Genomic DNA, 113,673 nt, shown 5'->3' on the forward strand with positions numbered 1-113,673 from the left:
GTGCATTTGCTGGTGAAAAGCAGTCTCTTGTTATGTGCATTTGCTGGTGAAAAGCAGTCTCTTGTTATGTGCATTTGCTGGTGAAAAGCAGTCTCTTGTTATGTGCATTTGCTGGTGAAAAGCAGTCTCTTGTTATGTGCATTTGCTGGTGAAAAGCAGTCTCTTGTTATGTGCATTTGCTGGTGAAAAGCAGTCTCTTGTTATGTGCATTTGCTGGTGAAAAGCAGTCTCTTGTTATGTGCATTTGCTGGTGAAAAGCAGTCTCTCGTTATGTGCATTTGCTGGTGAAAAGCAGTCTCTCGTTATGTGCATTTGCTGGTGAAAAGCAGTCTCTCGTTATGTGCATTTGCTGGTGAAAAGCAGTCTCTCGTTATGTGCATTTACATGGGGAAAAGCAGTCTCTCGTTATGTGCATTTACATGTGAAAAGCAGTCTCTCGTTATGTGCATTTACATGGGGAAAAGCAGTCTCTCGTTATGTGCATTTACATGGGGAAAAGCAGTCTCTCGTTATGTGCATTTACATGGGGAAAAGCTGTCTCTCATTATGTGCATTTACATGGGGAAAAGCTGTCTCTTATGTGCATTTAGTGGGGAATTTTTGTCAGTAAAAATAATCTTTTGTCAGTAAATTTTTAGGTATGTCAGTAAAAAATAACGTGAAAGGTTGGCAACACTGGCAGGCTGTGTGGAGCAACGGGAAAGATACAGGCAGCCCACCTTGGGCTTGGCAGGGGGGAGGAGCCGACGTCAGCGAGCGAGAGTAGGGTGGCCACAGGCAGCCATAAATACGCAGTGTGTGACTGCGTCGCACTCGCAGAGCCTCTCAGCCTGAGTCAGTCCAGAGACTAGCAGACTCGCAGGAAGCCAAAGCCAGCCAGGAGCAAGCCCATGGAAGAGGGGTAGGAATGGGGTGTCACATGCATGCGTAAAGAGGTGGAAGGTGTGGGTGTGATTAGGAAGGACATGGGTGTGGTTATGTGGTTGGGCGTGGTTAATTTAACCACTCCCATAGGCGCCAGAGAAAATCTTGCACCCAGGTGCCAGGCACCCCAGGCTCACCCCTGCGCAAACTTCTCATTAAGAAAATGTGCATCAAATGGTGAGTACAACAATTCTTGTCGTTTTCTTCCCATTTCCAACACCATGTTAACTGTTACTAGAAAAACGTTAAAAGTTTTACATCGAAATTTTGTATGCATGTGTTCCGGCCCTCGAGATTTTTCTTGATTTGAAGTTCGGCCCTCGGGCCAAAAAAGGTTGAGCACCACTGCCCTAGATAAATAAGGGCAGAGGGAAGGGGAGAGGGGGAAAATGGCAGCTCCTACAGCTATTAGAAACCAGGACAAACTGCAGGGAAAAAGCTACTTGGATTCCTTTAAAAGGAAACACATAAAGCGGCCTCCATATACATCATTTGAGCTTCCCTTTAACCATGGATAAGGGAAATTGGAGGGGTGATAGAAACAAGATTCCAGTGATATGTGTACACAAGAGGAAAACTACAGTATGATCCTAATGTTATATATTGTACATGAGGGAACATAGACATCATGTTCACTAACAATACCAACATTTAAAGCAGACCTGTCAGTCCCCCCAGCCAGGGGCGTACCTAGAAATCTAGGTAAAAAAACCTAGTCCCCCTGCAAAAAAAATAAATCCCTGCCCCCCTAGGGCCCGCTCAGGGACTTTTGGGGGGCAGGAGGGGTCGCAGCATAAGAGGAGAGTGTGGCAGATCGGTGGGGAGGGGGGACATTCCCCCCCTCCCTCACCTGGGCTCTCCTCTCAGCGCTCCCCTCCTGCAATCATTGGTGGCAGCGGGCAGGCTGAACACATTACCTCCTTCTCGCCCGGAGGTCTTCCGTTCTCTAAGAGCAACTTCCTGTTTACACAAGAAGTTGCATGAAGCTCTTAGAGATCGGAACTCCGGAAGACCTCCGGCGAGAAGGAGGTAATGTGTTCAGCCTGCCACCACCGCTGTTGCTGCTCGCTGCCACCAATGATTGCAGGAGGGGAGCGCTGAGAGGAGAGCCCGAGGTGAGGGAGGGGGGGGGAAATGTCCCCCCTCCTCACCGATCTGCCACACTCTCCTCTTATGCTGCAACCCCTTCTGCCCCCAAAAAGTCCCTGAGCGGGCCCCCCTGCGACGGCAGGAGTCGCATCCCCTATTGTTACGCCAGTGCCCCCAGCAGTTCAATGATGAATGAGTATCAATAATACACTGAGGGTTACACAACTCATGACAGAGATTTCAGTATAAACATCAATACAGTGTGAGAATATAACCAATCTAATCAATGTCTAGAGAAAAACATTGACCAAGATTCCGATTGTATGAGTCACTGGTTTAGGCCACACCCCATAAATACGGGTTCAAACCATCCAAAACAACTGTGAATACGAACTAAATGGATGTATAGTATAGTAGTGTCAGTGTATTTGAGGTAGATAGAGGGAGGGAGGTAGGAAGAAACCTGTCACTTCTGTCAGATTTCTACTACCTTCTGTAAGTGACAGCAACATAGGAGAAAAGTCATTTATGGCTCATTTTACTCAGGGTGAAATTTACTTCTTATTTGTAGGTGTTTACATGTATTTTAAATTTTAAGACTTTTGTGATATTGGTCCTTTAAGCTCGTCCTGCTCTATCCATTGGAAAAATGCAATTTTTTTAACTTCCTTTTGGGAACTATTCCAAAAGCCCAAGAGTCAACTAAATGGGGAAAAAAGGAAATTAACCACTTAAGGACCACAGTCTTTTCGCCCCTTAAAGGGAACCTTAACTGCCGTGGGAAAATAAATTCACTTACCTGGGGGCTTTCCCAAGCCTCCTGCAGCCGTCCTGTGCCCGCGCCGGTCCTTCGGTGCCCTCCGGTCTCCCTCCGCCGCTAAGTTTCGATTTCGGACGACTGCCAGTCGTCCTCGGGCCTCTTCCGCATTCCTCGTCGTAAACTGCAGTAAAGCGCATCCGCATGACGCCAAACGCGGATTCCATTCAGACCACTGCAGCTTTCACGGTTTATTGCTCGCTCATACAACCTACCACCTAAATGAATTTTACCTCCTTTTCTTGTCACTAATACAGCTTTCTTTCGGTGCTATTTGATTGCTGCTGCGAGTTTTATTTTTTATTATATTCATCAAAAAAGACATGAATTTTGTCAAAAAAATGACTTTTTTAACTTTCTGTGCTGACATTTATCAAATAAAGTAAAATTTCCTATACATTTGAGCGCGAAAGTTATTCTGCTACATGTCTTTGATAAAAAAAAAAACATTCAGTGTATATTTATTGGATTGGGTAAAAGTTATAGCGTTTACAAACTATGGTGCCAAAAGTGAATTTTCCCATTTTGAAGCATCTCTGACTTTTCTGACCCCCTGTCATGTTTCATGAGGGGCTAAAATTCCAGGATAGTACAAATACCCCCCAAATGACCCCATTTTGGAAAGAAGACATCCCAAAGTATTCACTGAGAGGCATGGTGAGTTCATAGAAGATTTTATTTTTTGTCACAAGTTAGCGGAAAATGACACTTTGTGAAAAAAAAATAAAAAATAAAATATTCATTTCTGCTAACTTGTGACAAAAAAAAAAAGAAATCAGCCACGGACTCACCATAGCCCTCTCTGAATACCTTGAAGTGTCTACTTTCCAAAATGGGGTCATTTGTGGGGTGTATTTACTGTCCTGGCATTTTGGGGGGTTCAAAATTGTAAGCACCCCTGTAAAGCCTAAAGGTGCTCATTGGACGTTGGGCCCCTTAGCACACTTAGGCTGCAAAAAGGGGTCACACATGTGGTATTGCCGTACTCAGGAGAAGTAGTATAATGTGTTTTGGGGTGTATTTTTACACATACCCATGCTGGGTGGGAGAAATATCTCTGTAATGACAATCTTTTGATTTTTTTTACACACAATTGTCCATTTACAGAGAGATTCCTCCAACCCAGCATGGGTATGTGTACAAATACACCCCAAAACACATTATACTACTTCTCCTGAGTACGGTGATACCACATGTGTGGCACTTTTTTGCACCCTAACTGCGCTAAGGGGCCCAAAGTCCAATGAGTACCTTTAGGATTTCAAGGGTCATTTTGAGACATTTGTTTTCAAGACTACTCCTCACGGTTTAGGGCCCCTAAAATGCCAGGACAGTATAGGAACCCCACAAATGACCCCATTTTAGAAAGAAGACACCCCAAGGTATTCCGTTAGGAGTACGGTGAGTTCATACAAGATTTTATTTTTTGTCACAAGTTGGCGGAAAATGACACTTTGTGAAAAATCCAATAAAAATCAATTTTCGCCAACTTGTGACAAAAAATAAAATCTTCTATGAACTCGCCATACTACTAACGGAATACCTTGGGGTGCCTTCTTTCTAAAATGGGGTCATTTGTGGGGTTCCTATACTGTCCGGGCATTTTAGGGGCCCTAAACCGTGAGGAGTAGTCTTGAAAACAAATGTCTCAAAATGACCCGTGAAATCCTAAAGGTATTCATTGGACTTTGGGCCCCTTAGCGCAGTTAGGGTGCTAAAAAGTGCCACACATGTGGTATTGCCGCACTCGGGAGAAGTAGTTTAATGTGTTTTGGGGTGTATTTTTACACATACCCATGCTGGGTGGGAGAAATATCTCTGTAAATGACAATCTTTTGATCTTTTTACACACAATTGTCCATTTACAGAGATATTTCTCCCACCCAGCATGGGTATGTGTAAAAATACACCCCAAAACACATTAAACTACTTCTCCCGAGTGCGGCGATACCACATGTGTGGCACTTTTTTGCACCCTAACTGCGCTTAGGGGCCCAAAGTCCAATGAGCACCTTCAGGCTTTACAGAGGTACTTACAATTTAGCACCCCCCCCCCCCCACTTGCCAGGACAGTTAACAAACCCCACAAATGACCCAATTTTGGAAAGAATACACGCTAAGGTATTCCATGAGGGCCATGGTGAGTTCATAGAAAATTTTATTTTTTGTCACAAGTTAGCGGAAAATGACATTTTGTGAAAAAAACAAACAAACCACAATTTCTGCTAACTTGTGACAAAAAATAAAATATTCTATGAACTCACCATGCACCTAACGGAATACTTGGGGTGTCCTCTTTCCAAAATGGCATCATTCGTGGGGTCTGTCCTGGCATTTTAGGGTCTCTGCAATCATTACATGTATGGCCAGTATTAGGAGTTTCAGCTATACTCCTTATATTGGGCATAAGGGTAATGCACTCTGGGCTGAAAGGAAAAATGAACGTCAAACAATCAATCAATGTGGATGAAAAAATATCTGCCAAAAAATTTTGAAAAAAATAAAGAGGGGAAGGCGTCTGCCAGAACATAGGAGCTGCCGCCCCAAAAATCCAAACCCACCAGCTCGTATGCCCTGGCAAACCTGATTTATCCATTCACACCGATCGATGTGGATGAACAAATCATTGCCAGAGTTCTTTTTTGATACAAAGTGTTTGCCAAAGCATATGAATCCCCAACACCGCTCCTCGGCCCATATGCCTCGGCAAACGTATCTTTTTGACTGCGGAGGAGAAATCTCGTCCTGCAGCGCTGCATGCACCGACTTATGTGTAAGCTGACAGACGCGCAACGTTCTGTCAGGATGCACCATCAGTGCTGCAGATGGTTAGTCGTTCGCTCGGTCCACCTGGAAGGTTATTGGATGGAAAAAGAGAAAAAAAATACAAAAAAAAAACGAAAAACAAGCAAGCAGCAAAGCAATTGCTTCATTAACATTAATAAACTTTGAACTTTTTTAATAAAAACCTTAACATTGCAAACCAAACATTAACTACTTTGCTTACCTGTTTTTTTTTTGTTTTTTTTTTAACTTACCTCCCGAGGACAAACCTCTCCTCCCCCATGGAACAATGTGCGAAGTGCAAATCGCACAGAGTTGTGGCGAAGTACATTACGCAATTTGTCCCAAGTGAAAGGAGAGGTCTCTGGAAACCCGATGTTTGGTTTCACACTGCATATTGACATATCCGGTGGGTCGAGCCCGCCGCACCGTATCGTCCAAAACAGACCTTCAGGCAATACCACAAGAGTAGCATTCGGCCTAGTAATGAACTGCGTCGCCATAGACTAACATGACTTCCGGGCCGATCGATATTGCCACAGAAGCCACGCAGTAACGTAGGCATGCACTAGCGTTGAGTCAAGCACTTCCGGCGTAGGGGGGGACCGCAAAGTGTGACTTTTGCTAGGCATTTTGCCCTAACGCATCGCAGCAGTGTGAAATAGCACTGAGAGACCCTTGTGTGCCTACCGCTGTGTGTGGAGTTCCTTACACTTTAATAGTGTACCTGCTCGTGGTACCTCTCAAAACACTCCCCTAGGCATAGGCCAGGCTGGTCAGGACAGGTGGGACAATAAACAGTGGTGTCACGCCTTATTCCAGCCCTGCTGCAGACACGACAACGTTTTCTTCGGATTCGGTGACCTGGGGTACTCGGAATTGGATAGGCGTAATGCCTTCCATGCAGCCGGCTAGTTGCATCTTGGGGTTGGGCCACGGCACCTCCTGGATACAGGAGTTCCATCACGATCTGTTTATTAAATTGAATAAACGATCCAGTTCTCCCAGCCTTACTGTAGAGAACAAAGCTGTTGTAAATTGCCAATTGAATGAGGTAAAAAGACACTTTTTTATACCAGCGTCTTGTTTTTCGGGCAACTAAATAGGGCGCTAACCTCTGGTCATTGAAGTCCACCCCTCCCATGTTAGTATTATACTCATGGACGATGTAATGATCGCTGCTGCAGCAGCTATTGCTGGAAGTAGTAGTGCTGCAGCTCAGGCAGTTCTGATCTATTTCCATGCAAGCTGCATAGCTTTGTCTGTCTTTCCCTGCTGTCAGCTTGTGACTGATTATCATTCACCTGTGTGGGAATCTGCATGTCTGCTCCCATTGGATGACCTCAGTATAAAGATCTGCTTCCTGCAGGGTTTCCTTGGGTTTTCATAGCTTCAGTTTAAGCCAGTCTTGCTGTCGCTTTAGCCCCCGATCGTGTTTCTTGTTATAAAGATACTTTGCTGGTCTTTGCATCATATATTGGTTCATTGCCAATATATATGCATACCAGCACGTTTATTATTTTCCTTGTATTTGTGTTACGTTGATACATCAGTGTCGCTGATGTATACGTACACGAACTGTTTATATCCTGTGTGCAGTTAGTCAGCTTTCCAGCACGTTTTGGTAGGTTGCGCGTACCGTGACCACCCGTGCTGAGGTAGTTACCCTGCTCCTGGTTCTGTTTGTGGATTGCGTTCATCTCTGCGAAGAGATAACGAATCCTTCTGAATCCTGTTCTGTTACTGTTTGTGGATTGCGTTCATCTCTGCGAAGAGATAACGAATCCTTCTGAATCCTGTTCTGTTACTGTTTGTGGATTGCGTTCATCTCTGCGAAGAGATAACGAATCCTTCTGAATCCTGTTCTGTTACCGTTTGTGGATTGCGTTCATCTCTGCGAAGAGATAGCGAATCCTTCTGAGTCCTGTTCCCTGTATTACTCCATTCCTAGTCAGCGTTCCTGCTTATGTCATATATCGGTTCATTGCCGATATATACATATGTTAGTCAGACGTTACAAATAGTTTCATTGATAGCTGTAATTGTAATACGCTAGGAAAACATACTTATTGTATATTTATCTGTGTTACGTTCATCTATCTTAATCCTGCTATTTTCTGACTGTCCTGTCCTGTCTTTGTGAGGCACGCCATCGCCGCATCGCATTGGCTGCCTCATTCCAGTCTGTCTGGTTTTGGACGCTTGCTGTCGCTAAGTAGCCGCTAGCTAGCAAGTGTTCATTCTGTCTACCTGTCCTGATCTCCTCAGTTCTGGTTTATGCGCTCAGCGCTACTTTGCGCTGAGACGTTATAACGAAAGCATTGTTTGTGGCTGTCAGATCTGCACCGGCTCTGTGCGCCACAATCTCCTATTGGAGTCGGTCCTCCCCTCCACTATACTAGGGATAGCCTGTTTCCTGGTGCTAGTGTGTGTACCTCCTCCACGCCAGCTCATGCGTTGCATGCTGACTGTGGAGAATACACCACCAAGCCTTACAGACGACAAGGGGTTTTTCAATGACCTCAGTTCGCCGTTGAATTTCAACTGTCGTGTCTGCGTGAATGGTGGACAGGAAGTAAACCTCCCTCTTGTCCTTCCATTTCACCGCGAGCAGGTCGTCAGCACACAAGGCGGCCCTCTGCCCCCGTTCAAGTCTGGTGGTAATGAGCCGTTGGGGGAAGCCCCGGCGACTAGGCGGCACGGTGCCACAGCATCGGATTTTTTTCTATTTTTAAGTGCTGAAAGAGGGCCACACTTGTGTAATAATTGTCCACAAAAAGATGGTACCCTTTCTGGAACAAGGGTGACACCAAGTCCCACACAACCTTTCCACTGCTCCCCAGGTAGTCAGGGCATCCGACCGGATCCAATTTTGAGTCTTTTCCCTCATAGACCCTAAAATAAGATGTATAGCCTGTGGCCCTTTCACAGAGCTTATACAGTTTCACCCCATACCGGGCGCGCTTGCTTGGGATGTACTGTTTGATGCGAAGGCGCCCGGTAAAGCGTATGAGGGACTCGTCTACGCAGATGTCCTGGTCAGGGGTATAAGCATCTGCAAATCTGGATGACAGGTGGTCTATGAGGGGTCGAATTTTGTGGAGCCGGTCAAAAGCAGAGTGGTCACTTCGATGACAGGTTTCGTTGTTATTGAAGTGCAGGAAGCGCAGGATGTTCTCAAATCGTGTCCTGGACATGGCAGCAGAGTACAGGGGAACATGATATGCTGGGTCCGTAGACCAATAAGACTGCAACACATTCTGCTTTACTAGTCCCGTGTGAAGGAGAAGGCCGAAAAAAAAATTTCATTTCGGAAACTTGGACTGGTTTCCACCGAAAAGGCTGGGCAAGGAACTTTTCCGGATTGGCGGTTATATATTGTGTGGCCTTACGGTTGGTCTCTGCCACAATTAAGTCTAAGAGATCCTGGGTGAAGAACAGATAGAAAAAGTCTAGGGCCGATCCTAGATTATCTGTCTCCACCTGGACTCCAGACTGGGCGGTGAAAGGGGGAAGTACGGGTGCGGCGGAATCAGGGGATTGCCAATTTGGGTTTGCCAGCACCTCTGGTAAACTAGGGGTAGTACGGGCCCGTCTTCTTGGTGGCTGCGACTGGAATCTTACTGCACGTGCCACCGAACCAGTTTCAACTTCCATGCTGGTGTTCGCCACTTCACCAGGGTCTACGGAAGTACTGGTGCTAGGTCCAGGAGATGTTGTGCTGCTGGTGCCTGCCCCACCATGAAATCTCAGACCAGCACGAACACCACTCTGCTGCCCTTGAGGCCGATCCTGCGCCACCTGCGGTCCAACATGGGGTGTGGTACGCCTGGCTTTAGCCGGGACCTCAACCTCGTCATCACTATCGGTCAGTGAGCCACTGCTCAATTCAGGTTCAAATTCTGACCCGGAAGATTCGTCGAATGAGGCGTCCCAATCGTCCTCATCCGACTGGGCCATGTACCTGAGAACCCCATCATCGGAATACTCCTTTCTTGCCATGGTGGGCTGCTAAATTTAGTGGGTATTCCTCTGAGACTACCTAGAAAAAAAGAGCACCTACCTAGCAAAAGGGAGTATTTGAGAGGTAGAAAGCTGTGGTCACTGAGTTTTGATAAAAAAATCAAAACTGATGTTTACAGTGCCACAGCTATTGTACAGTGTTTTTTGCAGTGATCAGAAAAAAAAAATTCTGTCACTGCGGTGGGGCGGGCTGAACGCAAGTGCAGGCGAACGATCAGGCCTGATCGGGCAAACACTGCGTTTTTTTGTGGATCCTAGTGACCCTAATAGATCTGACTGCGATCAGTAATGATCACTTACAGATACTATATAGTACTAATGTTGATTAGCGACAGTGATGACGCTAATTAGTGACTGTGGTGCAGTGGGCTGAGCACTAACTGACACTTACAAAGGGGCCTAGCTAACTGGCCTAACTGCTAACACTAGTGATACTAAAAAAGTGACAGTTTTCACTGTTTTTAGATCACTTGGATAGTGACAGGGGGGTGGTGGCGAGTGGGGAATCGGAGGCAATCAGAAACAATCACAGGACAATCAAAGGCAATCACAGGGCAATCGCAGGCCAATCACAGGGCACTCAATTCCCGGGACAATCAAAGTCAATCACAGGGCAATCAAACCAATCACGACACAATCAAAGCCGATCACAGGCCAATCAAAGCAAATCACAGGCCAATCACAGGGCAATCACAGGGCAATCAAACCAATCACGGCACAATCAAAGCCGATCACAGGACAATCAAAGCCGATCACGGGACAATCAAAGCCGATCACAGGCCAATCAAAGGGCAATCACGGGACAATCAAAGCCAATCACGGGACAATCAAATACAATTACAGCACAATGAAATTGAATGTCAGCACAATCAAATACAATTGCAGCACAATCAAATACAATGGGGCAGGCTGGGTCCTGATCTGGTGGGTGGCAGACACAGGGGTTGACGATAGGAGATCAGTGAGGGATTGCAGGGGAGAATAGATGTAAACAATGCACTGGGGAGGTTGTCAGGAGAGGGGGTCTGAGGGCAATCTGAGGGTCTGGGTGGGTGATCAGGTGCCCCCAAGGGACAGTTTAGGGTCTGCGCTGATGGGTGGTGGTGACAAGGGGTGATAGACAGGTGATAGATGGGTGATAGACAGGGGATCAGTGGGTAAGGCAGCTATATACAGTATACAGGGGGGTGGTCTGGGAGGGGGGTCTGGGGGGGATCTGAGGGTAGGGGGGTGATCAGGGGACCCTAGGGGGCAGTTAGGGACATAACCTAGGGGATAGCGTCCCTAGATAGTGACAGGGAGTGATTGATGGGTTTTTAGGTGGGTGGTGGGGGGCAGATACTGGTGTGCTGGGGTGGTCAGGGGGGGTTCTGAGGGCTGGGGTGGGCGATCGGGGGGTCTGTGTGGGTGAAAATGTGTTTTGGTACACTTAGCTGCAAGGCTGCCGTCCTCTCTGATGGTCGCACGACGAGTGACCATCAGCGGAGGAGGCAGCCAGTATAATACACTTTGTTACAATAACAAAGTGTATTATACGCTTTCCCATAGGCTGATCGCCGCATTTGAAACCCGCCGGCGGGTTTCCGAGCAGGGTGGGCGGAGCCTATTGCCGGGGGCGATCACGTCATTGATGACGCGATCGCCGCACAGCCACCGCTGATGCCGCCCCCGCCGATTGGCGTATTGCGGTCGTTTGGGCCCGGTCTTTGCCGCCGCCCATCGGCTGGGGGCGGTCCTCAAGTGGTTAAACACACCTCACCTTGCTACTAGCTACTGACTGGACCCGCTGTACATGTGCAATCCGCTCATTTATGTGCTCTGACTGTGCTAGAGGTGGGCGTGGTCATGCAAGCTCACAGGGGAAAAGAAAGCAAGTTATATGCAATCCTATGCAAACCATGAATGCTGCACTGGAGATCCCCTGTGAGCTTGCATAACCACGCAATCTGCACAGACGTAGCTGGCTCGCCCCTGCACAGTAGAGTGGAACCTATCGGGCTCGGCTGTCTTCGCTGGAGACTGAGCGGTAAGTCACTACTGCGCCTGCGCAAGGCATGCCACTGCATTATTACTGTTGTGGAGTCTAATTGTGGCAATCTGAAACACGTGTGTGGTACCTCACACAACTTCCTCAGCGCTTTCAGTCAACCACAAAATGTGATCGGTTTTGTGGAATTGAAAAAATATTGGGTTACTACCTTTCAGCTTCCCATACATCCCAGCTTAGCGAGCTCTTGTCTTCACTTACTCTACACTGACTGCAGCGGAATTTCTTTAGACTATTATTAGTAAATAGGCTCCGTGGGATAAATAATGAATGTGTAATGAGGTCCCCAGAGCATGCATTGTGTCCCCAGGCGATGTCACATAAGGTAACACTGTCAGCAGACGGGTCACATGTTACAGCGCAGTCATTGTCACCACTGCATCAGAACAGGGCAAACTGTCTTCATGTTAAAATGAAGGGAAACGAAAATCCAATTGTAAGGTATCCGGGAATCGCAAATCGCTAGCAGAATCACTAGTGTTTTGCAAAGCGATTTTCTAGTGATTTCTCACTGTACAGGAAAGTGATTTTGGAGCGATTGCATTTTGCGATTCTACTACATTGAAACACAATCGCTCTAAAATCGCTAAAAAATGTTGCATGCATTGCTCTTGTGATTTCAACAAATCGCTGGTGATCGTGAAGGCCTTGCTCACATCATAAATCGCCAGCGCTATCACAAGCGCTGAGCTATTTATTAAGAGGTTTTTCCTCCGCTTTGCACTTAGAAAAGCGATTTTCTAAGCGCTTTTGCAGAGCGATTCGTTTTTTCACTTGTGAACTCTTTCACCTGGTAATAAATAAATACAAGGGACTTAATTCACTAAACAGTGATAACTCAAATATCACACCTTATCAAATATCACACCTTATCAAATATCACACCTTATCAAATATCACACCTTATCAAATATATTACACCTTATCAAAGATCACACCTTATGAAAAGATATCACACCTTATCAAAGATCACACCTTATGAAAAGATATCACACCTTATCAAAGATCACACGCCTTATCAGAGTAGCATAGAGAGCTCTACGAACTTATGCCTGCTAATTGGCAATGGCACTCGTCCTGCCCTGAGCCCCTGCAGGTTCGTAGCACTTGCTATGCTACTCTGATAAGGCGTGTTAACTTTGATAAGATTTGATAAGGTGTGATATCTTTTCATTAAGGTGCGTTCACACATCAGATTTTTTCAAACGACCAGTCATTTGGACGTTAAATTGGGTGTGTGTTCAAACGGTTGTTCAGCTGATAAGACAACTTGGCAGATTGGTCAAATAAATCCAGTGTTATCAGCTGAATGACGGTTTGTACACACACCCAATTTGACGTCCAAACGACCGGTCGTTTGGAAAAATCCGAAGTGTGTATGTACCTTAAGGTGTGATATTTGGGTTATCGCGGTTTAGCGAATCAAGCCCAATGTATTTATTCATGAAAGCGCTCGGGAAATCGTTGTACAAAGTGCTTTTTCAAGCGCTTTGCGATCTGATCTCCCTATACCTGCTATTGAGCAAAAATGCTCTAAAATGGTACAGGCAACACTTTGCTGAGCGGATCGGAAACAAACCGCTCAGATGAGAACACTCTCATAGGGAATCATTGCACAAGCTTTTTAGGGTGATTTTCAAAATTGCCGGCGCTTGAAAAAAGGGCAAAAACGCTGTAGTGTGAACAAGCTCTAAGTGTGAACCCTGCCATACACGTTATGCACCCGGGCACACTGGGAAGCATGGACTTGATCCAGGGTCCTGGGCAGCAGCGGTGGTCTCCTGGAGGATCCAGGCTTCGCTCTCCATGGGTGAGAATCTGGTGCTTTGCATTAGGCTGGCCCCAGCTTTGCTCGCACAGCGCTGATAAGTGTTTTATCAGCATTTCAGGGTCAGGTGAGCTGCAGCTTTACATCTTTACATCCAGCTGATGTAAGCAAAAGATATAATATTCCTAGTCAGGATGAGTGTCTAACCGCAAGTCATGGTGATGTGCCCCATACACCTGTCACTGACTGCCTGGAGATAATGACAACAGATGATCTATGACAGGCGTAAAGATTGTAAACAAAGGAATGACAAGGCTGAGGTACACCTCAACCTCTCATCTCAGCTCCTGGTTATCTGCTTACACATTTTCATCTAAAGCTGCCAGGGCCGGTGCTAGACTTTTGCAGCTTGAGGCAAACTTGTGAGGAATGCGGGGGCAGGGAATGCAGTGCGGGGGCAGGGACTGCAGAGTTGGGGCAGGGAATGCAGAGCGGGGGCGGGGAACGCAGAGCTGGGCAGGGGAATGCAGAGCGGGGGCAGGGAATGCAGAGCTGGGGCGGGGAATGCAGGGCGGGGAATGCAGAACGGGGCGGGTAATGCAGTGCGGGGGCAGGGAATGCAGAGCAGGGCCAGGGAATGCAGAGCGGGGGCAGGGAATGCAGAGCTGGGGCAGGGAATGCAGGGCGGGGGCAGGAAGAGCTGTCATACTTACCTGTCCGCTCGCTGGATTGGCTCTCTTCTTCCTCCGGAGCCATCTCTGCACTCCCAACATCCTCTTCTGGCTGCCGATCATTATATGACATGTGATCGGGACCCAGAGGATGGTGTCAGTGTTGCAGCGTCGCTCGGTGGTGGAGGAGGGGTGGTGGCACACTGGGGGGGGGGGAGGGCATTAAAACAACGTGTCATTGCAGCGCATGTTGAAAAAACAAAATGGCTGCTACAAGCTTAAAGAGACAAATGTTTACTAAACAGTGTGGTGATCCTGCGGAGGAGCGGTCAGTGTGAAAATAGCATCATAATTATTCATTTCCTGTATTTACAGAGGTGGGATAAATGATGCAGTGCTCACCACCGATCACGTCTGTCCTGCCTCGCACGGCCCGACTCTGGAGGAAGCCAGGCAATGTAACAGCACGCTTCTGGAAGGAAACTACAGCGGCTGGAGGAAGCCCACACAAATGCAGAATACATAAACTGCCACTCACCAGCATAAGGGAACAGGACTGCTGTCCAATGTACAGAAACTGAAAGCAAACACAAGGTACAGTGGCCAGCCTTCACAGAATGGTATGGAATGGATTTTTGACGTTTCGGTATTGTTCCGTGGTCAGTAAACAAGGAGTTTCTTTATGGCCGCCTTGGGTGAGTATAATGCAGTGTCTATACTTGGCTTTAGGGGGCCCAAAAAGCCATAGCAAAATGGCATGTTTGTACAGCATACCCCTATAGGATCTCAGGGCCCTGGGAAGTTGCCTAGGTTACCCACATGGAAGCACTGGGCCTTCCCTCCCCACCTGTTTCACCTGCTATATTTGTGGTGGTGAAGGGGGTTCTGCGGTTCCACCCATCTTCTCATGTGCTCAGTCAGGAGTGCCCCTTTAAGGTAGGTATACACTGCAGGTGTGATGGTGAGACTGCAGTCTGCAGCTGCTCCATGAGTTTGGGGTGTAACAATTCACAGCTATAACATTTTTATTACAGAACAATAATATTGCACATTACATCAGTGCCTGTCATTGAACCTGAGAGTGAGTTATGAGACAGGCGGGGAGGAATTTCCAGGTTGCACCGTGTTGTACGGTGACACACATACACAATGCACAGCAGAGGCATTCCTCTCTGCTACTGTAACTCCTGTGACAATGGCTACAGATCTGTCTCTGCACTTCAGTAACCTGAGACTGCAGTCACATTCCGCATGCAGCTTCCTTGTTGTAGCAATAGGTGATCTTAGTTCTTTAGCTGTGGCTGCCTTTTTTCAAGCAGCAGGGACAGCCGTACTATCCCAGGGGCAGGGCTGTATTTAGGGTTTGGGCTCCCCTAGGCACACCAAACCTACGGCGCCCCCTAGGAGAAATGGGCGTGGCCACAGAATGCAGTGGGCGTGTCCATAACACAGTGGGTGTGGCCAATTAAAATATCCTAGTAAGAGTGCAGCCCAAAGTCAGTGGGGCCATGGTTTCTCCCCGGGTATGAGTAAAGTGACCTTAAAAAAGCAAGTAGGAAATGTCCCCCCCCCCCCCCCCCAAAAAAAAAAAACCCACACATTAGCCAGTGTTCTCTCGCACAAAATAGTGGTAGGTATTAGAGTGTGAGCTCCCCTGAGAAAAGTCAGTAACATGACTGTTCTCTGCAAAGTGCTGCAGAAGATGCCAGTGCTATATAAATACATAATAATATGGTAGGACATTAGACTATGGGAGAATTAGATTGTAAGCTCCTCAGAGGATAGTCAGTGACATGACTACGTACTCCGTGAAGTACTGCTGAAGATGTAAGTACAATATAGTACAGTAGTATGGCAGCATGGTGGCGTAGTGGTTAGCACTCTCGCCTTGCAGCGCTGGGTTCCTGGTTTGAATCCTAGCAAGGTCAACATCTGCAAGGAGTTTGTATGTTCTCCCTTTGTCTGTGTGGGTTTCCTTAAGACACTCTGGTTTCCTCCCACATCCTAACAACATACGATACAGATAAGTATAATGTTAATTGGCTTCCCCTAAAAATTGGCCCTAGACTACGATACATACATAGACATATGACTATGGTAGGGATTAGATTGTGAGCCCCTCTGTGGGACAGTTATGTGACAAAACAATACATACTCTGTACAGCGCTGCGTAATATGTTGGCGCTATATAAATAATTAGTATAAGTACAGTAGCCAGGTCTATAGGTGTCCAAATGTAGACATACTATAGGTGTCCCCAGTATAGATATCCAGGTCTATAGGTATCCCCAGTTTAGGTAGTAGTCAGGGGCGTAACTAGAAATCACTGGGCCCCCTTGTGAGAATTTGGATGGGCCCCCCCCCCCATAGGTGCCAAATAATCATAATGTGGCAGTGTTTCACCATAAAATAATCGCAATGTGTGCAGCATTTTAGCAGAGAATAATTGCAATGTGGACAACATTTCACCAGAAAATAATCACAATGTGGGCAACATTTCACCAGAAAATAATCGCAATGAGTGCAACATTTAAGCAAAGAATAATCGCAATGTGGGCAACATTTCACCAGAAAATAATCGCAATGTGGGCAACATTTCACCAGAAAATAATCGCAATGTGGGCAACATTTCACCAGAAAATAATCGCAATGTGGGCAACATTTCACCAGAAAATAATCGCAATGTGGGCAACATTTCACCAGAAAATAATCGCAATGTGGGCAACATTTCACCAGAAAATAATCACAATGTGGGCAACAATTCAGCAAAGAATAATCGCAATGTGGGCAACATTTCAGCAGATAATAATTGCAATGTGGGCAACATTTCAGCAAAGAATAATTGCAATGTGGGCAACATTTCAGCAGAGAATAATTGCAATGTGGGCAACATTTCACCAGAAAATAATCACAACGTGGGCAGCATTTCAGCAGTAAATCACACAGTGGGCAGCATAACACCAGTGGCCTGGCTGAGCGGGTAGTGGGCTGGCTGGGTAGCTGGGTGAGCAAGCAGTGGGCAGGCTGAGTAATTAATTCAAGTATTTGTATAGCGCCTTTCTCCTGTCGGACTCAAAGCACTTGCGAGGCAGCCACTAGTGCGCACTCAGTAGGCAGTAGCAATGTTAAGGAGACTTGCCCAAGAAACTCCTTACTGAATAGGTGCTGGCTTACTGAACAGGCAGAGCCGAGATTTGAACCCAGGTCTCCTGTGTCAGAGGCAGAGCCCTTAACCATTACACTATCCAGCCACTGCCTGGCTAAGCGAGCGGGCAGTGGGCTGGGTACCAGGCTGGGCGAGTGGGCAGGCTGGGTGGCTGGGCGAGCGGGCAGTGGGTTGGCTGGGTACCTGGCTGGGAAAGCGGGCAGTGGACTGGCTTGGTACCTGGCTGGGCGAGCGGGCAGTGGGCTGGCTGGGAAAGCGGGCAGTGGGCTGGCTGGGAAAGCGGGCAGTGGGCTGGCTGGGAAAGCGGGCAGTGGGCTGGCTGGGAAAGCGGGCAGTGGGCTGGCTGGGAAAGCGGGCAGTGGGCTGGCTGGGAAAGCGGGCAGTGGGCTGGTTGGGAAAGCGGGCAGTGGGCTGGCTGGGAAAGCGGGCTGGCTGGGAAAGCGGGCAGTGGGCTGGCTGGGTACCTGGCTGGGCATGCGGGCAGTGGGTTGGCTGGGTACCTGGCTGGGAAAGCGGGCAGTGGACTGGCTTGGTACCTGGCTGGGCGAGCGGGCAGTGGGCTGGCTGGGAAAGCGGGCAGTGGGCTGGCTGGGAAAGCGGGCAGTGGGCTGGCTGGGAAAGCGGGCAGTGGGCTGGCTGGGAAAGCGGGCAGTGGGCTGGCTGGGAAAGCGGGCAGTGGGCTGGCTGGGAAAGCGGGCAGTGGGCTGGTTGGGAAAGCGGGCAGTGGGCTGGCTGGGAAAGCGGGCTGGCTGGGAAAGCGGGCAGTGGGCTGGCTGGGTACCTGGCTGGGCATGCGGGCTGGCTGGGTACCTGGCTGGGTATGCGGGCTGGCTGGGTACCTGGCTGGGTACCTGGCTGGGCAGCGGGCTGGCTGGGTACCTGGCTGGGCATGCGAGCTGGCTGGGTACCTGGCTGGGCATGCGGGCTGGCTGGGTACCTGGCTGGGCATGCAGGCTGGCTGGGTACCTGGCTGGGCATGCGGGCTGGCTGGGTACCTGGCTGGGCATGCGGGCTGGCTGGGTACCTGGCTGGGCATGCGGGCTGGCTGGGTACCTGGCTGGGCATGCGGGCTGGCTGGGTACCTGGCTGGGCATGCGGGCTGGCTGGGTACCTGGCTGGGCATGCGGGCTGGCTGGGTACCTGGCTGGGCATGCGGGCTGGCTGGGTACCTGGCTGGGCATGCGGGCTGGCTGGGTACCTGGCTGGGCATGCGGGCTGGCTGGGTACCTGGCTGGGCATGCGGGCTGGCTGGGTACCTGGCTGGGCAGCGGGCTGGCTGGGTACCTGGCTGGGCAGCGGGCTGGCTGGGTACCTGGCTGGGCATGCGAGCTGGCTGGGTACCTGGCTGGGCAGCGGGTTGGCTGGGTACCTGGCTGGGCAGCGGGCTGGCTGGGTACCTGGCTGGGCAGCGGGCTGGCTGGGTACCTGGCTGGGCATGCGGGCTGGCTGGGTACCTGGCTGGGCATGCGGGCTGGCTGGGTACCTGGCTGGGCATGCGGGCTGGCTGGGTACCTGGCTGGGCATGCGGGCTGGCTGGGTACCTGGCTGGGCATGCGGGCTGGCTGGGTACCTGGCTGGGCATGCGGGCTGGCTACCTGGCTGGGCATGCGGGCTGGCTGGGTACCTGGCTGGGCATGCGGGCTGGCTGGGTACCTGGCTGGGCAGTGGGCTGGCTGGGTACCTGGCTGGGCATGCGGGCTGGCTGGGTACCTGGCTGGGCAGTGGGCTGGCTGGGTACCTGGCTGGGCATGCGGGCTGGCTGGGTACCTGGCTGGGCATGCGGGCTGGCTGGGTACCTGGCTGGGCAGCGGGCTGGCTGGGTACCTGGCTGGGCATGCGGGCTGGCTGGGTACCTGGCTGGGTACCTGGCTGGGCATGCGGGCTGGCTGGGTACCTGGCTGGGCATGCGGGCTGGCTGGGTATCTGGCTGGGCATGCAGGCTGGCTGGGCATGCGGGCTGGCTGGGTACCTGGCTGGGCATGCGGGCTGGCTGGGTACCTGGCTGGGCATGCGGGCTGGCTGGGTACCTGGCTGGGCATGCGGGCTGGCTGGGTACCTGGCTGGGCATGCGGGCTGGCTGGGTACCTGGCTGGGCATGCGGGCTGGCTGGGTACCTGGCTGGGCAGCGGGCTGGCTGGGTACCTGGCTGGGCATGCGGGCTGGCTGGGTACCTGGCTGGGCATGCGGGCTGGCTGGGTACCTGGCTGGGCATGCGGGCTGGCTGGGTACCTGGCTGGGCATGCGGGCTGGCTGGGTACCTGGCTGGGCATGCGGGCTGGCTGGGTACCTGGCTGGGCATGCGGGCTGGCTGGGTATCTGGCTGGGCATGCGGGCTGGCTGGGTACCTGGCTGGGCATGCGGGCTGGCTACCTGGCTGGGCATGCGGGCTGGCTGGGTACCTGGCTGGGCATGCGGGCTGGCTGGGTACCTGGCTGGGCAGCGGGCTGGCTGGGTACCTGGCTGGGCATGCGGGCTGGCTGGGTACCTGGCTGGGCATGCGGGCTGGCTGGGTACCTGGCTGGGCATGCGGGCTGGCTGGGTACCTGGCTGGGCATGCGGGCTGGCTGGGTACCTGGCTGGGCATGCGGGCTGGCTGGGTACCTGGCTGGGCAGCGGGCTGGCTGGGTACCTGGCTGGGCATGCGGGCTGGCTGGGTACCTGGCTGGGCATGCGGGCTGGCTGGGTACCTGGCTGGGCATGCGGGCTGGCTGGGTACCTGGCTGGGCAGCGGGCTGGCTGGGTACCTGGCTGGGCATGCGGGCTGGCTGGGTACCTGGCTGGGCATGCGGGCTGGCTGGGTACCTGGCTGGGCATGCGGGCTGGCTGGGTACCTGGCTGGGCATGCGGGCTGGCTGGGTATCTGGCTGGGCATGCGGGCTGGCTGGGTACCTGGCTGGGCATGCGGGCTGGCTACCTGGCTGGGCATGCGGGCTGGCTGGGTACCTGGCTGGGCATGCGGGCTGGCTGGGTACCTGGCTGGGCAGTGGGCTGGCTGGGTACCTGGCTGGGCATGCGGGCTGGCTGGGTACCTGGCTGGGCAGTGGGCTGGCTGGGTACCTGGCTGGGCATGCGGGCTGGCTGGGTACCTGGCTGGGCATGCGGGCTGGCTGGGTACCTGGCTGGGCAGCGGGCTGGCTGGGTACCTGGCTGGGCATGCGGGCTGGCTGGGTACCTGGCTGGGTACCTGGCTGGGCATGCGGGCTGGCTGGGTACCTGGCTGGGCATGCGGGCTGGCTGGGTATCTGGCTGGGCATGCAGGCTGGCTGGGCATGCGGGCTGGCTGGGTACCTGGCTGGGCATGCGGGCTGGCTGGGTACCTGGCTGGGCATGCGGGCTGGCTGGGTACCTGGCTGGGCATGCGGGCTGGCTGGGTATCTGGCTGGGCATGCGGGCTGGCTGGGTACCTGGCTGGGCATGCGGGCTGGCTACCTGGCTGGGCATGCGGGCTGGCTGGGTACCTGGCTGGGCATGCGGGCTGGCTGGGTACCTGGCTGGGCAGTGGGCTGGCTGGGTACCTGGCTGGGCATGCGGGCTGGCTGGGTACCTGGCTGGGCAGTGGGCTGGCTGGGTACCTGGCTGGGCATGCGGGCTGGCTGGGTACCTGGCTGGGCATGCGGGCTGGCTGGGTACCTGGCTGGGCAGCGGGCTGGCTGGGTACCTGGCTGGGCATGCGGGCTGGCTGGGTACCTGGCTGGGTACCTGGCTGGGCATGCGGGCTGGCTGGGTACCTGGCTGGGCATGCGGGCTGGCTGGGTATCTGGCTGGGCATGCAGGCTGGCTGGGCATGCGGGCTGGCTGGGTACCTGGCTGGGCATGCGGGCTGGCTGGGTACCTGGCTGGGCATGCGGGCTGGCTGGGTACCTGGCTGGGCAGCGGGCTGGCTGGGTACCTGGCTGGGCATGCGGGCTGGCTGGGTACCTGGCTGGGCATGCGGGCTGGCTGGGTACCTGGCTGGGCATGCGGGCTGGCTGGGCATGCGGGCTGGCTGGGTACCTGGCTGGGCATGCGGGCTGGCTGGGTACCTGGCTGGGCATGCGGGCTGGCTGGGTATCTGGCTGGGCATGCGGGCTGGCTGGGCATGCGGGCTGGCTGGGTACCTGGCTGGGCATGCGGGCTGGCTGGGTACCTGGCTGGGCATGCGGGCTGGCTGGGTACCTGGCTGGGCATGCGGGCTGGCTGGGTACCTGGCTGGGCATGCGGGCTGGCTGGGTATCTGGCTGGGCATGCGGGCTGGCTGGGCATGCGGGCTGGCTGGGTACCTGGCTGGGCATGCGGGCTGGCTGGGTACCTGGCTGGGCATGCGGGCTGGCTGGGTACCTGGCTGGGCAGTGGGCTGGCTGGGTACCTGGCTGGGCAGTGTGCTGGCTGGGTACCTACCTGGCTGGGTGAGCTGGCTCCTGGCTGGGAAGCTGGGCTGCAGTTGCCAGCGCGTCCTTCACGCTTCTCCCGACTCGCTCCCGCCCTCCAGCAGAGTGGCAGACATGATCCTGAACTCTGCATGCTGCCTACTGGTCTAGTGACGTCACTAGACCAGGAGGCGGCATGCAGAGACCAGGATCATGTCCTGACTCCCGGCCGGCCGCTGCCACTGTGCTGGAGGGCGGGGGTGAGAGCTCCCCTCGTCATCTGTAGGTGCGCTCTCCGCCGCTCCCCCCGCACCCCCCCGCCCAACAAAAAAAAAAAAATAAAAAAAAATTTAAGTTTCTGAATAAAAAAATTAAAATAAAAAATAAAAAAAAATATTGAACTATAGGTGGCCGCCCCCCCCCGAGGACCCGCCCATGGCACCGGCCCACGGGTGCCTCTTAATAGATACGGCCCTGCCCAGGGGGAAAAAACATATAACTTACATAACATATGTACTGTACTGTCCACTTTTTATTTCAGTACATTTTAAATAGTAAATAAAGAGAAAACTGTTGTGGGCATTTTCCATCTTTACTGCCTCTGACTGAAGCCAATTCTGATGTTATTTTCCACCCTTTCTCTTTTTTTCCTGCCTGAAATGCCTTCTGATGTAATTTACTCCCTTTCCCTTTTTTTCCTGCCTGAAATGGTGTATGCATTGCAGCCCTGCTCCCCACTGAACTCTGTAAAACAGCACTGTCATATCTAGCTTGTTTTGTAAACATTTGAACACAACATAGATTGTATTTCAGCAGCTTCTGCAGAGGGGTGCAGTGTATTTTTCTTCTCAGCGTCCTGTCACTCTGAGCTGCCCTCAGCCAATCAGTGAGGAGCAGGATCGTGGGAGGAGAGATAACAGGCTTCCCTCTCCCCAATAATGTACCAGAATCGAGCCAGGCTGACTAAGATAAGATTTATTACAATAGACCCATTTATGATTATATTGGAATGCTTGCAATGCAGGGTCAGGACTGCGTAATAAACACAGCAGGCAATAGATCCCTCTCTGATTAGATTCGATCACAGAGGGATCTATCTAATACTGGGTACACACGGTGCAACTTCCTGTCAGATCCAAGGTCATACCGATTATTTCCGACTTGCCCAATCTGCTCTTTATCGGTAACGGGATCGATTTTGTGAAGTAATTACCTGAAAATCGATCCCGTTATCGATCGGGAGCAGTTTGGACCTGTACATACGATGCAACTTCCTGTCACATTACCTGTCGATCTGGTGGAAGATCAAATCGTGTATGTCCACCTTTATTCTTTGGGAAAAGTGTCTGGAGCGATAGTGGGGAAGATTTATCAAGTCGCACAGAGGCCTGAGAGCAGGGGTGTAACAATGGCACCTGCGGTGCCTGCATGCACTGGGGGGCCCACTGCTCCTCCCTCTCCTCACCCACATGCAGAGTAGCACAGCTAGTAATACTTACCTGCTCCCGCACTGTGTGTCTCTGCCATGCATAACAGCTGCACACTTTCTGCTGACATTCGCTGGCTCCCCAGTCACATGACTGATGGGAGTCACATGACCAGAAACCAGCGAATGGCAGCAGAGAGTGTGCAGCTGTGATGCATGGCGGAGACACACAGTGCTGCAGCAGGTAAGTATTACTCTTGTCCCTGCGCTATCTGCATGTATATCGGGGCAAGGGGTGTTGGAGGAGGGGAGATCGGGTATGGCGGGGAGAAGTTTGGATTGCAGGGGGCCCCATGACAATTTCCCAGGGGGGCCTTTGGGCTGTTATTAAGCCCCTGCCTGAGAGAAAGTGGAGTAACGGTGGCCACTAACGATCCAATATCTAGCAAAAAAATCGTTCAAGCTATTATAATTCTGATCGGAAGAAAAATCGTTCGCTACACCATCAACGCACCAATCTTTGCTTCCTATCTATCACAACCAAACAGAAAATCCAAATTTTGGTTTGACGAGAATCCAATCAGACAACTATTTTTATAATCGTTCGTAATCGATTGTGCCCATTGACTGAGATTATTTACAACCAATCCAACCAATTTCTGATCGATCAAACGATTTTTCGCTAGAAATTGGACCATTAGTGGCCATCTTTACTGTAGTCCAGTACATATATACGATATATATATATATATACATTGTACAGCGCTGCGTAATATGTCGGCGCTATATAAATACTAAATAATAATAATAAAAAAATTAATAGTCCAGGTCAACCAATCAGAATGTTGGTTTCTGAAACCTGATTGTTTGCTCTGAACGCCTCCTGAACTCTTGTTGCAGATGTTGTTGCCTCCCTCTAGTTCAGGCACGGGCAAACTTGGCCCTCCAGCTGTTAAGGAACTACAAGTCCCACAATGTATTGCAGGAGTCTTACAGCCACAGTCATGACTCATAAAGGCAAATGCATTGTGGGATTTGTAGTTCCTTAACAGCTGGGGGGCCAAGTTTTCCCATGCCTGCTCTAGACAAAACAAACAGCCCCTTAGGGCCTGTTCAGACTATCTGCGTATGAAGAATGCGTTTAACCGCTTGCTGCCCGCGTCACGCCAGTAGGCGTGGCCGCGGCGGCAGCCCCAGGACCAGCTAACGCCAATTGGCGGAAAGTCCTGGGGCAGCAGTTTACGGGAGATCGCGCGCACGCTGCGCGCGCATCTCCCGCTTGGTGGGCGGAGCTGAGCTCCGCCTTCAGTCTCCGAGCGGCGATCGCCGCTCGGGAGACTGGTACACGGCGAAACCGCCATGTATTTACATGTGCAGCGCTGCGATCAGCAGCAGCGCTGCACTGGGGACAGCCGTGTGACACGGCTGTCCCTCTGGGGGACAAGAGAGCGATCGGCTCTCATAGGCAGAAGCCTATGACAGCCAATCGCCGTGATTGGCCGGCTGGGGGGAGGGAGGGGATTTAGAAAGAAAAATAAAAAGAAAATGGCAAAAAATATTTAAAAAACAAACAAACAAATATTTATAAAAAAAAAAAAATAAACACAGGGGGGGCGATCAGACCCTTACCAACAGAGAGCTCTGTTGGTGGGGAGAAAAGGAAGGGGGGGGGGGGATCACTTGTGTGCAGAGATATACGGCCCTGCAGCTTGGCCTTAAAGCTGCAGTGGCCAATTAAGGGAAAATTAGGCTGGTCACTAGGGGGGTTTACCACCATGGTCCTCAAGAGGTTAAAATCAAAGAAACGCAAGTTGAAAATGCATGCGTTTTTCTTGCGTTCTAATGCGTATTCTATTGCGTTTTGCACACACACGTGACCCAGGGGAAAAAAAGAATTATGGGAACCGCAGAGGAAAACGGACGCTAAAAACGCAATAGTACGCGTTTTTGATACGCGTCCATAGACTTTCATTGCGTCCGTTTCTATGCGTATCGCACAGAACTGCGTGCAGCAATGCGGATAAGAAACGTATGCGTCTCATACGCATACATGTGAACTAGCCCATTCAAAAGCATTAGGAGCCGTTTCTATGCGTTTTTGGTACCCGGACACGTTCCCTGAAAACGTCTAGGAACGCGCATAGTCTGAACAGGGCTTTTGCTTTGGGAGATAGTTAGAGAGGAGGGCTTTGTGGATATTCCCAGCCGCCGGTCACACAGCAGAGACATTTGCCTTGCGTGTCATAAACATTCTATGTTCTTTCCTTTCTGCCTATGTAACATGATTCAGCAGATTCTGGAGGAGAGACGTGACTGGTGGAAGCATCCCCAGTCCTCAAAGCCTTGTTCCTCCGCGAGGGGGCGGTCTGTGCCGGAGGATAAGCACAGCACAGAGCGCCTTCTTTCTAAAGGTGGCCACACACACCATACAATTTTTTTAAATATCTGTTCAATTTAACAACTGCAATCCATTTTTCTGACTGATTGTAACATTTCAAAAATCTGACCAATGTACCACACACATATGTTCAATCTTTCCCCCAATTATGATAAAAATGATTGATAACTCTGACAACATTGCTAGGGTGTGTATATTAATAAATTGACAATCTAACACACACCATACAATCTTTAGAAAGACTGAAGAAAAATATCTGGCATTCCGGATCGATAAAAATCGAAGAAAACGGGAAATCCACTCCATTCACAAGGATCTAAAATATATATTTTCTTTGCAATCGTTGGAAAAATGATCAGTGCAAAGTAAAGTGAATATACACAAGATACAATCTCACTAATATAAATGGGAAAGTTTGGATGTTTGTTACTCGATCATGCAGCAATGGCTGAACGGATTTGAATGAAATTTGGCACACACATAGTACATTACCTGGAATAAAGTATAGGATACTTTTTATTCCCATAACCAAAAAGGGTGCGGAGACAAATACAAATTTCACTGGAAAATGTAAACTGCAGCCATTCTTAGGGCTGGTTCAGACGGACGTCTGCGTGGCGTCGCGTTTGGGGGCGTTGCGGCAGCTGCACGGTCAGGCTTTCAGTAGCCTTCGCGTCGCGTTCCGATGCGGTCGCGTTTTTTTCTTCCCCTAGGGGGACATTAGCCGTTGTGGTTGGCCGCCCCCTGGAAGCTACATGTCGCTTCCAGGGGCAGCTGGAACGGTAGTGAAAATTGGGACCCGAACGCCGCGATCGTGTAAACGCACGCAAAAGCTCGGTGTAAAAGCTCCCATTCACTTGAATGGGAGCATTTACCGTGACGTTCCGAACGCTTGCAGTAAACGCTCCGCAAGCGTCCGTCTGAACCAGCCCTTACACTGTTAATGGCAGGGTTCCCAAACTTTGCCCAGGTGGTCACTGGGTTACTGGAATTAATATTCAGAAAGGTGGGAGGAGCCTACAAAAGCCAATCAAAATTCACCTATTGATTTTCAAGGGGAATATTTAATTGCTACCATTCTTGCACTGTTAATGGCACAGGCCTCAGACCTGGTACAGTTAATCATTGGGTGACTGGGGTTCAAATTCAGAAAAGGGGGTGGAGCCACAAACAGCCAATCAGATTTGTTTCATTTCAATGCAAATTATTGATACCAAAGACCGCAAAGCTCACATACTTGGTCATTGAGTAATTGTGTGTTAGGATTAAAAAAAGTGGGCAGAGCCAACACAAGCCAAATACATACCCGGGCAATGCCGGGCAATCAGATAGTGTTTTATAACCCAAACACATGAAATGGCAGCTGGAGTCAGAATGAAAGCATAAATATATTTATTATTCTATGAATTCACTGATGAGGTTTCGGCAGGTTATGGAATCTCGCTGTCGGTCTGCAGAGAAAAAGAAATAGCTTTATTATCATACTGTTTCACTGTTCAAGTGTATCTAAAATAAAAGCTGTCTATGCTGCGTACAGTAAGCAATCAGCTTCAAGGACCCCTTTCCTGAAAAATTGTAAAATGTAAAATATATGTGTATACATACAGTACATATAAGATATACATTTCTACATGTGTAAAATGTATTATAAGTAGAGATGGCCCGAACCGTTCGCCGGGCGAACATCTCTGGGCCTTCTACTACTTCTGGGTCGCTATGACTCGGAGTAGTACACCTACTCCTGTTACTCCTGTTGCCGGGCACTCTCTGCGCATGAGCGTGACGTCATTCATGACGTCACACACATGCGCAGAAAGTGCCCGGCAACAGAAGCGCAATCTAGGACGCGCTCCGCCGGGCAACGCAGGCGTACTACTCCGGGTCATAGCGACTCGGAAGTGGTAGAAGGCCCAGTGATGCAGAGATGTTCGCCGGCGAACGGTTCGGGAACCGTTCGCGACATCTCTAATTATAAGTTACTTCTTACCTATGTCACGGTTGCTTAGGGCCCATTCACACCTGGGGGGTTTAGCGGGCGCTATAAGCTTAAAGGGGAACTGAAGAGAGAGGTATATGGAGGCTGCCATATTTATTTCCTTTTAATCAATACCAGTTGCCTGGCAGCCCTGCTGGTCTATTTCTCTGCAGTAGTATCTGAATAACACCAGAAACAAGCATGCAGCTAGTCTTGTCAGATCTGACTTTAAAGTCTGAAACACCTGATCTGCTGCATGCTTGTTCAGGGGCTATGGCTTATAGTATTAGAGGCAGAGGATCAGCAGGGCTGCCAGGCAACTGGTATTGATTAAAAGGAAAAACATGGCAGCCTCCATATACCTCTCTCTTCAGTTCTCCTTTAAAGAGACTCTGTATAAAAAAAAAAAAAAAAAAAAAAAAAGAACTCCCCTGGGGGGTACTCACCTCAGGAAGGGGAAGCGTCAGGGTCCTAATGAGGCTTCCCCCTCCCCTGTAGCTGCAGGCAATCCAGCGCTGGCTCCCCTGAAGTGTCCCGCAATCCTCCCCTGACAACCCTTGATATACTTACCTCTCCGGGATCCAGCGCAGGTGCAGTAGCAGCTCTTCCTTCGGTCTATGCGGAAATAGCCGAACCTGATCATACCCACTCTACTGCGCAGACATAAAAGGACTCGCTCCGCTCCTGTGCAGTAGAGCGGATCGATCGGGTTCGGCTATTTCGGCCTTAACCTGAAGGAAGAGTGGCTGGTACACCTGCGCAGGGTCGCGGTAGGTAAATATTTACCTCAGCGCACTCCGGGGGACCCGTACAATTGAACGGTGGGATGGGGTAGCCTCATTAGGATCCAGAGGCTCCTCCCTCCCGAGGTGAGTATATCCCAGAGGGGGATATTAAGCAATATTAGGTATATGGCAAGCGATTCACAATAAAATGTGATGCCACACAATACAGTATTAAAGGAAACTGGTATTATTCCTGAAAGACAACGTACTGTATGTTGCTTGTCAGGATACAGTTAGGCCCGGTCCACACCTGTGCGGATGCAGAATGGAAATGGAAAGCTCACCTGTAGGCGGTGATAGATCCAGTCCAGCAGGGCGGTGAGGTTGGTGTAGACTCCAGGACGATTGGGACGGCCACAACCTTCTCCCCAGCTGACGATGCCCACCTGCCACCACAGGCCTCCGTCCTGGCACACCAGGGGACCCCCGCTGTCTCCCTGCGTTACAGAGAGAGCTCCATCACTGATCTGCATTGTGTTACCATAATCAGGACATGAACTTACATCAGCTTATTCCAAGTGGAACGCCAACATGGAGATTTCCACAAAAATGCGAGTTACTGAATTGTAAAAATGTCACCATGTGATAAATGTCAGAATGTAAATCAGGGAGAGGAAAGATGTTACAATGGGCAAACACTGACTAAATCATTTATACATCATTATTGTAAAAATGAAGCACGTTTTTGTTACATTATTTTCACCGGAGTTCCTCTTTAGCACTCTTGGGCAAGGAGTTCACTAGAGTTTTCCACTGGAATCCTCTTCCTCTTGAGTCAGGACTAGAGTGTTTATTAATGACTGCACCATCCATTCCTGCAAAGCACTGATTAATAATTATCAGATTTTGACTACAGTCTAATACATGTCGGTCAATATTGTCTGTACAATAGCGATGCTTCTAATGGGAGAAAAGAAGAGATAAATTGTGCTGAGCTGTTATGTAAGAGTCCTGACATCAATCACTCTGCAGTCATTTACAGGCGGGAATCTGGACTAATGGCGTTCTTATCAGCCAGCTCTATAGCTGCCTTATTGATCAGCTTCAGAGTAATAATATCCTCCGAAGATAGCGGAAAATGACAGGGAACCATAAACCGAAACAATGGCAGCTCTGCTAGCGGTACTGGGAAAAGATCGACAGTGCAAGCATGCAGAGACAAGTCAAGTCATGTGGGTCTGGGGTCTTCTTCAAAATGTTGTTCCACATGCTTGTTTGGGATTCCTCCAGGCATTCTGGTCTCCTCTCACAACCCAAAACCATTCTGGTAGGTTGATTACAGTAGCTTCCTGGCAGGCTTGCCTTAAAGAGAAACTCAGACCAAAAATTTAACTTCATCCCAATCAGTAGCTGATACACCCTTTTACATGATAAATCTATTCCTTTTCACAAACAGACCATCGGGGGCGCTGTATGGCTGATATTGTGGTGAAACCCCTCCCACAAGTAACCCCTCCCACAAGAAGCGTTCGACCTTTTGGCAGTTTCCTGTCTGTGAACCTTGTTGCATTGTGGGAAATACCTGTTTACATCTGTTTCCAACTGCCAAAACAGCAAGCAGCAGCTACATCACCTGCCAGCAGTAAAATGTTCATTGGAGTTCCTTTTTAAAACTCTTGCTACAGTTGTTATGAGGGGGGGGGGGGGGACACGACAACTGTGCAGTTTTCAACAGGCAGGGTAAGAAGGGAACTTGCTCGGCCTTCACCGTCACTTAAAGAGGAACTCTAGCCAAGGTTTGAGCTTCATCGCAGTCAGTAGCAGATTCCCCTTTTCCCATGAGAAATATTTACCTTTTCTCAACTACATCATCAGGTGGGTCTGTATGGCTGATATTGTGGTGAAACCCCTCCCCACAGTGTGATGTCATGACCATGGTCCTGGCAGTTTCCTGTCTGTGAACCTCGGTGCATTGTAGGAAATAACAGCTTTTTTTAACTGCCAAGCAAGCAGCGTCTCCCTCTGTGCATAGAACTCTCAGTAACGAACATTCCGTACAGATCACCTGGCAGTACTAAAGATGTCACCACCAGTGATACATTTCAGAATGTAAATCAGGGACAGGAAAGATTTTACATTGGGCAAACACTGACTAAAAAAAATCTATAAATTAATATTGTACACAATAAGTAATTGTATTGTTATTTTCACTACAGTTCCTCTTTAAAGAGACACTGTAACAAAAAAAAAATCCCCAGGGGGGTACTCACCTCGGGAGGGGGAAGTCTCAGGGTCCCAATGAGGCTTCCCCCTCCCCCGTAGCTGCAGGCAATCCAGCGCTGGCTCCCCCGAAGCGACCCGCAATCCTCCCTCGACAAGCCTGACAAGCGCTGATTTATTTACCTTCCTGGCTCCAGCGGGGGCGCTGTTGCAGCTCTCAGCTCAGAGATAGGTGGAAATACCCGATCTCTGTCGGGTCTGCTCTACTACACAGGTGCAGGAGACTTGCAGGAGATTTGCGCCTGCGCAGCAGAGCGGCCCGACAGCGATTGGCTATTTCCGCCTATCTCCGAGCGGAGAGCCGATACTGCGCATGCACTGGAGCCGGGAAGGTAAATATTTACATCGCCGCTGTTCGGAGGGGCACAGCGAGACCACCGTGGGACACAGGAGGACGGGGGAAGCCTCGATAGGATCCGAGGTGAGTACCCCCAAGGGAACTTTTTTTAGTTACAGGTTTTCTTTAAAGATTATCACCAGTGTCATTAACCAAATAGACGCAATGAATCTTCCCCTTATAGTCCCCCAATGTAGGTCCAGTGAATGAACAGAAATATAAATCAGCTGTTTGCCAGAAAATGACCATAATTGGTGCAGCCTGTCACAAACCCAAAGCCTCTACACTGAAGTCCGGAGCTCTGTGGCTCCCCACACTGTGTTGCCAGGACCTGCCCCAGCTCAGAGACCACAGCCTGATAGGTGTTCACCACCAAGCTGGGGGCAGGCTAAGGCAACACGGTGGAGGCTGTGGTGTTTTTTTTCCAACAGGCAGCAGGGTTTATCAATTCTGTTAAGTTTCGGGCAAACACCTGATTTATATTTCCCTTCATTCACCGGCCATACATTAGTGGATTACGTACATTATCACCGGCCCTACATTAGCGGATTACGTACATTATCACCGGCCCTACATTAGTGGATTACCTACATTAACACCGGGCCTACATTATACGGCATGCTGGCTCCTAGGACACCCCAACACAAACGGCCTCAATTCTGGTAGCTATGTGAGGTAAATATTTTTTGTCGGTAAAATACCTCATGCGTTATTTCCTCTTTTTTTTTAGCAATTCTGAAATATTTTTCTGCATTTCTGAACATGCGGTAAAACGCGTGCGGTAAATGCATAAAGTGCACTAAAATGTGCAGTATTTCAGCGGTAAGCAAATAAATAATAGTCTTAAATTGTATTCCATGAGTTAAGATAGTCTTTGGAAGATGTTTTTTGAGGGGGAAGGTATATTTGATTAAGTAGCAACCTATGAAAAGTATATTTATAGGCATCCCTTATAAAAAAAAAATATCCAGTAAATATTTGGAGTTTTATTTCTACTATTCTTCTACTTCTTTTCTATTACACAGTCTGAATAGGAACTCCACTAATACAACAATAGGAACTTCACTAAAACCTGCAAAATGTAAACAAATTGACTTTACCTCCAGTTACAGGCAGGTCCTACACTGATCAGTAAATTATGCGCTAATTTCCATGAGAATAGAGATTTTCAGTAAAATCAATGCAAATTACCTCACAAATTACTGCATAATTTACCGCATGCGATAATTCATGACTAAAACTTACTGCATGAGGTAAAACATGACTAAAATCTGCCAGAATTGCTAAATGTCATTACCTCATGAGGTAAATTACGGTTCATGAGGTAACCCTACCAGAATTGCTAAATGTCATTACCTCATGAGTTAAATTGCCATACATGAGGTAACCCTACCAGAATTGAGGCCATTGTCTACTCTCGGGCAACACAGCCCCAAAGGCCACCTCTGTCAGGTTCACTCTACTCTAAGGCCTTATACTATGGTAGGAACATGAGACTATGACGATAGTAAGGATGCTAGTGCCCATCAGATATTGTGTATTATTTCCCATCTAGCCCATGGTTAAAACCCATCTGCCGCGGGCTCCAGCTATACCCAAACGGAACAGACCATCGTAGCCGACACTAGACTGTCCGCTCCCGCTGGCTGTTCGTGGTCGGGTGCAAGCGGGAACCCCATCTTATAGTGGACATTAATAACAAGTAAGGAGAAATAAAAGTGTTTCAAAAGTTTTATGCAGTAACAACTGACATACGATAGTCAAGGAAAGTGAAAAACAAGGGCATACTTGTTATATATTATAATCAGGCAGTAGAAAACAGCAAGAGATAAGGAAATTGATGGATACCAGTCTGAACGCTCTCTGGGCTTGAAAGTCCAATTGATTTTACATTTATACAGACATTACTGCAGCTCTGCTCACTGTGCAAAGCTGATAACACTCAGAACACAGCTTCAGTCTAAGAAAACACATTCCTCCTTATAATTATAATATAATATCAGATATAGGGCTGGTGTACACAGGTTCATGGCCATATATAGGGATTATGCTGCCTGCTAAGTGTGATAAGCCCCCACCTCATATACAACACAAGAATGGCTATCACACTCCCCATTACATGGACACAGCGAGAGGCCAGCACAGCAGATAAAGCTAGTGTTAATGATCTATAGGGAGAAAATAGGAAGAAAGGGTAATTATACTTCCAAAAAGCTAATCAGGATAGTAGAGGGGGTAACAGTGCTATGCAGGGTGTGGTCAGTGGAGGGAGGTACATCTGCGTAGTGACACCAACCCTAGTGATGCCTCTGGTAGCAATGGGCACCCCACTGCCCTGAAAGGAGCTCATTTGAATGTCTTGCCCCCATTAACATAGACCAGGAGCACCACCATCCTGCATCACCATGTAGAGTCTATAAACAGAGGCGGGGCACCAGAGTTGTTTGAAAAGAACAAATGCAACTGCAAGGCAGTGTCTCTTCAGTCAACCTGACAACATTCTTCTAACAGTTTAAAAGAATTCTAACAACTTAGCAGAAGACTTCTTGAAACTTACAAGAAGGCTTCTAGCAACTATGAAGAATACTTCTCGAAACTTAGAAGACAGCTTCTAGCAACTATTGCGTAGTGGTTAGCGCTCTCCCCTTGCAACGATGGGTCCCCGGTTCGAATTCCAGCCAGGTCAACATCTGCAAGGAGTTTGTATGTTCTCCCCGTGTCTGCGTGGGTTTCCTCCGGGCACTCCGGTTTCCTTCCCATCCCAAAAAACATACAGATAAGTTATTTGGCTTCCCCCTAAATTGGCCTTAGACTACCATACATACACTACACGATACATACATAGACGTAAGACTATAGCAGGGATTAGATTGTGAGCCCCTCTGAGGGACAGTTGAGTGACAAGACAAAATATACTCTGTACAGCGCTGCGTAAGATGTTGGCGCTCTATAAATATTAAATAATAATAATAACACTTCTTGAAACATAAAAGAAGACTTCTAGCAACTTAGAAGATGGCTTCCACCAACTTAGAAGAAGACGTCTAGCAACGATGAAAAATACTTCTTGCAACTTGTCACGGACGGTTGCGGGGACCCAGGCGCGTCCTGGAACCGCCAGTGAAGAAAAGAACGATCGCACTCGATTCCTGCATCGATTGCGCCTCAGATCAATAGAACCAAGATTTGACGTGTAGTATCCCTATGCCTAGGAACAGCTGGGGGATCTGTCTTAGCTGAAGTGACAGCCTGGGGGGAAGGTGTTAATTAGCTTGGACATATTCCCTGTGGAAGGCACAATTCCCCTTTTGGTTCTGGGAACCAGGTGACACTTAGCTGATCTCATGGAGATGTTAATTAACCAAAGGATGCCTAGGTACAGCCAGGCAGGCTACGAATCCACGGGAGGTCTTGACACTTTGCTCCCTAGTAAAGATCAAAGGAAAGCCAGCTGTTAGCAGCTAGAACACCTCCTGAATTAACCTGAGGCTCATGGCATAATCCATAACTTCCCAGATCTGTAATATTTCTGGGGTTCCTGAGATGGCAGCTTCACCAAACGTGGGGGAAGTGTAGCATGAGCCCCGGTGCTGGTTCTGAGGAAGTTTCAGAACATTCTGAGGTAAGGACTGCCAGTTAGGCAGTTTGAAAATGCCCTGATGATACCACAGGGGTCCCACCCCTCATGTCTGGTATCAGGGCGCTGGGTAAATCGAGACAGACCTGAAAATGTTAATAAATCTGCCCTGACCTGTACGGTTCTGTGAGATAGAGCCCATATATGGGTAGATATGATTTCTAGCCCCCAGGATAAGGGGAGGGCTCATCTCATCTTCTAAGGGGGTGTATGGCTCCCCGCCCTCACTCCCTCCTACTGAAGCAGGGGCATAAGAATGGCTGAGGACCCAAACTCAGTGTCCTCCAGCCTGAAACATCTTGCACTCATCAGATGCCAGCTTGAGGATATGCTGGCATCCACCTGGTCTGAACTCTGAACTTTGATTGAAATCCAGAACTGATTTTTCCCACAAAAAGGACATCTTTCCAGGAACTAAGTATTTTTCTCCCTTCTTTTATTTTTCATACTGGCTATTACTGTTTTAAAAATTGTTGATTTTAATAATTGTCTGTATATATTAATTATTTATATTGCGTGAATAAACGACTTTCTCCAAGTCATTCACTGTCTGCTACCCTGCTTATCAGCACACACAGAACTGATCCCGGGTCTCTGAAGATACGCTACTGTTTGTTTGTTGTTGGCTAGACAGAATACCGTGTGTTTAACCATTTTATTCGCAGGACTAGTCAGTCAGTTAGTGGGCCCCACGGTCCCATGGTAACCGCGGTGGTGGCAGTCTACTCTGAACCAGTAGGTGACGTTGTAATTACCCATGTCTCACAGGCTCCCTTCTGAGTTGTCTGCGGCTAATTCTTAACGGTTCCTGCGCATTGACTGCGACCAGAGTTCGCACGATCTGTGCGCTGGCACCGTTTAGAAGGCTAAGTGCGGTCAGCCACTAGGGCTCCTGTGACACAACTTAACAGAAGACTTGTAGTAACTTGGAACAAGACTTCTACCAACTTAGAAGAAGGCTTCAAGCACATAGAAGAAGACTTTTAGTAACTGTGAAGAACACTTCCAGCAAAATAGAGAAGATTTCTACCAACTTAGAAGAAGACTTATAACAACTTAAAAGAAGAGGACTAGGAACTTAAAACACTTCTGACCAACTATGGAGAATACTTCTGGCAACTTAGAGAAGACTTTTAGTGACAGTAGGAGACTTCTAGCAACCAGAAATGGTGGCTCAAAACAGCGGTCCCACAGAAGAAGCCTGATACATTATTAAAACTCCCATGTGGATTAGTGTTTATAGTATAACTCCTTATGGTAAATAAGTAACCCCCCCTCCCCCCACTACCACCGATGTACCTGAGAAGGCATAGCTATTTGCTCATTCTCATATTAAAGGGGGGTGACTGGAAAATTCCCCAAATCTCTCTCATATCCATGGTGGAGTTCTTTCTAGGAACATCTGAGATCTATACATACAGTATGAAAAATGGAGCAACTAGACTACTTGCATGTTCTAGGTTATCACGATGCTAGCATTGATTGTTTAATATTCACAGGAACGTGTTCCACTCCCACAGAGAGGAGGTAATGTCCACCAACTGTTGTTACAGCAGGAAGCAGAACGGATTTCTATGACAGGTCCTCAAAACACATTGGGACTTAATTGGCATGATAACAGAATGAATCGAATTGTTTTTATGAGTCCCTATTAACCCCTCCTGCTTGCATTGCCTGCTGTTGTGTTATTAGGAGTTTTACCAGAATTATCTGTACAGGTTGTCGGTTCTCACCATCCCTGTATCATATTGTTGCATGCGGTAAATGATTGTGTTTTTATGGCTGCACATTATTTATGCGCCTCAGGTGTGCACCACGCTCCTACACCACGCTCGTGCACCACGCTCCTACACCACGCTCGTGCACCACGCTCCTACACCACGCTTGTGCACCACGCTCCTACACCATGCTCTGCAGCACTGCGGTGCCAGGTTGCCATAACTACAAGAGACACATCCCCTGTGTTAGTAGGAGACATAGTAGGCCACACAAGGCAGAAGACGTGATTGGCTAGACCCTCTATGCCACTACTGATGATTGGGCAGAGGATGTGATCCTGGAAGGGGTGGGGCTTGGCGCTGGGATGCAGCCAGAGAGGTGCTTTTGTAGCCTTCGGCAAAGCCTAAGCATCTGCAAAATGGCTGTTAAATAGAGCACTCTGTACCACTGATACAGGAGATGAGAGGCGCCCAATGTATGTAGCAATTAAAACAATGATAAATGAAATGAGGAAGGTTCGCATTCCCACATATGAAGATCTAGGCTTGTATATTCAAAAAAAAAGTTTTAATCCACAGAAAGGCAATGCATTTCGTGGGCTACAATCCTACTTCCTCAGGTCAATGAGTGCCTCTAAAACACAATCCATTCTTGCCAGCATTTTTTTTATTACCTACCAGGCTGGAATGATTGTGTTCTCCAGCAGAGCCATGTTATCTGCAGGGCTGTAGTGTTTATGGGTGTGTACCTGGCAGGGCTGTAGTGTTTATGGGTGTGTACCTGGCAGGGCTGTAGTGTTTATGGGTGTGTACCTGGCAGGGCAGTAGTGATTATGGGCGTGTACCTGGCAGGGCTGTAGTGTTTATGGGCGTGTACCTGGCAGGGCTGTAGTGTTTATGGGTGTGTACCTGGCAGGGCAGTAGTGATTATGGGCGTGTACCTGGCAGGGCTGTAGTGTTTATGGGTGTGTACCTGGCAGGGCAGTAGTGTTTATGGGTGTGTACCTGGCAGGGCTGTAGTGTTTATGGGTGTGTACCTGGCAGGGCTGTAGTGTTTATGGGTGTGTACCTGGCAGGGCAGTAGTGATTATGGGCGTGTACCTGGCAGGGCTGTAGTGTTTATGGGCGTGTACCTGGCAGGGCTGTAGTGTTTATGGGCGTGTACCTAGCAGGGCTGTAGTGTTTATGGGCGTGTACCTGGCAGGGCTGTAGTGTTCATGGGCGTGTACCTAGCAGGGCTGTAGTGTTTATGGGCGTGTACCTGGCAGGGCTGTAGTGTTTATGGGAGTGTACCTGGCAGGGCAGTAGTGATTATGGGTGTGTACCTGGCAGGGCTGTAGTGTTTATGGGCGTGTACCTGGCAGGGTTGTAGTGTTTATGGGTGTGTACCTGGCAGGGCTGTAGTGCTTACGGGCGTGTACCTGGCAGGGTGGTAGTGTTTATGGGCGTGTACCTAGCAGGGTGGCAGTGTTTATGGGCGTGAACCTGGCAGAGATGCAGTGTTTATGGGCATGTATCTGGCCGGGCTGTAGTGTTTATGGGCGTGTACCTGGCAGGGCTGTAGTGTTTATGGGCGTGTACCTAGCAGGGTGGCAGTGTTTATGGGCGTGAACCTGGCAGAGATGCAGTGTTTATGGGCGTGTACCTGGCAGGGCTGTAGTGTTTATGGGCGTGTACCTGGCAGGGCTGTAGTGTTTATGGGCGTGTACCTGGCAGGGCTGTAGTGTTTGTGGGCATGTACCTGGCAGGGCTGTAGTGTTTATGGGCGTGTACCTGGCAGGGCTGTAGTGTTTGTGGGCGTGTACTTGGCAGGGCGGTAGTGTTTGTGGGCGTGTACCTGGCAGGGCTGTAGTGTTTATGGGCATGTACCTAGCAGGGTGGCAGTGTTTATGGGTGTGAACCTGGCAGAGATGCAATGTTTATGGGCATGTACCTGGCAGGGCGGTAGTGTTTATGGGCGTGTACCTGGCAGGGCTGTAGTGTTTATGGGCGTGTACCTGGCAGGGCTGTAGTGTTTATGGGCGTGTACCTGGCAGGGCTGTAGTGTTTGTGGGCGTGTACCTGGCAGGAGTCCACCTTCCCGTCCAGGTAACCGGCACACACCATCCGCTCGCTGATCATTCCAGGGTAATGGGAGGACTGGTTGCAGACCTTACTGCTGATCAGGTGAACCTTGGCCTCGCGCAGGACTGGAGACAGCTGGCCTGTATGGGGGGGACAGAGGGGACAGGTGACATGCATCATCTGTATAACAAAACAAGAAACAAAAATATCCGTTAAAGGGCACCTGAAGCGAGAGGGACGTGGAGCGGTGGAGTAAACTACAATTCATAGGGCCCCTAGAGAAACTTTGATGACCACTCCCCCAATGTTCCCTTGCCTCCCCTTGGTACCCTTCCTGGCTTTGGGCCCATCTCACGAGGGTCATACAACAAGTGAGGCCATCATGAGCTTCCCACCCATAACAAGCGTAGCCACAAAACCACTTGATCTGAAGAATAGTCCCCTGTGTTGGAGGAAGGGAGGGTTGGTAATTGGGGACCCCTCACAGCTTGGGTCCCCCCCCCCCCGCCCCCTGCGATCACAGGGGCAGCTCATGTGTATTTAAGCTCCTGATATGGATGCTGACATTTTTATTTCCTTTTAAACAATACCAGTTACCTGGCTCCCCCGTGTTCTTTCGTGCATTAGTATTGTCTGAAACACACATGAAACGAGCATGCAGGTAATCTAGTCAGAGCACCTGATCTGCATGCTTGTTCAGGGTCTATGGGTAAAAGTATTGGAGGCAGATGATCAGCAGGACAGCCAGGCAATGTGCATTGTTTAAAAGGAAATAAATATGTCAGCCTCCATATCCCTCTCACTTCAGGTGTCCTTTAAAGAGTTAGCCCACCCAAGCCACAAAGGACAGGCTAATGGCCCATATTACCCAGCAGTATGTGCACCATACACTAAAGTTACATAAACACGTCGGATTTTTGCAAACGACCCGTCGTTTGGACGTCCAAATCACGGGTCTTTTGGACATCAAATTGGGCGTGTGTACAGTCTGTCGTTCAGCTGATAAGACTGGACTTGAGCTATCAGCTGAACTGTACATACGCCCAATTTGACGTCCAAACGACAGGTCGTTTGCGAAAATCCGACGTGTGTACGAGCCTTAAAGCTGGCCATTGTTTGGCTTAATCCCCCCCCCCCCCCCCCTTCCCCATGCAGAATTAGTAAGTTTGCTCCATTTCAGGCAGTTTATTAGTTGAAAGGATGATCACTGGGGATGGTCAGTGAGATGCATATAAAACTGAGATACTGATGTACAATTTTTAAAATTGTTTATGCAAATGTATGCAGCTTAAATATGTGTGGTCCACACATGATGGATAAAGTTCAAAACGCTCACCACCTCAAACTAGCAATTGGGGGAGATACTGTACAGTATAAAGACTCTGTGCGAAACCTTGGGGTGATCCTGGATGGAAATCTAAAACTCAGACAGCAGGTATCAGCTGTCGTCAAGTCTTCCTTCTTCCATCTAAGAAATATAGCAAAAATAAAACACCTTATCCCAGCTGAAGACCTACCTGCCCTGGTTCACGCATTTGTATCCTCCCGCCTAGACTACTGCAACGCCCTGTTCATCGGATCTACAGATAAGGCTCTGCGCCCCTTACAGCTAGTACAGAATGCTGCAGCCAGACTCCTAGCCAATGCCCCCCGCAGCTCACACATCACCCCAGTACTGCAAACTCTTCACTGGTTGCCAGTAAAATGGAGAATCAATTTTAAGATCTGCCTGCTGACATTCAAGGCTCTACACCACATGGGACCCAAATACATAGCGGATCTATTGGAACTTTATGCCCCTCCACGCACCCTCCGCTCTGCCAACAAGATGAAGCTGGTTATTCCCAGGATACACTTAACATTTGGTGCTCGGGCCTTTTCCTATGCAGCCCCTACTCTATGGAACTCACTTCCACAATCAGTACGAGAGGCTCCTTCTCTGGACAGCTTTAAAAAAAGGCTAAAAACTCACCTCTTTTCCCGAGCCTTTGAGACTGCATAATGCAGGGTCACAGCGCTTTGAGTCCCCAGGGAGAAAAGCGCTATATAAATATTATTGTTATTGTTATTGTTATTGTTGTTAAATATGGACCAATCTAATCCTGCCTTGGTTTCATTGGAGTTTGAACTCCACAAAGAGAAGCAAGCTTGGATCACCTGGTGAAGCTGGATGTGGCCGGAAGTGTTCCCCGGAGCTACTCTGTATGCCAGGCACTCAATACATTGTTTTTCAATAGAATAGATTTTATATTTAGTGAAAAACATTGAATGTAATAGAAAACTATAAAAATTAGGTGACCTTCATTAATCAAACATTGATCAGGAAAGGCTGTTCTGTGTGAGATCTTGGCCTTGATTCATTGATGTTATCGCTGACACAGCACCAGTTGATTTTAGCTTGCGCCTACTATGCGCGGTCCTGGCAACTCAGCGTGTGCTCTTAACCACTTAAAGTGAACCAGAGATGAAGCACCCTCATGTATTTTACCATATACTGTATATCAGTGGGAACATTAGAGAATACACCTACCCTGCTCTCTGTTTCATTGTTTACTATTCAGCTTGCTTCTTACCAGCCCTGATAAAATCCCGACTGAGCATTCAGTCTGGCTTTGCTCAAGAATCATTATAGCTGAGTCATTACAGCAGAGCCACAAGGGGGCAGGCTTGGGCTTGAAAAGGCATCAGAGAAGACAAACTCAGCTATAATGGTTCCTGTCATGATCCGCTCAGCTGCCTGCGCAGGCAGGCAGTTTTTTGACCACTGTTTAGGTCTGCATTCTGCAGGTCTCTGGAAGAGAGACCTTTTGTCAGTTTTGCAGCTTGCTGCTGCTGGGGAATTTGCATACGTTGGTCATGCAAATTTCTTAGCCACATCCTCTGGAGGTTTGTACTATAAATACCATGTGATATCTTAGACCTTGGCTGGTCATAAGGGTTAGTCCTGTGAAACACTCCTAGAGTGTCAGCCTTGCTCATTGTTTAAAGATTAGCTTAGAGTAATTCCTGGGACTGCACTAGGCAGATTCCCTAGTGCAGTTAGGATTGTATATCTGTTTTGTTTGTCTGTTGCGATTGTTCTGTCCCAGCGGTGGTCGACAGGAAGTCGTTCTGACCTTTGTTCTTGGAGTATAGCTGAAACAGCGGTTGCTACCAGCTATCTCCTCTATCTGTCTTACCTGGATCGCACTCGCCTTGCGCTAGTGCTGTGGATCCGTCTCTCTCACTTATTCCTGTTTTCATGTATCTATCTTGTCTGCTACGAACGCTTGCTGGAGGCTCGGTGAGGTAACCGTTAAGCAAGCGCTCGCGTCCTCTGTTTCATGTTTGTCTGTTGGTGGTTAGTTAGGCATGCTTGTCTCTGTTGTGCTTAACACGCGGAGACCGCGCATAAACGCGTGCACTATTGCGAATGAGTGCGGTGTTCGCGTTTAGTTAGCGTTTGTTATTTTCCTTATCTCCTCATTGTATGATTTGCTGTGCCTTTGCTACTCTCGTGCTCTGCCTTGCTGTAGCCTTGTGTCACCTCTGGCAATCGCCTCTCCCGCGACTGCGTTCCTACTTCATATCTGCTGTTGTGTATGCATCGTCGCGGGTTGGCGACTAGTTTGGTGCACACACATACAATCTGTCCCTTTGCTCAATCTCATTCGCAATCGCTTCTCAGGCGATTGCGTTCTCACTCGGTTTCCTTTGTTGTGTGTCCGCCGTCGCAGGGTGGCGGCTAGATTGGTGGACATACATACATTCCTCATCTGTGCTTATTCGGTCTTGTGTCGCTGTTAGCAACCGCCATCTCTGGCGATTGCCTTCTCACGTTATCTTCCTGGTTGTGTGTTCATCGTCGCAGGGTGGCGACTAGATTGGTGAACACACATACCCTGTGTCGCTTTGATCTCTCTCTTTCAGGGCTATCTTGCCCTGCGTTTCTTCCCTTCGTACAATTCCTGTCTGGCGTCTGTGGCAGGGCAGAGGAGCTGTTCCTCTGCACTCCACAGCTCCACCTGCCGACAGGAATTTCCCTCTACAGGTGCATTGCACCTTTTGCTGGGTTCCCTCAAATTATACGCTTGTGGAGGATTTCCGCAGTGTCAGCGCACGTCCTGTGCGCTGATCACGGAGAGAATTCCACAATCGTTACAGTTCCTGAGCAAAGCCAGACTGAATGCTCAGTGAGGGATTTTATCAGGGCTGAGCTGTGAATAATAAAACAGAGAGCAGGGTAGGTGTTTTCTCTAACGTTCCCACAGATATATATGGTAAAATACATGAGGGTGCTTCGTCTCTGGTTCACTTTAAGTATCAGCGGTCTCTACCCCCTTAAAGAGACTCTGTAACAAAAATGGCATCCTTTTTTCTACTATCCCACAGTTCCTAAATCTATTCTAATGTGCTCTGGCTTACTGCAGCACTTTCTACTATCACCATCTCTGTAATAAATCAACTTATCTTTCCCCTGTCGGATTTGTTGCCCTGTGTCTAGAAGGCAGCCAACTCTTCAGTGTTGTTAATGTGTTATGCAAGCCCCCCTCCACGCCCCCTCTATGCACACTCCCGTGTGTGTTATTTACTTTAGGCAGCCTCTCTGCTCTCTTGTCAGTGAGAGAAGAGAGCTGCCTTTTACAAGCTGGATAGATCGTCCTCTGAGCTGGCTGGGCTGTCACATACTGAGGAATTACAGACACCGGGCAGAGCTGTCTGCAGGAAGAAACCATCAGCCTGTCACTCTTCAGTGGATGAGAGCTGCAGGGGGAAGAAGGTGAACACACAAATGATCTCTTGAGATTCAAAAGGAAGGCTGTATACAGCCTGCTTGTATATGGATGTATTTTTCTATGTGTGGACATATTGTACATCAACCTACTTCCTGTTTTGGTGGCCATTTTGTTTTTTTATAAACAAACTTTTGAAAACTGTTTTTGACTACTTTTAATGCGGCGGGGAGCGGCGAAATTGTGACAGAGGGGAATAGGAGATGTTCCCTAACGCACTGGTATGTTTACTTTTGTGTGATTTTAACAATACAGATTCTCTTTAAGGAACAGAGACCACTGGTACCATCATATATTAGTCAGGCATCATCATATATCAGGCAGATGGTATTATATATTAGGCAGATGTTATTATATATCAGGCAGATACAATATATCAGGCAGATACAATATTTTAGGCAGATATTATATATCAGGCAGATGTTATTATATATCAGGCAGATGTTATTATATATGAGCCAGATACAATATATCAGGCAGATACAATATATCAGGCAGATATTATAACCTCTTTCAAGCATATGGCCAACTTTATGGTCCACCCACCGGAACCTTATAATGTTTAGCTAAGCAATGTATGTTACAATGTCAGAGCAGGTAGATAGCCATACACAGAATCCCCTCCACACCCGTAGGGCCCCACTGGCTCCTCACCACCCTCGTTCACGTGTCCCCAGCCGCTGATCCAGCAGTTTCCCGGGGTCTGGAACTGCTGCTGAGTTCTGGGCAGACACACTGGCCGCAGAGTCTCTGAAAAACAAATGGGGGGGGGGGGGGGGGGAGAATCAGTGAGAGTATAACACACGACAAACCCTGCTCAGCCCGAAGTGCGGCCCAAGCTAACCAGGGGTCCCAAACTTTACCAAACCTCATCTCTGAGTCCCGGAGGTGTGCTGCCATTTTTACGTCATTTAGGTTAATTGGGTTTTATGAACCTGATTGGATCTAGAGAGAGGGGCTACGCACCAAGTTTTAGCCAGCAGAGCTTTGGCTGATTTACCAAAATGGCCCAAAGGTATTCTGATGTTTGCTCAGGGATTGGTTTGTGAAAAGGGGCCATCCATGGGTTGGACACGTTATACATTTTAAAGCAAACCTCCTTTCACTTAAGGAACATCACAAGCATTAAACACCTCATACCTCCAACAGATCTTCCAACCCTAGTTCATGCCCTCATCACTAGGGATGCTTTTCGGATTCCGCGGAATGGAGATTTCCGCGATACCGGTCGGAAATTGGCAATTCCGTTCCATTGAGCCGGAACGGAAAAGCTATAGCGGTAATCGGAAATAGCGGAATTGCTATGTGGAATTCCATCAGAATTTAAAACAGAAGCGTGTAAAAGCTGCATTAGCCAATCAGAAGGGATAGACCCATCACAGAAGCTGAAAACATGATGATTTCTGCATTAAAAACTGAATTTCTGCACCAATTAGAGTCTTAACAGAAACTAACCAATCTTATGTTAGCAACCAGCTCCTAGCTACTAGGGATGCTCATTTGGATTCCGCGGAAATGCAATTTCCGAAATTCCGATCGGAATTTGCATTTCCGCATCGGAATGCGGAAATCGGTAATCCAAGTGCCGTAGGCGGATTTCCGCCGGAAATCGTGGATATTTCCGCCGGAAATCGCGGAAATTCCACCCGACTTTAACATCGATTTCCTCAAAAATTGAAAACTTTTTTTGCATCTTGTACACAAGATTCTGTTTAATAAACCCTGAAAAGTTTGTGTTTCTAGGACTTACGGGGGCTTTGCTATTAACCGCTAAAATCGATGGATTTTTACTGTAATGTAAAATGCAGAAATCTATTTTCTGCATTTATATTACAGTAAAAATCCATCGACTTTAGCGGTTAATAGCAAAGCCCCCGTAAGTCCTAGAAACACAAACTTTTCAGGGTTTATTAAACAGAATCTTGTGAACAAGATGCAAAAAAAAGTTTTCAAAAAGACCTTATAGTTTTTGAGAAAATCGATGTTAAATTCGGGTGGAGTTTCTGCGATTTCCGGCGGAAATTTCCACGATTTCCGGCGGAAATCCGCCTACGGCACTTGGATTACCGATTTCCGCATTCCAATGCGGAAATGCAAATTCCGATCGGAATTTCGGAAATTGCATTTCCGCGGAATCCGAATGAGCATCCCTAGTAGCTAGGAGCTGGTTGCAGAAATTCCGCATTGGAATGCGGAAATTGGTAGCGGAAAGCGGAATCGGTAATTGGCAATGGCAGAATGCGGATTTACCGCGCAGAATCAGTAATTGGCATTTCCGACCATCCCTACTAGCTACCTATCAGCAGCTATCCCACCCATTTTGTATATAAAAGAGGTGTGACAGTCACGAAGCTTGTGGGTTTCAGTCTGGTGTTGGAGAGAGAGGAGAGACAGACCCATATTAGTTGTTTCAACATAAAACAATAGTCTTTTTAAAGACTGTGTGAGAGAATTAGATTGGTGTGAGCTGTAGTAGTAGCTAGGTGTATTTGTGAGAGAGTGACAGTAGATTGTTAGTTTGAGTAATAGATTGTAGTGTAGTGTACTAGTAGTTGCTGTGTGGAGAGGGTTAGACAGAGCCAGCCAGGCCGCAGGCTTAGTGTTTGACAGAGTGAGAGAGTTAGGTGATTGAGCTGCTTCTCTTGACGAGGTTGCTTCCTCCCAGTACTCTCCTCCAGAATTAAAGCACACCTACGTAGATGAGAGAGATGTGTAGAAGGATTGGGATGAGGCATTGGAGGAGACCATGGGACCAAGCTCCCAATAAGTGGTAGGTTCTGTGGTGACAGAAATGGCCCCTGTGTTTTCTTCATCCAGTCGTAATCCATCACAACTGGGAGCTTGTGCCACCACCAATCTACATCACCACCAGTCAACTACAGAGGTGTTTTGTGGCCAGGTGGAGGGTCCAGAAGAGTCCCTTATGGATTCTAGTGATTTGGTCGAACTGGATGATGTTTTGGATGATGAGGCGGCTGATCCAACGAGGTCGCTATCTGGTGGGTTAGGCACTAGTAGGCGTGAGCAGAATGGAGAAACAGAGCAGACGGTTGGCCAGCAGCCTGCAACTGCTTTCCCATCTGTCAGAACCCACCCCCAGTCCAATGCTGAGCATGGACTTGCTAGAACAGGTAGCACCACTCGCACCACTGTTCCACGTGCACGCACGTCCCTTGCATGGAATTATTTTACTGTTCTAGAAGAGGATGAATCCAGGGCAGTCTGTTCTGTGTGCTGGAAATCGATGAGCAGAGGCAAATTGGACAGCGGGTTCGGCACTTCAGGCCTGATAAGCCATCTGCGCAACCACCACAAACGGCCGTTTGAATATGTAAAAAAATTACAATAAGATGGGTGGAGGAAAAGCAGCAGCAACAGGCCCCTCCTCTTCTTTTTCTACTCGTCCTGTCCCTATCCAACCTGCTCAGTCCCATTCTAGTGCAAATCCCTCTGCATGCCAGGCTGGAAGAGGACTCCAGACCTCGGCAAGCACCTCATCATCACCCTTGTTGGTTTCCTCTGAATCACCAGTGTTCCAGCGTCAGGCCTCTGTGCCAGAAATGTTGCAGAGGAAGCGGATGCTCCCTGCAAGTGATCCGTTTGTTGTGAAAAATAATGCGCTCCTGGCAAGGCTGTTGGGCCAACAGCTGCCGCCCTACCAGTTTGTGGAGTGTGCCCCCTTCCGCAGACTGATGAACAGTGTTGCTCCACAATGGCGGATCCGCAGCCGCCATTATTTTGGCAGGAATGCTATTCCTGCCCTTCACCAGCACATTGTGGAGTGTGTCGGCCGGTCTATGGATCACGCTGTCGGTGGCTAGGTGCACTTCACTATAGATGGCTGGAGCAGCAGGCATGGGCAGGGAAAGTATCTCACTTTTATCGCCCACTGGGTCCATGGTGCTGCTGAGGAGGGTGCAAGATCTGGGGCATCTCAGCTGGTGGTGCCGCCACGTGGGTTGAAGGGGAGTCCTGTTCCACTTCCCTCTGCTACCTGTTCTGTCCAAGGCCAGTCCGCCATTGCTGAACCTCTCAGCAAGTGGTCCCGCTCCTACACTGGCCTGCAGAACCATCGATGCCAAGCAGTGCTGAAAATGGAATCCATGGACAAGAACAGGCAAACCGGATCTGTAATCCTTGCAGCCTTACAGGATCAGATTTGGCAGTGGCTGTCCCCGCGAAAACTGGACACAGGTGTAGCGGTGTCTGAAAATTGGTGGCAACATGCTGGCCGCCATTTCGGAAGGTTGCTACACTCATTTACCTTGCTTGGCCCACGTCTTCAACCTTGTAGTCCAAAAGTTCTTACGCACTTTTGATGGGTTGAAGGACACTGTGGCCTCAGCACGAGAAGTGTCAGCCCACATCCGTCGCTCCGCAACCGACACCTCGGCCATGAAACTGCTGCAGTGCCGCCATAACCTGCTGCAGCACAGGCTTATTTCAGATTGTCCGACGTGGTGGAACTCCACACTCCACATGCTGGAGAGGTTGTGGGAGCAGCGAATGGCTATCCCTGTCTCAGACATCTTCCTCCAGAACAGGGCCACTGGACTACATTACTGGGGACCAGTGGCAGCTGATTGGACAGGTCTGTACAGTGTTCGAGCCATTTGAGCAGGCAACACAATTGGTCAGTGAGGAGCACTGCAGCATATCAGAAGTGCTCCCTCTTGTCTTCATGCTGGACAAGGCTCTTGACAAACTGCTCGGACAGGGGGAGGAAGCCCTACTAAACAGTGGTCAGTCAAGTGGGCGACTGAGTGAGCATTGCTTCAGTCCTAGATGAGGAGGCAGAGCTTGTGGAAGCGGAAGAGCCCGTTATATGGGGGTGGGAAGATGATTCTGATGATGTGGAGCTGGAGCATGACGACAGTTCTGACAGCCAGGAAGAGGTGATTAATGGCAGACATCTCTTCCCTATGGCTGCGCATATGCTCCAGTGCCTCTGTAAGGACCCCCGGATTAAAAGATTAAAATCAAGGCTCGACATATGGGTGGCCACCATCTTAGATCCCCAGTGCAAGGGGAAAATGCGGCAGTTCATACCCCCCTCCCAAGCAGACGCCAGGATGAGCCACATCCGGGATGCCCTTCTTTGTTGGGTAGAAGATGCGTTTCCTGCACCTGTATCCCGGGCCCAAGCTACCAAGCTTCATCATACTTAGCAAAGGTCTGGTGGTCCCACTCCCAGCAGCAGCACCAATAGCCAATCTGTGAACCTGCTGAGTATGTTGAAGGAATTTTATCAGCCAATGCCAGATACTTCTAGCAGCAGCACCACCAGCAGACAAAGTGGTCACCGCCAGCAGCTGGCCCGTATGGTGAATGATTACTTGGGGTCGGCCAGTGCTCCAGACAATATGGAGAGTAATGATGACCCCATGGAGTATTGAACAAAACAACTGGATACCTGGCCTGAACTCGCTCAGTATGCACTGGAGGTTCTTGCATGCCCTGCCTCCAGTGTTCTTTCTGAGCGAGTATTTAGGGCTGCAAGTGGGGTGGTCACCGACCAACGGACCCGTCTGTCCACAGACTATGTGGACATACTAACATTCATAAAAATGAACGAGTCATGGATCAGTGACAATTACAAGGCCCCTCTCACTGATTCACGGTGAAGATTGGACAGACTGAATTAAAAACTTTCTGTAATGACTGCTGTGAAACCACCTCTAGGTCCCATGGCCTACGACAACTCCTGCTGCTCCCCCCCAAAAAAGTGACTGCCATGGAACCACCTCTAGGTCCCATGGCCTACGACAACTCCTGCTGCTCCCCAAAAAAAAAATTAAAATGACCGCCGTTGAACCACCGGAATGTCCCATGGCCTACGACAACTCCTGCTGCTCCCAAAACAAAAAAAATTAAAATGACTGCCATGGAACCACCTCTAGGTCCCATGGCCTATGACATCTCCTGCTGCTCCAAACCTAAATTGTGATGACCGCCGTGGAACCACCTCTAGGTCCCATGCCCTACAACAACTCCTGCTGCTCCCAAAACAAATTGTGATGACTGCCGTGTAACCACCTCTAGGTCCCGTGGCCTACGACAACTCCTGCTGCTTCAAAAAAAATTGTGATGACTGCTGTGGAACCACCTCTAGGTCCCATGGCCTACGACAACTCCTGCTGCTACCAAAAAAAAGTTATAATGACCGCCGTGAAACCACCTCTAGGTCCCATGGCTACGACAACTCCTGCTGCTCCAAAAAAAAAATTGTAATCAGGATTGTGATTCAGCCACCACTACAGCCAAAGTTATCAGCAGGACTGCCAGGGAACTGGTATTTGTTTAAAAGGAAACATCCATTACGTTCCCTTTAACATTGTGGAAATAGTTCCGCCAGAATGCGGGGATCCGCCGGAATGTAGCGGTTACGGAATTTCATTACCGCGGAATACGGAATTTCCGTGGAATCGGAAATCGCCCTTTCCGATCATCCCTACTCATCACATCAAGGCTGGATTACTCTGGTCACCCCCAGAGTCCACCTCAAAGCCTTAGGAGACAAAGCCTTTTGTCATGCTGCCCCTACACACTATGGAAATCCCTGCCACACCCAATCAGGACAGCTTAAACCCTGAAAGCATTGAAGTCCAAACTGAAAAACCACCTGTTTAGCCTGGCATTTATGAACACCTGAATATTTCCTGTGTACCACAGTCCAGCCTGCAACCCTGTACTGATCTGACACATATCTATGCATACCTCCCAACTTTTTCATATGAGAAAGAGGGACACTTAAGCCACGCCCCAGCCACACCTCTGATCACGCCCCATCACACGCCTAGTCACGCATACCATAAAGATTTCATAAGAAAAATATGTTGTTTTATAATTCAAACCACACTGGTCCTTTCTATCCTGGTTCATTTTCCTTCCTATTAACATTTTAAAATTTAGTAATATATCAATTTAAAGGATGGGAAGAAAGTTTAGTCAATCAAACACATTTTTTAGTAGAGAAATACATATATTTACATAGAAAGAGGGACAAAGTCCTGAAAGAGGGACAAATGAGGAGGAAAGAGGAGAGGGACTGTCCCTCCGAAAGAGGGACAGTTGGGAGCTATGATCTATGCGCTTTGAGTCCTATGGGAGAAGACCGCTTCAGAAATGGTATTATATTGTATCCAGTGCTTGGACCGTGTGGACGTTTGTGTCCGCGCTCCAGTCCATGAGGGACAGACTTTTTATGCCGAGCACATGCGGCTTCTGTGCTACTACGTAAACACGGAGCATCCTGCACCTGCGGAGAGCAGTCACACGGATGGGAGCACAGTCGCGGACTTCCAGAGGGTCCCACCGCTGGATCGGTGGTCTCGAGGAGGGCGTGGGAGGCCTCTGGAGGAGGTAAGTATGGAACTATCTCTTTTTTTTTAAATCACAAGTTTGCTTAAAAATTTATAACATTTGTATATACAAAACATATAGTTTAAAGTGTATTGCAGTAAAAAAAACATTTTACCCAGTTAAAAAAAAAAAAAAAAAACTTAGAATTTTTTAAAAATCAGTATTCTCAACGACAATGCCGTTTTTTTAAAAAAAGTGTCCTTGTTCCCCTCGTTTCAGGTTTGCGCAAACGAGGTTTCACAATTTACCCAAAAAATCGTTTATGAGGGCCACATTTGTAATCTCAAAAATACATAAAAAGTTTAGGAATGTATTACGTGAAATCAATACAATTACAATCGTAATTACGTATAACGTTGAAATTTTACATGAAAGTTTGTGTAAATGAAATTAGCTCATTACGATCGCCTCTAAGTAAAGAAAACCCTGAGAATCCCCCATAAGTAGATGGACTAGTCCAGGAACATGTAATACATTAGTGGATTTTCGTACCAGAGAAGGCCATTGGCTGGCTGGTTTTGATCAGGGCCACGTCGTAGTCGTTGGTTTCGGGGTTGAAGAGGCCGTTGTAGTAGATGCTGCGGATGGGAACAGACATTGACGGGTTGAGGGAGGTAGAACCAGCATGGACCTTCCATCGACCCACTGTGAGGAAGTTGGACCTGAAATATGGGAAACAAGAGTAGGCCATGTAGGCAGCTGCCTATAGGAGATGAATTGATGAGGCCACACCCACCCACCTTTCTGCCACAATGGTCAAATAACTCCATTTTGCCCTAGAAGAATGCAAAGGAGGCACCCCTAACCACAGCCTGCCAACCTACTAGCAACTCCCCAGAATGACACTCACAGGACAAAGCAGTGGGCTGCGCTCATCACCCACTGCGCGGAAATGATGGATCCCCCGCAGACATGGCGTCCGTCCCATCGCAGGCTGGCGATCCACGGCCAACGTCCCCAGGCTGACGGAGATCCACCAATGATACGCTGATTCTCCGAAGCGGACCGCCCACAATCTGCAAGGAAGGAAAGACTCTTACACAGCAGTAAGGCAGAAGAGAATGTTTACCAGTAAATAATGATTTGCAGAGTGTGCTAAAGGATGACCACTGATTATTAATCTCATGTTTTCTTCAGAGCAGCAGTGAGACCAGGAAGACGGGCATACATGTAAAAAAGGCCCTGCGGTGATTGGGGCGCCAGGGATAGTTGTTAGTAGAGTATCGGCAAAATGACCAATATTTTACTATCAGGCAAAGGGTAATAATATGATAGCAGAATCTCAGTTATATTTACCAGTATTTTAATATCACTAACCCTATTCTCACTTGAACACTCCCTCTATCGATGCCTGACCCTAACCTACTCCTGTGACAGATTTGCCATTTGTCCGAAAGTAGCCTTAACTACTTTGGTCTCCTGGACGTACTAGCTACGCCCAGGAGGCCATGTGCGGTCCCGCGGCCGATCGCGCACGCGCGCTCCTGGCCGAAGATCGTTTGCCCACGACTCAGTGAATTGGGCTATGGTGCCCGATCACTGATTCCTCTCCCCGCAGAAAAAGCGACAGCTTCTCTCAGAAGCTCCGCTTTTTCTGGCTGTTGCGTCCCCCGTACGTCCCTCTAAGCGTGTGTTACGCTTAGAGTGATGTCATGTAAACAAACTCATGGCCATCATCTTGTGGCCAAAAAGTAAAACTACAACTAAAAGTAAAAAAAATAAAACTCAACACACATTTACATTATAAAAGTACTGTTTACATCCCACCCTCCCAAAAATACCCAAATAAAATGTTTAATATAAAAAAAAACATTACAATAATAAAAAAAAAACATGTAAATATTTAACTGAGGGTCTAAACTTTTTAAATATCAATGTAAAGATGAAATATTTCTATATATTTTTTATTTTAAACTTGTGAATAGTGATAGATGCAAAACGGAAAGAATGCACTTTTATTTCCAAATAAAATATTGTCGCCATACATTGTGATAGGGACATAATTTTAACGGTGTAATAACCGGGACATATGGTCAAATACAATACATGAGTTTTAATTATGGAGGCATGTATTATTTTAAAACTATAATGGCTGAACACTGAGAAATAATGATTTTTTTCCGTTTTTTTTTTCTTATTCTTCCTGTTAAAATGCATTTACAGTAAAGTGGCTCTTAGCAAAATGTACCACCCAAAGAAAGCCTAATTGGTGGCGGAAAAAACAAGATATAGATCAGTTCATTGTGATAAGTAGTGATAAAGTTATAGGCTAATGAATGGGAGGTGAACATTGCTCGGATGCATAAAGTGAAAACGACTGAAGGCTGAAGTGGGTAAGGCTCCCCAGGGTTCATGCGTGTTAAAGAAAAAATAGCCAGTAGTGTGTACAGAGAGCCGCCTGGAGGTTACAGACACCGTGCAGAGACTGCTACAGGACAGGTAACGTATAAATGCACACACCGCGCACATTTATACATTGCGGCGGAGGTTTCATTGTCTCGTCGCTTGTTTTGGAAATCGCCGCCGTACTGGCGCACACCCGAACAATCAACTTTGGCAATGAAAGAGCCCCATCTTCTGCCCACAAAGTATATTGCAGTCATGGTGGCCTTCAGTGCTTTCCCTCTTTGTCATTGGTTGGGCTTTATTACTTACCTGTGCACTGCAGGGACACGCCCTGTTGAGCGGGACAAGATTCTCTGTAAAACAAAAAGACTGAATTACTGGGAGGAAATGCAGTGCAGGGCGATGGTGAGCCTGCGTTCACTTGAAGCATCCAATCAGGTGCTTGGGAATTTAAAAAGCCAGGAGCCTCTCTGCCTATTGGCTGCTATCACTGTTTATTACATCATTTGATTTGAAACTTGTGATAGGAAAAAAAAATGTTTATACTTAAAATTGCATTTGGGTGCACTACAGTACACACATGCAATCATTGTCTTCTGCAGGGATCAGGAATTGAGCCCTTCAGCAATAGTTATTGGACTAATGTTCTACAGACATGTTGCTAGCCTTTAATATGAATTCGATAGTTAACTTGTTAACGCAAACATATGTGTATCCAGTTTGAGCTGCAGTAAATCAGTGTGGATATACTGTATGTGTCCAGTGCAGTAGTGGCTGGTGCATGCGCATGCACGCGCCCCATCCGCTCGATCAGGACTGGATTTACATGTCAGTGATTGGTGAAGGGGAACATGTGTTCCCCGAGCAAGTCGATTGCCTTAGAATGAATGGACATGACTTGAATCAGAGTCCATTCATGAAACACTCCCTGGAAAGTGCATAGCACCATCTAGTGGCCAAAAAGTAAGATTAAGGTAAAACAAATAAAAATTTTACGATTATGTATCTATGATTACTAAAACCTTATTAACAACACCACTCCCCCCACCCCCCATACACACACACACACACACACACACACACACACACACACACAGTTACCAAACATGGGTGCTTGTTTAAAAAAAAATAATAATAATTGAATGTTGTAGGGTAGATTGTCAAATTCTTAATTTAAAGACCCAGGCATTTTTTCAGAGTTTTCAATAATTTACTTTAATAAATTGGGAAGAATTTTACATACATGAGTGGCACATCAGTCAGATTTTTTAAATGTTATAATCAGTCTGAAAAATTGATTGTAATTCTTGAATTGAAAAGAAATATAAAAATTGTATAGTGTGTGGCCACTTAACTCTGAGCCACATACAAGTATACTGTATATAATAAATATATCATTATACAGTAGAGATCTGGCGCCCTCTTGTGTCGGTTTACGTACTACAACTTACACGGGGCTCAGGAAGGTCTCCAGGTTATTCGGAGATTGGAGAGTTTTGTTGACCACAGCGAAGGACTCCAGGCAGATGGCATCTGTGACATTCAGTGACAGGGGTGACGATAACACTGTGTTACTATGGAGGAAGGGAAGGCAGAGACAGTCAGTACAGACAGTATCACCACGTGTCAGCTGTATACAGAGAGTAACTTTCCTATACAGAGAGTAACTTTCCTATACAGAGAGTAACTTTCTTATACAGAGAGTAACTTTCTTATACAGAGAGTAACTTTCCTATACAGAGAGTAACTTTCCTATACAGAGAGTAACTTTCCTATACAGAGAGTAACTTTCCTATACAGAGAGTAACTTTCCTATACAGAGAGTAACTTTCTTATACAGAGAGTAACTTTCCTATACAGAGAGTAACTTTCTTATACAGAGAGTAACTTTCCTATACAGAGAGTAACTTTCCTATACAGAGAGCAACTTTCTTATACAGAGAGTAACTTTCCTATACAGAGAGTAACTTTCCTATACAGAGAGTAACTTTCCTATACAGAGAGTAACTTTCCTATACAGAGAGTAACTTTCTTATACAGAGAGTAACTTTCCTATACAGAGAGTAACTTTCCTATACAGAGAGTAACTTTCCTATACAGAGAGTAATTTTCTTATACAGAGAGTAACTTTCCTATACAGAGAGTAACTTTCCTATACAGAGAGTAACTTTCCTATACAGAGAGTAACTTTCCTATACAGAGAGTAACTTTCTTATACAGAGAGTAACTTTCCTATACAGAGAGTAACTTTCCTATACAGAGAGTAACTTTCTTATACAGAGAGTAACTTTCCTATACAGAGAGTAACTTTCTTATACAGAGAGTAACTTTCCTATACAGAGAGTAACTTTCCTATACAGAGAGTAACTTTCCTATACAGAGAGTAACTTTCCTATACAGAGAGTAACTTTCCTATACAGAGAGTAACTTTCTTATACAGAGAGTAACTTTCCTATACAGAGAGTAACTTTCTTATACAGAGAGTAACTTTCCTATACAGAGAGTAACTTTCTTATACAGAGAGTAACTTTCTTATACAGAGAGTAACTTTCCTATACAGAGAGTAACTTTCCTATACAGAGAGTAACTTTCCTATACAGAGAGTAACTTTCCTATACAGAGAGTAACTTTCTTATACAGAGAGTAACTTTCCTATACAGAGAGTAACTTTCTTATACAGAGAGTAACTTTCCTATACAGAGAGTAACTTTCTTATACAGAGAGTAACTTTCCTATACAGAGAGTAACTTTCCTATACAGAGAGTAACTTTCTTATACAGAGAGTAACTTTCCTATACAGAGAGTAACTTTCCTATACAGAGAGTAACTTTCTTATACAGAGAGTAACTTTCTTATACAGAGATTAACACACCTACCAACTATCTGTCCAACTATCTGCCAAACTTGTCTGTTAAGCCCCATACAACTTTTGTTGTGAAACAAGTTGAGACAACTAAAAAAAAGTATTTTGCTATTGTTCAAACACCTGATAAGACTGATAAGAAGTCAATCCAACTGTTGGATTGTCTTCTTATCAGTCTGATCAGCTTTTTGAACAATAGCAAAATACTTGTTTTAGTTGTTTTAACTTGTTTCACAACAAAAGCTGTTTGACAATTGTGCTGCATAAAAGACCGCGGTTGAGTGTGTGTGCGGGGCTTAACAGACAAGTTTGGCGTGTGCAGAGAGCAGTGCTGTTTTCTATATCAAAGAAACAATGAAAAACAACTTCAGATAAGGTTTTACTGCAGAGGAGTTCAAAGGGTCATTAGCTCTGCTCTGTTTCGTAGTTTAACCACTTTAGCCCTCAGTCATTTTCACTTTATGCATCCGAGCTATGTTCACCTCCCATTCATTAGCCTATAACTTTATCACTACTTATCACAAGGAACTGATCTATATCTTGTTTTTTCCACCACCAATTAGGCTTTCTTTGGATGGTACATTTTGCTAAGAGCTACCTTACTGTAAATGCATTTTACCAATAAGAACAAGAAAAAAACTGAAACAATTCATTATTTCTCAGTTTTTGGCCATTTTAGTTTTAAAATAATACATGCCTCCATAATTAAAACCCACGTATTGTATTTGCCTATTTGTTCCGGTTATTACACCGTTTAAATTATTTTCCAATCACAATGTATGGCGACAATATTTTATTTGGAAATAAAAGTGCATTTTTTCCGTTTTGCATCCATCACTATTTACAAGCTTATAAATAAAAAAAAAAAAATAGAAATATTTCATCTTTACATAGATATTTAAAAAGTTTAGACCCTTAGGTAAATATTTATGTGTTTTTTTTTTATTGTAATGTTTTTTTTTAATTATTATTATTAAACATTTTATTTGGGTATTTTTGGGAGGGTGGGATGTAAATAGTAAATGTAAATATATGTTTATTTTATATTTTTTTAATGTAGATGTAGTTTTACTTTTTGACCACAAGATGGCAACCTTAGGTTTGTTTACATGACGTCACTCTAAGCGTAACATGTACGCTTAGGGACATAGGGGGGCGTAGGAGGCAGAAAAAGCGAGGCTTCAGAGAGAAGCTGTCGCTTTTTCTGCAGGGGAGAGGAATCAGTGATCGGGCACCATGGCCTGATTCATTGATTCCTGGGCTAACGATCCGTATCTGGGAGCGCGCGTGATTGGCCATGGGAGCGCACATGGCCTCCTGGACGTAGCTCTACATCCAGGAGGAGAAATTGGTTAATATACAGAGTGTATTCTGTAAACTGCAAATATTAGAGAATGATGCATTGTTATAAAAACAAACGCTATACTGTATAACGTAAGATAAAAATATGAGACTTTTCTTTGCTACTAATGTTTTAATAATTATCCATTCTACACATACAATTCAATTATTTCATACTTTTTTTAGCTGCAGTGTCACTTTAATGAACATTGCTACATCATTACATTTTTGCTAGGGTTCAAATGTCACATTTTTCTAGGTATTTTATTTATTTATTGACTTATAAAGCGCCAACATATTACGCAGCGGCGCGCTGTAGTTTTGGTTCACCTTAGACTGCTCATTGTTTTTTCCGATGGCCATTTGCTCTGCTGGAGGCCTGGCTCCTCTCCTGACACATTGTACAGGCTGAATTGTCTTCTGTTAAAGGGAAACTCCAGAATGAAGTACTGAGCACCACTCATGTCACACCTGCCTCTCAGTACACTTAATGTGCCTAGTGCATATATGTCAAACTCCGGCCCGTTGGCCACATCTGGCCCTCAGAGACATTAAATTTGGCCCCCAAGTGGTTTCCCCACTTTGCATTATACATTATATTGTATTTGGCCCATTTTAGACCACATGGTGGAGGGAGGGGGAAAGCACTAAACACTAGGAAACTGTATACAGGAAGGTGGGGGCCTCTAGACACCAGGGAACTGTATAGGGAAGGCAGGGGACCACTAGACACCAGGGAACTGTACAGGGGTGGGAGGAGGACAACTAGACACCAGGGAACTGCAGGGGACCACTAGACACCAGGGAACTGTATAGGGGAGGCAGGGTACCACTAGACACCAGGGAACTGTATAAGGGAGGCAGGGGACCACTAGACACTAGGGAACTGTACAGGGGTGGGAGGAGGACAACTAGACACCAGGGAACTGTATAGGGGAGGGTGGGGGCCACTAGACACCAGGGAACTGTATAGGGAAGGCAGGGGACCACTAGACACCAGGGAACTGTATAGGGGAGGGAAGGAGAGCCACTAGACACCAGGGAACTGTACAGGGGTGGGAGGAGGACAACTAGACACCAGGGAACTGTATAGGGAAGGCAGGGGACCACTAGACACCAGGGAACTGTACAGGGGTGGGAGGAGGACAACTAGACACCTAGGAACTGTATAGGGGAGGGAAGGAGAACCACTAGACACCAGGAAACTGTATAGGGGGCATTGTACAGACAGGGATGTGTGAGTACCTGTTGAAGCCGAGTTCTCTGCACACAGTCCAGCCGTGGGATGTCTTCCAGCCCTGGTGACACACGGTGTAATATCTGCCGACGTTGGCGCTGTACAGCTGGAGCAGGGAGCGTCCTGTGAGCAGCAGCACAGGGTTCTTGTATTCTGACAGCACAAGCAGAAATCAGTGAATCGAGCCATCAGTCTCCCAGGCCAGAGCACCAGTACCATATAACACAACAATCTACTGTACTGCAGTCATGCAGCTTTACTCACGCAGAGGGAGAAAAAACAATAACCAAGGGGATCCAATCAGATTTCACTTTACTAATGGCTGTTCAATTAAAGGGACAGTCCATATAAAAGCAGCATTTCAATTTGTCAAAGCTGGTGGGCTTAAAGTGAACCAGAGATGAAGTACCCCCATGTATTTTACCATATTTCACCATATATATCAGAGAAAACACCTACCCTGCTGTTTCATTCTTCACTGCTCAGCCTGCTTGTTATCAGCCCTGATAAAATCCCTGACTGAGCATTCACTCTGGCTTTGCTATAATGACTCAGCTATAATGATTCCTGAGCAGAGCCACAAGGGGGCAGGCTTGGGCTTGAAAAGACATCAGAGAAGACAGACTCAGCTATAATGATTCCTGAGCAAAGCCAGACTGAATGCTCAGTCAGTGATTTTATCAGGGCTGATAAGAAGCAAGCTGAAGAGTGAAGAAAGAAACAGAGAGCAGGGTAGGTGTTTTATCTAATGTTTCCACTGATTTATATGGTAAAATACTTGAGGGTGCTTCATCTCTGGTTCACTTTAAGAGAACCAGAGACAAAGCACCCTGATGTATTTTACCTTATAAATCAGTGGGAACATAACAGTAAACACCTACTCTGCTCTTTGTTTCATTTTTCACTACTCAGCATTCTCAGATATATAGCTGAGCCAGTCTTCTGTAATGTCTTTTCAAGCCCAAGCCTGCCCCATTGTAGCTCTGCTTTCCTGCTATGTATCCTCGTAGCAGGAAAGCAGAGCCACAGGGGGGCAAGCTAGAAAAGACATCACAGAAGGCTGACTCAGCTATAATCATTACAGGGCAAAGCCAGACTGAATGCTCAGTCAGAGATTGTATCAGGGCTGATAACAAGCAGGCTGAGCAGTGAAAAATGAAACAAAGAGCAGAGTAGGTGTTTACTGTCATGTTCCCATTGATATATATGGTAAAATACATGAGGGTTATTAGTCTCTGGTTCTCTTTATATATGTGGCTGCAGACAGTACAGCTACACAGGGTGCTGTACATGTCCATGGTGCACGGCAATGTATCTTGCAAGGCGCGATGCCGACATAGGTGTGATGCGAGACGCCTCCAAATCCCTTTAGCCGAGCCATGCATGGTTATAGAGATTAGGATGAGCAGTGCATTTAACCTGTTAACAGCCACAAATAAGTTATCTCACTTTAAGATAATGCGCTGCTTTTGTCTTCAGCCAGCAGAACTCATGCTGTAAATATTTGGCTTGCTTTGATCTCTCTCTCCAAGCAGAAAACATAGAAACTGAAAACAGAAGTCCTCTTGTATTGTCTCACACTGCCCCCTAGTGACAAGTGTCCATAAATACACATTACAGCAGTACTAATTAGAAGCTAAGAAATCTAACAAAGAAGAAATAAAAAAATCTGCTAAAATAAATTTTACTTGCTTCGGATCTTCCCAGCTGCCTTACCGCTGGCCACGCCCCTTTTACTTGCTTCAGATCTCCCCAGCTGCCTTACGACTGGCCACGCCCCTTTTATGTGCTTCAGATCTCCCCAGCTGCCTTACCGCTGGCCACGCCTCTTTTACTTGCTTCGGATATCCCCAGCTGCCTTACCGCTGGCCACGCCTCTTTTACTTGCTTCGGATATCCCCAGCTGCCTTACCGCTGGCCACGCCCATTTTACTTGCTTCGGGTCTCCCCGGCTGCCTTACCGCTGGCCACACCCCTTTTACTTGCTTCGGATCTCCCCAACTACCTTACCGCTGGCCACGCCTCTTTTACTTGCTTCGGATATCCCCAGCTGCCTTACAGCTGGCCACGCCCATTTTACTTGCTTCGGGTCTCCCCGGCTGCCTTACCGCTGGCCACACCCATTTTACTTGCTTCGGATCTCCCGGCTGTCTTACTGCTGGCCACGCCCCTTTTACTTGCTTCGGATCTCCCCGGCTGCCTTACCGCTGGCTACGCCCCTATTACTTGCTTCGGATCTCCCCGGCTGCCTTACATCTGGCCACACCCCTTTTACTTGCTTTGGATCTCCCCGGCTGCCTTACCGCTGGCCACGCCCTTTTTACTTGCTTCGGATCTCCCCGGCTACCTTACCACTGGCCAGGCCCCTTTTACTTGCTTCGGATCTCCCTGGCTGCCTTACCGCTGGCCACGCCCCTTTTACTTGCTTCATATCTCCCCGGCTGCCTTGCCGCTGGCCACGCCCCTATTACTTGCTTCGGATCTCCCGGCTGCCTTACCGCTGGCCACACCCATTTTACTTGCTTCGGATCTCCCGGCTGCCTTACCGCTGGCCACACCCATTTTACTTGCTTCGGATCTCCCCGGCTGCCTTACCGCTGGCCACACCCATTTTACTTGCTTCGGATCTCCCGGCTGCCTTACTGCTGGCCACGCCTCTTTTACTTGCTTCGGATATCCCCAGCTGCCTTACCGCTGGCCACACCCATTTTACTTGCTTCGGATCTCCCGGCTGTCTTACTGCTGGCCACGCCCCTTTTACTTGCTTCAGATCTCCCCGGCTGCCTTACCGCTGGCTACGCCCCTATTACTTGCTTCGGATCTCCCCGGCTGCCTTACATCTGGCCACACCCCTTTTACTTGCTTCGGATCTCCCCGGCTGCCTAACCGCTGGCCACGCCCCTTTTACTTGCTTCGGGTCTCCCCGGCTGCCTTACCACTGGCCACGCCCTTTTTACTTGCTTCGGATCTCCCCGGCTGCCTTACCGCTGGCCACGCCCCTATTACTTGCTTCGGATCTCCCCGGCTGCCTTACATCTGGCCACACCCCTTTTACTTGCTTTGGACCTCCCCGGCTGCCTTACCACTGGCCACACCCATTTTACTTGCTTGGGATCTCCCCGGCTACCTTACCGCTGGCCACACCCCTTTTACTTGCTTCGGATCTCCCCGGCTGCCTTACCGCTGGCCACACCCCTTTTACTTGCTTCGGGTCTCCCCGGCTGCCTTACCGCTGGCCACGCCCTTTTTACTTGCTTCGGATCTCCCCGGCTGCCTTACCGCTGGCCACGCCCCTATTACTTGCTTCGGATCTCCCCGGCTGCCTTACATCTGGCCACACCCCTTTTACTTGCTTTGGATCTCCCCGGCTGCCTTACCACTGGTCACACCCATTTTACTTGCTTGGGATCTCCCCGGCTACCTTACCGCTGGCCACACCCCTTTTACTTGCTTCGGATCTCCCCGGCTGCCTTACCGCTGGCCACACCCCTTTTACTTGCTTCGGATCTCCCGGCTGCCTTACCGCTGGCCACACCCCTTTTACTTGCTTCGGGTCTCCCCGGCTGCCTTACCGCTGGCCACGCCCTTTTTACTTGCTTCGGATCTCCCCGGCTGCCTTACCGCTGGCCACGCCCCTATTACTTGCTTCGGATCTCCCCGGCTGCCTTACATCTGGCCACACCCCTTTTACTTGCTTTGGATCTCCCCGGCTGCCTTACCGCTGGCCACACCCCTTTTACTTGCTTCGGATCTCCCGGCTGCCTTACCGCTGGCCACACCCCTTTTACTTGCTTCGGATCTCCCGGCTGCCTTACCGCTGGCCACACCCCTTTTACTTGCTTCGGGTCTCCCCGGCTGCCTTACCGCTGGCCACGCCCTTTTTACTTGCTTCGGATCTCCCCGGCTGCCTTACCGCTGGCCACGCCCCTATTACTTGCTTCGGATCTCCCCGGCTGCCTTACATCTGGCCACACCCCTTTTACTTGCTTTGGATCTCCCCGGCTGCCTTACCACTGGCCACACCCATTTTACTTGCTTCGGATCTCCCGGCTGCCTTACCGCTGGCCACACCCCTTTTACTTGCTTCGGGTCTCCCCGGCTGCCTTACCGCTGGCCACGCCCTTTTTACTTGCTTCGGATCTCCCCGGCTGCCTTACCGCTGGCCACGCCCCTATTACTTGCTTCGGATCTCCCCGGCTGCCTTACATCTGGCCACACCCCTTTTACTTGCTTTGGATCTCCCCGGCTGCCTTACCACTGGCCACACCCATTTTACTTGCTTGGGATCTCCCCGGCTGCCTTACCGCTGGCCACATATCTTTTACTTGCTTCGGATCTCCCCGGCTGCCTTACCGCTGGCCACACCGCTTTTACTTCCTTCAGATCTCCCCGGCTACCTTACCGCTGGCCACATATCTTTTACTTGCTTCGGATCTCCCCGGCTGCCTTACCGCTGGCCACACCCCTTTTACTTGCTTCGGATCTCCCGGCTGTCTTACAAACACAGACAAACACAGAACATTTATATCGCGCTTTTCTCCTGGCGGACTCAAAGCGCCAGAGCAGCAGCCACTAGGGGGCGCTCTATAGGCAGTAGCAGTGTTAGAGAGACTTGCCCAAGGTCTCCTACTGAATAGGTGCTGGCTTACTGAACAGGCAGAGCCGAGATTTGAACCCAGGTCTCCTGTTTTAGAGGCAGAGCCCATAACCATTACACTATCCAGCCGCCACCACTTACTGCTGGCCACGCCCCTTTTACTTGCTTCGGATCTCCCCGGCTGCCTTACATCTGGCCACACCCCTTTTACTTGCTTTGGATCTCCCCAACTGCCTTACCACTGGCCACGCCCCTTTTACTTGCTTCGGATCTCCCCGGCTACCTTACCACTGGCCACGCCCCCTTTAATTGCTTCGGATCTCTCCAGCTGCCTTACCGCTGGCCACGCCCCTTTTACTTGCTTCTGATCTCCCTGGCTGCCTTACCGCTGGCCACACCCAATTTACTTGCTTCGGATCTCCCGGCTGTCTTACTGCTGGCCACGCCCCTTTTACTTGCTTCAGATCTCACCGGCTGCCTTACCGCTGGCCACGCCCCTTTTACTTGCTTTGGATCTCCCCAACTGCCTTACCGCTGGCCACGCCCTTTTTACTTGCTTCGGATCTCCCCGGCTACCTTACCACTGACCACGCCCCTTTTAATTGCTTCGGATCTCTCCAGCTGCCTTACCGCTGGCCACACCCATTTTACTTGCTTCGGATCTCCTCGGCTACCTTACTGCTGGCCCCGCCCCTTTTACTTGCTTCAGATCTCACCGGCTGCCTTACCGCTGGCCACGGTCCTGTTGCTTGGCTGTCTGCTCGGTGGGCAGGAGTTGGCACCATCAGAAAGAGAACAGTTGAGAGAGGAGGCACAGAGCTCCAGGTAGTCCGGACACGCCCGCTGCACCGCCGGGTGGTAGAAGTACTGAACTGAGGACAACATAGACACACTATTATTATTACTGTTACTATAATTACTATGCTTATTATCGTTACTAGTATTACTACAATTATTATTATTATATTGGTTGTGCATTTTTATAGCTCTGACATTTTCTGCTTTGGAACTCTCAGTAAACAAACATTACACAGAGTTGCATCTGCTAGTACTAAAGAGGTCACCACCAGTGATATATTTCAGAATGTAAATCAGGGAGAGGAAAGATTTTACAATGGGCAAACACAGACTCAGGGTCTTCTGCTAGCTTCTTGGACAAAAAGCCCCCCTCTACTCCTCTCCTCAGTAGTGACCTCATAGCATTTTGAAACCTAAAAGTTGGATCCCCTGCTAATTTTTTATAGGTTGTTGGATCATTTAGCTGGCGTAATGCTTCTTTATTATACTGTTCTGCTGTGAGTACCACTATCGCTCCCCCCTTATCAGCTTTTCTGGCTATCAGCTCTGGTCTTTCCTTGAACCACTGCAGAGCTTTCATTTCATCCTGATTTAGATTTGGGTCCGCTTGGGTGTATGCCCGAGGCTCATAGAACATGTTAGAATGGCTCATGGAAGTAATGCGAACTGCTTAACTTTTGCTGGTCTGGATCATATGCCAGTGCCACATAGAGGAGGCGATAGAGAACGATTACTCTTAAGAAAGGAATCAACCTGGATCATAAAAACGGATGCGATAGGCCCTCTAGGCCTGAATGAAAATATAGAAATGGCATGCTTCCTAGACCCTAAGAGTATAGTTTAGCCTCAAAAACTTGAGAGTGTAGAGTAGGTCCTTTTTTATGTCTTTACTATAGGATATGTTGTTTTTAGAAGGTGGGGGCGAACTCTGTATATCGGGAGTGTTATAATGGAGCTGATTGGGACGTATGTCTCTGACTTAGCTTGAATATGTAAATGAGTATAAAATTAAAATTTCTCTAATATGGTCCTTTGACACTAGAGGGTTACTTCCCAGTCATAGCTCCATGAAGCTCTCTACGCTGGGGGGCAGCTACCTATCTAACCTACACTGGGGGGCACCTACCTAATCTAAACTACGCTGGGGGGCAGCTACTTATCTAACCTATACTGGGGGCACTTATCTAACCTGTATTGGGGGCACCTACCTACCTAGCTAGCCTATTCAGGTGACAACTATACTGGCTACCTATATTGGAGACACCTACCTAAATGACCTATACTGGGGGCACCTACCTATCTAACCTATGCTGGGGGCAACTATTCTGGCTACCTATATTGGAGGCACCTACCTAGCTAACCTGTACTGGGGCACCTACCTATCTAACTTATACCAGGGGTGCCTGCCTATCTTACCTATACTGGGGGCAACTATACTGGCTACCTATACTGGAGGCACCTACCTGGCTAACCTATAGCGGGGGCAACTATACTGGCTCACCTATGCCTGGCTACCTATACTGGGGTACCTATTCTTGGCTACCTATACTGGGGGGACCTATACTAAGTGAAACTAGACCTGGCTAACCTATACTCCGGGCACCCATACCTTGCTCCGGGGGGGGGGGGGGGGGGGGGCGCAATTTTTACACCCTTGCCCTGGGTGCATTTTAGCCTAGAAACTGCACTGGGGGTGTGCACACCAGAGCGGGAGGCGTTTTGCTGAAACGAATTCTCCCGGGGTGAGGCATTTTTTGGATTGCGGAGGCGTTTCTGCCTCAATGTTAAGTATAGGAAAAACGCAAACCGCTCTGAAAAACGGCAGTTCAGAGTGGTTTGCCAGCCGGTTTTGTTACAGAAGCTGTTCAGTAACAGCTTTACTGTAACAATATATAAAATGTACTACACTGAAATCCGCAGCAGCAATCCGCAAAACGCTAGCAAACCGCCTCAGAAAAATAAAAAAAATCTGCTAGCATTTTGCGGATCTGCTAGCGGGTTTTGGTGTGCACCGGGCCTAAATAATTTATAAGTCAATATTGTAAAAAAAATAAAAATATTATATATATATATATATATATATATATATATATATATATATATATATATATATATATATATATATATATATATATATATATATATATATATATAAAGCACTTTTATTCAATATTTTATTTTCTCTACAGTTCCCCTTTCATGTCCCTTCCACAGGCTGGAGTCAATTTCACAGTTAATTAGTCAATTTTTTAAAGTTAATGAAACCACCAGCATGTTATTGGGTGTAATCCATAGCACCTAGAGGAATATGCATACAAACTTTTGGAGAACATACAAAATCCATGCACACTAGAGCTGCTCAAATCCGGATTCGGGAGATACCCGGATAGTTGCTATCCGGATATCTCCCAGTTACCTGTGCAGGGTGGGCGGTGGTGTCAATCTTACCTGTCTAACGTCTTCTTTGTCCGTCCCTCGGCACCTCCCACGATGCCCTCCACGCGCGTCATGTGATTACAAACAATTCCTCCTTCAACCCGGAAGGAGGAAGTGTTTGTAGTCACGTGACCGCCGCGTGGAGCGCATCATGGGAGGTGCCGGGAGACGGACAAAGAAGACGTCAGACAGGTAAGATTGACACCACCGCCCACCCTGCACAGGTAACTGGGAGATATCCGGATAGAATTATCCGGATGTCTACTGGTTCCGGATTTGAGCAGCTCTGATGCACACACACATGCCAGTTATATATTCATTTGGGCAAGACTCCCCAACACTAAGGAAGTTTTCCTTGTTACAGTGTCTCTTTAAAATACTAATTTGGTGTTGTTTAAATAAGATTTATCATTTTCTAAAACTCTAAATTTGTTATTCTTGGTTAAGTATGTCAAGCCCGAGTACCCCCTGGAACCATCAGAAGTACCCCCTTGGGTACACGTACCACATGTTGAGAACCTAGGGTTTAGAAGACCCAGCAGGAAACATCATAGGAGAAGTTCTCCAATAACAGCACCCTCTACAGCATGAAGCGATGTGATTGGCTGAACAGTGTGGGCGTATTATTACAACAACCTATCTAAAACCTAGCAGTTAGAGAGAGTGCTGTCCACCCAATCAGGTTAGTGGAATTTCCCAATGAGGTATCCTGCTGGTCACCAAAACCAGACTGTCAGAATCCGCTCTGCTGGCCTTGATTCCCTGGACTGTTTTGTTTCCTATGCAGCTTGCATAGTTCAGTCCAGGGAAAAGAGGCCTTTCTGTCAGTTTGCAAGGCTGACTGATTTGCATCTACTTATCTTGCAATCTGCTTGTCTGCTTCCTTTGAGGGCTTGTTTCCACTGTTGCAACGCGATTTCGCCGGCATTCCGACGCTTGTAAAAACGCATGCGGATGCGTTTCCACATGCGTTTTTACCCGCGATTTCGCGTGCGATTTCGCATGGCAGGGTGCCATGCGAAATTAACCATGACACTGCCAGGGCAAAATAAAATTGAAAAAGGTGCGAAATCGCGGGTAAAAACGCATGTAACAAACGCATGCGTTTTTACTATTAAATACATTAGCGGCGATTCGCATGCATTCCACTCGCAGGCAAATTCGTTGGCTCTTTTGTGCGTTTTTTTACCGCTGAAAAAAACGCACCTCAACAACGCTACAGTGGAAACAGGCCCATCCACTTGCATTACATGTGCGAATCCGCATGCATTGGCCGCATGCGGATTCGCGATAGTGGGAACGAGCCCTGAAGGTTTCCAGTATAAATGTCACTTCCTCCCAGAATTCCTTGCTTGACATGGTTTCTGTTTGGTGAGATTACCTTGGAGCCTCAGCCTCTTTTGTATCTTGTTGTGAATATTCTAGTGTAGATAATTCTTGGGGAGTGCACTTTGCACTCCTTCTAGTGCATCAGGTTCAGTATTATTTGTACTGTTTATTCCTGTTTTGTCTTGTCCTGTTCTTGCGATTGTACTGTCACCTGCGGTGGCTGACAGTGAATCTGACAGTCTTGCTCCTAGATCGCATTCGCCCTAGCGGTAGAGGCGGCGGATCTCCCTTGTCTGACTCTTGGAGTGTAACCTTGGCTGCGGTTGCTACTGGTTACTCCTTCAGTCTGTTTTGTCTGGAACGAACGCTTGCTGTTGTCTGGTGTGAGGCAACCGATTAGCAAGCCTTCGCGTTATTTGTTTGTCTTTGTTCTCCGTGTTCATATGTTAGTCAGGGTTGGTACGTTTTGCTACTGTTGCGCTTAACGTGCGGTGGCCGTACTGTTAACGCACTTGTCACTGTTGCGCATATCGTGCGGTGACCGCGTTTAGCGAGTTCATTTGTTATTTTCCTTGGCGTTCAGATTGTGGGTATTTGCTGTGTCTTCCTTACTCAATTCATGCTCTGTCTTTGCTCAGTCTTGTATTGCTGATAGCAATCGCTTCTCTTGCGATTAGCTTCCTCATTCTGGTCTGCTCTAGTGGTGCTCAAATACCCCTTTTCAAAATTCGAGTTAGGTCGAATTCGAATAGTAAATTATTCGAGATCAGTCGAATATTCGAGTCGAATAATTTTTACTATTCGATTCGACCTCGGAATTCGAGCTCACTATTCGAGTCGGTATTCGAGCTCATTATTCGAGCTGACTATTCGAAATGGCCTTAAATAGCTTCCAACACTTGTTTTGAGGGTGAATGATGCAAGAAACCTCTTTTTTTCCAAGTAACAACAGCAAGTGATTATGTGGGGATGTTCCTTTAAAAAAAAAAAGTTGAAAAGAGAAGTTGTGTCCAGACATTTGTTCAGTACTGTATATACTTCTTCTTCTTCTTCTTCTTTATCTTCTATATCTTCTTCTTCTTCTTCTATATCTTCTTCTTCTATATCTTCTTCTTCTATATCTTCTTCTATATCTTCTTCTTTTATATTGTCTTCTTCTCCTTCTTCTTCATCTTCTTCATCATCATCTTCTTCTTCTTCTTCATCTTCTTTTTCTTCATCTTCTTCATCTTCTTCTTCATCTTCTTCTTCATCTTCTTCTTCATCTTCTTCATCTTCTTCATCTTCTTCTTCTTCTTCTTCTACATCTACTTCATCTTCAACTTCTTCATCTTCTTCTTCTTCTTCATCTTCTTCATCATCTTCATCTTCTTCATCTTCTTCATCTTCTTCATCTTCTTCATCTTCATCATCTTCATCTTCTTCTTCATCTTCTTCTTCTTCATCATCTTCATCTTCTTCTTCTTCATCTTCTTCATCTTCTTCATCTTCATCTTCTTCATCTTCTTCTTCTTCATCTTCTTCTTCATCTTCTTCTTCTTCATCATCTTCTTCTTCTTCATCTTCATCTTCTTCATCTTCTTCATCTTCTTCTTCATCTTCTTCTTCTTCTTCATCATCTTCTTCTTCTTCATCTTCTTCATCTTCATCTTCTTCATCTTCTTCATCTTCTTCTTCTTCATCATCTTCATCTTCTTCTTCATCTTCTTCTTCTTCATCATCTTCATCTTCTTCTTCATCTTCTTCTTCTTCATCATCTTCATCTTCATCTTCTTCTTCATCTTCTTCTTCTTCATCTTCTTCATCTTCTTCTTCTTCATCTTCTTCATCTTCTTCTTCATCTTCTTCTTCTTCTTCATCATCTTCTTCTTCTTCATCTTCTTCATCTTCATCTTCTTCATCTTCTTCATCTTCTTCTTCTTCATCATCTTCATCTTCTTCTTCATCTTCTTCCTCTTTATCATCTTCATCTTCATCTTCTTCTTCATCTTCTTCTTCTTCATCATCTTCATCTTCTTCTTCTTCATCTTCTTCATCTTCTTCTATATCGTCTTCTTCTTCACTTATTTCTCTTTTCAAATTTTTTTTTTTACAGAAATGCAGCTATTTTTGAGCGTAACAAATAGCTGGTGGCGCACGCATGTTGGAAGCGCCATTGTATGTGCTCCCTGGCAGTGGAAACACACAGACAGCAGGAGGTAAATTCAGCAGCAGGAGGAGGAGGATGAGTGTGTGGCAGCAGGCAGTCAATGAGGCAGGCAGCGTGACATAATAGCCCTGGTACCTAGCGGTGATACCAGGGCTGTAAATAAACACAGCAGGCAGGAGGTCCCAGACAGCGGTCGTGCAGCCCACATTGTGTCCAATACACAACTAGGACAACACAGTTTTCAACCCGGGCACCTCAGAAAAATTAAACCTTTTTTTTTTTTTTATGGTTTTGTAGTTTTGGTTTTACAACCAATTACACAGATATAGCTATTTTTTGACGTAATAGCTGGTGGCAGAGTGGCAGCAGAAGGTAAATCTGTGTACCCTGGCGTTGGGAAACACAGACAGACAGACAGCAGCAGCAGCAGCAGGAGGAATGGAGGAGTAATGTGAGCAGCTATTGTTTGACGTAATAGCTGGTGGCAGAGTGGCAGCAGAAGGTAAATCTGTGTACCCTGGCGTTGGGAAACACAGACAGACAGCAGCATCAGCAGGAGGAATGGAAGAGTAGTGTGAGTGTGGCAGCAGGCAGGCAGCGTGACATAATAGCCCTGGTACCTAGCGGTGATACCAGGCCGTAAATGAACACAACAGGAGGTCCCAGACAGCGGTCGTGCAGCCCACATCGTGTCCAATACACAACTGGGACAACACAGTTTTCAACCCGGGCACCTCAGAAAAATTAAACCTTTTTTTTTTTTTTTTATGGTTTTTTGGTTTTGTTTGTAAAACAAATTACACAGATATATAGCTATTGTTTGACGTAATAGCTGGTGGCAGAGTGGCAGCAGAAGGTAAATCTGAGTACCCTGGCAGTGGGAAACACAGACAGACAGCAGAAGGGCAGTACACAGCAGCCCACTGTAGGTGTAAAATGTGTGGCTGCAGGCGACGTAATAGTCAAAGTGAACCAGGCTGGCTTAGTGGGCAGGAGCCAGGAGGTGGTAAAGGGTGGTAAGGCACATTAACGATGGTTCTTAGCCAGTTCATGTCCCCCTCTCGCCGACAACAGGGGCCAGGAACTCGCCTTCCACCCACGCCTGGTTCATCTTGAGAAACGTCAGTCTGTCCACAGACTTGTGAGACAGACGTGAGCGTTTCTCGGTGACCACACCACCAGCTGCACTGAAGCAGCGCTCAGACAGCACGCTGGAAGGGGGGCAGGACAGCACTTCCAGGGCGTACTGCGCCAGCTCGCTCCAGATCTCCAGGCGCTTGACCCAATACTCCATGGGATCAACAGGGGCATCGCTGTCAAGCCCGCTGTAGGACCCCATGTAGTCAGCCACCATGCGGGTCAGGCGCTGGCTGTGACCGGTGGAGGATGCTGCTGCATGCACCTCCTCTCTAGTCACTGCTGCCGGAGCCTCTACAGTCCTGTAGAGCTCGTGGCTGAGAGACAGCAGGTCTGTGGGGTGCTTGCTGCTGGATGCAGGCACCTGCTGCTGCCTCTGTGCTGGCTGCTGGACAGTGGGGGTGGAAGGCTGGGGGAAGGCTTCCTACAAGCGCTCAACAAGGGCCTGCTGCAAGCTCCTTATTTGTTGCGCTGGGTCTCCTCCTGCAGGCGGCAGGAACTGGCTCAACTTCCCCTTGAGGCGTGGGTCCAACATCATGCTGATCCAGATGTCCTCCCTCTGCTTCATCTGGATCACCCTGGGGTCTCTGCGCAGGCACGTCAGCATGTGCTCTGCCATTGGGAAGAGGCGGGCCACGTCTGCTGGCACATCGACGGCAGTGCTGCTGTCCTCATCCTCCTCCTCTGCCTCGTCAGCCTCATCCTCTCTCCACCCCCGCACCAACTCAGCTGCACTGTGCTGCTCCCCCTCATCAGCAGCAAGGTCAGGGACCTCCACCAAGTCCTCCTCCTCCTCCCCCTCAGAGGTGGACTGTGCAGCTGCTTGCCGCTCCTGCTGGTCCAAGGCTGCCGCTCCCTGTTCCAGCAAAGCATCGAGGGCCCTGTTCAGCAGACAAACCAGGGGCACCCACTCGCAGACCATAGCATGGTCCCTGCTCACCATGTTAGTGGCCTGCAGAAAGGGAGCCAGCACTAAGCACACCTGCTGCATGTGCCTCCAGTCATCATCGGGGACGATGGACGGGATGTTGCTGGTCTTGTCCCTTCTCTGAGCGGCGGAAACAGTGGCCAGGGCAAGGTACTGTTTGACAGCGCGCTTCTGTTCAACTAGACGCTCCAACATCGCCAGGGTGGAGTTCCAGCGAGTCGGAACGTCAAGGATCAGCCGATGGCGTGGCAGATCCAGCTCCTTTTGCACGTCTTCCAGGCTCGCACAGGCTGCAGCCGAGCGCCGGAAGTGACGCACAACGTTCCTTGCCGTTTCCAGCAGTTCGCCCATCCCCTGGTAGGTGCGCAAGAACTTCTGCACCACCAGGTTCAGCACGTGGGCAAGACAGGGGATGTGGGTCAGGTTTCCCCTGTCTATTGCGGCAACCAGATTGGCCCCATTGTCGGCCACCACCTCTCCGACTCTGAGGCCTCTGGGGGTCAGCCAGATCCTCTCCTGCTCCTGGAGTTTGGCCAACACATGGGTTGCCGTCAGCTTGGTCTTCCCAAGGCTGACCAAGTGCAGCAGCGCTTGGCAGTGGCGGGCCTTCACGCTGCTGCTGAGGCGGGGGGTTTGGCCAGGTGTGCCGGAGGATGGCAGAGGATCGGAGGAACCTGCTGCAGTTCCCCTGACCCTGCGGGGTGGCACCACCCACTGTGTTGCTGCTGCTGCTGTGCCCGCTGCTGCTCTCCCATCCTCACCCCCTTCCACCAAGCTGACCCAGTGGACAGTGAAGGACAGGTAGCGGCCTGTCCCGAAGCGGCTGCTCCAGGAGTCCATGGTGACGTGGACCCTTTCACCAACCGCGTGCTCCAGCCCTCGCTCCACATTGGCCATCACAAAGCGGTGCAGTGCAGGAATGGCCTTGCGGGAGAAAAAGTGTCTGCTGGGGAGCTGCCAGTCTGGGGCTGCGCAAGCAAGCAGCGCACGAATGTCGCTCCCCTCCTGCACGAGCGTGTACGGCAGGAGTTGGGAGCACATGGCCCGTGCCAGCAAGCCGTTCAGCTGCCGCACGCGACGGCTGCTGGGAGGCAGAGCCCTAACCACCCCCTGGAAGGACTCGCTCAAAAGGCTCTGGCGTGGCCTTTTGCTGGCACGGGAATCAGCAGACACAGCGGAGGAGGCCACTGAGGACTGGCTGCCAGAACAGGCCTCAGTGTCGGCGGCAGGAGTTGCAGAGGGGGGAGGAGCAGTGCGTTTCCGCACTCCTGCTGGTGCTGCTGGAGGAGCAGGAGGGCGGGTGGCTGCTGTTGCTGCTGCTGCTGAAGGCTGTGCAGTGATGGGTGTGGTGCCACTGCCAGCACCAGATGCCTTCAGCCTCTGGAACTCCTGATGCTGGTGGAAATGTTTCGCAGCAAGGTGGTTGATGAGCGAGCTGGTGCAGAACTTTAAGGGGTCTGCACCTCTGCTCAACTTCCGCTGACAGTGGTTGCAAGTGGCGTCCCCTACGGCATGGAAGCGCTGCTGCCTGTCTCCCTGTGGTGGTTTGGGGGGGGGCTTGGGGGGCTTGGGTGCGGCTGGTGGTGGTACTGGCAGATGCTGCTGCTGCTGCTGCTGCTGAGCCTGAGACACCAGCAGGCTGTGGGACCTGCCTACTGCTGCTGCCAATGCTTGCAATGATGCGCCTCCTTGCAAGGCCCACAAGAGCATCCTCCTCCTCCTCCTCAGAGCTGCTGAGGACGACATCCCCTGGAGGTGGTGGCACCCAGTCTCTGTCTGTCACCGGGTCATCAACATCCTCCCCCTCCTGAAACATGTCCTGCTGGGATGAGGACCCCCCAAACTCCTCTCCTGATGCATGGATGGGCTGCTTGACTGTCGCCACAGTCTTGCTGTCCAATCCCTCATCCCCCAAAGTGCCCATCAGCATCTCCTCCTCAAGATCGCCAACAACAGCAGACAATTTACTCATGATGCCTGGGGTCAAAAGACTGCTGAATGACAGGTCGGCGAGTGACGGTGAACTGGCCTCCTCCCCAGACCCTGCTGGGCGGCTGCTGCGAACAGGGGTGGTGGTGGTGGTGGTGGTGAGGGTGGAGGCCTCAGATGCAGAGCTGATGGCGGGCTGCTCATCCTCCGTCATGAGTTGCACCACAGTGTCTGCATGCTTTTCCTCAATGGGACGTTTCCGACCCGGCTGGAGGAAAATCGGAGCAGGTGCTACACGCTGCTGCTGCTGTGTCTCTGCAGCGTGAGTTGCAGATGCTCCTGCTGGGCGGCGCCCAAGGCGTCCACGGCCAGTGGCTATGGGAGGAATGTTAGCCACTGACGCTGCTGCTGCTGCTGCGGAACTGTGCATGGTGGCGCGCCCGCGCCCGCGGCTTGCCACAATGCTGCTCCCTCTCCTCCTGATTCCCTTGCTGCCCTTCCCCTTGCCCAAACCGCGCTGGCTGCCACTTCCAGACATCTTCGATGTTTTGGGCGTATAGACAAAAGTTTTTTAAAGGGGCGGGTGAAAAGTGGGGTACTTTAATGGAGTGGGTTGGTGGGTGAGGTGACTGAGTGAGTGTCCCTAGTACAGTAAGTAAGTAGTAACAGTCAGGAAGTACAACTAGCAGTTACAACTTACAATAATCAGTAGTAATCACAAGTAAATTTAGTGTGTGTACACTACAGACAGTGAGTGCACGCACGCGCAAACACGCGCAGGAGCTAGCCTATGAACAGTGACTGAGTGAGTGTCCCTAGTACAGTAAGTAAGTAAGTAGTAACAGTCAGTAAGTACAACTAACTAATTACAATAATCAATCAGTTATCAGAAGGAAATAGAGTGTGTGTAGTGTGTACACAGACAGTGAGTGCACACACGCAGGAGCTAGTAGCCTATGAACAGTGACTGAGTGTCCTAGACTCCTAGTACAGTAAGTAGTAACAGTAAGTACAACTAACTAATTACAATAATCAATCAGTTATCAGAAGGAAATAGAGTGTGTGTAGTGTGTACACAGACAGTGAGTGCACACACGCAGGAGCTAGTAGCCTATGAACAGTGACTGAGTGTCCTAGACTCCTAGTACAGTAAGTAGTAACAGTAAGTACAACTAACTAATTACAATAATCAATCAGTTATCAGAAGGAAATAGAGTGTGTGTAGTGTGTACACAGACAGTGAGTGCACACACGCAGGAGCTAGTAGCCTATGAACAGTGACTGAGTGTCCTAGACTCCTAGTACAGTAAGTAGTAACAGTAAGTACAACTAACTAATTACAATAATCAATCAGTTATCAGAAGGAAATAGAGTGTGTGTAGTGTGTACACAGACAGTGAGTGCACACACGCAGGAGCTAGTAGCCTATGAACAGTGACTGAGTGTCCTAGACTCCTAGTACAGTAAGTAGTAACAGTAAGTACAACTAACTAATTACAATAATCAATCAGTTATCAGAAGGAAATAGAGTGTGTGTAGTGTGTACACAGACAGTGAGTGCACACACGCAGGAGCTAGTAGCCTATGAACAGTGACTGAGTGTCCTAGACTCCTAGTACAGTAAGTAGTAACAGTAAGTACAACTAACTAATTACAATAATCAATCAGTTATCAGAAGGAAATAGAGTGTGTGTAGTGTGTACACAGACAGTGAGTGCATACACGCAGGAGCTAGTAGCCTATGAACAGTGACTGAGTGTCCTAGACTCCTAGTACAGTAAGTAGTAACAGTAAGTACAACTAACTAATTACAATAATCAATCAGTTATCAGAAGGAAATAGAGTGTGTGTAGTGTGTGTACACAGACAGTGAGTGCACACACGCAGGAGCTAGTAGCCTATGAACAGTGACTGAGTGTCCTAGACTCCTAGTACAGTAAGTAGTAACAGTAAGTACAACTAACTAATTACAATAATCAATCAGTTATCAGAAGTAAATAGAGTGTGTGTAGTGTGTACACAGACAGTGAGTGCACACACGCAGGAGCTAGTAGCCTATGAACAGTGACTGAGTGTCCGAGACTCCTAGTACAGTAAGTAGTAACAGTAAGTACAACTAACTAATTACAATAATCAATCAGTTATCAGAAGGAAATAGAGTGTGTGTAGTGTGTACACAGACAGTGAGTGCACACACGCAGGAGCTAGTAGCCTATGAACAGTGACTGAGTGTCCTAGACTCCTAGTACAGTAAGTAGTAACAGTAAGTACAACTAACTAATTACAATAATCAATCAGTTATCAGAAGGAAATAGAGTGTGTGTAGTGTGTGTACACAGACAGTGAGTGCACACACGCAGGAGCTAGTAGCCTATGAACAGTGACTGAGTGTCCGAGACTCCTAGTACAGTAAGTAGTAACAGTGAGTACAACTAACTAATTACAATATTCAATTACAATAATCAATCAGTTATCAGAACTTGGAAATAGAGTGTGTGTAGTGTGTACACAGACAGTGAGTGCACACACGCAGGAGCAGCTAGTAGCCTATGAACAGTGACAGTGAGTGTCCTAGTACAGTTACAGTATATAACTACAATACTAATACAATCAGTAGTAAAGGACAGCAGAAATACTGGTATAGATGAGAGAAATAAACAGAGGACAGGAGGACAGCTGCCCACACAGGCAGGCCCTGAGGCCTAAAGCTGTAAGCCTGCAGCAGCTGGCCTGTCTCTATGTAACACAAAAGCTACTAACTAAAATACAATGTCTAACTAACTAACAACAATATAGGTGTGTATAGGAGGTGTATGTGAGCAAAAACGCTAGGTAAATGACCACAATAAAGCTCTTGCTAAGCCAAAGCACAAAGGAGCAACTCTCTCTCTATGCAAGTCTCAGGCAAGGACGGAGAAACGTAACATGGCGGCCGCTATTTATAGGGTAGGGGCTGGCCAGGGTCCCCCTCTGTGATTGGCTGCCGTCAGAGGGCCTGGGAGCCCTCTGATTGGCTCTAAGGACATCAATCTGGGCTATGACGCTATTCGAGCTCGGTACCGAGCTCGAATAGCGCCGTTTGCTCGAATAGCTCGAATAGTGAATGGGCTATTCGAGTGTACGCGAATAGCCCATTCGAATAGCTGCAGCTATTCGGAGCTCGAATACCGAGCTCGAATAGCTGAAAAAGAGCTCGAATATTCGAGCTACTCGAATATTCGAGCTCTGCTGAGCACCACTGGTCTGCTCTGATGTGATATGTCTACCGTCGCGGGGTGGCGACTAGATTGGTAGACATTCATATTGTCTGTCTGTGTTCTTGCTTTCTTCTGAGTTGCTACTTTGTTGCCCAGTCTTGCTTAATCGTGCAATTTCAATCTGGCATCTATGGCTGTGCAGAGGACTTATTCCTCTGTACTCCACAGCTCCATCTGCTGGTTCGGAATTCTCCTCTACCAATCTATACTGGGTACTTTGCTTCTGTGACTGTGGCGATTTCCTTACCTAACCCTAACCCTAACCCCTAACCCTGCTTCAGTGCACGTGGTGTGCGTTGACTTGAAATCGCCCGCCGATCATTACACAGACAAGCTCTTAACACTCAAAAATGCCAGCGTTTTGTGGAGGAATTTTGCCATTAAAGTGGACCCAAATTAAAAAAACAAGATTTCAGAAATAAAATCTATTTTCTAAATTATAATAATAAATCGCAGCCTTTTTCAGCTGCATGATGACAAATATAAAATATTTTACATTTATTGGAGGAACCCCTCCCTTCCTTTCAAATTGCCGGGACAGAATCCGGCAGACTGGTGGAGTAGATGGTGTCCGGCAAAGGAGGAATTGCTAATGGCTGCCACCTGTATAACTCTAGTTATGAAAAGAGAAGGGTGAAAAGCATGCACTGAAATGCTCATAGGCTTGAAGGAGTGTTTATTTATCTTTGTATGTGTCAGAGTGCTGCAACTAAATATTTTGAATTAAAAAAAAATGTTTGGTTTGGGTCCGCTTTAAAGACATTGATTTCCAGAGCGACTTTAGGGAATGCAATTTCTCCAATAATGTTGGAGCCTCAGCAGTTGCGATTTCTGCAAATTGCAATCACTCCTGTGGATTCAGGGCCATAGAGTTACATTGGGGAGTTGCTTTTACAATCTCCAACGATTCCTATAAAGCATAAATCGCAGCTGAAAACACTCTAGAAGGCTGAGTTACACTCCAGTGATCTGCACTGGTGGTTATACATTGTCAACCCACTCACCAGCCATACATGCCCACATTTCTCACCAATGTTGTCTTAAGACCTGGCTTGCCATATACATCTAGGCTTGTGCCAGGACAACTCTACCCACTACGATGCACCATAGCTGCCAGCTGTCCTACAATCAGAGGGTCAAGCCTTTTTTGACCCTTGACCATTTGATTCGATCATTTCATCGAATCTAGTGTATTCCGGTATGCCCAATCGATGAAATGTGGCCGATATCTTGTCGAATTGATCGGCTTAATCGATCAAGCAGGATGCAAGATGTCAATCGCACAGAAATCATACACTGTTTATGTATCATTTGATCGACTTTGAATCATAGTTACATAGTTATTTTGGTTGAAAAAAAAGACATACGTCCATCGAGTTCAACCAGTACAAAATCGATGTTTGCATTCAGAGAATGGAGACACAACATCGGTCAGATCGGTTAGTGAAGGTGAATTGCATAGGATATCGTTTGTAGTGTGTGGGGAATGTTGGCGCTATAAAATCATAATAATAATAATAGTCGATCGACTTTCAATCAACCATACTGAGGTTGATTCCTCAATCACATTGTCGATTGAATTAGAATCTTTGATGTTTGGCTACCTTTACTAATATACAACTACAGCTATTTCCTGCAGGGCTTTCAGCTGGAGCCTTTGCCGTTTACATGCCGGGCAGCCCCCCACCCTATGATTTGTTTTACTGTTGTGTTCAAAATTATTCAACAATTCATAGAAATAGTACAAATTGTGAAAACCAACTGCAAATATGAACATATCTTCGCCAACATAGTAATTATCAAGAGATTTCCTGATCAATGGGATCTTTGGTTAGTCAACCATCCCCTTACCGAATAATACCATCAATCGTTAATTTCGTTTTTACTGATAAGAATATGGATATCACTACCTAACAAGGCTTAAAATTCAGATTATTATTCTAGCATCTTTTTAGCTTACAATGTAGAGACAAATTCTTTCTTTCTTTGTTTTTGTTATGTTGTTATATTAGTCCACTAATGGACTATGTTGTTGTTATTCTATCAAAGTCAAAAATGTGGTATTATTCCTCCACTTTGTAATATGATTTATTGCAATGATATGATCAATGCCACAGCAAAATATTTTGAAAACAAAATTATTCAACCCCCAATGCTGTAAAGTGTTTTAGGGAATTTAGTGTACATTTGTAATGGTGTTCAGAATTAAATCTTACAAGGACTTTTTAAAGAACCAAATGCAACTAAAATGACATCAATTGTTTTTGTAATACAGTATTAAATGGTTTGTTTTTTTGTGTGATTTCTTCATTGACAAAATTATTCAACCCCTTAAAGACTACCACCCTTAGGCCTCCTTTCCATAGACTGTTGATGGGCAGTGAAATGCCGCTCAAACTCTCACAACTGTTCTCTGCTGCCTGGTAACTGCTTGCTGCTGCCTGGTAACTGCTTGCTGCTGCCTGGTAACTGCTTGCTGCTGCCTGGTAACTGCTTGCTGCTGCCTGGTAACTGCTTGCTGAGCGCCCAGCTCAACAGTTTGTGGAAAGGAGGCCTAAGGGCTCGTTTCCACTAAGAGCGGTGCGATGTGCACATGCACAGCAATGGAAGAGTTTCCACTGCGTGCATGGTGTGCGGAGCGGTGCGATCCGATAATCTGCAGCATGCTGTAGATTTTCGCACACCCGCAGTCGCCTGCAGCCGTGTCCTATTTCCTCAATACACTTCCGCATCGGGAGATGCGGAAGTGATGCGGCCGGTGGCGGAAGTGATGCGTAGCCACACTCGCATCACTTCGCTAGTGGAAATCTTTCCACAAACTGTTGAGTTGTGTGCTCAGCAAGCAGTTACCAGGCAGAAGTAATCAGTTATCAGGCAGCAACAAGCAGTTACCAGGCAGAATTGAGCATTTGAGAGAGTTTGAGAGGCATTTCACTGCCTATCAGCGGTCCATGGAAAGGAGGCCTTACTGGTGTGTTTACAAACTTGGTGAAGTCAAGAGAATGGTCCAGGAAGACAGGAGAAGAGGTGATTTCTCTTCACAGGAAGAGCAATGGCTATAAGAAGATTGCAAGATGTTAAATATACCAAGAGACATGATAGGAAGCATAATTCGCAAATTCAAGGCAAAGGGCACTGTTGAAACGCTAACTGGTCGTGGCAGAAAGAAGATGCTGACTTCGACTGCTGTGCCCTGCTGTGTCCCCGTGTGACTGCTGAGGGACTGAAAAAAGATTTGTCAGATGCGGGTACTGAAGTTTCAGCTCAGACAATAAGGCGCACGCTGCGTAATGAAGGACTCCATGCCAGAACTCCTAGGCGCACCCCCTTGCTGTCCCCCAAAGAATAAGAAGAGTCGACTGCAGTATGCCAAAGTCATGTGGACAAACCACAAAAGTTTTGGGATAGTGCTCTGTGGACTGATGAAACAAAATTAGAACTGTTTGGGCCCATGGATCAACGCTATGTTTGGAGGAGGAAGAACAAGGCCTATGAAGAAAAGAACACCTTGCCTACTGTGAAGCATGGCGGGGGGTCAATCATGCTTTGGGGCTGGTTTGCTTCTGCAGGTACAGGGAAGCTTCAGTGTGTGCAAGGTACCATGAATTCTCTTCAGTACGAGGAGATATTGGATGAAAATGTGATGCAGTCCGTCACAAACCTGACACTTGGGAAACGTTGGACCTTTCAGCATGACAATGCACTGGCGAACTGAGGGGGCTATTCCGGGTGTCTGGAACCTCCCCGCCTGCACTGAGCTGTGTGTTCAGCCAGGGAAGCCCGCATAATATAGACAGCCTCATTCTCCCTCCCTTCTAACTTCTGGTGCCTCCCTCCAGCTAATAGAATGAGAGAGGCAGCCCAGCTTCCCTCACAAGAAGATGCAGCCTGCAGTGAGAGAATGTTGATTATGGAGTCCTGGACTCTCCACAGCACAGAAGTGTCAGACATGATGAAATTAGAGTGCAGGCAAGCTGGTAAATATGCACAGCATGATGCAGAGCTTGCCTGGACTCGGGGTCTGTGAGCAAACATCTGTCTGGTCTCTCCCCATTGTTATAATGACTGCATGTGTGGGTAAGGTGTTTAACAAGCTGAAAAGTTTTTGACAGTCCCTAGACTCCAGGAGGGCTTCTTTCTGACTTGTGTGAGAGACTGACAGGGACAGGAGTCCGATTACAGGCAAGTAGCCTGTGTGATGTGGGACTGCAATGCAGATAAGTTCTCTGCTCCATCTCAGGCTATTCTCAATTTCTCCACTCCTCTCTCTGGGCTAGTGCAACGCCAAAATGGCAATAGCAATCGCTAGCAATTTGTGAGTGTGATTTTGTGAAGTGATTTTCAGAGCGATTTTTGAATGAATTGCTCAAAAACATGCTACATGCAGTATACCTGCGATTTTGAAAAAATCACAACGCTGCTGTGGGAACACCCACATAGGGTAACATTAGCCAAGCGCTTTTCAAATCACTGTTGATTTGAAAAACGCTCAGAAGCCCTCTTGGTGTGCACCAGCCCTCCCTCATTCACCCTTGTTTCCCTCTTCCCCTAGTGCTGGCTGTGTCTTCTTGTCATACAGGAAAGCTAAATAAAAGTGCAATCCTGGTGAGGCAAATTATTATTTAGTATTTATATAGCGCCGACATCTTCCGCAGATGCATATATCCCTGCATCATATGGGTATCGCTTGCGCTATGTGACACTATGTAGCATATTCCACTGAATTGTCCAAACTAAGTCTATCTCCTGTTCCTCTCTTGGGGAATTGTTCCAGCGCTGTACCCCGTTCACATTTGCTGCTACCAGAAGCCCTCAGAAACACTCGTGTCCTTGAGTACTTCCAAAGATAGGCAGCTCCGTAATACGCCAGCGCACTTTTGTGCATGGGCAGTATGGAGCCACCTGTATTCGGAAGCACTCGGGGACATACGTGCTTCTGGACCTTTCAGGAACCCCCCCCCCCCCTTAAAAATCCTGCGTTTGCCCCTGCAATGATCCCAAGCACACCTCCAAGTCCACTAGAGCATGGTTGCAGATTAAAGTCTGGAAGAATTTGGAGTGGCCATCGCAGTCACCAGACTTAAATCTGATTGAGAACCTCTGGTGGGACCTAAAGAAAGCAGCACGCAAGCCTAAGAATGTGACTGAACTGGAGGCTTTTGCCCACGAAGAATGGGCTAAGATACCCGTAGATCACTGCAAGACACTTGTGTCAAGCTATGCTTTACGTTTAAAAGCTGTTATAACTGGAAAAGGATGTTGTACTAAGTACTAAGAATGAATGTCACTTGGGGGTTGAATAAAACGGATTATGATGTCAGCACAGAAAAGACATTTGTGGTTATTTCATTATAAATGTTATATTTGTCTGACTTACAAGCGCCTCTTTGATTTAATTGTAAACAAGATGACTGAAATGATCAAAATCAATGTCAAACTGGCCAAAACACTCAATTTCAGTGGGGGCTGAATAATTTTGAACACAACTGTAGGTCTGCTGTTTCAGTCTGCACACATTGTACAGCGCCACGGAATATGTTGGCGCTTTATAAATAAATAATAATAATAATAATACATATCTGTGCTGTTTAGTTACTGGAAGTGTTTGTACTACCTGTAGGTATACGCGTAACCTCAATGGCTGCATTCATTGTTTCCCATCACTAGCACAGAGGGAAGTGGTTGTGTTGTGTACACAGAGCCGGTGTGGTTAGTATGATTTGTGTTGTCGTTATTAAACCTCCCTCTCGCTGGTCTGTGACAACGTCTGGTGGGGTACAGATTTAGGGGAACATTTCTGTATTTACCTGCTGGGGTACACAGACCTCAGCCTCAGCACAAGCTAAAGAAATGTCCTGTGAAAGCCTAGAAAACGTGATGCTAAGCTGCAGTACAAGTAAAACTAATGTTAAAATGAGGGCCTGTTTCCACTATCGCGAATCTGCATGCGTTTTCTGCACGCAGATTCACACAACAATTAGCCTGTTTCCACTTGTCAGGAAAAAAGAGCGTTTCTCTGTGCAGGAAAAATCTGCACAGCAGAGCCATCAGAATTCGCACAACGATTTGCATACAATGTAATTAATAGGAAATTTGCATGCGTTTTCGCTATGCGAATTTTACCGCAAATTTGCGTACGTTTTCGCCTAAAATCAATGTAAAAGCACACAGGCACTGACATGGTTGAATTCGCATACATACAAAAGTATGTATTGTTTTGCAAAGGCAAATCGAATTGAATCGAATCGAATCATGATCGGACATGTCGGATTTAATCAGATCGTAAATAGAATCGTAATTAAATCGTACAAAGAATCGTATTGTGTAGATGGGGCTTTACACATGTGAATAAAGTGGTATTACTCATTAGCTACGCGGCGCTGGCGTTGGGGGGTTTTGTAATATGACCGTGATTCAACAGATAAGCCCCAGGGGTGTAATTAAGAAGCAATTACTCTTGAAGCGAGCAGAGATTTCTCATTCTGTCTTCCCAGCACACTGCGCATGGACACCGCAGCTGGCCACGTGGACGGTACATTACTTATAGCGACCGTAGCAGATGCCACGGGAACAGGCCACGGAGGGACCCCACTTAGGCGGAGGTGACCTGGTCGCTGGCCTGGTTCTCGGGTGCAGGGCTGTGCTACTCATGCAGTGGTGGCATTCCGTGTACCGGTGCGCCGAATGTGGACATTTACAAGTGCTGAAAGCCAAAGATAGATTAAAGTGGACCTGAACTCTTGCACAGGACAGAAGGAAAACACAGAAAAATGCACCCTGTGTGTATTTAGAGAGTTTAGCCTGTGTAATCCCCCCATCATGTGTGACTAATCACAAGTGTAATTTGATCTCTCAGCTGTGTCAGCTGGCTGCCTCATTTGTAAACACAGGATGTTAACAATATGTCTGCTTCCATGAAAGCAGGAAGTAGAAACACTGTCGATTTATTTCAGGATTTGTATCAGCTGTAATAAATGGTTTTTTTTCCTTTAAAGGTTATTATGCTGCTGCTTATCTCTTCGAGCGGAGAGGAAGTTCTGAGTTCAGCTCCGCTTGAAGATGAAATCGGGCCCTAGGTAAGATAGTAGCTTTGCCGTCCTCTTGTAGTTTCTTTTGGTAACCCGAGGTGTAGAGGGGTCAGAGCAGGACTCCTAAACATCCATTAGGCCCCAGGCACCTGCCTAGGTTGCCTTGTTAGATGGTCCTGCCCTGCTGGGTGCGGAAGGCAACACAAAGAGGAGAAATAGGAGCATCAGTTAGAGTTAGGGGTCAATATGGAGGGTTAGGGTTTGAGGAACGGGTTAAAGTAAAGGGGGCGGGGGGGTTGCATGTTATTGATAACGTTTTAAGTATACCTCCCAACTTTTTGACATGAGAAAGAGGGGCACTTAAGCCACGCCCCTGGCCATGCCCCTGTCAGAACCCTAGTCACGCATACCATAAAGATTTTATAAGAAAAATATGTTGTTTTATAATTCAAACCACACTGGATCTTTCTACCCCGGTTAATTTTCCTTTATATTAACATTTTAAAATTAGTAATATATTAATGTAAAGGATGGGAATAAAGTTTAGAGTCAATCAAACATATCTTTTAGTAGAGAAATATATATACTTACATAGAAAGAGGGACAAAGTCCTGAAAGAGGGACAAATGAGGGAAAAGCAGCTTGTTGTGCTGTGTGAGGAGTCTGACAGTGAGTAAGGAGGGGGGAGGCAGGAAAGCATAATTGGGGAAAAGCAGCTTGTTGTGCTGTGTGAGGAGTCTGACAGTGAGTAAGGAGGGGGGAGGCAGGAAAGCATAATTGGGGAAAAGCAGCTTGTTGTGCTGTGTGAGGAGTCTGACAGTGAGTGAGGAGGGGGGAGGCTGGAGAGCATCATTGGGGAAAAGCAGCTTGTTGTGCTGTGTGAGGAGTCTGACAGTGAGTGAGGAGGGGGGAGGCAGGAGAGCAGCATTGGGGAAAAGAAGCTTGTTGTGCTGTGTGAGGAGTCTGACAGTGAGTAAGGAGGGGGAGGCAGGAGAGCATCATTGGGGAAAAGCAGCTTGTTGTGCTGTGTGAGGAGTGTGACAGTGAGTGAGGAGGGGGGAGGCAGAAGAGCAGCACTGGGGAAAAACAGCTTGTTGTGCTGTGTGAGGAGTGTGACAGTGAGTGAGGAGGGGGGAGGCAGAAGAGCATCATTGGGAAAAGCAGCTTGTTGAGCTGTGTGAGGAGTCTGACAGTGAATGAGGAGGGGGGAGGCGGGAGAGCAGCAGTGTTTCATTTGACTTGCACAGCAGAAGGGAGGAGGTGGCACTGCTGTCCTGACTGAGGAGGAATGGAGTGGCTGAGGGTGAACAGTTTATTTGTCACAGACTCACAGCCAGCCAGTGTGCTAGTGTATTGAGCTGCAGCATGTCACGTGAGAACATCAAATGAAGCGGCGTAAATTGTTGGGTGCTGTGTGATATTTCCAAATCAGAGGGGGGCATCCTCAGAAGCAGAGGCGTTGCTAGGATCCTAAGAGATCTGGGGCAATCTAGCCATAAAATGGGTGTGGCCACACACCAGAATGTGGGTGTGGTCATGGGTGGAGCCAAATTTACATGAACTTAACAGCAGTCTAAGTGGGCCTGCCCAGCAAAATGTTGGATGAAGCCCCTCTCTCCATTAATACAAAAAAAAAATGCAGCATTAGACATAAATAGGCCGTGCCACTTAAACATAACTAGGCGGAGTTACCTGGTTTCTGTGGTGGCTGGTCTGGCTTTCTGCTGGGCGGGCTGCCTGCTGCCAGGTTATCTGGCAGTTCCCCCATAGCATTCCCTGACCTTCTATGCTTCCAGGGGCCTCCCATTGAGGCACCACAACTCCCAGCATGCCCCCATAGAAGAACCACAGCTCCCTGCATGCCCCCATAAAGGCACCACAGCACTCAGCATACCCTGATTGATGCACTACAGCTCCCAGCATGCCCACCATTGAGGCACCACAGCTGACTCTGCCAGGGAGACATCCGGGGCACCCCAGAATAGATCGGGGCACGTGCCACTGATTTGTGGGGCTAGCGACGCCTCTGCTCACAAGTTTGCCTCAGGCTGCACAAAGTCTAGTGTGTAATTTCAGAGCGAGCCACTGGGTGTCGCGTGTGCTCCTGCTCTGATCTCTGCACCAGTGTCTCTCTGGCATGCTGCTGGCTGCTCTATTCATCTGAATAGAGGGCTGCTGAAGTAAAGACTGCAGTGAGAACAGCTGCTCAGCAATGCAGGCAGCGTTACCAACGGGCATAAGGGGGTCATTAGCCAAAGTTCTGCAAGTCTTGTGATACTGGAGAACTCGAGTGACTCAGCACACCTGGCCGAAATGTACGACAAATTAGGACTAATTTCTGGTGAATTATCTCACCATACTCCTTAACTCACAATTTGTCACACCTTAAATGCATGTCATGTAAAAACGCTGTGAGCAAATTTGGGAGCAGGGTGAGGCCGAAAAGCCAGACGACCCCTCTCCTGCTGAAACTCCTGCGCGGCGTAAAAACAATTCCCCCACCCTACCCAGTTGTAGCAATCTTTGCTATGATCTGATATAAACCGGGTAGAGATTGCAAACTTTTGCCACCTTATAGGAGACAGTTAGTCGTTAATCCAGGCCAGGTTTTCAGGCTCGCTACATGTGTTCTCTAGCCCTGCGGTACAGCAACCAATCAGCGCAACCGTCATTTCCTGAACACGCAAGCGTTAATTCCAAGACCAGCAAAAGGTGGCCTCTTGTTCATAGCCTGCAATTCCACGCAAGACGCAAGATTTATCTAATGTGATTAAAGAGTTCAGGCAGCATTCAGGTAAACAAACTCCTCCCACTTACAGAGAAGTATGGAGGTAAAACAAACTCCTCCCACTTACAGAGGAGAATTATGGAGGTAAAACAAACTCCTCCCACTTACAGAGGAGAATTATGGAGGTAAAACAAACTCCTCCCTCTTACAAAGAGGTATAGAGGTAAAACAAACTCCTCCCACTTACAGAGCAGAAGTATAGAGGTAAAATAAACCCCTCTCACACTCAGAGCAGAAGTATAGAGGTAAAACAAACTCCTCCCACTTACAGAGGAGAAATATGAGATAAAACAAACTCCTCCCACTTACAGAGAAGTATGGAGGTAAAACTCCTCCCACTTACAGAGAAGTATGGAGGTAAAACAAACTCCTCCCACTTACAGAGGGGAATTATGGAGGTAAAACAAACTCCTCCCACTTACAGAGGAGAAGTATGGTGGTAAAACAAACTCCTCCCATTTACAAAGAGGTATAGAGGTAAAACACACTCCTCCCACTTACAGAGGAGAAGTATGGTGGTAAAACAAACTCCTCCCACCTACAAAGAGGTATAGAGGTAAAACAAACTCCTCCCACTTACAGAGGAAAAGTATAGAGGTAAAACAAACTCCTCCCACTTACAGAGAAATATGGAGGTAAAACCAACTCCTCCCACTTACAGAGGAGAAGTATGGAGGTATAACAAGCTCCTCCCACTTACAGAGAAGTATGGAGGTAAAACCAACTCCTCCCACTTCCAGAAGAGAATTATGGAGGTAAAGCAAGCTCCTCCCATTACAGAGAAGTATGGAGGTAAAACAATCTCCTCCCACTTACAGAGGAGAAGTATGGAGGTATAACAAGCTCCTCCCACTTACAGAGAAGTATGGAGGTAAAACAAACTCCCCCCATTACAGAGAACTATGGAGGTATAACAAGCTCCTCCCACTTACAGAGAAGTATGCAGGTAAAACAAGCTCCTCCCACTTACAGAGAAGCAGTATAGAGAGAGATGCAGCCACGATGGACAGGATGATGGAGAAGGCCACCAGAGCTCTGGACACCTGATGTAAGGAGCACAATGACGGCTTTTCCTCCGAGCTGCAGGGCGTCTCACATCCGGACGCATCTGAAAAGAGAAGAAACAGGTAATGCCGTATAATCGGGTGTGTGATATAAGATGAAGAGAGAGGGAAGTGCTGCAGACTTACTCCTAGAGAATGCTACTTAAAGAGGAACTCCAGTGAAAATAAGGTAATAAAAAAAAGTGCTTCATTTGTACAATTATTATGTATAAATGATTTAGTCAGTGTTTGCCCAGTGTAACATCTTTCCTCTCCCTGATTTACATTCTGACATTTATCACATGGTGACATTTTTACTGCTGGCAAGTGATGTAGCTGCTGCTTGCTGTTTTGGCAGTTGGAAACAGCTATTTCCCACAATGCAACAGGGTTCACTGACAGGGAACTGTCAGGACCATGGTCTGACATCACATTGTCGGAGGGGTTTCACCACAATATCAGCCATACAGCGCCCCCTGATGATCCGTTTGTGAAAAGGAATAGATTTCTCATGTTAAAGTGGGTATCAGCTACTGATTGGGATACAGTTAAATTCTTGGTCGGAGTTTCTCTTTTAGGTGGCCACACATTACTCAATTATCAACATTGATATTATCCACCCAATATCCTCCTCCAGCCCCTGGATCTTCCGCTACGGTTCCCGGTACGTCAGGCAGTTGGGGGCGTAATGCACATGTGCAGCCCAGCCGCATGGGCGTGCCCCGATGCGCTCCCAACACCAGGAGTGTTCGACGCCTGCACAGTACTACTACGCAGGAGCTTGACGGGAGAGTTCGCAGGGCCAGACTGCGCCAACTGGCCAAATTACCTGGACCCGTAGCGGAGGAAGATGGTGAGGAACCGATAAGCCTGAAGGGGGCTGGAGGAAGCCCCAGGTATGTATCATTTTTTACTTTTTCTTTATCTCGGGTGCCCTTTTATGATCAAATCTGGCAGAGATCAATGCCACAACATTGCCACACAATCGATCATTTCAATCAATTTCTGTCTGTCAAAACTATTGATCTGGCAAGCTGGAAAAATCTCGATTGGGTGCGCGGTGGTAGCGATGTTTGATTTCCTGACGACCAGCAGACCGAACAGAGAGCATAGAATCTATTGGAAATCATCCTAGCTGCCTGCTGCGGCTCGTAGATAAGGTGCAGCCTGGATAATACTGTAACATTGCAGCCATGCACAAGCAAGTCACAGGTGACAGGCAATGCCCTCAGTGATCAGGCAGCAGCTTACACAGGAAGTATAGGTCTCACCAGGTAATGCAGGTGCAGTACTGACAGTGTGCTCCTCTGTACACATTTCTGTGCAGCCTGAATGATGCATTAGCATTGCAGCCATGCACAAGCAAGTCACAGATGACAGGCAATGCCCTCAGTAATCAGGCAGCAGCTTACACAGGAAGTATAGGTCTCACCAGTTAGTACAGGTACAGTACTGATAGTGTGTTCCTCTGTACACATTTCTGTGCAGCCTGAATGATGCATTAGCATTGCAGCCATGCACAAGCAAGTCACCGATGACAGGCAATGCCCTCAGTGATCAGGCAGCAGCTTACACAGGAAGGTCTCACCGGTTGGTGCTTTTGGGGTAATCCACGCCAGGCCAGACAACAGCTCACGGGTCTCTGACTGACGTATCACTCATGTGCCCGCGGCCCGGCCACTTTCCACTATAGCCGGATACAGAATACAGAGGGGCCAAAATAACAGGTCCGCTATAACAAGAGTTCTTTTATATCTGGGTTTACTATACCAGGAGTTACTCCCATATACTTATAATGGGGCATGACTGGGACCTAGACATTAAAGAGTACCTGTAGTGAAAAGTGTCCTAGGGGGTACTTACCTCAAGAGGGAGAAGCCTCTGGTTTGTAAAGTGGCTTTCCCTGTCCTCCTCACCAGAGGGGATCCAGCGCTGGGGACCCACGGAAATCTGCTTGGGGCCCACCCACAGCTCTGGGCCCCACCGCCGTCACACGAGCTGCTCCCCTATAGTTACACCCCTGTAATAGATCTGTGTCAACATGGGCCTTACAATATTAATGTTCCAAAACTACAGTAACTATCCATTGGGAAGGTTACACCATACTTTCTATTGAGCTTTTACATCTGTTTGTGTCCCTCCCCACACCCCCACCCACACCTATACTGTCCCCTCCCCTATACAATACCTTCTCCTGTACTGTCCCCTCCCCTATACTATCCCCTCCCCTATACAGTACCACTCCTATACCACACCCTCCCCTATACTGTCCCCTCCCCTATACAGTATCACCCCTATACTGTACCCACCCCTGTACTGTCCACTCCCCTATACTATAACCTCCCCTACCCTATACTCTCCCATCCCTATACTGTCTACTCCCCTATACTGTACCCACACCTATACTGTCCCCTCCCCTATACTGTTCCCTCCCCTATACTGTTCCCTCCCCTATACTGTACCCAACCCTATACTGTACCCAACCCCATACTGTACCCTCCCCTATACTGCACCCTTCCCTATACTGCACCCTCCCCTATACTGTCCACTCCCCTATACTGTACCTGCCCACCCCTATACTGCACCCTCCCCTATACTGTCTACTCTCCTATACTGTACCCGCCCCTGTACTGTACACATTGTAGTCTTCTCACTCTGATTCTGCTGTTCGGTCACCGTTGCGATGATGACAGAATTCTCATCCACTGGCACTGTGGTACAGCCATCTCCTCCGGCCTCTTCTCCACTTCTGTAGGGGACATCCACATTCTGGTAAAACAAGAACAAGAATTCATTATATGAATCACAATTCACACCATTAAAGCATACCCACACCCAGGAACATTCTGTGCACACAGCCTGTGTGAGTTCTCCTCACAAAGCATACCCAAACCCAGGAACACTCTGTGCACACAGCCTGTGTGTGAGTTCTCCTCACAAAGCATACCCACACCCAGGAACACTCTGTGCACACAGCCTGTGTGTGAGTTCTCCTCACAAAGCATACCCACACCCAGGAACACTCTGTGCACACAGCCTGTGTGTGAGTTATCTTCACAAAGCATACCCACACCCAGGAACACTCTGTGCACACAGCCTGTGTGTGAGTTCTCCTCACAAAGCATACCCACACCCAGGAACACTCTGTGCACACAGCCTGTGTGTGAGTTCTCCTCACAAAGCATACCCACACCCAGGAACACTCTGTGCACACAGCCTGTGTGTGAGCTATCCTCACAAAGCTTACCCACACCCAGGAACACTCTGTGCACACAGCCTGTGTGTGAGCTCTCTTCACAAAGCATATCCACACCCAGGAACACTCTGTGCACACAGCCTGTGTGTGAGCTCTCTTTACAAAGCATATCCACACCCAGGAACACTCTGTGCACACAGCCTGTGTGTGAGCTCTCTTCACAAAGCATACCCACACCCAGGAACACTCTGTGCACACAGCCTGTGTGTGAGTTCTCCTCACAAAGCATACCCACACCCAGGAACACTCTGTGCACACAGCCTGTGTGTGAGCTATCCTCACAAAGCATACCCACACCCAGGAACACTCTGTGCACACAGCCTGTGTGTGAGCTCTCTTTACAAAGCATATCCACACCCAGGAACACTCTGTGCACACAGCCTGTGTGTGAGTTCTCTTCACAAATCATACCCACACCCAGGAACACTCTGTGCACACAGCCTGTGTGTGAGCTCTCCTCACAAAGCATACCCACACCCAGGAACACTCTGTGCACACAGCCTGTGTGTGAGTTCTCTTCACAAAGCATACCCACACACCAAGGAACACTCTGTGCACACAGCCTGTGTGTGAGCTCTCTTCACAAAGCATATCCACACCCAGAAACACTCTGTGCACACAGCCTGTGTGTGAGCTCTCGTCACAAAGCATACCCACACCCAGGAACACTCTGTGCATACAGCCTGTGTGTGAGTTCTCCTCACAAAGCATACCCACACCCAGGAACACTCTCTGCACACAGCCTGTGTGCGAGTTCTCCTCACAAAGCATATCCACACCCAGAAACACTCTGTGCACACAGCCTGTGTGTGACCTCTCTTCACAAAGCATACCCACACCCAGGAACACTCTGTGCACACAGCCTGTGTGTGAGCTCTCTTCACAAAGCATACCCACACCCAGGAACACTCTGTGCACACAGCCTGTGTGTGAGCTCTCTTCACAAAGCATACCCACACACCAAGGAACACTTTGTGCACACAGCCTGTGTGCGAGTTCTCCTCACAAAGCATACCCACACCCAGGAACACTCCGTGCACACAGCCTGTGTGTGAGTTCTCCTCACAAAGCATACCCACACCCAGAAACACTCTGTGCACACAGCCTGTGTGTGAGCTCTCTTCACAAAGCATACCCACACCCAGAAACACTCTGTGCACACAGCCTGTGTGTGAGCTCTCGTCACAAAGCATACCCACACCCAGGAACACTCTGTGCATACAGCCTGTGTGTGAGCTCTCGTCACAAAGCATACCCACACCCAGGAACACTCCGCGCACACAGCCTGTGTGTGAGTTCTCCTCACAAAGCATACCCACACCCAGGAACACTCTGTGCACGCAGCCTGTGTGTGAGCTCTCTTCACAAAGCATACCCACACCCAGAAACACTCTGTGCACACAGCCTGTGTGTGAGCTCTCTTCACAAAGCATACCCACACCCAGAAACACTCTGTGCACACAGCCTGTGTGTGAGCTCTCCTCACAAGGCATACCCACACCCAGGAACACTCTGTGCACACAGCCTGTGTGTGACCTCTCTTCACAAAGCATACCCACACCCAGGAACACTCTGTGCACACAGCCTGTGTGTGAGTTCTCCTCACAAAGCATACCCACACCCAGGAACACTCTGTGCACACAGCCTGTGTGTGAGTTCTCTTCACAAAGCATACCCACACCCAGGAACACTCTGTGCACACAGCCTGTGTGGGCTCTCTTCACAAAGCATACCCACACCCAGGAACACTCTGTGCACACAGCCTGTGTGTGAGCTCTCCTCACAAGGCATACCCACACCCAGGAACACTCCGCGCACACAGCCTGTGTGTGAGCTCTCCTCACAAAGAAAATTGTACAAATACTTCTTCTACCTCAGCAAGTTTCGATTGGTCAGTTTTCAAGCTGGACTAATTTGTATACAGAATTTGCATAATCCTGCATCAACTCAGAAGAATTTGCATCTCAGTGATCAGCCCTAGTGATGTTGATGACACATTAATTAAAGTGCACCTTCAGGGCTTGTCCACACCTAGGGGTTAATTCACAAAAGCGTGATAACTGATATCATAGCAGTTATCACACGATCTGCCACGCGCGCAAAGCATTACTCTGCGTGATAAACGAACGTTTGTGCGTGATCGTGCACAAACGTTCGTTTATCACGCGGAGTAATGCTTCAGGCGGGCAAAGCGACACGTGCAGCAGAATGCGTGATAACGGCTGCGATAGCAGTTATTACGTTTTTGTGAATCAACCTCCTAGGGTGTTTGCGCTATTTTTTCTGCACCAAAAGCGCTTGTGCAATGATTCCTTATGGGACTGTTCATATCTGCGCGTTTCATCTGCTTTCCGCTGACCAAAGCGCTGCCTGCACCATTTTTGGGGTGATTTTGCTATAATGGAAGATATAGGAAAACGCAAAACACTCACAAAATCAATTTATGCGGCCATTGCATTTGCGCTTTCATGAATAAATACATTGTATTTATTCATTTCCGGGTGAAAGAGTTCACTTCCTGACAAATCGATCTGCAAAAGCGCTTAGAAAAGCGCTTTACAAAAAAGCACAGTGAGCAGGTAAGCGCCGGGAGGCGCTAAAAAAAAATCGTGCACAAAATCGAAAACGGCTGGCGTGAGCAATTTTGATTGTAGATGTGAACAAAGCCTGACTGACATTCACAAAGCTTTTCTGTTAAATGATCTGGCCTTACTTGTTAACTCACAATTTATATTATTTAAGGTACACTTTAAAACATCATTTAAAATATACATATATATTTACTGCGTACGTTAAAAAAGGGCGCTGGGAAAAAAGGGCGCAGGGTTTTAAAAGATAATTATGAATAACGTTTAAAAAAAATTTGTGTTATATTGCGTTTAAAAATAATGTTTTATAAAGTTATAAATCATTAAAGTGAACCAGAGACGAAGCACCCTTGTGTATTTTACCATAGAAATCAGTGGGAACATTAGAGAAAACATTTACCATGCTCTCTGTTCCATCCTCACTGCTAAAAGTGTCTGTTATCTAGCTGAGATAAGAATCCCGGACTGAGCATTGAGTCTGGCTTTGCTATAATGACTCAGCTATAATGATTCCTGAGCAAAGCCAGCAGGGGGCAGGCTTGGACTTGAAGACAGCAAAGAACACAGTCTCAGCTATAATTATTCTGTAGCAAAGCCAGACCGACTGCTTAGTCGGGATTCTTATCTTAGAGGTGATAACAGGCAAATTAAACAGAGAACAATGTAACAAAGAGCAGATTAGGTGTTTACTGTCATGTTCCCACTGATTTATAAGGTAAAATACATGAGGTTGCTTCATCTCTGGTTCTCTTTAAATAATGTGTATAAAATCGGCAATTTTAAAAACGTTAATCTTCCCTGTTTAAAAATTGAAATTTATAATAACGTTTTATAAAACATTAATAAGAATTTTACTAAAGCTATACCTAAACCTACTCTCACACAGAACCCTCCCTGTACCTATCCCTAACCCCTAGACCCCCCTGTTGGTGCCTAAACCTAAGACCCCCTGGTGGTGCCTAACCCTAAGACCCCCCTGGTGGTGCCTAACCCTAAGACCCCCCTGCAGGTGCCTAAACCTAAGACCCCCCTGGTGGTGCCTAAACCTAAGACCCCCCTGGTGGTGCCTAAACCTAAGACCCCCCTGGTGGTGCCTAAACCTAAGACCCCCCTGGTGGTGCCTAACCCTAAGACCCCCCTGGTGGTGCCTAAACCTAAGACCCCCCTGTTGGTGCCTAAACCTAACACCCCCCTGTGATAAGCATTAATAACGTTTAAAAAAAATATGGTGCGGTTTTTCGTTTAAAAATGTGAAAAAAAAAATGTAAGTACGGTTTTTCGTTTAAAAGTAATGTTTAAAAAATTATAAATTATTAAATAACGTGTAATCATGAGAAACAGTTATAAAACATTAAAAGTCTCCGGGCGCCGCTTTTAAAACGTTATTTTTCTCCAGCGCCCTTTTTTCCTGTTGGGCGCCGATTAAACGATATTTATTATGGGAGTGAATGGCGGCGCCCTTTTTGTCCACCTGCCTCATGCGCCCAAATTTCCTGCTTCCATATTTACTGTATTTTTGGACTAGAAGACTCACTTGTTCTCCTCCAAAAGTGATGGGAAAAAGTCACTGCGTCTTATAGTCCAAATGCCGGGAGTTCCTGACTTGTTAATGCTGCCAATACCAACCTCCAGCCCGCCCTAATGCTGCGGGCTCCCTGTTAGGGCTGCTCAAATTCAGATCCGGGAGATACCCGGATAGTTGCTATCCGGATATCTCCCAGTTACCTGTGCGGGGTGGGCGGGGGGGGGGGGGGGCAATCTTACCTGTCTGACGTCTTCTTCGTCCGTCCCTCGGCGCCTCCTACGATGCGCTCCACGCGCGTCACGTGATTACAAACACTTTCTCCTTCAACCCGGAAGGAGGAAGTGTTTGTAATCACGTGACCGCCGCTTGGACCGCATTGTGGGAGGTGACAGGGACGGACCGAAGAAGACGTCAGACAGGTAAGATTGACCCCCCCCCCCCCCCCGCCCAGGTAACTGGGAGATATCCGGATAGAATTATCCGGATGTCTCCCGGATCCGGATTTGAGCAGCCCTGCTCCCTGTACTGTGCCCATGCAGAGCAGGTTTAGTATATATATATATATATCTTTTCCTCTGGTTTTTGTCCTGTAAACCTAGGTGCATCCTATGGTCAGGAGCGTCTTAAAGTCTGAAAAAACCGGTAGCCTAGTTCTCGTATGTCAAAAAAAACAAGCAGAAATAAAACATCTACAATGAAAAAGAAAGGAGAGAATCAATGAATTTACAGTAAGTAATGTCAATCCGTCACGCCATTAACAACAAACAAAACTGACAGCAAAGTGGAAGGAAACTGACTTCGGGTGACCCGGCAGGCAGTTTGAACGTTATTTACACAGCACACAAAAAACCTCTCAGAAAATCGGAAGCCCTGTACAATCACCGGCAGCAGATTGTGCAGCACTTCCAACCTCCAAAATATCATGCTGAAAATCGCTGTGGCAAACACTAGCAAAAAACAGGAGCATTTGCTACAGCGATTGGCGATCTGTAGAGCTTCAGGCCTTACAGGTGCTTTACACTTGTAGAAGAAAGTACAGAGGAGAATTGTTTACGTTTAACTACTTCCGTACCAGCAGTCTCTGCCCCCTTAAGGACCCGAGACTGCTGGTACTATAAAACGGCGCTTACCGGCAAATACCGTCAAATCGCCGCAATAATCCGCCGCTCGCCCATTGCCGCAGGTCCCTCTCTCTGCCGGCAGAGCGCTGTGCACTGGCTTTCATTGCCTCCTGACCCTGTCAATCAATGTAAGCCAATGGGATTGGCTTACAGTGATGAAAGAGCCAGAAGCCAATGAAAATGGCTCCTGCCCGGCTCACAGAACTGCCATCACAGAGACAATAGGGCGAGTGATCTGCGGCGAGGAAACAGCGGTACGATCGGCTGAACCGCCTGGTGATGATGTTTGAAGTGTACGTCCTGTCAGATCCGCGCTGCCGCCTGCAGGACGTAGATTTCAACTGCTTCGGTCCGGATCCGGTTATGACATGCCAGGTTTTTAACCATTTCAGCCCGCAGGGATTTTTCACCTTATGCATCAGATCAATTTTCACCTCCCATTCATTCGCTAATAACTTTATCACTTCTTAACACAATTTATTGATCTATATCTTGTTTTTTCGCCACTAATTAGGCCTTCTTTGGGTGGTACATTTTGCTAAGAATTATTTTTTTATAAATGCATTTTAACAGGATTAATAAGAAAAAAATGTAAAAAATTCATTATTTCTCAGTTTTTGGCCATTATAGCTCTAAAATAATCCACGCTACCATAATTAAAACCTATGTATTTTATTTGTCCGTTTGTCTCGGTTATGACACCATTTAAATTTTGTCCCTATCACAATGTATGGCGCCAATATTTTATTTGGAAATAAAGGTGCATTTTTTCCGTTTTGCATCCATCACCCCTTCAAATGCATATTTTAAAAGTTCAGACCATTAGGTAACTATTTATGTTTTTTGTTTTTTTTTTATTGTAATTTTTTTTCCATTAAAAATTTTATTTGGGTAATATCTTGGTGTGGGAAATAAACAGTTAATTTTAAATGTTATTATACGTGTAAATTGTAATGTAAAAAATATGTAGATGTAGTTTTACTATTTGGCCACAAGATGGCCACCTTGAGTTTATTTTTTTCTCCTTGTGCTTCCTGATCACCGGGAGGAAAATTTTATTGGCAGAAAGACTGAAGCCTCTAGTAAGAGCGCTTCGGTTTTTCTGCTGGGGACACAGATTGGTGATCGGGAACCATGTTCCCATTCACTGATCCCAGGGCTACCGGGGGACAGCACGGGGGCGCGCCCGCGATCGAGCACTGCAGCAGAGCAGCCGCCTGGACGCGAGGATCACATCTGGGCGACTGAAATGGTTAAACCAGAAATGGTTTATGTGCAATGTGCACCTTCCAAAATACTGGAATTGAAATCTCAGCATTTCCGATTGGATTTCCTCAGAAATAGCGCATTACTCTAATTTTAGCCCAACTTGGAAGCATTAGTACCATCAGAGAATGCAGAATTTTTCAGCTTAATTTTAGACCAATCACAAGACTTGGATTCTACCGCGTATTGCTGAGTTTTGCAATTGGCCTAAAATTTCTGTTGTATTCAGATTACCGTGCTAAAATTCTGAAGTCTAATTGGTCCAATACTTTCGGGTCAACTCGGAAATGTTCGGCCAATTAGAGGATGCAAAAAATGAAAAAAAAAAGACTCATTGGAAAACGGAAATTGGAAATCCATGGAATCAGCAATCGACATTGGCGGACATTGGAATTTCTGCGAAATCGACATTTCTGACCCTCCCTAGCTCCCAGAGATGCACAGCTTCCCAATTTCCCAAGCAGGCGGTTTGGGCGCTAGGCGCCCCGTAGCAGAGATGTTATGCTGCGCAAGGCGTGTAAGAGTCATTTGGGGCGATCGCTGGACCCCAATTTACACCTCCCTATTAGGTCCAACGAGTCGGAGGGGAAATAGTATTTAATGCCCCTGGGGAGTTTAGCGTCATTTGGCTAGCCCTCCGCCCAACTCACCCGTGTTGTACTAGCAGGTACGCCCAATTTTTTCCAAAACATCAGTGTTACGAGGTTCAGGGAAAACTCAGGAACTGGGCAAAAATGAACACAAACGAGTACTAGCCAGGGGTGCCACTTTTCAAAATCTGAATTGATCCGATCCGGATACCCAGATATCCGGATCGGATATCCGAATTGGAACTTTCAGATATCCGCGTTCATGCGGATATCTGAACGCATTATCCGGGCTATTCGGGTAGATTCAGATATCCGGATAGAAAAACCAGAAGTGCCCTTTAAATTGCTTCCAAAACGTTTTTTAGGGTAAATGAGGCATTTAGCTCATTATTTTTTAAAGGGGAACACTAATTGATGATGTGGGGACTTAAAATCCCCTCCCCCCCAAAAAAAATAATGGCTGTCAATTAACATCAGGACTAGGTTCCAGACAGCGGTCGTGCAGCCCACATTGTGTCCAAAGTCCAACCGCACAACTGGGACATGACAGTTTTCAGCCCAGACACTTCCAAAAAATTACGCAGCAATTGTGTTTTGGGTTAAATATAGGTGGTATCAGTGGCCTGTGGCACCCTGGCGGTGGGAGCTGGCAGCAGGAGAAGGGCAATGCAGCAGCAGCAGGTGTAACGTGTGCCAGGAGCATGCCGGACGTGGCACATGGCAATTGGCACTTGCCATGTGGCACTTGCCAAGTGTCACGTGGCACTTGTCAAAGTGTCGTGTCACGTGACATATGCCACGTGGCAAGTTTCACGTGACATGTGACAAGTGACACTTGGAAAGTACCACGTGACACGTGGCAAGTGCCATGTGACCTGTGGCAAGTGCCATGTGACACGTGGCAAGTGACACGTGCCACATGACATGTGTCAAGTGCCGACTGATAGTCAGACAGCAGAGGAGAAGACACTAGTGCACACTAACTGTCACACTGGCACTGCTCACAGCACAGCAGTTCTGTAGAAAGCTAACACAGTAGTACTACTACTCTAACAACAACTACTACCACTGACTGCTGTAATACAGTACAAACTACACAATAACACAGTAATCCTATCCCCTAATCCCTAACCTAGCCTATACCCTAACCTAGCCTATACCTCCGGCGGGCGGATCCATCAAACTCAGTCTTATCACGTGAACGACAGTCTGTACACACGCCCGATTTAGCGGGCGAACGACTGAACGACGGGACGTTCAAATGACACGTCGTTCACGTAAATCTGACGTGTGTATGGGCCTTTAGGCTAATAGCTGGCAAGCAGGCAGCAGCTGGCCTGGTCTGTGCACAGCACACACACATTATTATTATTATTATTTATTGTATTTATAAAGCGCCAACATATTACGCAGCGCTGAAAACATACACATACACATAGCAGCTGCCTGCAGCACACACTCTGACTGTCACACAAATGACATCAAGCTAATTAATGATTTAACAATAGTGTAGTGATAGTGAAGGGGTTAATCACTGAACAGCTTTCGGTTTATCACTGTGTACAGCCCTTGCTAGGCCCAGCAGCACTGGAGCACGCACTCTGACTGTCACACTATGACATCAATCAAGCTAATTAATGATTTAAGAATAGTGTAGTTATAGTAGTGAAGGATTTAATCACTGAACAGCGTTAGGTTTATAACTGTGTACAGCCCCCTTGCTAGGCCAGCAGCACTGGAGCATGTCTCCCAGTGAGCATTCAGCAAGCTAAGACGATATGTCTCATCATGGCAGCCCTCCTTATTATACAGGGGGGCTGGCCAGTGTTCCTTTCTGTGATTGGGTGCTAGGGCTTAGTCTGGGAGCCCTCTGATTGGCTCAATGAGGTCAGGTGGGGCTGGCCAGGGTTCCCTTCTGTGATTGGTTGCTAGGGCTTCTGCTGGGGGCCCTCTGATTGGCTCCAGGACGTCATCACCTTAGTTACAGTATTTCGGGTCCAGAAATAGGTAATATCCGCATTATGCGGCCAAATATCCGCAGATAGCTATCTGGATTTTTTAAAAAATCCAGAATCGAAATCGGATAGCGTAAAAAAGTTTGGCTATCCGGGTTACACGGATATCCGGAATCTGGATGAGCACCCCTGGTACTAGCATTGCCTCAAGTAATTCTTAGTGAATTGAGCCTAGTGAGATATGCTGCTCTCCCTGTCTCCAACTGCTGTCCACCTCACTGACTCAATAGCCTGGGGTGTAATTATTGGGGGAGCCACCTCTGTATCTGCAAGGGGGCCTCTGAGGACCCCCAACGACCCTCAGGTGTTGTTGTGGCCACCCTTGTTAAGTTAGGGGATCATGGTCATACCTCCCAACTTTTTGAGATGAGAAAGAGGGACACTTAAGCCATGCCCCTGCCACACCCCTGATCACGCCCCCATCACACCCCTAGTCACGCATACCATAAAGATTTTATTTAAAAAATGTTGTTTTATAATTAAAACCACACTGGTCCTTTCTATCCTGGTTAATTTTCCTTCATAGTAACATTTTAAAATTAGTAATATATCAATGTAAAGGATGGGAATAAAGTTTAGAGTCAATCACACATTTTTTAGTAGAGAAATATATCTATTTACATAGAAAGAGGGACAAAGTCCTGAAAGAGGGACAAATGAGGAGGAAAGAGGGACAGGGCTCCCAAAGAGGGACTGTCCCAGTTGGGAGCTATGATCATGGTGGCCATATTTGTTGAATGACCCCCTGCAGAGGTCACCACCAAGGGAAGGGGGTATGAATATTGGGGGGGGGGGTGATTTGTAGTTGCCCCCTGCCCCAGGCACTTCCTCTGTACAAGGCTCTGATTATGATCTCATGATCTTTAAAAGAAACTTTAGGGAAAAGGGGAGAAAAATAAATCAATACATTGTAAGTGAGAAGATAAAAAAGTAGAAGAGATGAAGAAATGATTTGCTATACGCCATGTAATTCATGTTGTCTGGTTCACATTCAGCCTGCAGGTCATCCTCTTTACAACTGGCAGACATAAAAAAAAAAACAAAGAGCACCAACTGCCATTATCTATAACCACACCCCCTAACAATGTAATAGGATTAAGGGCCTAAGCCCACTGATGCAGTTGTGTCAGCTTTTCAGTTACACATCAATGTTAGAGATGCTGAAAAGCGTACAGGAGCGGACACAACTGCGTCAGTGGGCTCAGGCACTACTTATGCACGGAGAGAGATCCTGGTTGCTTGGTAGTTGGAAACAGCTGATATTTCCCACAATGCAACAAGGTTCACAGACAGGAAACTGTCAGGACTATGGTCCTGACATCACACTGTGGGAGGGGTTTGACCACAATATCAGCCATACAGAGCCCCCTGATGATCTACTGGAGAAAAGGAATAGATCTCTGCTGGGAAAGGGGGTATCAGCTACTGATTGGGATGAAGTTTAATCCTTGGTTACAGTTCCTCTGTAACTCACCTGGTCTCCACCACCTTCAGAGAAAACGTCAAATACAGAAATTCTTTTTGAAATCTAGGGAAACACAGAACAGTGGATCTATGTTAAATATATACTATATAATATATATATATACATACTGCAAAATGTGAACAAGCAATGCATCATTAGAGCCGGGACAAGGTCCTCCAGCACCCAAGGCTGAGACACCAAAGTGCGCCCCCCCATCCCTCCCACCCCGGCCGTCACACACTGATTGCTATTATACTAAGAGGCCCCTCCCCCATCCCTCCCGCCCCAGCCGTCACACACTGATTGCTATTGCACTAAGAGGCCCCTCCATCCCTCCCACCCCAGCCGTCACACACTGATTGCTATTACACTAAGAGGCCCCTCCCCATCCCTCCCACCCCAACCGTCACACACTGATTGCTATTAGACTAAGAGGCCCCTCCCCATCCCTCCCACCCCAGCCGTCACACACTGATTGCTATTACACTAAGAGGCTCCTCCTCCATCCCTCCCACCCCAGCCGTCACACACTGATTGCTATTACACTAAGAGGCCCCTCCTCCATCCCTCCCACCCCAGCCGTCACACACTGATTGCTATTACACTAAGAGGCCCCTCCCCATCCCTCCCAACCCAGCCATCACACACTGATTGCTATTACACTAAGAGGCCCCTCCCCATCCCTCCCAACCCAGCCGTCACACACTGATTGCTATTACACTAAGAGGCTCCTCCTCCATCCCTCCCACCCCAGCCGTCACACACTGATTGCTATTACACTAAGAGGCCCCTCCCCCATCCCTCCCACCCCAGCCGTCACACACTGATTGCTATTACACTAAGAGGCTCCTCCTCCATCCCTCCCACCCCAGCCGTCACACACTGATTGCTATTACACTAAGAGGCCCCTCCTCCATCCCTCCCACCCCAGCCGTCACACACTGATTGCTATTACACTAAGAGGCCCCTCCCCATCCCTCCCAACCCAGCCATCACACACTGATTGCTATTACACTAAGAGGCCCCTCCCCATCCCTCCCAACCCAGCCGTCACACACTGATTGCTATTACACTAAGAGGCTCCTCCTCCATCCCTCCCACCCCAGCCGTCACACACTGATTGCTATTACACTAAGAGGCCCCTCCATCCCTCCCACCCCAGCCGTCACACACTGATTGCTATTACACTAAGAGGCCCCTCCTCCATCCCTCCCACCCCAGCCGTCACACACTGATTGCTATTACACTAAGAGGCCCCTCCCCATCCCTCCCAACCCAGCCGTCACACACTGATTGCTATTACACTAAGAGGCTCCTCCTCCATCCCTCCCACCCCAGCCGTCACACACTGATTGCTATTACACTAAGAGGCCCCTCCATCCCTCCCACCCCAGCCGTCACACACTGATTGCTATTACACTAAGAGGCCCCTCCATCCCTCCCACCCCAGCCGTCACACACTGATTGCTATTACACTAAGAGGCCCCTCCCCATCCCTCCCGCCCCAGCCGTCACACACTGATTGCTATTACACTAAGAGGCCCCTCCCCATCCCTCCCAACCCAGCCGTCACACACTGATTGCTATTACACTAAGAGGCCCCTCCCCCATCCCTCCCACCCCAGCCGTCACACACTGATTGCTATTACACTAAGAGGCCCCTCCCCATCCCTCCCACCCCAGCCGTCACACACTGATTGCTATTAGACTAAGAGGCCCCTCCTCCATCCCTCCCACCCCAGCCGTCACACACTGATTGCTATAACACTAAGAGGCTCCTCCTCCATCCCTCCCACCCCAGCCGTCACACACTGATTGCTATTACACTAAGAGGCCCCTCCCCATCCCTCCCGCCCCAGCCGTCACACACTGATTGCTATTACACTAAGAGGCTCCTCCTCCATCCCTCCCACCCCAGCCGTCACACACTGATTGCTATTACACTAAGAGGCCCCTCCATCCCTCCCACCCCAGCCGTCACACACTGATTGCTATTACACTAAGAGGCCCCTCCCCATCCCTCCCACCCCAGCCATCACACACTGATTGCCATTACACTAAGAGGCCCCGCCCCATCCCTCCCACCCCAGTCGTCACACACTGATTGCTATTACACTAAGAGGCCCCTCCCTCATCCCTCCAACCCCAGCCGTCACACACTGATTGCTATTACACTAAGAGGCCCCTCCTCCATCCCTCCCACCCCAGCCGTCACACACTGATTGCTATTACACTAAGAGGCCCCTCCCCATCCCTCCCACCCCAGCCGTCACACACTGATTGCTATTACACTAAGAGGCCCCTCCCCATCCCTCCCGCCCCAGCCGTCACACACTGATTGCTATTACACTAAGAGGCCCCTCCTCCATCCCTCCCACCCCAGCCGTCACACACTGATTGCTATTACACTAAGAGGCCCCTCCATCCCTCCCACCCCAGCCGTCACACACTGATTGCTATTACACTAAGAGGCCCCTCCTCCATCCCTCCCACCCCAGCCGTCACACACTGATTGCTATTAGACTAAGAGGCCCCTCCATCCCTCCCACCCCAGCCGTCACACACTGATTGCCGTAAGACTAAGAGGCCGGAGGCGCTCCAGGGCCCACAACACCTTCATCTCTAGTTATCTGGCTTTCAGTCACTGCTATGTATCCCCTTTTCTTATTTCTCTCTGCTTCAAACACAATAGGGGGATGATAGCTGAGTGAGTTGTGTGCCCCCTCCTACACTGCACCCTGAGGCTGGAGCCTCTCTCACCTCTGCCCTGCCCTGCACCCCCTCCTACACTGCGCCCTGAGGCTGGAGCCTCTCTCGCCTCTGCCTGGCACCGCCCTGCTCCCCCCTCCTACACTGCGCCCTGAGGCTGGAGCCTCTCTCGCCTCTGCCTGGCACCGCCCTGCTCCCCCCTCCTACACTGCGCTCTGAGGCTGATGCCTCTCTTGCCTCTGCCTGGCACCGCCCTGCTCCCCCCTCCTACACTGCGCCCTGAGGCTGGAGCCTCTCTCGCCTCTGCCTGGCACCGCCCTGCTCCCCCCTCCTACACTGCGCTCTGAGGCTGATGCCTCTCTTGCCTCTGCCTGGCACCGCCCTGCTCCCCTCCTACACTGCGCCCTGAGGCTGGAGCCTCTCTTGCCTCTGCCTGGCCCTGCCCTGTGTGTGCCCCTCCTACACTGCGCCCTGAGGCTGGAGCCTCTCTTGCCTCTGCCTGGCCCTGTGCATCATTATATACAATGAAGATGTATAACCAGTATAATTTATTATTGATGACCCTGCAGATAAAATAGAAACTAATATTATATGAATATTATTATAATATACCAACCCAATCGCAATCTCAGATCTTCTTCTTTTGTCCTCCTCTAGAATTACCTCCTCGCATTCACCTGTACAAGATTTCTCATGTGCTTCACCCCTCCTCTGGATTGCCCTTGCACAACACATCCGTCACTCTCCAACCTTTAATATCTATAAACACTCCCTCAAAATCCACTTTTTCCGACAAGCATACGCTCTACCTTAGGCCAAGTTGTATTCCTACTAGATATCCAAAAAACACACTGCCTCTAGGTATGTGTATTGTATACTACCCCTCCTCTTGTTTTCCCTTACTCATTTATATTGTAAGCTAGCAAGGGCAGTGCTCCTTCACCCTTTTGTGTCTTGGAATTCATTATACATTTTATTTATCATGTTACTGTTGTCACTGTATTGTCTGTATTATTATATACCCCATGCTTGTTTCTTACTTTGTACAGTGCCACAGAATATGGTAGCACTTTATAAAACAATAATAATAATTGTATTTATAAGGGCCAACATATTATGCAGCGATGTACAATAGATAAATGGGTTAACCTCCTTGGCAGTAATCCCGAGCTGAGCTCGGGCTATGCCGCCGCGGAGGATTGCTCTGGCCCTGCTGGGCCGATTTGCATAATTTTTTTTTCAAACACGCAGCTAGCACTTTCAAACACGCAGCTATGGGGTGGGGTTAAGTGAACATGAAAAGGTGAGTCTTGAGGGCTCATTTGAAAGTATTAAAGGTGGAGGCCAGTCTGATGGCTGGTAGGAGTGAGTTCCAGAGAGTGGGGGCAGCACTAGTGAAGTCTAATCATGCATGGGACAGATATTAGAGGTGTGACTAGGCACAGGTCATTGGAGGATCGAGGGGGCGGGCTGGTATGTGCCTGTTGCCAAGATCAGAGATGTAGGTCGGGCAAGTCTTGTGCGCTGATTTGTGTGAACAGGCACAGGCCAATGGAAGAACGAGGGGACGGGCTAATATGTGCCTGTGGACAAGATCAGAGATGTAGGTCGGGCAAGTCTTGTGCGCTGATTTGTGTGAACAGGCACAGGCCATTAGAGGATCGAGGGGGCGGGCTAATATGTGCCTGTTGCCAAGATCAGAGATGTAGGTCGGGCAAGTCTTGTGCTCTGATTTGTGTGAACAGGCACAGCCTGTGGGAGGAACGAGGGGACGGGCTAATATGTGCCTGTGGACAAGATCAAAGATGTAGGTCGGGCAAGTCTTGGGCACCGATTTGTAGGCCAAGCGCAGAATTTTGAAGTTGATCCTGAAGCGGATGGGGAGCCAGTGGAAGTCTTTACAGAGGGGCTGCGATTAAATGGGGGCAATACGGATTAACGGGAAGCCTGATAAAAAGGAATTGCAATAGTCTAGGCGGGAGATGACAGAGGCATGGATGAGGAGTTTGGTGGTGTCAGAGGACAGGTAGGAGCGGATCCTGGAAATGTTGTGGAGGTGAAAGTTGCAGAATTGTGTAATACTTTGGATGTTGGGTGCAAAGGAGAGAGCCGAGTCCAGGGTGACAAATAGGCAGAGGGCTTGGAGAGTAGGACAGATGGTAGTTTTGCCAATCGTGATATGCAAATCTTGGAGGGTTGCAGTAGTGTGGGGCAGGAATATCAGAAGCTCAGGAACCTGGCGGAAATCCATGGGAAAATTGATGCGAGGCAGGAGTAGACCTTGTCTATAATGGAGATATCCAGGGTAGGGAGGTATATCTGGGTGTCGTCAGCATACAGGTGGTAGTTGAAGCCCATGGAGGAGATGATTTTCCCAATCAAGGTGGTGTAGAGTAAGAACAGTAAGGATCCCAGGACGGAGCCTTGTGGAACACCAACCGAGAGGGGTTTAGGAGTGGAGGAGGAGCCCTTGAAGGATATTGTAAAGGAGCTGTTAAAGAGGCAAGAGGAGAATGTTGCTCGATTACCAGAAGATACACAGTAATAACTGTGGATTGCATTTAGAATTCAGATGTAATGAAATTATATGAAGCTGGGAACTGGGTCTATGAAACGTACTTCTTAACTTTTTTACTGGCCAAATTCTGAGATGCATATAGTGTCAATAAAAATATGAAATGCCAGTAAATTACTGCCTCTGTACAAATCATTAGTAGGGCCACAGCTTGAGGAAAGGATATGTAGGTGTGAGTGTGGTGAACATTACGGAAAGTTGTGCGCAACAATCGCTAAGACTTGTGGAATGGTCCAACCCATTACTGTTAGTCCTGTGTAGAATAAAACAAAATACCTTTCCTTTTGCTCTTCTCACTGGAAGCAAAATCCCCTCACCCACATCCTGTGTCAGGTCAGAAAAGAATTTCACACGTGGCCGACCCCCTAGGCAGAGCCATTTGGCTGCACAGCTCATGTCCCAGAAACTAGCTCCAACCAGTAAGATAAGAGATTCCCTCCAAAATCATACAATCAAACAAAGAGAACTTTTATGTATTTGTAATTCAAAATAGCCTTGTCGCAGAAAGACAAAAAACACATTTTCTGATACCTAGAAATCAGTTCTATCATTCACCAGAACTACAATTTTCTGTCAGGAATCCGTAGGAAAACCACTTTATTCGGCCTGCGTAGAGCAAATACGATAGAATAGGCATGTATAGCCTCGTTTGATACAGGGTCGCAGGCCGCCTATGAATATAGTCTCGGATTTGTGATGCGCCAATCTGGGGCGGAGTCACACAGATTATTAATAATTGGTACATTTTCCTGCTCTGAGTCTGGGGGTGGCAACCTTGCTGCCAGGAGATAACCCTGCCTTAAACACACCTACTTTCCAGGTAGTGACAGCCCAAAACTCAGGTCCTATAAAAGTGGGGCGGGACCAAACCCGCCCAGTTCTCCAAATTCCATCGACCAGGAAAGTCCAGGCTTGCGTTCAAGGAGAACCGACACATGCTGTGTTCCAGGACTATTAACATTAATGCCTACTTTTAAACTGGACTCTGTTTATTCATTCTCCAAATGGACTGCAGCCATAACTAAGTAAGAACTTTCTGATGTTATTCCTTTTTATTTTTAAGCTCTGTGTGTATATGTTAATTGGTGTATATAACTGTATGTAATGCATTTTTGTTATTAAACATTTTAAAAATTGTTTAGTGGTTATGACCTGTTGCTGAACATACACAATCGCACCTATTCTCCTGAAATCGCTACCCTGTGTTTAATAGAAGTGTACCTTTATAACCTGTATGCGAGAGCCCGGCCCAGATATAACAATCTGACCCAGGTTCCTGCATACTGCTAAGGGTTAATAGAGCGTTCTCGAAGTCATAGTATAATTACAGTAGCAGGCTGTGTAACCCGCTTGGTGGCAGATCTTTGAATTGTATGTGTGTGGTGAATCCGTTGGCGTCTGAATGCTCCCTTCGCGAGTCAGTTCATCAAATTGCGAAGTCGGGTTACCCTTCGTGGTGAGCAAAATGACCGTGTGAGAGGATTTCTGACGCTGATCGGCTAGCGTATCCTCTACTGCACACGCCTACCTCATCATGGGAGCAGAAAATCCTCGACTTTCCGGAAATCAACAAGTCGTGGAAGTAAACGACCAGATCGCTGTTGGTTTCCGCAACACAGGCGCAGAGCTTACCTTGGTTCGCTCTCATCTTGTAGCCAGGGAGAATTTCCTGCCTAATGAGCGTGTTAACCTTGTGGGAGTTGGTGGCGCACATGCACGCATCGCCAAAGCTTGTGTTGTCTGGGGGCGCCAGACAAAAGTTGTGGGGGTGACAGATGACATCCCAGTGCCTGTGCTGTTGTGCACCGATCTTGGCACCCTACGATCCTTTTATGAACCTATGATGCACACCCCAGATCTCCTGTCCGGACCCACTCAGGTACTGTACAAGCTTGGGGAGGGAGGCTGTTGGGGTAATGGTACCTAGCCCTCCTAGGGAAGGAGGCAAGGAAGAGGTACCTGTTTCTAACGGACAGCTGTCTAATCCCTGTTTGTCTGATGTTCCAGATACCTGTGTACATGATGTGAAAAATGAACATAACTGTGATGTTAATGGTGTACCAGATGTTGCTAATAGTTTTCACGCTGAATCTCACAGTGCTAAAAATGATGTGTGTTTAAATGTGACAGTCTCTAATCTAAGAGGTAACTGTCTTGTTTTGCCTGGGTCATATCCTTGCTGGACAGCAGAAGAATACCAGGTGTCAGAGCAGGCAGCTGGGGGCCTAGACCTCCCCTCCTGCTATGACAGCCAGAGTGCCCCACCATTGCCTGTTACCAAACAGCTGCTGGGGACAGGCAGTTCCTTCCCTGTCTTCCCCTTGCAGGAGCAACCCAGTGCAAAACTGCTCAGAGGTCCACCCTCTATCCCACCTGGAGGAGGGGCACGCTTCGCCACCCAGGTGAAGGCTAATTCGTTTTTTAAAATGTGCTCTAATGTCCACCTAGGTGGTGCTGACCAAAATGTTGTGCCAAGGTGTAGTCAGTTAGAGCAGGGGTATGCCACGCTGCTTCCAGATTCGCAGGCTGACACCCGAGAGTCAGAGAGTGATCCGGATGTCAGCCAACGACTCTCTCCCTTAACAGTAAGCGCTACGCAAACCCAGCCAAGCCTTTAGTGGTAAGCCTGTTGGTGTGCATCGCACCGTACGCAAAGCGGACACTGGGGCACACCGGACCGTGAGGCCTTATGCCTCGGTGAGTTGTCTAAAGTGCAGTCAGATAAGAAGTCAAGAACCCGTTCAGTAGCTAAGCAGCGCATAGAGCAGGTCTGGCAGACCCACTCTGTGTGGCCAACTGGTAGGGGAGAGATGTGGTGAACATTACGGAAAGTCGTGCGCAATCGCCAACGACTTGTGGAATGGTCCAGCCCATTACTGTTAGTCCTGTGTAGAATAAAACAAAATACCTTTCCTTTTGCTCTTCTCACTGAAAGCAAAAGCCCCTCACCCACATCCTGTGTCAGGTCAGAAAAGAATTTCACACGTGGCCGACTCCCTAGGCAGAGCCATTTGGCTGCACAGCTCATGTCCCAGAAACTAGCTCCAACCAGTAAGATAAGAGATTCCCTCCAAAATCATACAATCAAACAAAGAGAACTTTTATGTATTTGTAATTCAAAATAGCCTTGTCGCAGAAAGACAAAAAACACATTTTCTGATACCTAGAAATCAGTTCTATCATTCACCTGAACTACAATTTTCTAACTGTCAGGAATCCGTAGGAAAACCACTTTATTCGGCCTGCGTAGAACAAATACGATAGAATAGGCATGTATAGCCTCGTTTGATACAGGGTCGCAGGCCGCTTATGAATATAGTCTCGGATTTGCGATGCGCCAATCTGGGTCGGAGTCACACAGATTATTAATAATTGGTACATTTTCCTGCTCTGAGTCTGGGGGTGGCAACCGTGCTGCCAGGAGATAACCCTGCCTTAAACACACCTACTTTCCAGGTAGTGACAGCCCAAAACTCAGGTCCTATAAAAGTGGGGTGGGACCAAACCCGCTCAGTTCTCCAAATTCCATCGACCAGGAAAGTCCAGGCATGCGTTCAAGGAGAACCGACGCATGCTGTGTTCCAGGACTATTAACATTAATGCCTACTTTTAAACTGGACTCTGTTTCTTCATTCTCCAAATGGACTGCAGCCATAACTAAGTAAGAACTTTCTGATTGTATTCCTTTTTATTTTTAAGCTCTGTGTATATATGTTAATTGGTGTATATAACTGTATGTAATGCATTTTTGTTATTAAACATTTTAAAAATCATTTAGCGGTTATGACCTGTTGCTGAACATACACAATCGTACCTATTCTCCTGAAATCGCTACCCTGTGTTTAATAGAAGTGTGCCTTTATAACCCGTATGCGAGAGCCCGGCCCAGATATAACAATCTGACCCAGGTTCCTGCATACTGCTAAGGGTTAATAGAGCGTTCTCGAAGTCCTAGTATAATTACAGTAGCGGGCAGTGTAACCCGCTTGGTGGCAGATCTTTGAAGTGTATGTGTGTGTGTGTGGTGAATCCGTTGGCGTCTGAACACTCCCTCCGCAAGTCAGTTCATCAAATTGCGAAGTCGGGTTACCCTTCGTGGTGAGCAAAATGACCGTGTGAGAGGATTTCTGACGCTGATCGATTGACCCCATTCGCAGACCGGCCTTGCGGTCTGACTGTGACAGTGAGCACCACCTATACGCTAAGGACATTGGAAGAAATATACAAAAATGTGCAACTAAATCAGGTCAAACGAGGACAAACTAGGCTAGGTACATTTATGCTTGGGTGAGGCGGTAGTTCAGGATCTAATCTAATGTCCACAGCACAGGTGTCTCTTAATGTTGCCCAACCATCTCCCATGCCAACTGTTCCCCTCGTCACCCCCTTCATTGGAAGCCACTTCATGGTCTGTCACTCCGTCATTCCTCCTCCGCCTTCCATAGCAAGAGAATGGGTCGCTAACTTGTAGGCTAGTGAGGCAGTGCTGGTCGTAATGGAAAAATCTACGCTTACGGATCATTACGCGTAATTTTACGCTATTACGCATTACGCAATTACGGTTACGGCGTAGGAAATTATCTACGGTACATCACTGTAATTACGCGTAAACTTACGCAATTACGCGTAAGGATACCGTAATGAAGGCGCTTACACTACAATGTTACGCGTAGTGCCGTAATATCCATTAATGCGTATTTTTTTACGCATGCGGACGATATGTACGCAATAGCCGTCAATGTGACAGTTATTGCGTACATATCATTCGTATGCGTCAAAACGTACGCTTATACTGAAGGGCGGGAGAAGATACTATTGGTTGCTTAGGATGTTGACTGATTGGCTACTCTTAGAAAATGGGAGATTTTATGTTAGTAATTACGCGTAAAATTACGCGTAAGTGTTCGTAAAATTACGCATGCCTAGCAATTACGGTAGACAGTGTAATTACGATACCACTTACGGTCTTACGCGTAAATAATTACGCGTAAGACCGTAAGTTACGCGTAACGCTTACGCGTAAATTTACATTGAATTACGATGCGTAATTACGCTCATGCGTAATTTCGGCCCAGCACTGTAGTGAGGTGTCTGCAAGGCAGTTGGCCCTGTGCACAAGGCACAAAAAAATAAATGCTGGCACTAGACTGAAGGCTGGTTTAAATATCTGTGCTCACAGTAAGGAACAACTGAACTGTGGATAACAGCAACTGGGCACATAGCTATTGTGGAAGAGCAGTAGGGAATAGGAAAGGGGAGAGGTAATAGCCTGACAGCCGTTTCACTATAGATACTGCTTCCTCAGAGGCCTAACGGAAAGTGAGCAGGAAGAAGGTATGAAGTGAATAAAGTTTGGGATAAAATTGGAAAGGGTAAGAGTATCTTATCATCCTTGTTTTCGCTATCTCCATTGGAGACGCTGTCTTCCTTTACTTCCTGTCACCACAGAACTACAGGAAGCCAGGAGACATGTCTTCCCCCCCACCCCCAACGGCAGACTGGAGCAGCAGCATGGTGGATATTTCAACCCACCCTTTACCTCACCCAAAACAAACAATATATCTATTTGTGGCTTAAGTATAACTTTGAAGCAAGAGCATCTATGCAGAACTGAAATATTAGTTACAGGGACAGACCCTTGAATTAACGTACCTTTGTCATCCTGAGTGGCCATACCACGGTGTGCTGTGAAGAGGGACTGTCAGGCCTCTGTATGGAAGACGCCAGACACATCTCTACATGTCCATGGACACATAGTCATTGCAATATATCCAGATACCCAGAGAGAGAAGAGGCAGCAGGATGCCCACAGCAAGCTCTTTTTCACCCTAAATGACAGGCAAGGCTCAGTATGGAGGGCGTCCCAGTCTCCTGGAGACATCCTGAGAGAAGAAGAGCTGCCAGTTGGATCAGGTGTCCTCGGAGGGGATTGGGCAAGGCTCAGTATAGAGGGCGTCCCTGTATCCTGGAGACATCCTGACAGTAGAGGAGCCGCTGGTTGGATCAGGTGTCCTCTGAGGGGATTGGGTTACTGATACAGTCATGATATACAGCTGTCTGAGTGACACACTGATACTGCTGTCGTGTGGGCGGACCAGGCGCTAGCTCTGATGAAAAAGGAACGCAAGTCACAAGATGCTGCGAAGGCTTCATGACATCATTATTATTATGCGTTACTAAGGGGTGGCTGCAGTCAGAGATCTCATGAATCAAAGAGGACCTGTTATTAGATACTTTTGGGGTTGGTATCGAGAGGTTCTTGGTATTGGAGGGAACTCACTTATTTGATCATAGCTCCCAACTGTCCCTCTTTTGGGGTGACAGTCCCTCTTTGAGAACCCAATCAATTTGTCCCCGTTTCTTCCTCATGTGTCCCTCTTTCTTCTTCCACCCTCTGTCCCTCTTTCTTCCTCATGTGTCCCTCTTTCTTCCTCCACCCTCTGTCCCTCTTTCTTCCTCATGTGTCCCTCTTTCTTCTTCCATCCTCTGTCCCTATTTCTTTCTCATGTGTCCCTCTTTCTTCTTCCACCCTCTGTCCCTCTTTCTTCTTCATGTGTCCCTCTTTCTTCTTCCATCATCTGTCCCTATTTCTTCCTCATGTGTCCCTCTTTCTTCTTCCATCCTCTGTCCCTATTTCTTCCTCATGTGTCCCTCTTTCTTCTTCCACCCTCTGTCCCTCTTTCTTCCTCCACCCTCTGTCCCTCTTTCTTCTTCATGTGTCCCTCTTTCTTCTTCCACCCTCTGTCCCTCTTTCTTCCTCATGTGTCCCTCTTTCTTCTTCCACCCTCTGTCCCTCTTTCTTCTTCATGTGTCCCTCTTTCTTCTTCCATCCTCTGTCCCTATTTCTTCCTCATGTGTCCCTCGTTCTTCTTCCACCCTCTGTCCCTCTTTCTTCTTCATGTGTCCCTCTTTCTTCTTCCATCCTCTGTCCCTCTTTCTTCTTCATGTGTCCCTCTTTCTTCTTCCATCCTCTGTCCCTATTTCTTCCTCATATGTCCCTCTTTCTTCTTCCATCCTCTGTCCCTCTT

The 113,673-nt window shown here is 47.8% G+C and overlaps 1 protein-coding gene across 2 annotated transcripts; it reads right to left on the reverse strand.

Annotated features, from left to right (window-relative positions):
* Window positions 1–26,860: 26,860 nt before the first annotated feature.
* Window positions 26,861–112,377, reverse strand: LOC137523112 (transmembrane protease serine 3-like). 2 transcript variants are annotated; one of them, XM_068243332.1, is made up of 14 exons: window positions 112,298–112,377; window positions 101,371–101,424; window positions 90,190–90,304; window positions 87,463–87,600; window positions 63,442–63,585; window positions 58,125–58,269; window positions 54,127–54,249; window positions 52,985–53,028; window positions 51,180–51,345; window positions 50,822–50,907; window positions 43,622–43,717; window positions 38,193–38,335; window positions 28,504–28,656; window positions 26,861–26,910 (listed from the first exon to the last, which is right to left on the reverse strand). In XM_068243332.1, the coding sequence occupies exons 1-14, from the start codon at window positions 112,304–112,306 to the stop codon at window positions 26,890–26,892; spliced, it is 1,437 nt and encodes a 478-aa protein (XP_068099433.1). In that variant the 5' UTR covers window positions 112,307–112,377; the 3' UTR covers window positions 26,861–26,889. The 2 variants fall into 2 exon arrangements, with proteins under 2 accessions (XP_068099433.1, XP_068099432.1); XM_068243331.1 differs by having other exon boundaries at window positions 50,822–50,991.
* Between the last annotated feature and the right edge of the window lie 1,296 nt (window positions 112,378–113,673).

The sequence above is a fragment of the Hyperolius riggenbachi genome, chromosome 6, assembly GCF_040937935.1.
Source record: "Hyperolius riggenbachi isolate aHypRig1 chromosome 6, aHypRig1.pri, whole genome shotgun sequence".
NCBI lineage: Eukaryota > Metazoa > Chordata > Amphibia > Anura > Hyperoliidae > Hyperolius > Hyperolius riggenbachi.

Excerpts from the sequence above, each read along its gene's own strand:
- LOC137523112 (XM_068243331.1), bottom strand. Across the intron at positions 90,305-101,370 it reads CTGAAGGTGGTGGAGACCAG|AATGTGGATGTCCCCTACAG; the intron begins GTGAGTTACAGA and ends TTGTTTTACCAG. Across the intron at positions 51,346-52,984 it reads CGTGTCCCTGCAGTGCACAG|ATTGTGGGCGGTCCGCTTCG; the intron begins GTAAGTAATAAA and ends CCTTCCTTGCAG.